The following is a 144,179-nucleotide window of genomic DNA, read 5'->3' as shown; positions in this document are numbered from 1 at the left end:
CTGCATTTAAAATTACGCCCACATCCCCTCGCGGGAACCCTGGTGTGATGCGACGCTGAGGGGGTTCAAGCGCAAGCAGAGAGCAACCGTCGACCTAAAGGCCGCCGGAGAGCGGCACACCGGTTATATTCTAGGCACTATATATGCGCAGCGCGCCCGAAGGAGAGGAAACCGCGGAGAGAGAGAGCACTGCACATGCGCAGCACCGCGCGCAGCGCCGCCCACCGGCGGAGTGAGAGCGCGCTGGGCCGCAAACGCTCTCACCTGGGCACGCGCCGGCGCCAGTGCGTCTGCCGCGGCTATGACGCAACACAATCCAACACAATCCACTTTAATCCAATCCAATCCAAATCCAATCCAATCCAAGCCAAGCCAAGCCAATCCAATCGAATCCAATCCAATGCCCCTCGCGAGACAGTGTTCGCTATCGGAGAGGAGAGCGGGAGAGTGGCTGCGGACAACGGACGCACGCGGACACCAACGGACGCACGCAGGAAGGACAGGGCCGCCGACAAGAGATGCTCTGAGCGTCGCATCTAAAAAACTAACTGTCGTCAAACAATTAAACCACCCGACCTGGCGATACTGTCTCACGCCGCGACCACCGCGACAGCTCGCTCAAAAGAAAGCCGACAAATCGGCTTGTTTTACCGGATATTATTTTGTTTAGCCTCTGCAGCTACTTTAAGGGATATTTCATACAGTATGCAGTCATTTAAACACGCCACAAAGCGCCACAACCAACTTTCATTCTGGCTTGTAATTGAAAACACATGGAGGGCGGCGGGGGTCCTCTGCTTTTGTACTACCCAGAGGCGTCGGCCGCTAGGGGCGCTGCATATCGCCAAAACTCCAGCGCAGGAGGCCTATATGCAGTACGTGTGCAGTAAACGACGTTTTTTTCCTCCGCTGCACCGACGTGGCATGCCTGGCGCTATGCACGAAACGATACAATGATAAGCCCAGGCGAAATGTGCACCTGGGAACCACGGAGACGTGAACAAGAAAAAACAGAACTATAACACATTATTAGAGCGATATTTTTCACATCAGGTCAAATTATCTCATGGGCAAGTAAACGCAATAGGCCCGGTATAGTGAACCTCCATAGCTTACAAAAATTTATTGATTGATTGTGGGGTTTAACGCGCCGAAGCTACGCATGGGCTATTAGGCGCGCCGTATTGGATGGCTGCGCGTTAATTGTGACCACCTTGGGATGGTTAACGCGCGAGCTGAAATCTCGAAACACGAGCGTTTTTGCTTTTGCCTTCACCTGAAAAGTAGCCACCATGTCCGGTATCGAACCCGCGCCCTCGGGCTCAGCAGCATAACGCCTTAGCCCCTGAGCCATCGCGGCGGGTTGTTAACAGAGATAATTGGCTTGATTTGTTGGCTTTTACATCAGTTTATTGCAGCCTAGCGTGTGTTTGTACGCAGTTAAACACTGCTGACGCCGTATTTGGAAATGACAGTAGCTCCTTCAACGATAGTCATAACGGCTGTGGAGTTCCTGTCGTTCTCAATATTATCACCGCACAACAGCAAGGCGCAACTGAAACGCAAATGCCTTTGAGCAGCCTTGTTTTCCTTTGAGGGAAAACGCTAATTGTGCATGAAACATATGCTCCATTAGGGAAGCATTGGGGAAAATGCCTCAAGCTTGAGCTTTCTTCTGATAAAGTCACAAAATAATCTGCAGCCAATAAATGACGAAGACAAAGTTGCAAATTCCTCTGCTCCTCCTTGTAAACGTATCATAAAGACACAATACTGGTTCATTAAAAAAAGCTGCTGTCTTGTCCAAATAACTATTATACCGATTCTGACGCAGAGGGAGAGAAAGAGAGCAATAAACGTTTATTGCCTGAAAAGACTAGCTAGGACTTGGTCCTTGCCGACACGAGGTGGTAGGTCTCCTCAGTCCAGGAAACCTCTGGTGGTGGCTGCCGTCTTCGCCCGGTTCACCAGATTCTTCTGATGCTCCGGATCCTCGTAGACGAGCCTCGCACTTTTCAGCAATCGGTTGTATGCGTGCTTGCAATATCTTGTGGTGCGGAAGTCAGTGTTGATGGGGATGCTTGGCTATCATTCATTCGAAAGACTGCCTCGTTAGAATAACACTCACTTTTAACAAAATATTCACTCAGATAAGCTAGACATATAATTAGACAAAAAGAGAATGGCCATGCGACCCACTAGCTCATTTCCCGCACTAGAACCTATGACGGTTTATGCGCAGCCGTGTGATTGACAGAGGCGGCAAAAGCAAATCCAAGTTAGGCAGGGCTTCTAATCTTGCAGAGCGAGCTGTTACGCTTAAATGTAATGCATATTCATTTTATAGCTGTAAAAATAGTGGTATAAATAATGGAAGCCACAAACGCACACCTAAACATAATAAAAGCACGAGCGCGTACTGCACTCATTTATAGCTGCAAAACAATCCCGCGCGTTGAGCTTATACTGGCCAACTGGCATACGCGATATTTTCTTCTATGACTCTGTTTTCGGGCATACCCAATGTTTCACGAAGCGATTACTATCAAAGTTAACAAAAAGTAGCCAAAAACAGTGAGTGCGGACAGCGGTTCTGAGCAGTATCGTAGCGCCATCTAGAAGGAGTGGCAGTAAACAAGGCGTTTCGCCCACGGCCGCCGCGATCGGTTGCCGACGGCACGCCGCCGGCAGCCGATCGCGGAGGCCATGATTCGCCGTTCCCTGCAGCCCTAGTGAGCGCACTAATGTTTGCTTAACTTCCCTGGGTGCGCCATCGTATCCGCCATGGAACACATGATTTAACGGGAGAATCAAAATTTTGGCTTAAACTGTTTTATTTCTCAGTGAATAAAGCATGGTTCGCTGTCGAACTAGCGCTGGGAGCACCATAAAACACCAAATCTTTCGAATAAAACAACAAACTTGTATTCTGTCTTCATGACTCCTTTAACGAAAACAGAACTCACCACGCACTCTCCAGACCATTTCATATGACGTCCCAGGGATTTCTTATGCAATTGCTCCTCCCCCACCCAGTCGTTGCTGGTCTTGAGGGCGTGAGTTGGTCAGCTGGTCCTCCCACTGCTCCAGTGTTGGGTTTGGTTGGGGGGTTAATAAAAAACTGAAAAAAAAAAATAGCCAAATAGCGAACGGTGTGACGCCCTACATTTCCATAAAAATACAGGTTTGGCGGAAGTAACGCACTTAATCATTATAACAGCGCGAATTGAGATAATTTGTCGTACAGAATTTTGAAAAACCAAAAAATAAGAAAAACAGGAAAAAAAAATAGAGAAAATGGCGAAACGTGTAACGCCCTCCGTTTTCTCAAGATCCCACATCTGGCGGAAGTAGCACTAGTAATCATTATAATAGCGTAAATGGAGATAATTAGTTCGGCAGAATATCTAAAAACCAAAAAAATAAAAAAAAAATAAAAAAATAGAGAAAATATATAGAGAAAAAAATATAGAGAGTAACGCCCTGCATTTCCACAAAACTGCAGATATGGCGGAACTGACACTTTTAATCATTATAATAGCGTAATTTGAGATAATTGGTCGCACACACGTTTGAAAAACGAAGAAAAATTGTCTGCAGAAAACTCACAGTCTAGACAAGCGGCGTAAGAATTCTACGCATTAATAGAAAATCGATGCGAGCGACCACCTCTACGTAGGCCTAGCCAGTGGTGGGCTGCTACCTTGGACAACGGTCAGAGCATACCCACGCAATAGCATGGCGTCCAGTAAAAGTTGGTCGAGTCTGCCCATAGCTTTGAGATTATCAGATTTTTTCCCGTTGGTTGTCGGTGTTATAGACGCTGGCAGCCACAACGGACCGTAGCTGTCGTGCTCACGATGGCATTTGTATTACATGGCAATACACTTGACGGAATTCGAAATTGAAACTAAACTTAACGCCTGTGCTAGTTAGGCAGCAGGTTTATAACGTCTGCCGGCTGAGGTTTGCACGAGGTCGTGGGTTCGATTCCCGGCCCCGGCGGCCGCTTTTCTGGTGGTGGCGATCGAGCAAAAACACCCGTGTGTTCGAGATTTCGGTGCACGTTAAAGATCCCCAGGTGGTCAAAATTAATCCGGAGCCCTCCACTACGGCGCGCTTCATCACCTGCGTTGCGTCGGCGCGTTAAACACTGCAATCAATCAATCAATCAATCAATCAATCAATCAATCAATCAATCAATCAATCAATCAATCAATCAATCAATCAATCAATCAATCAATCAATCAATCAATCAATCAATCAATCAATCAATCAATCAATCGATCAATCAATCAATCAATCAATGAAATTCCAGCTGAAGTTTGTGTCATTTTAAAATGACGTACTCAGTGGAAGTTTTAACGCCCGTCTATGGGAAATAAAACATAACTTACGGGTTTTTTTTTTTTAGAAAAGGGCTTGGACCAGGTTTTTAAACTGTTTGATCATGTAAGATTTGTTACATGTCTAATAGTAGAGCTGGAATAAAATGAATGGTGCTGCAGTGCCTGTTTTTGTGTTTGTGACATTTTATTCATTAACAAACAACTTCAGCCGCCGGAATCGCGTCGGTAATCAGAGCATTGTAACACGCTGACAAGGAACAGCTAGATTTTACACTTTGTCCCTTTAAATCATCAAAGTAAAAAAATCATGGCAGTCACAAAAAAAAAAAAAACGGGTTAAGAAAAGGCAGGGTTTGTTTGAATCGTGGCCTAGCGGTTAGATGCCGTTTCCAAAACATTCGCAGAGTCGAACTCCCGAGTCTGCGCGCAAAGCCTTTGTCCTAACTAGACGCGCCTACACAATGCAAACATAAAAAAGAAATCTGCATTTCTGAGTGCTAAAAGAACGATCTGTCGCTTTTCACCATTGTGAAAACAAGCTGAAACAACTGCCACGGCCAATCCTCTAATTTTCCAGCGTCTGCTCAAGAGTCATTTGAGAAGGGAACTCGGTCACCCGTCGCCCTTTCTGTATTTCCCGTCAAATTCGCCGCGCTTTCGCGCCCCACGTCCTTTTGTCCACCTAATGACTTTTTCTCTTTCGGGAGGCTGGGGGAGTAGCTCCGCTCGCAATGTTTCACTGCCGCGTGTGCCTACAGGCTTTAGGCCAGCGCCGCTGCTCCCATTCGACGCTTTTATCGCCATTTGGAGACCTGTTCCCGGCGGACCGTCTTTTTCAATGGCTTTGCGAGTTGGCCCAAAATCGCATTTCTCTGAATTGATGAAGAATGAAGGGTTTTCCTTCTGCCGCGACCCCATTTTAATTCTTTGTCCCCCGCTCAACCCGACCCGTTGGCCCGAAGCGTCTAGCGGGGGTAGGACCGTTTTCGCGACGTCGGCGGCGAGCGGTGCTGTTAGCCCTCCGTTGCGCCGGTCGCACGAATGCACGAACGCACGCACGCACACGCGCGCGCTCACTCGGGGCACCGCGGTGAAGGCGGCGGGAGGAGGAGCGGGAGGGTGAGACGGAAGAAGACGGCAGATGAGGGCGCACGAAGGTGGCTTAAAAAGCCTCGCTTTAGCCTATTGATTTACGACTTCAAACGTGTCGCCGGCATTCAATCAGATTATGTGTCGCTTCATTCCCGACTCCACCGAGCTCGCTTTTTTATTGAAGCGGTTTCTTCTTAACGAAGTTTTAGTTTATCTTCCCACGACCTCGAGAAACGTTCGCTCACTCGTTTTTTTTTCTTGTTATTACATGGCCTAAATAACGGTTACCGTTTTTTTTCTGTGTGTTTGTGTGCTCTGTGGATGCGCTCCTAGAAAAAGGAACCTATAAGTTTGGTGTTTTATTTTCAGACTAATTCTATAGGCCACCGGTTTCTTTCGCTTCAATCGAGTAACGCTTGCGCTTCTCTTAAAGTGGTGCAAACAGGTAATAAGGCCGCCGCGACTCCACTCCAACCCTCCACTCAGAGCTTCTAGCTTCTATAGAAATGCATAAGCTCACACATATGCGTACTGCACATCTGTATTAGTCCCTCCATCCTAGCTCGGGCATTCGGAGGTAACTTTCTCTCGCTTGTTCACGGTTCACTTTTCCGGAGAATGTTTCTCTCAAGCGTGCAGTGTTACCTGTGGAAGATTATAGTAATGGAGAATAAAAAATTAAAACAGGGTAAATTAATGAGAGTTACGTCCGGGAACATAGTGCGTATTCCACAAAAGACAGCACTCCACTAAGTTGGGACCACGATTTACGCAATCCCGTTGATGTGAAGACTCATCACTCCAGTTTTTACTTTGTGTGGAGAACACGCTCGGCACGTTACAAACAGCTATAATTCCACTCGGTGGTTAAAAATGATTCCTTTGTATAAATATTTGTACAGAAAAAAAAACCACGGACATAAATACGCTCAGAAAAAAGATAGAAATGAATCAACTGCAAACCATAAAAACATAACTATAGGTATGCTAAAAAAAAGTAAACGTCATTATAAACCATTATTAGTAATGACAATTTTTGTAGGTTTCGGCGAATTTGTTGTAACAGGCTCAAAAACCCATACAACGGAGTGATTCGCGCACTCGAGGTTGTGACAGGTGGCTAGTTTCGTTTGAACGAACTGGATATCTTCTGCACTCTGTAATATGTACTGTCCCTTCTCTGCTAAACAAATGGGAAATTGTAAACACAAATCTAAGTGGCGGCACCAGAAAATATATGAGAGAATTGTTTCTAAAAAATTTTTAACACACACTGTTGTTTTATATATATGTTGATGAAAACTCTCGTTAGTTTCTGTTTTTTGCCTTTTCGTGTTTATGGTGTCACTGTATGGAGATATCTAGATATTTATGACTGCCTTTTTTTGCTCCTGTGTTACTGCAATTACTACGTTTCGTTGTTATAGTGCGCATAACAGTGTATATTTTTCCTCGCCTACTGCTGAATCCAAACAACTCTGTATAATGGAAAAAAAAAGAAACAGAACACCGCTACTGTATACGCTGTTAGTGAGGGGCCTCAGGCACCTTTCAAGTAGTCTTTATGGTCACTTTTCGCCTGGGAGACCCCCAAATTTGTGTTAGAAATAAATATTGAATTGAATTGAATTGGATTGAATTGAATTGAATGAGTTGTATCCGGGCTTGCCCTGCAACCACAGTCGCGAGGTTTCGTTCAAAGACTGACTGACTTTTAGAGACGATAGACTTTCTTGGGCTACTTAAACCCGAACATTTTGGTCTGTCTGCCTGCCTGTCAGTCTGTCTGCCTGCCTGCCTGTCAGTCTGTCTGCCTGCGTGTCTGTCTGTCTGTCTGTCTGTCTGTCTGTCTGTCTGTCTGTCTGTCTGTCTGTCTGTCTGTCTGTCTGTCTGTCTGTCTGTCTGTCTGTCTGTCTGTGTCTGTCCGTCCGTCCGTCTGTAGATTCAGCCACCCGGCGAAAAGTTCAAAGAAATCTTGAACGAAGAGTTTATATAGGCAAAACATTTCAAAATTACTAAATCTGGTACCATACTTCATATTTGTCAACATTGTTGAGCAAGAAAAAAAAACATTAGGCATATTTCTCTTCCCCTTGCGTGAAACCTCTCCCGTGGTTATAGTGGGAGGAGCGAGACGGAAAAGGAACAGCCTCAGAGGGGGACAGAAGAGAGACATTTGCGTTGCAGAGGAGGCAGGACGTTATCGTCTTTCGACGACATTCGCAGCGAAGTGGACAGATACGGCTCAAATGTCTTGTTTTAATTAATACATCATACTTTCTGTAGCTCTTCCGGCTTTTGCTCAAAGACAAGGGTAAACTTTATTTGCTTGTTCAGAAAGCTGGAATTCCTCTCAGGCATTGTCCGTCCATTATTTTTGGATTAACTCGCTGCAGCGCGAGATTACACGCAAAGTTTTTTTCCGTGTTTATTTCGTTTTAACTGTTATAGAACGTCATTTCTGGCTGGAATAGGGCTTAGTGCGTTACCAAAGGCTAGTTCTTTCAAATTAAACAAGGTTTATTTGCCTTCGTGGCCCCTGTAAAGGGTGCTCCACATCACGTACACAAATGCTGCGGTGAAGGGAGCAGAACAGAGTTGTCAGCGGGGAAACTATTACGTATCGGTCTGGCAGTTCTAATGACACATCATAAATGTTGTATTTATATTTAGGAAGGATTTATGCCGGAGGAGTGTGAAGCGACAAGGAAGTTAACGTTAAAGGCCCCCTGCAGCACTTTTAACAGCAGAGCTGTTTAAGCTTTCAGTTCCGCCGTCGAGCGTTACCAGGAAACTCCGTCGTGCTCGTCGTCCAGGCTAGCGCGTTGGCTTGCACCACGTGAGCAACTCGAAAAATGCGAAAATACCTTGCGCACGTGAGCGTGCGCCACTTGATGAGCGCCCGGCGTCGGCCAGCTCGACCTTCGAAAACAGTCTGCGCAGTTTTTCTGGCGCGATCTCTCGCGTGCTGCTCTCCTAGCCAGTCCACGTGCGTTCTCGCCTGAAGGGGGGGGGGGAGCACAGACTCCGAGTTCTCGAAGCCGGTTGCAGCGAGTTCTAGCTCGTGCTAACGCGATCCACTTTGGGAGATTGTGAAAGCCTGCGTACAAAATATTCCGGGCCTGCCGGTCACGGAGAACTTTCAGCGGTAAGTTTGGAAATACATGTGAGGTGCAACAGCCAGGTCTCCGGCGAAGAGATGGTGTCCGCCAGATCCTCGGTAAGTATTCAAAATGCGTAGGCTTCCCTACAGTATTTTTGTGAAGCTCTTACGAAGACTCAACAGTCTAAAGCTACGTTCCAGCAGCGGTCCCGTACACGCGCATCGCACAGCAGGAAATAAAGCGGCTGTCCCCTATTTATTTCGTTGTTGTTGACTTGCATCAGATGAATGTTTCTTTCTGTGCACAACGCTTTAATTTTTCTTCGCCGTCACGAACGTTTTGTTAGGAGACTAGGGAATGTTTGGGATGCCCACAAATTTTGTGTGGACAATTTCTTCAGGTTGTGTGGCAAACATATTCTGCTTCAAAAATCAGCTTTCGTTATGGCTGCGTGCAATTGATGGTGCATGTTCACAGTGTGCGTTGTTTATTCACATGCAAATACAGCCAGAAGGTTTGGGCTATGCCACCGACATCGCACCCCGAACAACGTTGCCCAGAGTACTCAAAGGCGGCTTTCGTGCTCCAAATTTTTATCGTGACCATCGTTATCATACCGGAATGACTCTGAACCCGAACAATTATGACATGATTACGGTGTTGAAGGCTCGATATACTCGCTAACGAACGCAATAGGCGCCGTGCAGTGAACAGAGGGCGACACTGAGCCGCGACACCCAGCGCCGCCATCGGGAAATAAAAAAAACACTGGGTCGGCCACGGCTTGCCAGCGTGCTCGGGTTTCGGTTGCGCTCCTGCTTGGCGGCACCGGATGAAATGTAGTATACGCAATATTTAAGTTTTATACTAATTAAAACATATTACAGTATTTCTGCCGCACCGGGTTAGGAATAGACTGAAGGACTGAACTGTTGACTGCGCGTACGGATGAGGATGGCAAGTGATATTGACTTTGCCATGCATTGCCAGAACGCAGGTGGAGCCTTTCGTGCGCACGTTTCACGTTTCCACATAGTTTTTTCAGTGAATTTGTGTTTCCGCTAGAAAGCACAAAGTAATTAGCTGTTCACAGCATTGGAAAGAAGCCGTTTTGTTCGCATACTTGAAATCGGACCGCCGTGGTTTCGCGAGTACGGTGCCCGTCTCACAGGATCAATTGTTTGGATGTAGTGCGGTGTGTACGCTGCGATACGTGCTAGTAGCATTGACTTCAAAGCAAGTATAATTACCTTAAATACGGGGACTCCAGTGTGGATCATGCGGCTGGGAAGCATCGAGATCTGCGCACCTACTGGCTGAGATTTTCGATTGGTTGTGCGGTTCAACTCCCCGACGCCAAACAGGCGTTGCGGTGCGCCGTAGTGGAGGGATCGGGATTAATTTTGACCACCTGGGGATCTTTCACGTGGCCAGAATCTCGAACACACGGGCGTTTTCGCTTTCCGCCTCTATCGGAAAAGTGGCCGCTGCGGCCGGGAAACGAACCTGACGACGACTTTCAATTTCACGGCTTGAATTATCGCCAAACATTCCCAGAATGCGACTTGCTCCTCGCCCCTGACAGTTCGTTTCCGCTGGTGCCAGTGCGTCCCACCCCGAGAAGACGGAGCGAGCACGTTTTCTTGCTCCGTGCACCAAGTCAATTATCGACTCAAGACCGAAAGACTGCAACCTTTGTGCCCCCGTCTCCTTTTCCGTGAATACATTCACAATGTACACGGGCTTCGCTTCAAGCCCACCAGGAAATGCCCGTGAACGATTTAAGACAACCTCTTCCTTTTTATGGGGTAAGCATGACCTCTAAATATTAGAATCATCATAAACTCCATTTATTTTTATTGTTTTTTGAAGTTGCTCTTTGTGAGCCCCGTTAAAACGACAGTTGAGTGTTACGTGCCGCATGAAGTTTCATTATAAACGCCGCGTAAGACACATGCACGAAGCAGAAAAACCAACCTTCATGCAAATACTGCCAATGCGCGCGGTATTCGCTAAGAGGGGAAATTTATTGTAAGTTCACGAGTATTAACAGCTGGCAAACCGATGTACTTCACTTTGACGGCAGCATGTAATCTGCTTGTTAGACATCGCCGTTGTATTTTCTAAAAAAATTCACGGAAACATGTGCCGCCTGTGAGGCTGTGACCAGCCTTCCCAACTCGGACGATTCAAGGCAGCGAAGGCGGTAGCTTTCCTTCTGCGCTTTGTTTCTTTTTAAAGCCTCTCGGTCGATAACACTCTATCCTGTCGCCGTTGCAGCGAATTCCGCAAACTTGAGCCACTTAAGCGCACCTAACCGCTTGCTAGACGCCTTTGCAAGGGCGCGTGCACAGTGCGTCTCTTCACGCTCCGCACAGGACCGGCTTTCCAAGGAATGGGACGACGCCGGCAATGTGTATTTCGTAGACGGTATCCAAAACTATACTCGAAGTCATGCCTTGATCTAGTGGATGCCATTTTCAGTCTATTATTATGATAAAAAGTTACGAACACACAAAATCTGGCGCGGACAAGCATCAGACGTCTACCGAGCGCAAAGAAACATCAGGGAGAGCGAGCCCGAGTGAAGCAGATGACAAATGCGAAAATGCCTAAGCCGACGTCACGGAGGCGCGCTTCGTAGCGCCGCCCGTGGTCGCGCTCAGCGCCAATAAATAGAGTTACCCAAGCGTTGTAACCCATTCCTGTTTAAGCAGCGAATCCATGCTGTCACTCTGCTCGAGTCCTGTACTGTTACATCACCCGTCGGGGCATTGTTCTGTGGCTTCGGCTCACCTCTCGCTATGAAGTAAACAGTTACCTTAGCCTACGGCTTCTGGACTTCTTCACGGCTGCAACAGCGGCTGGCCGCTCGCTTCACCACGCTACCACTCGTATGCCGGAGGCGGCGGAGCTTGGCTCGGGTCGGCCAACACGGTCGCAACAAAGTGTAGTAGCTGCCGACAACACCAGCATGCCATCAAACTATATATGCGCTTGCGATGAGGTTGCTCCTTCTTCTGTGTTGTAGTGTTTGATGCAGCCCTGAGTCTGTCCAGATATTCCACCAGTAAATAAAAAACGTGACCTCCCAATACCGGCCGTGCAGCAACTACCTTTGACGTACCTGCACGAGACATGCAGTGACTGAACCCATATATACACCGATGGCTCGGTAACATCGTCTGGCTCTGCCGGCGCTGTTATTATACCGCGAGTGTCACTGTCCAGCACATTCGACGTAAGCAATCCCATACCTCCACGGCTACAGAACTTACGGCCATCCGTAGCGCTCTTCACACCATCGATCAAAGTTCACGCCGGAGATGGGCGATCTTCAAAGATTCGAAGCCTGCACTTCAGTCACTCCTGTCAGCCCTGTACCAGGGATCTCCTAAACAGCTACTGAGAGAAATAAGAATGGTGTACGACCGTGCTGCCCAGGCGGGTCATGATATCACCCTGCAGTGGTTTCGCAGTCAATGCAGCATCGACGGAAACGCAAGTACGGAAACTGCCACCCGTTTGGCGCACCAAACAGAGACGACTGTATACATTCCACTATCTAGGACGGACGCAGCTAGGGCCCTCCGAATACTTTCCCAGGAGCAACGCTCTCTCAATGGCCTACAGAAGAATTTCTCTGTGGACGTATTGGTGCCCTGATCCCTACCTGCATCGTCCCCTTCCACTAAGCCTCCCACGATTTGACACAACTCTACTTTGCCGTCTCTGGATAGGGGTGCCATTCCCAAATGCTTACTCGCACTTGAGAGGAATGGCAGCAATGAAGAGTGTGAAACGAGCGGCACGCCAGAGACGATACGCCACGTTTTGTGCGAGTGCTCACGCTACTCGCCTGAAAAAAAGAAGCTGTCGACATCGTCAAGTAACCTGGACTCTCGGCGGCCATTTTCGAAGGAGAAGATTCTATGTCACTGGCCTTTTGTGTCATCAGCTCACAATGCGACTAAGGAACACTTACGCTTCCTACGGGCGACAAACACCAGACTATAGACTGAAAGACTCCAGGGACGAGCACTGAACTTGAACGTTTAGTGCTCCATCGCTGGGAATACCTCTCTGCTCCAACTTTTCGTCATTCCTTGTTTTGTCTTTCTTGCCTATTTTCTCTTTCCCACGTGCAGGAAAGCAAACTAGGGTCTAGCCAGGTTAACTTCTCTACCATTACCGTCAGCCATACAGTTTCAACGGTACGAAAAAAGGAAAAAAAAAGACTGCCTAAAGGCCCTCACTCCAACCGTCTTTTTATCCCCTCTGCCGCCGCTCCCAAGATAAGCCGAAATTATCATAAATAAATATTTTGCCAATGCTAGCTTAACCCCAGCGATATTTCGTAAATGATACACCCCATCTCGGCTTCCTCGATGTCCCTTCTGCGCCTCCCTCACACTCGCCAATCTCCAGCACCTAATTTGACACTGTTCGAAATTTACGGCTACAGAACTTTGGCCTCCTCCAAATAAATCCTCCTCATACATCGACCCTCGTACACTGGGACCCGTTTACGCTGACTTTAACTGCGCACTACTCTCTGGAAGGTGGTCTAGCGCGAGCACTTTATAGCCGTGAGCCTGCTCTCCTCACCCCACGCGGCCTCTCCCGCCTTCTCAAGGAGCCAACCAGCTTCGGTTTGAACTGTCCGTTTTTAAGATGTCCCAAGCCACAAACACCCCACTTTCTACTCCCGCTACCCCCACTTGACCTAGCGTGTTCCTGCTGCAATAAAGGCTCTCTCTGTCGCTCCCCTCCACATCCTTCCTTCTTTCCTTTTGCTGCGAACCCGAACCGCTGAATAGAGACCATCGAGGTCAAAAATTTTGAACACTATGTGGTTCTCTTTATAACTAACCTTTCGTAATGTGCGCCAAAAAACACGGGAGCGCTGAGGCATGAATGTCAGGTTTTCTGCATCCACGGCTGTCATTGGGAGATTACGCATATTCCACTCCATTCCCAAAGCGAGCCAGAAATATGCGCTGGAAAGGTTGTAGAGCGTTTTGCAAGCAAGGTTGTGTTCATGAAACAAAGGCATAGGCCAGACTTCCAACCCATACTGTGACAACTGTGGCTCACCCGAAACCATCGAACATATACTACTAGAGTGCTCTGCTTATGCTGAATCAAGGGCCCGTTTACAGCAAAGAATTGAATGTCTCCAACCTGGACCAATAACACTAAGATTGATGCTTGGACCATTCCACTCACCATCCTCCCAGCGCAAAGCCCTGTCTGCATTATTTGAGTACCTCGAGGACATTGGCGTCGCTACAACACTGTAGCCATCTCCATAGCATGTGCAGTCAAGTTTTTTACTCAGCGCCCTTAAACGGGACTCTATTCATTTTTAATTTTTATTCTTTTTTTTATTCTTATCTTTTGCCTCCTACTCTTCTTCTTCCCCCTTCTTCCTTTTTTTACCTTCTCCCCCCTTCCCCGCAGAGTAGCATGTCAGCGAATTCATGCTGGCAAACCTCTCTGTTTTCTCTGTAATAAAGAGTCTCTCTCTCTCTGAAACAAAGCCAACTTTATAGAATAGCATATGATGCGACCACAAAACAAGCTGTACAATGACATTCCAGTTCAAACATTCGCCCGCGTTGTTGGTCGTAAACATCATACTGCGAAGCGTTTAGTCTTCTACTGGCAAAGAAGCTAAATGCAAAATGAACAGCCTTTTAACAGGAATTAATGCCTCAGTGTCAAAATATTTCCCCGGGAAAATGGTTTCCGGAGTTTACACGACGCGTTCAGCAGTGATTGATATAATTTTATTTTCACTTCCTTGCCTCTATCATCGCTAGTTGTGTGTAAATGTCGACTTATATGTGGTAAAAGAAATTTCTTTTGCTCGAGAAAACACAAGTTAGGAAATACTCGAAAAAAAACCAGTGATCGCCTAGGCATCCTTGGCTGCAGTAATTGCTTGTAAGTCCAGCCTGCCCGGGAAATTGCTCGCAGTGTCAGCATGACGCTCGTGTCTTTCTTCGGGCTATGTGAGCCGTCTCACATGGGCTCGTTTCGGCGTGCTGCTCGTCAGGCGCCAATTGATCTCGAGCTGACGGCCGTCCCCTTTCGGAAATCCTCAGCGCCGGCGGTGAAAGCGAGTGCAGTTGTTTATGTTGCTCCTTTATTCCAGCCCGAGTCGGTCGAAATTAGAAGGGCCGGTCCCAAGATGCAGAGGCACCATGTGTCCGGGGCGTCGGCGCACTGCTATATCCCCGGCGCACATATTGCTGTCGGATTCCAGAGCGCGGGCGGCGGCACTGGTGGTCGACTACGACGACTACACGTCGGCCGAGGACGATGTGGAGCGAAGCGGAGGGAATCTCGGCTTAGGCACAAAGGACGTTTCTCCAGCTGCTGGCCAGCTCCGTCTGAAAGTCCGAACAGCAACAAGGACGAAGCCAGCCGAGAAAAATAAAAATCGGAGCGGCGAGTTGACGGCGGTGGCTCCCGCGTATATAGGGAGCCGTGCTTCGGCGCGGCGTTCTCAATAAGCGTTTTGGCGGCTTGCGCCGAGGCCCTCCCGTGGCTGCCAATCGGCGCGGCCGTTTGTTACGCAGGCACCCGTGGGAAATCACGCTGAAAGCGCTGGATTACCAGACCTCCAATTAACCGGAACCTGCGGAACTCACGCACCTTCTCCGCTCGTCTTTTTCTCGATGCACAATGCGCGCGTGGTTTCTTTGCTTTCGCAGCGTCAAGGTCAGAAGAAGGAAGTAGTGAGAATTCCAAGAAAGGTTGAACTGTCATAGAAAATGAAAGGTGTCTTGCCGGCGAATCAAACGGGAGAAAGTAGTCGCATGCAAAGCATATCCGTCGTTCCTTCATAAATACCAGTTATTTATAACGAACTGCTGAGCACAAGGTCGCGGGCTCGATTACTGACCACGTGACTCCCTTCCTCACGCACACAATAAACAGAAATATCTGTGTGTGCAAGATTTCGGCTTACGGTGAATATTTTCTGGGAGTACAAATTATTCACGTTTTGCCAGTATGAACTCATACAAGACAAATGAATGAAATAAAGGCAAGAAAAGCTTCGAGACCAGCATTTATAGTTTCACATCGTGTTAACTTAAACATTCTGGGATGAAATAACGCGCGCCTCAATTTCATACATCCAGGTGATTTGGTACGACAGCTCCCTGTGGCGCTTCGCCGAAATTCAATACGCACACAGAAAATTCCGGTACATAGAAAGCAACGCACGACCTCGCTGACCAAGTCAGCGGCTTTCAGGCAGCACCACACCGTCGCCCCTGCGAAATCAGTGGGAGAGAGAGAGAGAGACAAACATTTATTTTAGTAATGAGCAGGAGGATGTTCTTAGGGCCTCCACCCAGTGAGAGGCATCCTTATTCCAAGATGCCTTGGAGCTGGCTGGCCGTCCGGGCCCGTTCCACCAGTCGGCGCTGGTCCGAGAGCTCGGAGCTGGTCAGCTGCTCCACCCACTGCTCATAGGTAGGGTTGGGATTTGGGGTTAGAGTGGGAGTCCATTGGCACTCCCATACCACGTGGTATAGAGTGCCAGCAACAGGGCAAAAGTTACAGGTGGCAGGGTATTGGGTGGGGTACATAGCGTTCAGTAGGGTGTTATGGGGATACGAATTGGTTTGGAGGCGCCGGAAAGTGGTTTCTTCGTCGCGTGTTAATTGTGCATGAGGTGGCGGGAAGCGACGGCGGTCGTTTTTGTAGTGGGATAAGATTTCGGTGTATGTATGGATTGGTGCTGGCTTTGAGGCGCTTCGATCGTTGTTTTCTCCCTCTGAGGTAACGGCCCGGTGTGTAGGAGCACGGGGAGAAAACCTCTTATTATTGAGTATCTCTCATCCGTTCTCCGCAGACGCGATGCTCTAGCACGTACCCCTCATGGCGTCCACCTTTGTCTGCCGCGTCTGGGAGCTCGACCAGAACGGGTGCTTTCGCCCTTCCATAGCCCCCGCAGCACGGCTCCGCACACTCCGCACTACCGTAGAGGTTCGTAAAGTTTTTTAAAGCAAAGCTTTACTACTTTCGTTCAGCGATTTCGTGGAGGATGCGCAAGGTCACCTTTTGACAGGAGACACACCCCCGGCGACACACCCCTCGAAGCGCATCGCGTGATTCGCCGGGCCCGCTGTTGGCGCCTGCGGGCGCCGACAGCGGTCGCCGCCGCCGCTGTGGCCGAGGCAGCAAACCACCCCGCAGCCTCCCATGCATGCGGCGCTGGGTCGTTTCGGGCAACGTGACTCGTCTCGCGCCCGGAGAAGAGGAACGGTGCGTTCGCCGTGCATGAACGCCGCGTTCGCCGGGCCTCCTCCAGTGAGCGTTGCACGGGACCGAACGGCTTTGAGCCGTGGTCCGCAATACAGCTATATCATAGGTTAACCAAGCGAAATCACGACTCAACCAGACTAGGCCAAGCTTTACTTTGCATATCCCTAAGCCGCAGCCATTTTTTAGTCGTGGCCTCTGTCCGTAAAAAAAATCCGTCGTGTCCAGGGCCACAACCTGTGACTTTTTGCTTGCCATCACAACACCCAAGCTACAGAAGAGCTAAGGTGGGCCAAACGCAATAAAGTTAGCACAGTCAGAATAAGTTGGGAACGACGCGTGCCCAGACAAAGGGTTGAAATAATACATGCTGACGGGTGGTATTCGTTTTCGAGGTAAGTTTGGCCTTGAAGTTAACAATACAGAAATGAAGCGCGGTCGGCTGTAGATTCGACAGCATGCATCTGTTCTGGTTCTTTCGGGTCCTTTTTCGTTTCCTCGCTTGTTTTTGTGGGAGTTTAGTCCAGATCTTGGTGCACTGTCATTTAGGAGACTTGTTATCAGATGTGCAATACTGTGCAAGTATTATTTCTTCTGTTGTCATTGTATAGTCGGCAAAACGCTTGTCTATAGCGCTCGAGAGGCGTGCTTCGGACTGCGCGGGAGACATCTAGTGGTCGCGCCTGCTTTGAGACCGGTAGAATGTGCGCATGCGCGACCCCCATCAGCGCGATGGCCGTGTCCACGAGAGCTTCGCCGCTGCGACATTCCACAATAAAACACAATAAAAACAACGTACTCTACTCTCGCTACCAGACCACTGCTCGGTGGTGATCACTGCGCCCTCAAGCGTCTTTTTTTTTTCTTTTTTTTGTCTTTCCCGGCATGGCGGGTTCTTGTCGCGTATGTGCGGTCGTCGCTTTTCAGCAGCGGCGGGTTAACCAACGGATCGCCAGCGATGCGACATGGTGAGTGTGGTGAGTACATACGACCAGTTTGTTACGATTCAATGCTTTTAATACCTCTACGCTTCCTTTGCTGTCCCGCCCCGAGACTGTTGTCGCGAGGTTTCACACTCGATCCGCGAGGACAAATTAAACGGACGAACATTGTAAATTTACCGCAGCATCTAGTGACTGTTAGAATCCGTTGACATTAGCTGTTAATAGTGCCAGTCTTTGGTGTTTCGCGGACAAGCTGGTTGCCCAACCTGAATGCAAACGAATGAAAACGCAGCACACATTAGGTAGGGAGGGAGCCAGCGACGCGGATGCGACAACTGGCTGCCTTGGTATTTAATTACAGCAAAATGTTTGCACCAAGAAAATTGATGAGCTATAGCGATCGCCATTCATCACGTTAAAACCACATTCTCGCAATCTGTGTTCCTTAACTGAAAGGTACAAACGTTGCTTTGTACATTGTTCGCGACCCTGTTTCGTCTCACTTTCTCTCGCAGCTTTTTTCAGTCTCTCGCAGGGCATATTGTCGCGGCATTAGTTTAGTATGCACTCGTACGGCTAAAGTCAAGCCTAGGGATTGTCACGCGATGAAAGACTTCGCAACCCCTTTGGCTCTTACTCGGAAATAATGTTGGGGCGTTGCTATACCCAGTACACAACAAAACAGAGTACAGTGCATGTGCCACACACTTGTCTGTAACAGCGAGCCTCTGAAAACAGCGGAAACAATCTTTTACAAAAACTGTGAGGCCAAAAGTGGTCGGTAAGATTTAAGAACGCCATGCCATAGTAGTTTTCTTTATATTCTTTTCGGGCGAGGAAGGATGAGGCTAGAAGTACGACAGTTGTGTTATAGATAAGTGTGTTGCTCTCTGTACATACTATATCACCGGTGGTTAAGGAGCTAGGGATAATGGAGTGACAAAGAGGGAAAGGAAAACTGTTCAAGTTGGCTATCATTTTTGACAAGTGACTTTAAGGTACCCTCAACATTTTTGAAAGTACAAGGGCAGTCTCACCAAAACTGATTTAATGTGACGGGTTGGCCTAGTTGATATTCCATTGCTCGAACAGTGGAGGGCAATAAAATGGACAGGGGCTGTGAAAGGACAACACAAGTGCGCTACTACAACTGCAGTTTATTATACAGACACTCTTTTTAAAAACAAGCTAAGGACAAATAAAACTGTGCAGAAAGAAAAAGAACAAATAAAGGGGTAATCACGTGTGATTAATTCTTCACGCTCAGACACCCGTCAACCCATGCGCCATCTACAAAATTGAATTTCAATTCAATTTCTCTGCCTGATGGTGCAAGTGATACACACCGATACACCTGTCTTATGCAGTCTTGAGTATTTGCTGCTTCTACTTTTTATTTTTTAATTGTTGAAGTTTGCTAATCGGCATAAAAACTACCTCCCTACTGTGCCGATCGCTCGATCGACTGCAGCGGGTGGAGCTGAGATTGGGTAAACCATTCAGGCATCATGGGACCCACTGCAGTGGCTATGGTGTTGTGCTGCTGAGCCCAAGGACGCGAGTTCGATTCCCGGCCATGGCGGCTGCATTTCGGATGGAGGCGGAAAGCAAAAACGCCCGTACGGTTGAGATTCGGTGCACGCTAAAGATCCCCAGGTGGTCAAAATAAATCCCGAGCCCTCCACTACAGTGTGCCTTTAGCGAAGGTGTAGCTTTGGCACAAACCCCACAAACAATTATTCAAGCATTGTACCAGGTGAAGAAAAAATAACGTAAAAAGGTAAATAAGTTTGCATTGTTTTCCTTTCATGCAAATAAATTAAACGTGCTGCTGGTCATAGCAGAAATTTTAGGGTTCAGTTTTTTAGTATGAAGGCCTCTGGTACTAGTGCTCCCTTTAGTACGTGTGATCAAATGCTGTGTGCTGGCCACCAGACCCACCCGCAGCTTGGAGAACATCTTCTACAGCCTTCTGCTCAGTTATTGTTGGCTTGGCCATTTTTCCGGGTGCAGCATGATTAGGCTTCCGTTTCGTAGAAACAAATCTGAGCTTTTTTTGTTGCTTGGAGTATTCGCCACCGGATGCTGCACCTAAGAGCTGCTTGAGAAGTAGTGCGCGTGTGTGTGTGTGCGAGTGTTGAGTCATGCAAATCAGTTGTAATGTAAACTCAAGGGTAGGCATGCAGGTGAAAGTGTTATTTGGTGTGTTAAACCCGAAATTAGACTGCTTATCCTTCCGGTTTATCAACCATTCTTTGGTGCTGTCTTCATGTGGCACCCAACTTGTGATTCCCATTATAGCTACTCAGGACCATAGCCAGATTTTTTTTTGGAGGGGGGGGGGGGTATGGATTTTGGGAAGGAGGTAGTTTTCCCGAAACAACAGTAAGTATTGCTTACATGCTGCCTGGAAACGATTTCGGGAGGGGTTCAAACCCCCAAACTCACCCTCTGGGTACGGCCCTGTAGCTACTGCATGTAATTCAGAGTTCAGCTGACCATCATCTGAAGTGAAACTTTGCTTCTTTTGCAGCTGACCATGGCCACGGTGACTGCGACACACTGGGCCATCTTTGGATGTGCAGAAAAATGGAGCAATAAATTTGTACGCTTTATTAACAAAATACTTCTGTTGAATGGTTACCTGTGTTACCAGAAAACTTTTCTTTGAGATTTCTGGGCCGATCAAAATTCATCACATTGAGGTAATGGCAGGGCATTATTTTCTAGTACCAGGTCCTTTCACCTGACTGTGGTTCCCAAGAAAGACACGGGGTCCCTGGAAAACCACACCTTTACTTGAAGTCCCGTTCCCCCAAGGTCCGATCATCAGCAGGTCACGCTGTGCACACCTAGTCCTGCACTGTTGGCCATGTTCTAATCCAGGCCATGTGATGCCACATCTTCGTCTTCCCCTGGGACATATCCCGTGGGATTGACCACCGCCACCGTTGTCCGGTTACCACAATTTGAAACGACGCGCAAGGAGCAGTATAACGGATGAGCAGTTGTGCACAAGCAAATTACATAGGCAAAGTTACACATGCCGTGATCCACGGCTAGTCATCATTTGTCTGGCTGAAGTGCAGAATAAATGTCTTTCCATTTCTGACCATTTTGGTGTTGCCATGTCACTTCCTCAGCAAGTGTGACAGGTCATGCGAGGCAACAAAATGAGCCATAATGGAGTAAGGGATACAACAGGAGTTGCAAGTTATTTGTTTTCATAACGTTACTATTAGTAGACTACCTATAACAAAGCTACCTTTCAGTTCTTATGAGGTTTCACTGTAAATGCCACGAAAAAGTAAATCCCTGTTAATCCATGAAGAAAAAATGAATGTTTGGTTCATTGGAATGACTGCCTCATTGGTATGACACTGGCACGCATTATGGGACGCAGTGCAACTGGCTGAGGCCAGCAAAAGCAAGCGCAAGTTGTTAGGCAGGGCTTATGAGCTTGAAAAACAAGTTTTTTTTTTCATTTTATCATAGTAAGAATCGGGAGAACAATGGAACTTGAAAAAATTATGTAAAATAAACAAAAGTACCAGTGTGCACTGTTGTGCTGTGCACACTATGCTTGTTAGAGCTGCTCAGCAGTATGGCGCTTTGGAGTTTCCTCAACACTGGCCGATTGGCGTAAGCGACATCGTCTTGCATGACCCTATTTCTTGAGCATACCCTATATTTCACGAAACGATTACATGCTGTAACAAAGACAAGCCAGAAATACAAGCCAGGTGCACATGCGCTCAAAAACAAAGTGAGTATGGACAGTGGGCCTGAGTTAAGGTCTGAGTGGTATTCATGCGCCATCTACAGGACCAGCGGTAAACGAAGAAATGAAATTATAAGGCATTTATTTTGCCACAGGGCATAGATGAGGGAGTAGGAGTTGATGATGACAAAAGTAAATTGAACATGCAAATGTTCACTTCGCAGATGAAGTCCAAGAGAGAATGATGATGAGGCCCATGTATCCATGTAGTGTATGCAGTTGCGTCGCCTACGCGGAGGCCTGTCACCGCAAGATGTTGCATCCTTGTCGGATGCAAGGCAAGGTTTCCCCATCTGCTGCAGCCCTAGGTAACGTGCTCAACATTCATTTCAAATGCCTGCCCTGGATACATCATCGCTGACATCACAAGAGACATATTTAGCGAGAGGATTGAAACTTTGGCTTAAATTGTGTAATCTCTTAATGAATAAAGCATTATTCGCTGCTTGGCAAGCAGTAGGGGCTCTATAAGACACCCAATGTTGTGAGTGAAACTGGTATTTTGTCCTAATGGCCCCTTTAACGTGAATAAAAGGTTTGCTCTACAACAGGATTTGTAGCAACTGCGAAACTTAGCAAAGAACTGTAATGTTGTGGCACAGCAGATAAGACGAACCATGGTTGAAGGTTATGAGCGATCTATTTACATCATTTACAAAATGGCCATGAGAGAGTCAGTGCTGGCTTCGCCCCCACGCAGCTTCTCCCTCGTAATTGTCATCAATGGTCAGCCATGGGAATTGTCCACCATGCCCCGTGACAGAATGGCACCTGGAAAAATTAAGGAAAGGTCAGGGTTACTCATTAAAGGCCAACGGTACTCACATTTCAGCTCGGCCAGGTTTATCAATTTGTAGTAAGTACCACCCAACGCCGCCTGTATAAACATTGCTTGACACGTCGCGTGCTTTTCAATAGGAAGGGTAGGGACGCTTAGTTCAGCCACTCATCCGCTATGTGGTGCGCGCCGGCGGACATTTCTCCTTACGTCGCTGCTCTGGAGTCGTCGCAAACGCTGCACCCACTTTTGACGCATGTCTGTCGGCTTGCCTGTTGGGTTTCAAGAGCCGTTTCGGTCACATCTTAGGCGCGACGGGGTGATAGTTCTGGGGCGCGCTGGGGATCTCGTTCAACATGTTGCTCGCTTTATACTTGCTGCATTTTTCCAAAGATAACTGCCGGCGGAGGAACTGAAATATATGTGTAAGAACATATTAATTGTCAGGTAGATAAATAGTGAACAGAAAAACTATATTTTAGGAAGGTGCAGCCATTATTTTACTGATGTTTTTTTCTCTCTGGAGGATTTAGGGAGGAAAAAATTGCCTGCACATTTTTCATTCAGGCGCTCGCTTCCACCATTACTTTCGAAAAATATCACGTGCTTGTAAAGTTTAGAAGATTATAGAAAAAAAAAAGGATAAGCAGCTGAGGGTTCCGCCACGCTGTCCGGACACCTCTACAGTACAGTCCTCAATTGTAAAAGTGCATACCGATGCGGAGTGCGAACAGCGGGGAGAAAACAAGACCGAAATGCGGAGGGGACAGAGGGGGGTATGCCCCACTCAGAAAATTTCGGGGCCCGTGATTCAAGTAGATAAGAGCGCAAAGCTGGCACCAGCCTGCGGCAGCACAAGTGATTTTGCTCCGAGGCAAAGGCGATTTTATCAGGGACAGACCAAGACAGACAGGCATGGTGAAAAACAAGGCGTAGGAGCGCCACCTGGGGAACCCTAAACAAACTTTAAACTATTTTGCATAGTTTCCGAGAAGCGGTGCTGGCGGGCGGACATGAAAGCACAAAGGAAGGCTACGGAGCGGGGAAGGGTAGGAGAGAGCAACAGGAGAGTGGCGGTTTGGCCATTTTTTCGCTCACGTGTTAGGCAGTAATCATACAGACCGCGCTGGTACCACCAAATCAGTTGGGACACTAGTGGTGGCCCCGCGAAACGCTTTGTTAATCAGTCGGAAGAAAGCTCCGCGTCAGACCACGCTACACCTGCCAGCGCATCACAAACAGCCATGACGCGCCTGTTATGATCCAGCCGACGGGGCTTCTTTCTCCAGCCAGCCACGCAACTGGAGAACCAGTCGAGCTCTGCTGTGAACACTTCACCTATTTGCTGCCCCATGCGCACGCAGAACTTGCGCGCTGGACAGCCGCAGCATCACTCCAATGGCTGCGCTCTTCTCGATTTTGGTTTCAAAATCGACGATTTTTGCTGACCGCTTGCGGCTTCCACGCACGCATTTCAGCTGTTGTATTTTCATCTCACTTTCTTTTTCAGAAGACCATACAGGAATATCGTTTTCAAGAGGTTGAAATTTTAGTGCAGTTGGCCTTTAAGAAAAAATTATTTTGGTGAGGGTAGTTTGCAAATTTTAACACTGCATAATTAGTGTTTACTCTATTGCTAAGTTCCAAGCACATTTGCAGCATTGTTGAAAACATTTATTAAAATAAGGGGAAGGGGAAACAGAAAAAGAAGCAGTGGGTGGTTATTCCAGTCCCATAGGTGGTAGGCTGCGTGCATTTACAGCTGTACTGCCCTGGGAGATCATCAACTCACTGTCTGAGCAAGTTGCTGTGCAGCAAGCCCTTCCACTGCTTTGAGGAGGGGGAGAGAGGGAGTTTGTGGGAGAGCCATGCCAGGTGGGGTGTAGTGTGAGGGGGTATTGAGGTAGTAACAGCAATTGTTGTGTTAGATGAAATCCTGTGAAGTTTGCGCAAAGGTGGTGATAGTGAGCGTGGGTTTAACGATCGTTTTAGATGCACCCATCTGCCATGGAAAAAGAGTGGGGGGGTGGGGGGGAGAGAGGTGGGAGGCCCGGCAGAGGTAAACATTCTTAGCTTGGAGAAAAGGTACAGGATGGGACAGTCTTGGAGCAGGGTGTAAATGCCTTGAATGCAAGGTCACAGAGCACGTGCCACATTATTCCAATGAAGAGATGCATGGGCAGGGACAATGACAGTCTAGGGCCACTGAAAGGAAATGGTCGCTGTGAAAGTCCCAAGGAAAAGCACCCGCATGCTGCCTGCAAGTTTGTGAGTACGCTAATACAGGAGGAAGAGCCAATGCAATGGCTGCTGCTTCGGCTGGGTCTCGAAGATGGTGAGGAATCGAGGAATAGGAAGAGTTACACCACTGGCATGGATGGCTTTTCCACATTACACCAGAGCTGTGCAGAACAGCCCTGAATATGTGGGTAAGTTTCAAAAAAAAAAAAGCAGTAATTGTGAATTGTTTTTTTGATCACGCACGCCAGGCACAGAAGTGCCGTCTTTCTTCCGTTACCCCTCCTGGCTACCTGGCTCTGGCACCCCCGATGCCTCGCTCTGCGGAAGTATTCGTCAACAAAGCTAGGGCCAACGCAGCTCTCACACCCCACATCACTAGAAAATGGATTTACCCAACGGGATCTCCACCTGTCCCCATTGCCGGATGACCGTATTCGCCACCCTTGACCAACACCACAACGAATGTGATGCATTGTGCGGAAGAAGCAGGACATGGAATATTATTGGGGCTCTTCGATTGAGTGTGAAACCTCGCGACAACAGTCTCGGGGCGGGACAGCAAAGAAGGATGTGTAGAGGTATTAAAAGCATTGAATCGTAACAAACTGGTCGTATGTATTCACCACACTCACCATGTCGCATCGCTGGCGATCCGTTGGTTAACCGGCCGCTGCTGAAAAACGACGACCGCACCTACGCTACAACACAGCCGCCATCACGCCGATTCGAGAGACAAAAAAAAAGAAAAAGAAAAAAAAAGTACGCTTGAGGGCGCAGAGATCACGACCGAGCAGTGGTCTGGTAGCGAGAGTAGACTACGTTGTTTTTATTGTGTTTTATTGTGGAATGACGCAGCGGCGAAGCTCTCGTGCCGTGTCCTGCTGTGCCCGTCGCCTTGGCTTCCGCACCATCTTTCGCCGTGAGATGCGCTGCCTTCGGTGTCGGTGCGGGAAACAAAAGCGGAGATTACTCGCCTAAGCGCAGTCTGCGCGAGTTTGCCGTCTGCACTAGCTTTAACGCACAGCTGTCCATTGCGCCATGGTTATTGATTGATTGATTGATTGATTGATTGATTGATTGATTGATTGATTGATTGATTGATTGATTGATTGATTGATTGATTGATTGATTGATTGATTGATTGATTGATTGATTGATTGATTGATTGATTGAAGGGTTACCCCGCCGACGGCAGGCGATGAGGCGCGCCGTTGTGGAGGGCTCCGGATTAATTTTGACCCCCTGGGGGTCGTTAACGTCCGCCGAAATCTCGTACACACGGGCGTTTTCGCCTTCCGGCTCCATATGAAAAGCAGCCATTGCAGCCGGGAATCGAACCTGCATCCTTGGGCTCAGCAGCACAACGCCTTAGCCACTGAGCCAGCACGGCGGGTTGCGCCATCGTTCTGCTAATACGCTTCATGGGTATCGCGTGCCCCATTATTCGATTTCTGCGCTCGGCTATGCACTCACTGCCTACGGGACAACGCCACAAAACCAAATGCACTGTTCAAACGGACATCGACCGATATCTAGTCACTCCAGAACACCGTCAGCGATTGGTTTTCGGCGATAGTTGTTCGTTTTTCTCGTATAAAAAACTGACCTGGCTAAACTCGCTGACGATAAAAGAAGGCAGAGCACAGCGTGAATGTGTGCATGACCTTTTTTTTTATTATTTAAGAGAACCTGGCATCAAAATCTGCAAAGGAACTCCACCTGTTCCTCGAAAGATGACAGTGTACATTCCTCCTTACGTTGCTGAGAGTTATAATGCGGCTTGAAAGGCGGTCGAAACACTGTTGCTCCCTGCGATTCGGAGTGACGATAAAAGGGACGAAACTTGTGCCGGCTAAATTGGGAAGTGGTATGCGTTTTGGGAAAGTAGGAGGCATTGGCAGAACAATGGCGCAATGAACAAATCTAGTGCAGACGGGAAACTCGCACAGCGTGCGCTAAAGCGAGTAATCTCCGTTTTTGTTTTCATGTCCGGCCCCGGAGGCAGCGCATCTCATGGCGAAAGAAGGCGCGTAAGCCAAGGCAATGAGGGGACACGGCCATCGCGCTGATGGGGGTAGTACGCGCTCATAATATAACGGTCTCAAACCAGGCGATATTTGACTAGACGCCTTCCGGGCAGTCCGGAGCACGCTGCTCAAGCGTTATAGACAAGCGTTTTACTGACTGTACGCCTGGTGCACTTTGGTCTCCTTGGCGTACTCGCGTGGTAGGCCGCTCTTAGCCGGTGGCAGTACACCCTACTTCGAATCACCTTCCTTGGCGAGACACAGCGCACGTCACTGCGACACCTCAGGCGAACACTAGGCGTACTGCATGACGGCTTCGAGTGGCGCGTTATGAGTCGCGCGATCTCCCGACGACTCCGACGAACACCCGTAAAACTGATGGCTTCACGCGGCGCGCTATGAAATCACGGGTCACTCGGCTTCCCGTAAGTTACGACGAGCACCTACGAAACAGACGGCTCCAGCTTGAGCACTGTGGAGCCACGGGTCACGAATCTCGTGGAGCCCCGAAGGTCTTGCATCCGTTTTGAGTGTTTTGTGTTGTATTTATCCTCCTGGCACTCTTTCGCTCGAAAGCCGTGTTTCAAGCGCGCACGTGGGCTTGTGTACGTGTAAGTTTGGGCCGCCCGCTGCTCACAACGCGGTTTAAGGTGAAAGGCTCAGATCTGTATGTTTCATGGAACTCGGGAAATGCAAAATATCGTTGTGAGGTACGCATAACCGCGCAGAAAATCGGAGCGCGAGGCGCGAGCTGGAGATGGTGCGCCGGAGGGGAGGATGACATAGACTCAAGGCCACTTTTCAGAGCGAGCGGGTTGAAACGGGTAATGACGCTCTCCACCTTTGTGAGTTTGAGAATGACTACACGCCCGCGCTTCGGAAATTTAATGATAGGCTGGCAACTGAGAGTCAGATGCTGTCTCTTAGAGCCACGTCGCCGTTTAGGAGGCATCATGGTCTGGGAATTTTCTTGTTCATCCGTACTTCTCGAGTTTTCTTGAGCATAAATAATTGTGGCAGAGGTTTCATCTTTCATGTCTGAGAAGGCATCCTCATCGTCCGGCAGCGCTTGATCAGACGGGCAAGGAGATGAGAGGTGACTTGCCTGACCAGCTGGTATCGGCGACGATTCCAATGAGGAGGCGTTAGGAGCGTGTTCAGAAGCCGTTTCGGAGGTCGCCTGATGAGAGGGGTTCAACTCCAAGTGACCGGTAGCAGCCCCCCGAACGGGGGCAGAGAGGTGTGACATCCAGACGTAGCACCCGGCAGCAGACTAGAAGGCGAGCCCGGCGGCAGCCCTGGCGGGGCTGCGCCTGCCGCAGGAAGCATGTCTTGGCTGATGTGACGTGCCAAATTCGACACGCAAAACGTCAAAACTTATTTAAAAATTACGCCCACCTCCCCTCGCGGGAATCCTGGTGTGATGCGACGCTGAGGGGGGTTCAAGCGCAAGCGGAGAGCAACCGTCGACCGAAAGGCCGCCGGAGAGCGGCACACCGGTTATATGCGCAGCGCACCCGAAGGAGAGGAGACCGCGGAAGAGAGAGTACTGCACATGCGCCGGCGCCAGTGCGTCTGCCGCGGCTATGACGCAACACAATCCAACACAATCCACTTTAATACAATCCAATCCAATCCAATCCAATCCAATCCAAGCCAAGCCAAGCCAAGCCAAGCCAAGCCAAGCCAATCGAATCCAATGCCCCTCGCGAGAGGGTGTTCGCTATCGGAGAGGAGAGGGGGTGAGCGGTGGAGAGCGCAGCTGGCGCGGCGAGGAGAATGGGGGAGGGGTGGACACCGACAACGCCGGATGGATGCAGGGACAAGGCGAGTGAATGAGATGCGTTTGCATCTAAAATAAACTACAAGGAGAGTCAAGCGCAGCCGGCCGAACGCGTCCAGGAAAGGTCTGGCGGATGGCACTCCCAGTAAAGGTGTCGTACTGATGGGTAGGAAGGGCAGTTGGGTGTAGAGCAAGTGGGACGCGAGAGAATGCCATGCATGTAGTGACCTACCACCACACCTGCGTTCCCGCATCGCTTCCTGGGAGGACTGGTTGAACCCGGGTCCTGGCGTAGATGTCAAATCGACGCAAGAACTTCTGGCGGCCCACTGCCTTCGTGTTAGTGTGAACCTCTGGGAGTCCTACGGACCAGCCGTCTCCTAATGAAGAGACTGTGGCACGACGGCACGGACTAGGGCTGTTTAAAGAATAAAGTTTTCTCTCTCTCTCTCTCCAGGAAAGGGTAACAGAAGTTTGGGAAAAGGGTCGGACGAGGGCTCTGAGAAAGGGTGATGCAGCGCTGCCGTGAAAGAGGCACAGCAGCGCCTTAAAGAGGTTAGGCCAAACGGGCGATACGAGCCGCATTGAAAGGTGAAGATACCGAGGGGGGCAAGCAGGAAGCTCCTGGAGATGGCGAGTAAGCAGAACGATCTTCGGAGGGGGCTGTCCAGCGGGCTCATCAACTGGTGACGTGCGCGGCCTCAAATTTCAACTGAAAGTTCAAAAGCAGTTCAACGGAGATCCAACCAGTCTTTAGCAAAGTTCTAAGCATCCCCCGTAATATTTTCGCCTTGTTAGGGACTTAAGCCACATAAGGCTCCCGCCTTAAGATTGAAAATCAAGGCAGCACTTTTCCTTGCACCTTAATCGGCATGACGGCCTTCTTAATTATTACTGTGTGGTAGTTGACTGTTAAGAGTTTTAATAGAACTAGTAAGAGTCATGTAGAGGGGGTTCAACAAAACGCAGGTATTGACTCTGTCCGCCTGGTGTCAATATTTGCCTGTTGTTGAAGATTTCGTGATGTAGACATGTGCGCTAAGTTGGGAGCATGGTCGTGATACCCATTCTAACGTTTACCTCTAAACAACGCAGAAATGAGAAACATTATTTTGTAGATTTGTTTGTTGTAGCCGGCTTCGTAGCCGACTCACTGGGCCTTGAACTCAAGCCCGAAAAGTAAGGCCAGTCTATTCGCCCACGTTGGGGGAGGTGCTTAGGGGTCCTGCGCCAGACTGATATTTTTTAACTTGAAATGTTATTGGGCCAAAAGTTGAGCACCGCGTGACGCCGGCGGTTCCTTCAGCGCGCAAGCGTTCGTTCATCTGTGCCCCAAACCGCAGAATGGATGTAACCGGTGCGTGCCTCCCGCGCGCAGTGGCACTCAAAGAAGTCTGCTTTGAAAGACAGTGCCTAGATCCTGGGCGTGGTTTTGAAATAAAAAGGATTTAGGTAACACGGAAGAGTATCCCGACGCCACAAGCTTCACAAGAACCGCAGTAATTTTACGTTCGCTGGTGCAGGTTGCTGCTCGCCGTGGATGAGAGTGACGTTGACGATACCCGCCGCAGTGGCTCAGAGGATATTGCGTTGTGCTACTGAGCTCAAGGACGCGGGTTCGATTCCCTGTAGCGGTGGCCACTTTTCTGATGGAGGCAAAAAGCAAAGCCGCCTGTGTGTGGAAGATTTCGGCGCACGTTAACGATCCCTAGGTGGTCAAAACTAATCCGGAGCTCTCAACTACGGCGCGCCTCATCGCTTGTGATGAGTCGGCGCGTTAAACCCTACAATGACGTTGACGATACGAGGCCTTTCACTATTCAGGAGTATACACGCTATTCAGGAGTATTTACAGGGTGAAGAGCGAAAACGAGCAAACACTGGACAAAAGAAAAACTGATTTAAAATAAAATGACATCGGTCTTTTTGGTAATTAATGTTTCGGTACGGTTTGTTCGGAACGCGGACCTTTCGGGACATGGACGTTTCGGTACACGGGCGTTTCGGTACACGGGCGTTTCGGTACAAAACCAAAATCAAGAGCGTATTTCAGGCAATATCAAGGTATGGGTCGCTGACGTGGCAGTCGAAGGTACGCAAATCGTACTCACTTTTAACACGTGTTCTTGCTCTAAATTCCGCTTTCATTTAAGGACACGCGCGCGCGCGCGCGCGAGAGAGAGAGAGAGAGAGAGAGAGAGAGAGAGAGAGAGAGAGAGAGAGAGAGAGAGAGAGAGAGAGAGAGAGAGAGAGAGAGAAAGAGACGACTTTACTACACACGATTCACTTCGGAATTGTGGAAGTTAGACACATTACGCAGTGGCGGTGGAGTTATAGCTGGGACATGGAGGTGCAGCACCGACATGCGGCGACGAAGGCGGCGTCTTGTTTAACACAAACGTTATATGCCCGAAGAGTTGGGGCCCTAGCCTGACAGGGAGGATGATGCGGACACACCAAATAAAGTGCTAATTATTTGCCAAATACCGGAGTAATGGTAGCTTTTAGATCATGTTCCTGTTGATGTTTTTTCTACTGGTTATTATCACCAATTCTTTATTTGAAAGATCATTCACAGTAACAATTTTTTTTTTGACCCTGCGATAACAGCTGCGTAATTGCACGCCATCGCTGGAAGAAAGGAAACTGTGGCTTTTTAACCAAATGACGGAGACGAACTGAGTAAGTTGCTATCGGCGCATAGTAAGAAACTGCGCAAAAACACGCCCACTTGAGAAGAAGAAACGGACGACACGAGCGCTCGTGTCGTCCATTTCCTTTTCTGGAGTTTCTGTGTTTCTGCGCAGTTTTTCACTATGGACCTTATGACGACGAACTTGCGATTTTTTTAAATGTTGCGTTCATGTGCATTCGTTCATGGCAATAACGCAATGCAAATTAATCCGTTATTAGCAAAGCGTCACCGAATGCACCTGCTCCACCACGCCCGACGCTCCCGCCACGGCCTCATCACCGTTTTCAGGAACTCCGGTGTGTTTAATGTGTTTTTAACTCCGGTGCATTTAGCGTGTTTGCAAACTGAAAGTTGACCCGCCGCAGTGGCTCAGTGGCCAAGGCATTGTGCTGTTGAGCACGAGAATGCGGGTTCGATTGCCGGCCGCGGCGGCCGCTTTTCTGATGAAGGCGAAAAGGGAAAACGCACGTGTGTACGAGATTTCTGTGCACGTTTAGGATCCCCAGGTGGTAAAAATTATTCCCGAGCCCTCCACTACGGGGCGCCACATCGCCTGTGTTGCGTCGGCGCATTAAACTCTACAATAAGTCAAATCGAAAGTTGTTAGTTTTTTAGAATAACACTCAACACTCTAGGTGATATTTTGTGCAGCATATACGTCGAGATATTTTGCCGAAAACCGTCCTATGTGTGATTTTCGGCGTACTGCCGCAAAGCGTGCTTGTTATACCTTGGCCGTATCTTCATCGTTAACCGAGACCAATGCCATCTGCAGGTTTCCACTATCTGAGCTTTTTTTTTTGGCTGCATAAGAGGGAAAAATCACTCACTTAACTGAAGCTAGATCAAGCAGGAGTCGACACGACATTATTTATGTAGAGGGGCAAAAAAACAACAACAAAAGAACGGACTGAAACTGGAAGCTTCAGGCTACCAAGAGCCGCTACAACTCAAATGACAAGGAAACATGGGAGCGACTACTCAAAGTGTAGCAAGTTATCGCTGATATTCAAGCTGATATTTTTATATGTGTAATCATGAACCACATCGTCGTCGTTTATTAGATGGGTGTTGACTTTGACTAAAAAGTTGCAAGAGGAGTTAATACATAGAAAATATTTTCCGCAGCAATCGTACACGCCAGTGGAGCCCAGCCGAATATGATCGATGTAGGACCGTAGTTCATTTATCTCACTGAGCTTACATTCTGCCTTTATGTAAAAATGTAAGCACATCACCGGGAATACCCACGTCTTTTCAGTTAAGAATACGCGTTAACTTAGTTTGTAAAGATAAAACACGTTAAAATGGCGCAGAAACGCTCTAGCTAGTGCGGAAGAAAAGCAAGAACAAAAAACCCAGAGCTCCCGTTTGGGCTGTTTTAGGCAGAACGAGAAACAAAATATGAAAAGAAAGAGCCGTGCTCTCCCACCAAATGGTGTGAAAGCAGCGCAAAGGCGGGAAAATCAAACTGGATTGAACAAACCTCTATTTAATGTATCCCAAGAGTATACCACTTTCTTCTTTTGATTCCATTTGCAATGAAGCAAGCAAGAACGCGGCCAACCTCTTTTACTGTTTAAAACTCCTATGTTTACGCGTAAAGCGAAGCGTATGTCCTCAATTAACCGCCGTTATGGTTAAAGTTGTATCAAGTGTTTCACGCTCGCAACACAAACGCTACGCTACAGTTTTTTTTTATTTCTACAACGGTTCCTCATTAGGAGTTTATTGGTTGAAAGCAGATAATAAGTGGTTTGACTGCATTGCGCAACCCTGATTCCTTACTTTACGCCTTTTTACGAACTTACCTCCCAATCTCGCCGCAATCTTTTCATAATTTATATCAGCCAGTCTATATACTCGCGGCCGCTCGTAAACATCAACCGCGGACGCGCTTAACTAGGCAGGGAACAAGCCCATCTCTTTCGTTATACATGATTCACTCACTCGTCTCACGCACGCCGCTTCAGCTCGCGTCTCCTAAAGCTTAAATCACCACGCGCGCTAACCAACGCGGCTTCTGCGCGCAACCTCGCGTTCGACGATGAATGTTGCACCGAACGCATGCTAGACCAAAGCACGCGCATGCAATTGCCGAGGTTTTGCGGGCTTTTTCACCGCTCGGCACGCAGCGAGCCGCCTTAGCGCGTCCTCGGATGGAGCAGCGGCGGCGGCGGCGGCGGCCGCATCGACGCTGCTTCGGGGTTTCGGCCTGATGACGCGGGGGCACGCACCGTGGCCGTGCTGGCGCAGCGGAGTAGCGGGGCGACTCATTTCGCGAAGAGGCTCTTCAGGGCAATTGTGGGTTTACGGAAGGAGTTGATTTAGTCTTGCATCTGGAACACCGCAGGGCGCCTTTATCGGCTTCCGAGACGGGACGCCACCGCCTTTTTCCAAAATATTTTGATGGGTTACAGTACAGGCTACGCAAATCTAATGTCGGACAGAAGCGGTAGATGTTTTCTCCTTCTCTCCCTCTCTCCACCTCTCTCTCTATGTATATATATATATATATATATATATATATATATATATATATATTGCAAAGGTGTTTATTCGCAGGGAATGATAGCGTTCCAGGTGATGGTATTCAGACACCAAGAGGACTAGCCGGAGCGATGATCACGATGCAGCGAGCTATCCGAGATCGTGGCGCGTTCTCAGTGAGACCGGTGCTATCTCCTCGTCGTCTTCACAGTCCCCATTCACTGCATACCCACTATTGCCCATGGCCACATATCAGAGCATACCAACACGGGGCATAGTGCGTCCTTCGCAGTGTCTAATAGCTTACTCTAAGTGGGCGAATCTTTTGCACTACAATATATATATATATATATGTATATATATATATATATATATATATATATATATATATATATATATATATATATATATATATATATATATATATATATATATATATATATATATATATACATACAGGGTGTTTCACCTAACTTCAGCCAGAGTTTAAAAATATTTTGATGCACTCTAAGATGATGCCACCAAATGCATGTTGTTACCTTTTCTATGTAGTTTCTCAGGCTATTTTTTGTATGTTGCCTAATTAGGTAATTATTCAATTTTAATTAGCCAACTTTCTAACCAACGAAGCTAGGCAAAAAATCCCAATTAGGAAGTTGCAGAGCGGTATTCAAAACCTCAGAATAAGCATTTTCTGTCATTATATCCAGTAGGCGTTATTGTTTTTCAGCGTATTGAAGATGCCCGCGAAATACAAAAAAATACCACGTGACGTGCCGGCGCGTGCGTCTTGATATTGTATATTGTAAGGCCCTTGAGCCTGGACACTCCCAGGCACTGTTCATACACTCTGGGAGTGTCCAGGCCGTGGTGACGCGACATACACGCTCAAAAAAAAAAATATATATATATATATATATATATATATATATATATATATATATATATATATATATATATATATATATATAGTTTGGAAACGCGAAAAAATAAGGTAATAGAGACAGAGGCACACGAGAAAAACATTTAAGAAATAAAAAATAAAAGTTTACTGACGTTTCAGAAAGAGGACTTCCTTTCTTCAGAAAATGTTTTTCTCGTGTGTCTCTGTGTCTACTTACCTTATGTCATTCTAACAGAACCCCTGATGAAGGAAGTTCCACTTCCGAAACAGTCGGGAATTAAATAATGTAAGGAACCTCATATATGCTCTATGCTGAGCTGGCCCACTGAGAAAAACGCCCGACCAATATATATATATATATATATATATATATATATATATATATATATATATATATAGGTGTGTGTGTGTGTGTGTGTGTGTGTGTGTGTGTGTAGATTATGTAAACCGCTTAAAAATAATTACACCAAAACAATTCGGCTTTGTAAAGGGAAAGTCTACGGAACTGGCCCTACTTACAATCAAGGAACAGCTTATTTAAAACATCGAAAAAAAGCTTTACACAATTGGAATATTCCTTGATTTAAAAAAGGCATTTGATTCCGTGAATCACCGTATATTATTGAAAAAGTTAGACAGCTATGGAATAAGGGGAAATGCGCAGAGCCTCATTAAAAGTTATCTTAGTAATTGTAAACAGTATGTAATGCTCGGTGAATATGCATCACAATATCAAAAAATTCCCCGCATTTCCCCGAGGGGAAGAATGTGAAATTGCGAATGCACGAGTTGAATTTGCGCGGTTCGGTAATGTTCGCGAAAGAGAGATCACACACACACACACAACTACAAAGAAAGAAAGATGCATTTATTCACAGACACCTATTTGTGTTGTCGTTGTACTTGATTGCTAGAGCGGATCTCAGCTTTGAAATTTCGTGTCAGTACTCCTTTAAGCGGGTGCATTAGCCCTTCTCACGCCCGATTCCTGGCCAATCCCCCACGTGGGTATGTGCCATGTCACGGCCAGGCAGCGCGCGCCCATCTCCCCCCGTTGCCAAGGAAGACGAGGAGATTCCTGGCCAATCCCCCACGTGGGTATATGATGCGGACATCGCCGGTGGACGCAGGTTCAGGGTCGCTTAAGAAGTGCATTGCACTTAATATCACGAAAGGTGTCCCACAAGGTTCCATTTTAGGCCCCCGGTTTTTTTTGCTATATACAAATGACATATGCAATATACAGCAAACGCAAGATATTATACTATATGCAGACGACACTAACGTGTTTTTTACTGGGGATAACATGGGAGATCTTGAAATAGTAGCGAACGATTGGCTTAAGGAACTCTCCGCTGGGCTATTGACAAATGATCTGGACCTAAATACAAAAAAAACCAAGTACATAATTTTCACAGCTAGAAACACTCCTTTAGATAAGAATCCTGAACTCTATTTTTCAAATGAAGGTATTAAATCTGTGAACAGTATCAAATTTCTTGGCGTATATTTTGATGAATTTCTTGCGTGGAACGAGCATACTAATCAACTATTACTGAAGCTATCTAAGGTTACTGGCGCACTATGGAAACTCCGTGACAAAATTCCCAAGAGTTTCAGACTAACTGTGTATTATGCAATCTTCCAATCACAATTAAATTACTGCCTTTTAGTCTGGGGCTTAACAAATCGTTCTAATATTTTAAAGCTAACTATAACGCAGAAAAAAGCTATTCGGGCTCTAGAAAATCTAGCTTCCCGACACAGTACCAGACAGTTCAGAGAAGCACATGAAATACTGAATATACAACAGCTACATATGTACAACTTAGCATTATATGTCTACAAGGAAATGCGCATAAATCGTCATGAATTTCAGCAAACATATCTATCAATGAATGATAGTTTTCAATTCAGAAAAAAAAAACTACAGGTTACCCCGTATTAGAACAAACTATGGCTTAAAGACCATGCACTATCTCATTCCTAAATTCCTAAATGATAATGCAGATATCGGTGAGATTATTGAAACATGTGCTCCAAGTTCCTTTAAACGAATATTACGAGAATACTGTTTTGCAAGTTCTCTATTTTGACTTATTTTATAAGTAAATTTAGCTATTGGCATCCTGTGTTGTATATGTACATTTCTTTTTTGTATAAATATTTCCCTTTGAATTTCGGTTCTTTGTAAGTGATGATATGTTGTGTTATGCTCACACTGTTACGCAAAGTGTTGCGAGTGCTTGAAAATTTGTTGTTTTTTTGTTTGCTCGGTTACCAGTTGTACTGAATTTTTTTTCTCGTCTTGAAACTTTGTGCTGCTGCTGATGTCTCAAAGGGAGCAGGGACCCAGTCAGGTACTTATGTGTACCTTTTGTCCCCGTACCCTTAGTCTTTGTTTATGAAAAATAAAGAGTTTTACATTGTCAAAATATATATATATATACAGGGTGATCAAAATTAAGTCGACAGGTTTTTTTTTTAATGGGTGCCTAGATTTACGTAACGAACACCTCTACAGTGAAGTTTTGCGCCCAGGGGGAGACAGAATTAGGTTGTAATTATTGATGTTGGTGGCTTAATTAACTAAAATTTAAAAACTAACTTTTTATTCGCTGCAGAAAACAGGCATGTTTGTATTGAAAAGTTGGACGCCATCGTGTTTCCACGCAGTTTCATTTGGCAGAATTCTTCTGGCGCATCCGTAGTAAGAGATATCGAACTGCGAAGTTTAATTGTCGTTCGCGTAATTATGCATGATATACATTGAAGACCAGCGCCAAGCTCCTCTCTTTTATTCCGTGTTTCGATAGCGGTTCCGAGTACTGCAGATTGCGATAACGATAACCAAGACTGAAAGGGTGCCAGTTATCACTTTTTCCTATGCCCCCACCCCGCTGTCGAGCAAAACACTGTACACAATAGGCACGTCGCAAAAGGGAGGAGCTTTGCCCCGATCTTCACTGTCTTACATGCGTAATCATACAAACGGCAATTAAGTTTCACAGTTTGATATCTCGGAGTACGGATACGCTAGAATGATTGTGCCAAATAAAACTGCGGTGAAACACGATTGCAGCCAACTTTTCAATACACACATGCCTGCTTACTGCAGCCACTAAAAAGTTAATTATTAAGTTGTAGTTAATTAAGCCACCCACATCAATATTTACTACGTCATTCAGTGTCCCCCTGGGCGCATAACCTCACTGTAGAGGTGGTATTCACGTAAATCGAATCGCCTAATTTTTAAAAAACCTGGCGACTTAACTTTGATCACCTTGTGTGTGGGTTCGGTCCCCACTCTGGGCGCGTGTTTTTCTTTCTTTCTTTCTTTCTACGTAAATTAATAAAAAAATATAATTTCACTAACGGTCAAAAAATAGTCTTACCATTCCCCTATGCCTCCTTTGGCGTTACAGACTGCCGGCGTTTCTTTCTCTCTCTCTCTCTCTCTCTCTCTCTCTCTATATATATATATATATATATATATATATATATATATATATATATATATATATATATATAACGAATTTGAATGGGAAATGAGGGGCTCGTTGAAAATAAGACAGAAATAAGAGTTGGCAGTCAAGAAAACCTCGAAAAACAAAGGGGAGGATGTGGTAGGTCATTGAAGCAGATACAGAATTTGGAAAGAAAGAAAGAACGTGGAGAAAAATGCCCGCCAGGTGGGATCCGAACCCACGACCTCCAGAATATCGGTCTGGTGCGATACCCACTACGCTACCGGCGGGGCGATTTTCCCCTCCACTTTCTGGGGTATTTATGTTAAGGTATTTTTATTTCCTGTGCTTGGGGTGGTAGCCAGCGCCACTCGGACTACTCGGGGGGAAGTTCTTTTTAACCCACGGGCCGTGACTCGAGTGTCTACGACAAGTCAAGAGTGGTCGACCAGCGTTGAACCCTCTTAAGCTTCCTATGGCACCAAGACTACCAGAACAGAGGCCCTCGCTATGCATGTAGCGAATCAGAATGGGAAATGAGAGGCTCGTTGAAAATAAGACAGAAATAAGAGTTGGCAGTCAAGAAAACCTCGAAAAACAAAGGGGAGGATGTGGTAGGTCACTGAAGCAGATACAGAATTTGGAAAGAAAGAAAGAACGTGGAGAAAAAATGCCCGCCAGGTGGGATACGAACCCACGACCTCCAGAATATCGGTCTGGTGCGATAACCACTACGCTACCGGCGGGGCGATTTTCCCCTCCACTTTCTGGGGTATTTATGTTAAGGTATTTTTATTTCCTGTGCTTGGGGTGGTAGCCAGCGCCACTCGGACTACTCGGGGGAAGTTCTTTTTAACCCACGGGCCGTGACTCGAGTGTCTACGACAAGTCAAGAGTGGTCGACCAGCGTTGAACCCTCTTAAGCTTCCTATGGCACCAAGACTGCCAGAACAGAGGCCCTCGCTATGCATGTAGCGAATCAGAATGGGAAATGAGAGGCTCGTTGAAAATAAGACAGAAATAAGAGTTGGCAGTCAAGAAAACCTCGGAAAACAAAGGGGAGAATGTGGTAGGTCATTGAAACAGATAAAGAATTTGGAAAGAAAGAAAGTGGAGAAAAAATGCCCGCCAGGTCAAACGCGCTCCCTAACATAAACAACATCCTGCGGAAATACTACCCCATTCTAGCCAGTAATGACCGACTTAAAAAGCCGTTCCCGGAAGCCCCAAGAATTACCTACAGAAGAAATAAGAACCTAAAAGACATTTTAGTGCATGCCAAAATTGGAGCTACCCAGGAACCAGTCATCAGCCCTTGCCTCCACCCTAGATGCAAGACCTGCAAACATCTGCAGGCGGATTGCATTGTCAATAGCACTGCCAGCCAATACGTTCACAAGATTAATTCAAGCTTCACGTGCAATTCTTCTAACATTGTGTATATGCTAGAATGCTCATTCTGTCAAAAGCAGTGCATTGGAGAAACGAGTCAACCTATGAACTTACGCCTGAATGGACATCGGGCCGACACTCATAACAGTACCTCCATAGCAGTCGCGCAACTCTTCAACCAGCCGAACCACAATTTCGATGATCTTAAGCTTATATTCTGCAGTCAAACTTTAAGTCTGCAGGGGACCGTAAATACAGAGAATCGTAATTAATCTATAAATTCAATTGCCTGGAGCAGGCTGGAATCAATGCTTCGAATGGCAGCTTAGAAACATTACGGTATCTGAATCCAACAGAAAAATAATGGTCATAAAAAAAGTGGGCATCTCCATTCGCAACACCCCTTTCTGCCCATCCCCAAAGCTGTTACTTGAATACAATTTCTGTCCTTCTTTTTCTCCGGTCTTGCTCTTAGCCGGTTTCAACATACCACGCGCACTCGCCTCCCTCGACCTTCGGCATTTCGTCTTACTGCCTTCTTTACACACACACGCAAAAAGGAAAAAGGAAAACAGAAACAAAACAGAAAAGAACTCCTTGAATCTACCACAAAGCTCCCCGTGGATTGTACCTGCGCATACCCCCTCTATTCTTCTACGAACACTGGCCTCCCCACCCGGAATTCTTCGGACTATACGGGCCGTTGTTGTTTACGAGTTTTCTCTCATACACACAGTTCAGCTTTTGAATAATAGAAAGAAAGCGGAGAACAACATGCCCGCCCGCTGGGCCCCGAACACATGACCTGCGGAATACGCGTCTTATGTGATAACCACTACTGTACCGGCGGGGCTGTGCTCCCCTCCCTTTTCTTGGGTATTTGTGTAAGGTAGTTGTTTCCTGCGCTTGGTGGTGGTAGCCAGCGCCACTCTACTCGGGGTGGAGAGGACCTTCTTTTTAACGCGCGGGCCCTGACTCGAGCGTCTACGATATGTCGGGAGCGATCGAGAAGCGTTGAACCCTCTTAAAGAGTCACTGTAGTGATTTGCAAGCATTCCGGAATTACTAGCGCAAGTTGTAGTCTGGAGTCTCTATGTCATGTTTCGTCCACTCTCGCTGTGTTTACGCGGCTGTTATTCAGTAGGAAAATCAATTCGAAAATGCTGCCCTCTCTGAATCCTCCTTGCCAATTTCTTATGACGTTTCGTAATGACGTCAAAACAAGGTAGCTTGACTTGACTGCGCTACGGCACGGCTCGCCGACCCTCCGACAGAAACAGTTGGCCAGGCGTTTAGTCGGCCGGTCTGCGGCGGGTCGTGGCAGTTATAGTTCGCTCACTTGAAACTAAGCCACAATATGTTTATGCCTGGAAGAATGTGCCTTTAGTTTGTTAGTTTGTAGACTGTCAAACTCGAAGTCCAAGTCGCTGCACAAAGCTTCGCTGACCGGTACGCTGATACAAAAATCGAAGGCCTATTGAAGTCTGGAGAAGGGTCAGCGAAGTTAATATAGATACTAAGGAATTAAAATCAACAGAACCTTTTATCGTATACAGCGTAAAACCAGGTGCGGGAAACACTTTTTTGCGCTCGGGTAACTAGCACAGCGGGCAGCACCCCGACCAGACAACTGCGAACGCTTTTCCGTCTAACGAATGTTGTCGCTAGACAAGAGATATTATGGGAATTTGTGGTACACTTAATTCACAAGCGCTATACGAGAAATAGTCATCTGAGCTGCTTGAAATGCTAAAACTAAATAAAAATGTACAGAGGCTACACATTACACAGGGCGATCAAAGTTAAGTCGACAGGTTTTTTTTTAAAATAAGGCGCTTATATCTGCATGAAGACCACCTCTACATTAAGGTTGAGGTATTACAATGAGGTCGAGGTATTATATTACAATGTTGAAGTATGCAGGTTAGATAGTCTAGCCATTGGATACTCCCACTTTGTCGGGTGCTTAGTTTCTGCAACGGTGGTGGATAGTTTCAATGTTTAGTCTTCCCACAGCGTCGACATGTACTGGCCGTTATGCAGAGAAAGTTCCGGATGGCGTCTGTGGCAGATCAGCTCCCGGCACTGGTACGGCCGGACCCTCTTCGTTTGACCCCAGTAATTTCCGATGAGGGGCGCGAATGTGATTGATGAGCACCGTGGCCTTGTGTCCCATGGGTCGCTGGAATATTGGTCTGTTCGCAGTGACATTGTTCTAAAAGTGCGGCTACGTTCTTCTCGAACGCGCAACAATTAATCACGTTCCTCGATATAACGCCGCTGGGTATATATGGTACGTTTTCACCTATAAGGAATCCCGGTTCTGAGGGGTATACATCGTCCCTCATGCGCACCAGTAGGGTGTTGGTCCTCCAGCTCATACTGAACCTGTCAAAAGGCACAAGATTCCCATATTGTTCAACTTGGCAGATGCTGCGGCACATAGATTGTGGAGAAATTTTTGTGACGTTGGTTTGCTCAGGCGGCTTCAGGAGGACAACGTCTTCATCAACACCGGTGCGGGCTTGCTTGAACCTTTCGAAAGGCCGCGTAGTCCTATCTTGGTAGCCAGAGAATGCTCGGCCCTTGTCGAAGCTTACGATGACGCTCCACGGACGAGGTAAGGCCGGTGTTGTCGCCTTCTTTCGGGTCTCTTGCGAGTGTGACATAGACACTGGGGCGGGTGAGTTCTGGTTGTGCCGTTGGTGGGGTAACTTGGAAACTCGCTTACGCTATGTTACATGCCGCGTTGGATCCAGTCGGGCAAGGAGGTTGCACGAATTTCAAAGGGACCATGATTGCGCTACTACATGCGCATGGCTTTGTCAGGTGTTGTAATAATTCCCGGTACCTTGGACGTGCATTGTTAGGCTGCTTTTTATCTGCTAACCGAGCCCGCTGCCCCAGGGGGCAACCAAAGTCGAGTGAAAAGAAATCTGCTTCTTCTTGGCAAGACTCTGAACGTCGGTGGGTGAGAACGGCAAGGCTGGGGCCGGCTCGAGTTTGGGTATCAGTGTCACTGGCAAATTTCAGGGACGTCATAAGCGTCAGTGAGGGACTGCACACGCGAGATTACTCCCGTGGTGGCTCCTAGGGATCGGGCGGCGTAGGCTGCTGAAGCACGGCGCTTGAATGCGTTGCTAGGCCTAACCTTCCAGAATGATAGCTGAGCTCTCTCATTGAGACTGGAACCGGCGGCCGTTGAGGAGAAAAAAAAGTGTGCTCGCAATGCCCGCACAAGAAGCGGGTTTAAATGGGCTTTAGATTTATGGAAGCTTGGCATCATTATCAGTCCAGGTAGCCGTGTAAAGTATGGGAATGTTTAGTTGAGTCTAACTACATAATGTTCAAAAAAACACTGCTGAAACACTTCACAATGAAACGCGCCGCTCCTTCGATTGATTACTTTTCCAAATGCCCTCTTAAAGTCGGTCTTTATTTAAACTTCCGCAGCTCCTTTCTAGTGCCCTTAATGCCAGCAAACCTTTAATGAAGAATCATCGCTGTTTTCTAGAACTCTCAAACACCCCTACCGTCTTCATTACTCCATGGTTATCGCAATCTTTATCACCAGCGGTAGACTATTCAATATCATACACTTTCGAGATCTAAAAGGTACGATGCTTAGTATTCATCGAAACTTCCCCTAGCATCAAAGCAATAACCGCCGTGTAGCGATCCCGGTGCCCTAACAGGCTTCAGTGCGCGCTTTCCGTAGACTCACCTGCATGGGACGTCGTCTCTCTTTGGGGCGCTGCTGCGTGCGGGTAGTACATGCAAATTCTCTCAGAGCGACGTGCCGTCGAAGTCAATACAACGGCCCATCACCAGCTCCATACAACACCGTCTCCTTCCGTACCGGCGACAGTCGTTTCGTTCCCCTCCAGCACTCCCCACCTCTGTGGTGCTGCCTGTTTTACGGCTCGTGTTTCGAATGGAAAATCGCGTTGGTGCACCGGTTTACGCGTCTTCGTGCCTGGCAGAGCGCGACTTCAAGCGTGACAGCACAAAGAAAGCTGCTCTCCCTGCCTTCCTTTTCCTATCTTGATCTGGAAAAGACCGATTATGCGATGATGAGAGACAAGGGAATAGAAACAGAAGTAGAGGTGGTTTCGCAGAGTTTGGGTGCGAGCCGGAATACGACGAGAAGGGCTCACGTCGTCAGAGATGAGGTTTAATTTCGTTCCTTTAAACTTTGATTGTTTTACGTCGTTGAGAAAAAAAGGAGATAGGAAGCGGAGAGAGAGAGAGAGCATAACTGCGGGTGAAATGGGGCAGCAGCATAGGGTGTAAGAGCTATGAAAGACGGGCGCCGATAACTCTTTTTCCTCTGGCTTGCTTTACATGAACTCATTTTATCTCGTGTATGACAGCTGAAGAAATGGCTGTGCGCACGTGAAGGCTTCGAACGTGAATTAGGGAAATTGGGTTGTAAAGGCGGACTTTCGATTTGGGAGCAGAGAAAATGCAGTGCGCCGAACCGTTGTCAAGCTCCGGGCAAGGCACCGTTTATAGCACCTGGTATTAGGGTAACTCACGTGTTTGCAACAGCAAAATCGATACTGATGTCCCGTTCCATTTCATGATCATCAAGGGAAAAAACAGCACTAAGGACGTCGTGAAGAGAGTCTACACACACACAGCGCTGTGTGTAACTAGCCTCCTCCTTCGTACCGTCCAGAGCATTGTTTCATTTCCTTGATATAAACCAACACGTCCAAACACTTCTCTTGCTTCATATTCATCCATGCACCTGCCTAATGGTTTACATACGAGCAAGGTGTCATTGGGTGTTTAATTTCGCCGATATATGACAGCTTCCACTGCACTTTACACGTGCTCGGATCTTTTACGCAAGAAACGAAGAAGAAACCTTACATTTTCTAACACTTAAGTAATGTAATTTAACACAAAAAAATTGTTCCTGTTTTTTAGAACACTAGAGGGTATGACTCTTCTAATATATTTCTGGTCCGTGCACACCCACAAAAAAACCGCAGTCAGATGATCGGATATAACTGCGGAAGCGTAGATACGGCTTGGCCGACGGGGACTTCGAAGTAACGCTTAGATCAAGGGAAAGCAGATATCCGCTGATATCGGTGGGGCTTGCCCGCTCAGGATCAGGACGCGACGGGTGCGGTGACGCTGATGGATCCCGCCCGCAACATGGAAAGAAAATCAGGGACAATGCTTCCTCCCCGCCTTCCGACTAAAAAGCCTTGGCCACCGGAAAGTATTGACTTCTTTTTCTGTCTTTTTTCTTTAAGGCTCTCTCTCAAACGTACCCTATACCACCATACAATCTTTCTTCGTTAGTTTAATCGTGACCAATGAAGTTGAGGATTAAATTTGATGAGAGCTGTTATGTAGTTGTTTCGTAACGTCGACGAAGACTTGTTATCTTGATCTGCCGTAATAATGACACTGCGCTCAAAGAATTTTCAGAGAATTCCTAAACATATTCTCATGAGATGAGAACGTTTAGATGATGAAAACTCCATAGCGCCGGCAGTGGCGCCCCTCCTACCCTAGGATGCGTTCGTGCCTTGGACAAGCTTGCGCCATCTAGTGAAGCGCACGCGACGTGGCACGAAACGAAGTGCACCGTGCCATGTTTCTACACCCCAGGTTTAAACTTGAGGTGCGCGCTCTTCTTCATGTTCTATTTTTGGGGCACACATTATGGAACCCAAGAAGGTAATGCGCCACCCTCTTCCGGCGCTTCTATTTCCCTTTCCCGGTGCGCAATGCCCCGCTCGCACGCACTCCGGCCACGACTTCAGCTTTTTTTGTGCGCCGATTTTTTGGACCTCCCAATGGCCATGCTTGAAACATGTAGGTCTAACCCTGGTATTCTGAATTCCTCCTCCACTCGAGCCTCTGATCGAGGAGATCCTTGAAAACGATTTTAGCATGAAAAAGCATCGCGGTACCCTCCACTCAGCCGAGACGAGGAAACACGTGGAGTAGAGGACATACTTAGATACGGCCATAAGGCTTTGGGATTTAAAAAAAACGCCCACGTGTTTTGCCTCACAGAAGAACTTAAAGTACACTCTTAGTCGCGTCCTGGATGTCGTCCTATTTATATGCGGTGGGCAGTCTCAATACCGTGATATAAGAGGCCCTGATATACTTCTTTTCCGTGACAAAACCTCAGGTGGTTGCATCACGCTTATATGCTGCGCCAACGGCCCGTGTCACGGCTATAAACTAGCAGACAGCCTGACGCCAGGAATAAAATAAGAAAGGGGAGCAATCGTGAAGCTCCGAGCGATATGTGTGGCTTGCGGCGCATGCGCGTATTCCTCTTCACACAGTCGCCCGCGAGCTTCTTTTGCGGTGGCCGAAGACACGCGCCCGACGACGCGGCGAAAGCCGAAAAACATTCAAAAATATCTCGCGCGCACATGCGCAGTAGGAGTGAAAAAAAGTTCGCGCGCGGCGGTACCGTGATTTGTCTCTATCGCGCACGTGCGAGGAATTTCACCGCGGATCAAGTTGGGGTCCCGCGCTTTGACTCTTGCTCTGTGTAGTTCATACTTAGTTCCGAGCGTTCACACTTTCTTGACCACGTTCGCTTGCGCTGACATCAAATGTGTGCTTCGAGGTCGGTCTAACAGTGAAAACAACTGCAAATGCCATGGGTTTATAAGGGCCACCAGTCACGCAAGCCAAGCAGCGGCGCCGTCTCAAGCCGGCTGCATGGTGTGTGCATTGCGGGCATAGCCCGGTTGTACACGAAAGGATAGGTAAGTCCCTGGATTTATTTTTTTTCGAGGTTGGGGGGGGGGGGGGGGGGCGCAGACTGTAAGATTTAGTGTTTGCAGACAACTTGTAAGGGCCATGAAATTATGCCTTTTTCTTCGTCGTAAGAAGCCCGCGCCAAAACCGTTCTCCGATACCCGGGGCGTACAGTAAATTTGACGTGCTTTATAGAGAGGATTCGGTTTCCCTGTGCGGCGGCCATTTTCGGATCCACGCGAAAAATGAAAACGCGTGCACATGTGAGTACAGTGGGGATTAAAAGAAATGCGAACAACGGAACGCACAGCCTCCGATTCACGCTGCACCATCTGGCTGCAAAGTCAGTAAACTGTGCGCATGCGTAGTTTTTTCAGGGATATTGACAGTGTGGCCTACATTTATGGGAAGTGCTTGATCAAGAAGCGACGCCGGTAGTTTATTTTGACACGCCTCTTCACGCTGTGTCGCCACTGCGCAGGATGGTCGTTGAAGGGCATCATGCTAGCTGCAGTCAACCTGCTGCGCGTTCGGCTCCCCAATGTAGTAGCAGGATGCTCAGTGGCGACAGAGCATAAAAAGATGCCTCAAAACAAATGACCGGCGTCGCTTCTTTATCATGCATTTCCCGTAACAGTAGGCCACACTCTCAAACGCCCTGAAAGAACTACGCATGCGCGCAGTTTACCGACAGTACAGCCAGACGGTGCAGCATGCGTCGGAGGCTGTGTGCTGTGTTGTTCGTATTTCTTTTAATTCCCCCTGTACTTCCGTTGCCGTAATGAGTACCGTGGCGTCATAAAGAAATTGCATCTTTCTACGCGTTTCATTGTCCGGGTCAAGGCACATAAAATCCAGTTTCAATTTTGTTTTTTTTTTCAATATTCCATGGCCACTGCTTGTCATTTTCGGTAGGCGTACCAAAAAGTTATGTAACGTTTTTTCGTAACTAGGTTTTCGCGTCGTCGTTTCGGCTAGTGACTTTTCTGGCGCGTTGAGTAGTCTGGATTCTGTGGCGATTTGTAAACTTCATTGCGGTGCGTTTAAGCGGTAAAGTTTTCACATGAAGCAACATTCATGAGTAACTCCAGCCCCCATCTTCTTGTGTTCACCACAGCTGTCGTCTGTCTGGAGTGTCAACTCGCGGTGCAGAAACATGATAGCATTGACAGCGCAAACGCGGTGCGTCGCCGGCGTGGAGGTCGCTCGAAGCGGTGGCTTCTAATGTTGTTACAGATGCGCTGGTTGTTGCTCGGCGCGCGCAGTTTACCTATGCTTTAGCAAAAGATATTGCTAGCAATTTTGTTCCATCTTTAATAAAATGTTTTGCGTCATACTATTGGTGGAAAGTGTTTCATAAAAAGAAACTAGGGCACATTACCCTCCGCATGTAAGAGCGAACAGTTTCTTTACGACGTTCAATTGACGTGTCAGCGTCATATAAAATTATGGCAACGTTTTCTCGCACGCCTTTGCACCGAAAAAGCGCTTGGCCTTCCTATGTACATGAACAAAACGTCCTTTTGGAGATATTTTGAATCTACAAGCAGTAAAAAAGAAATAATTGCCTAAACTACAGCGATGCACTTACCTGATTTCAGATATTTTCACATAGTGTACGAGATTTCGGCGCACGTTAAAGATCCCCAGGTGGTCAAAATTAATCCGGAGCCCTCCACTACGGCGCGCCTCATCGCCTGCGTTGCGTCGGCGCGTTAAACCCTACAATCAATCAGATATTTTCACATATCTGCTAACGCGTTGGTGATACTTCTGCTGCGCCCCTTCTGGCAATACTGTTTTACCTCCAATAAATAACGCCACCCTTTTGTAGCTGGCCACTTATTCACCTACCGTTTTTTTCCTTCACGCAGTGCCAACACAACAGATTGCTACCCGTGACTCAACGTTTTTGGAATGTTTACAAGGCTGTTTCCATTCCAGTGCGACGAAATTCCAGAAGCAGCAGCTCCCGGGACAAAGATTGCTTGACGCGATTCTACAAAGGCCATCTACATCATCGGAAGTGGTGTACCTAGACCATAATTGAAGCCCGGAGAATGTGATTTTTCTTTGTTTGGTAATATATTACATTAAGGACATGAGATACCCGTCAGCTTTAGGCCAAACGTTGGGCGTTGTACAGTCAGTAGCCTGCAAAAAAGACGAGTTTCCTCCCTGTTTTGTAAGCAGCAAGCTGCTGAAAATTCTATAAATGAAAACAATAATTTTATCTTGACAGGTCGTTATTTGCTCTTCCACAAAAAAAGATTTTAATTTCTGTGTTCCATAAGGGCAATCTGCTAATATTTGTATTTGTTATTTCAGTATAAGTCTTTTGTGTTCACATTTGTGTTTTGGATATCAAATAAAAAGAAAACATCGTTCCTTCGACATGTTGTCATTTATGTAATTTTCATCTCACACTTGTGCATGCTCATGAATTCGAGAATGACAAAATACTTAACATTTACATACCCACCTCAGTTCTCTGCTCGTGTCCCAAGCTTGTATGAGTAGACTATCACTTCAAGATCCGGATAGGTTTAAGGTATACAGGTACTTGCTTTACAGTTTTGCTTGTAACATGGCATTATGAATATAAGGAGTTTTTTTGTTTCGTGGTATGTGCATTGAGGCCTGATAAATCAGGTGGCAAAACACTGAGATTATAACGGCAAAACCTCATTGCATGAAAACTCTGGTCATGAAGATGTTCCGGAAGGGCAAGAATTCAAAATGTTTTAGGGCAATTGCAGCCATTGCAACCGATTTATTTGTGGCCTTGTTTTATGTGGTCTAAACTTTCGATGCACAAGGGTGCGTTCATTCCCAAGTGCTGTGGTTTTGGTGAACTACCTTGAAAATGTTGAAAATGTTGAACCGCGACCTTGCGCTTCCGCGCACAATAATAACTGGCTAATAACGAAAGCGCGAATGAGACGAGTCCACTTAAAAAAATTGCATAAATTCAGATATATGTTTACTAATGCGCAGCATTCTTATGCCGCTTCTCTTGAGTGTGAGTCTTTTAGAGGCGATTTTCTTGGTTTTTCTAAATCCTGTCCGTCCAATTATCTCCATTTACCCTATTATAACGATCACAGGTGTTACTTGCGCCAAATCTGCATTTTTTTGTAAATGAAGGGTGTTCCAAGATTCAGCATTTTCCGTATTTTTTTAAATTCCTTGTTCTTTAGTTTTTCAAAATTCTGTTCGACCAATTATCTGCATCTACGCTATGATAACGATTAAAAGCGGAATTTTCGCTAAATCTGCAATATTGTGGAAATGCAGGGTGTTATACAGTTCGCCATTTTCCGTCATTTTGTAAATGTTTCTTAATTTTTAGTTTCTCAAAATTTCGTCTGACCAATGATCTTCATTTACGATATTATAAGGATTAAAGGTGGGACTGCCGCGAAACCTGCATTTTTCTGGAAATGCAGGGTGTTACAAGTTACACGGCCGAGCGCTTATCTGGTCTGCGCGAGAAAACTCTAAGATATTCATTGTGTGCTCGCGATCCATAAAAAAAACGCAGTATCTAGAGGGCCGTCCGACGGCTCTTTACCTGGGTGCCAACGCAGCAATTCTGCAGGCGTCGCGACACAATGTTATGTAGAGTGAGTGATTTAATATTGGTTCATTGCATTAGCAGATACGTATTTTACTACCGCCCCCTATTACAAAAACAAAGGCCAAGGCATGTAACCGCACCATCAGAAGAGCTACGACGAGCAGAAAAAATTCGGTACCCCATTTCATGCTTGGTATACTTGGCACTCGTGACGAGAAAGCTGTTATTTTCAGTACAACAGTGCGCCTTGCGTGTTAGTTATTTGCAAGCATTGTCATAGGGGGCACTTTCCACCAATGGCCAAGAATACTTTTGGTTACAAGGCAGAATAACTGCTATCGATTCCGTTTGCATCGATGTAATAAATCTCCACAAGGCGCATCATATATACTGTTGGAACGGGCACACAGCATGACAAAAGGTTTCCGCTCGTACCACTGTACTAAAATTCTCGCAAACTGTAGTATTATGCCTCTTTGGTAGAGCGATTCAAAAATAGTGGTCTAGAGAAAGCCACTCGCTGCCGAATGTGTTATTTAAGACTCCTGCTTGACGCGCAACAGCTTGCAGAATACTTATAAGCCCATGTTTGCACTCCTCAGCAGCCCGTGAGTCGTGGTGCAGTGGTTATGATATCCGCCTGTTGATGTGTTGTATACTAGACCCAGGTTCGATTCTCCGTAGGGTTATGTCTATGTGCTTACATGTCTCGCATGATGTAACATGTGTTAGAGCATTCGTCACGGCGTGCTGGCGTTGGCCTGTCAATGCGAGCGAAAAAAAAAAACGGAGGAAATCAATTCTGGCCGAGTGAATTTTTTTACATGTCTCGCATGATGTAACATGTGTTAGAGCATTCGTCACGGCGTGCTGGCGTTGGCCTGTCAATGCGAGCGAAAAAAAAAAACGGAGGAAATCAATTCTGGCCGAGTGAATTTTTTTCCCTTTTTTTGTGAAAAGCAACAAGGCCGCTTATTTGAGGGGCCGTTTGATTTGGGGGCCGCTTCGTAAGCGGGAATAGATTAGCATAACGGGCCGCATAGAAAAATTACGGCCAGTGGCCCGCCGAACACACGGCCCGGGGTTTAGGTGGCCCTCTGGTTAGGCGGCCCTCAAGAGGGCCGCTTAAACGCCGGGCCACGTGTTCGGTGGGCCGCGTGTTTGGGGGGCCGCTTGCGCTCGAGGCCGCCTGAACAGCCTCTTTATAAGCGGCTTTAAATTGACGCGGCGGCCCGCCTGCATGCGGGTCGTATAACCAGGAATTGACTAAGAGTGTACCTACGATTCTTGTTCATCTGTAATAGCAGTAAACGAGTTATTGCAGCCGTAAATTAAATGTTTGAGAAACGATCGCAAGAGTGAAGACGATCGCAAGACGCCGCCGTTTATACTGGGCGTCTCCACAAGGACCACAACGCATGTCGGACTCTTGATGCGGTGGCTCCGCTGAAGGATGCGTCGACTGGTATACAGCCACGTCCGACGGGACTGGCACGAAGCGCATGACAGTCGAAAAACAAACCAATACCAATGACCCAGATTTGCTCACGTTGGTTTTTGCTTGCATTAATAGTTCTGCCTAAATATGAGAGAGAATGGTCGCAGACCAGGCCACAGCGATCGCGTCAGCAGGAGCGATCCTTGGTCATATCAAACCTTCATTGCGCGGACAACTGACGGCGCCACGACCCGGATCAGCTTTAGTGAAGCACCTATGAAACGAATGTGTAAATTGGAAGTTGCTGGATGACGTGCGCCCGATCGGGCCAGTCTGTCCTCAGCCAGAGCGTAGTAACTTCCCCAGTATTACATGCTATATGTTGTTGATAAGGGGGGGGGGAGGGAGGGGGGGAGGGCAAATAATTTTTTATGTGCTAACTTCATTAACAGTGGCAAACTTGCGGGATGGGATTCCGCAAAATACCATGTGTAGGAGGGACCATATTATGCTCCTCTTCCCTCACCAAGGGCACGCGGCCTATTGGCCACCCACAGCCCCTAACTTTTTTTCTCCCCTATTCCGTCCCTGTTGTTTCAATAAACATTTCTATTTCTCTCTTTCTCCCTCATCAAGGGCAAATATGTTCCGCCTTCGAGAGGAAAAGGTTCGTTTCCTATCGAACTTGCTGCAGGTCGCGGGTAGAGTCCCGCGGCGCCGGTTAGACCCCGGCAAACACTTTCTAAGCCCTGCCGCGGGCTTTTTCAGTTGTCTTGTATATATTGTGCATAATAATCCTGTACATAACATAAAGTGTAGATAGTTGGACATCGGAGTTTGCGTTGTCCGTCACGGTGACACAAGACCCGGTGGCGCATTCCTGGAGGAGTAGAAGTCCTGAAATTTACTGCGCCCCTTGAAGGGACGGATTTTCAGACTGCAATGCGCAGCAAGCAAGTTACCATTGTGACTCTTGATTGGGCGTATTTTCAATTCCTGGAATTCTCCCGTGAACGATACTACTATATTTATTTACAGCATGAATGTGGGTACATACAGCTACCGCAAACTTTACTGAAAAAAAAATCCTTTTCTAAACAGTCCGTCGCAAGATTAGAAATATTTGTATCTAACTCTAAAACGGAGTTCGTACAAAACATCTCAGTACGCGTAGTGTGTCTTGGAGAATCAGGGTAAGTTTCTTTCTGCGCTTTTTTTTTTTCAGGACGATTTGAGCTCACGAGGACCATACCGTCGAAGAAAGCGCTTCTGCTATACAACATTGGTATGAACAAGAGGTATAAACAGGGTGAATAACGTTAACAGCTTCTGGCCGGAGCAGCATGCTTCATAAAGGTAAACCTTTGTAGCACAAATTAAGGAGACACCCGAGCGCTCCTTATAAGGTAGTGAATGCCATACCATTAGTGTCAAATCGGAGAAAGTGTGCTCTCATTCTTATCATTATCCCGTTTTATTTGTTCGTTTTGTTTTGTTAGTTTTTTTTTTGTTCTTGTTCTTTTTTTTTCTCTCGTTACCATGCCTACCTTGGCCAATAGCCCTTGCTGGGCCTCTATCTAGGCTTAACATTACATAGCCGCAGCGCTGAGCCTTACAAAAAGTCGCAGATAACGTCAAACTCGTTGTACGTCATTCTCCGGGTTTCAGTCAAAGCGTAACGCGAAGCGCAAAACGTAATCTCAAAGCGTAACGTTATGTCTAACGTTAGGCCGGCACATACTCGTGTTCGCACTTCTCGCGTGCCATCCGTTGGGGCAGCGCCATGTGATGACGGGCTTCAGTCAATGCCGCATGATGGCGCTACTAACGTAAAGCTGGCACATACCCGCGTTCCCTTCGCCAAGAAGGATATTTCCCATGAACGTACGTCGCTACTCGCAGAATTGCTACGTCTGTAATTAGCATGCTCATATCGGCCCCAGTACATGTTTCTAACGCACGTTTCTAATTCGAGAGCCACAACGCATTCACTAGGGCCAGCGTCAATCGATTGATTGAAGGGTTTAACGCACCGACGCAACGCCGGCGATGAGGCGCGCCGTAGTGGAGGGCTCCGGATTAATTTCGACCACCTGGGGATCTTTAACGTGCGCCGAAATCTCGTACACACGGGTGTTTTTGCATTTCGCCTCCATCAGAAAAGCTGCCGCCGTGGCCGGGAATCGAACCCGCGACCTCGTGCTCAGAACCGTGACGCCTTAGCCACTGGCCACCGCGGCGGGTCGGCCAGCGTCAATCAGCTAGAGTCATTTATCTGTGGTGGCTTTGGGTACGCGTAGTCGCCTCGTATTGCGGCGGCCTTGGGTTCGATTCCCGTCTAAGCCCTTACTTTTCATTTTGTTCTCAACTCAGTTGCATTACAATCATTCTTTTTGCTCCGTCGGCTATTTTCTCTGCCAGCTCTCGGTTACAACGCCGACAACGCCGGGCGTTTGTCATACCGGGTAAACTAATGCTATCGCAGTAAAACGTGCGCTACGAACGTAAAAGCGAGCATAGCACCGCAAGAGAACATTTTCAGCCTTATGATTTGTGACGTGCATAAACGTCAAGGCAGATGGGATTCGTTCTTAAAAAACACTGTTATTTCCGCGTAAATCTATAAAAGGCAATAAAGACTTTTACGGCAATGTTTTATAAGTTTTGAGTGGTATGTATTAGTGCATGGAGATTTTGGTGTATGAAATGTTTTTGTTCCAAGTAAACAGACCAGATTTACTTCTTTCACCCCCAATATACCAGTAGGATACATTTCGGCACCGAGTTGTTCGCTAGCTAAAATTTTATTTATTTATTTATTTATTTATTTATTTATTTATTTATTTATTTATTTATTTATTTATTTATTTATTTATTTGCCCGCGCATCGTATCTTGTAATTGTATTTTGATTCATTGCTCTACCAATGTCACACAGTTCATTGGCTTTTTTAAATGGAGCAAAGCGAAGCCCACTACCGCTCCTCCAAATGGTCGTAGACGACAAAAAAAAAAAAAAAAGAAGAAGAAAAAAAGAAACGCTCTCGCCGAGGAAATGAAACGCGGAATCGCAGCTTTATGCGCTCTCCTCGGTCGGAGTGAACCCCGAGAGCCACCGATGATGAATGCTAAAATCAGGGCTGTCCGCGCACTGTACGAGTCCTCGCGGAGAGGGGAAAAATGAGGAAGACAGAGGGCTGGCGGGAACAAGCGGACGGAGTGTTAGCGAGGGGAAAATGTGTCCCGTTCCGCAAGGTTTCCCCCGAGCCAGCCGAAGCGCGCTTTGTTCTGGGGTGATTGCCCGTGTTCCGACCTTGGCGGCGCCCGTCGCTTCGCTCCCTCTCTCGGGGTTCCCCCCGGACGACCCGTGGACTGGACTAGATAACCCGCACCCGCAGCCCGTAGCGCGCGCACTGCCGCAGCCTGGCGGTGGTAGCACGCGGCGCTTTAAAGGCGAGACTCCCCGCAACCTGATGCCTGCAGCCACCGCTGCGGCTTCTGCACACCACTCGTCGCCCTCTCCGCCCCCTCTGCGCGGCACAAAAGTGTTCACGCGTCTTCTGTTTCAAAAAGAGGCGCGCTTCTTGCGGATGCGCGCTTTTCGTCAGGCGATGTCGTTGTTTGTCCCCTGGCTAGTCACGGCGACAAAACGCGAAAAGAGGACGCGGTGCGCCATTACGTGTGTGGTCGAGCTTTGATGGTACCAATTTAGCATTTATACGTAATATCCCTTATATGAATGTCGTAATTAGTTTGGGTGATTCTGAAGAGGAACTGGATTAGATAGTGTCACTTTACAACCATTAGCTGAAGTGGCAGAAAAGCAGGAAACGTCTAAGCCAATGTCCCATCTCGTTCCGTTTATTTCGTGAGCTATCAGTCATGTTCATTACCTTTTTTTTTGGCTTCAGGACAAGCATCCTTAACCTAAGCGTGTGAAGAGTGGTCAAACACATGCTGTGACTATACGGATCCGCTTCGCCTATAAACTGGGTGGTACTATGCGGCACTATGCGATAACAACTGCAAAGCAAACTTTGGTCGGCTCAATGGGCCATAGAACGAATAATGTTAGGAATAACATTAAGGGATAACTAACGAGCTACCTGGATCAGAACACAAACTAGAGCTGACGATATCATAGTTGAAGTAGTTGAAATAAAAAAAAAAGAAATGGTCTTCGGCTGGCCATGTAGCGGGGCGAACCGACAACCGATGGACAATTAGGGCGAGCGAATAGATACCAAGAGATGGGTTGCCATGATTTGAAGCACAACAAAAACTGTCTCGTCTACTCTATTTCTTCGCGCGTTTTTTGTGTGGCGCTTCAAATCATGGCAACTATTCACCAACTAGCCCAGCAAGAAGCTCTTCTCAGCTACACGAGATGGGTCTAGAAGAAGGGGAAGGCCATTCCGCTTGGGCGGTCTGAGACGAAAGGGCAGGGGTGCGTATAGGTGGTATTCACATAAAAGTTTAGCCGCCGATTTCTTCTCTTAGGAACACTGAAAACTGCCATAACCATGTACACAGTGCATGCGCATGCGTCCGCATCTCGATCAAAAAACCAAAAAAGAAAGAAAACAGGCCCCGACGTCCAGCGTCTGCACCGTTACCACGCAGTTCTCGGCGTGACTCAACAGACATGACTAATAGCAGTGACAATGCGTGGTGGTGCTCTACTTCCCTAGAGGACTCCTCATCCCGATTGCAGAATGGAGCCGCGGTTGCGAAAAGCGGCCCGACGCACGAGATGCCTACTCTGCAGTGCAGTTCGACCACAGGCGGCGCTGCGGAGTGCGCCTCCGTGACGTCGGCTTAGGGATTCTCGCATTTGTCGTCTGCTTCACTCAGGCTCGCTCTCCCTGATATTTTTTTGCGCTCGGTTAATGTCTGATGCATGTCCGCGCCAGATTTTGCGTGGGCGTGACTTTTTATCATAATAATAGACTTACAATAGCATACACTAGCTCAAGGTGTGATTTAAAGTATAGTTTTGGGTACACCGCTGCGGAAGAAACATTGCCGGCGTCGCCCCATTCATTGCGAAGCCGGTCCTGTGCGGAGCGCTAAGAGTCGGAGCTAGGCGTCAGCTTCTGTATATAGCAGTCTTTCGAACAAAGGGAACAGCCAGCTACTTATAACCGACAACAGCGAAAAATGCAAGACCAAAACAAATTCCAGGCACTCGGGGATGTTGTCTTTGGCAGAAGGCATCGCGATCCCTGGTAATCGTATGCAAGGTAAAACAGTTTTTGCAACCTTGCCGAACGCTCGAACGTATTGTATCACATCACTTTACGTTGTCATGGCATGAAAGTATGCCGACATTCACTATGGGCCGCAAAAACTGTAGGTTAAATTCCAAATAACCTAACCTACTGTATGTATAGGCGCGTGCTGGTTTTATACCAGGCTTCTCAGCAGTATGGAAGTTTATTGGGCAAAACGAGTCACGTCTACGGCGAAAATACCGTGACACTATGTTCGTGCATACCTGGGGAGATATTTTGGTAGATTTCCCACGGCCATATTTTCCCAATATTCAGATATGCATATAGTAAAACAGCGCTCAGGAGGAGGAGGAGCAGGAGGAGGCGGAGGAGGAGAAAACTTTATTTAACAGTAAAATCGAGCTGATTAGTGGGCCGGGTCCTCAGTGCAGGCCCGGCCCAGTAATAAGAGTAATTTTCTTCAATTCATAGAACGCCATCCCGAACAGACCAGGATTTGCTCTTTACGCCTGGATCCGAAGGGTTGGAAACAGTAAAGAGCTGCTTGGAAATATTCATGGGCTTCGATTCCTGTTATACTGGAAACCGGCACGTATACTATTTATTTCGTTAGTTACCGAGTATATCAAACCTTAAACACCGTAATCATGTCATAACCGTTCAAATTGAGAGTCAGTTCGTTATGATAACGATGGTTTCGATACAAATTCAGAGCACAAAAGCCGCCTTCGAGTACTCGGACTACGTTGTCTGAGGCGCGATCGCGGGGGCGTAGCACAAACCTTCTCATCGCATTTGCATGTGAATAAAGAGCGCACGCTGAGCATAAGCCCTTTCTTGGCTACAGCCATAAAAGCCACTTTGTGAAGAAAGGAATGTGTGCCTTACTGCCCGAAGAAAATATCCACACTATCTTTGAGAGCCTCCCAAACATCCCCGAACCTCCTAGGAAGACGTTTGGGACGGTGCAAAGAAATTAATGCATTAGGCATAGAAAAAAAAACATTTATCTGATACAAGTCAACAACAACAAAAGAAATAGAAGACAGCCGCTTTAAACTTGTGTAGGATACAGCTTGAAATTATTCAGAGGTGTCAGAAGCTGGCAAAAATAACTGAATCACTGGAAATGCGGTTTTCATGCACTAATTCATGAAAGCGGGCGATTTCTAGCACAGGCACTGCTGCACTCACAAGCCGAGTGTAGCAGACGACAGCGGCGCGAATCCCTAAGCTGACGTCGAAGCCAGGGGGCGCCACTCAAACATCTCACCGCCAATAGACGCAGCTGCGCCCGCGCCTTGCCCGCGGCAGAGTCGTTCAGCACAAAAGCCAAACAATGCTTCCGAAGAAATTGTGAGGTTCACGCGCATGACTATTACAATACGGCGGTAGCGTAGCGGCGTAGCAGCGAGTGCATGGTTAGCTGGGAGACTAGCGACACCTATCGGCGAGTGCCCGAACTGCTGAAAGCGAAGCGTTCGCCGAAAGCGGAGAAATCTGTGGCCACGGAGCTGAGCTACAGTGAACTAGAATGAGGCCAATACCAAAGCCCGGAACGGCATCTGGAGGTCACTTCACTCCGACAGGTAGGCCGTAGGGCGCTGCGCGAGCCAGCATTAAACACCGAGATAACGCTTTTGAGCTCGCTTGGACGGCCTCATGCATGCGCCGCCATGCCCGAGCCCGCGCGTCCCCGTTGCTAAGACGACGCACATGGTCGCCGTCACGCCACGCCAGTGAATAGAACCTACACGGCTGTCTCGTATCAGCTGGCTGGGTTTGTCCGACAAATTTTTAAAAACTTGCTCCAATCCACGCTGTGAAGGTTATTGGAAAGCAAAACTTTAAAGAACACCCACAACGACTTCCCATGCGACGTTACTTGAATTAACACACGTGGCTGTGCAAACAGTGAAACCAGAGATTCTGCCAGCCGTTACCTGGAATTCGCGGGGCGGCGTCCCGAACGCAGCAGAAGCGTCGGCCATGGCCGGGCTAGAGCGGCGGACGCCGCCACTGTAGCACGGCCGCGCGTCGACAGAAAGAAAACGCAAAGGAGCGTCTTTCGAAGGGTGAGACAGCGGAACCTAGCCATCCTGATGTGCTAGTTCGTGGCTACATCACCGCGCGACTCAACCGCAGACACCGAAACAGTTCGGCATGTGAGCTTACTGATTCCCATTTATGCCGATTAAAACTACTCAGTTTAGTAAGTGTTAGAATTGCGAGAAAGCTGAGGGAACTTTTATAATCATTATTTATCAGAACCAGTTGCTCCTTTCGCCTTTTGTAATACCCCTTAAAACGCGACACCAATTTAGAAAACGGAGTCCCATTCGTGGCAAGCATTGCGCAAAAGGTAGCGTTTCTCTAGCGGCCAGATGTCTGTATGTGGTCTCTGCATTTTGTTTCCCCGCCCTGCAAACCAATCCTTAACGTATCTTTGCCGTATGACAACTTAATTCCGTCGTGTCCGGATTATCCAGGAGTTGCTGTTGAACAAGTTAATCAAGCCATGATAAGGAAGCGCGCAATGGACGCGAAGCGGCGCCAAAACAGACCCAAAACAACCGTCGCTAAAGCAGACGACAAAGCCGTACCGCCGACACGCCCGCCGGCGAGCAGGCACCTCCGCGCAGGGAACGCTGGGTTAATTCGCCGCGCCATCTACAGAGTGCTCCTTAGAGGAACCCCCTCCCCCCCACCCCCCCCCCCACCCCCCACCACCACCGCTGCCTCCGCCGCGTTGGGAGTTTATTGTCCCGCACGCCGCGAAAGAACCGTTGGCTGCTAGGCGTAGAAAGCTTTGCTTTAAAATTGTAGCTTAACGCACCGAATAGGCGTGCCGTAGTGGAGGGTCGTGCATTAATTTTGACCTCCGGGGTACGCTGTAAAGTACGCTGAACGCGGTAAACTACGCCGAAATCTCGACACACAGTTGTTTCCGCTTTTTGCCTCCATCTAAAAAACTTCCACCGAGTCAACGTTTTTTCTGACAGTCCTATCAGAGCTGCGGTATATTTTCCCGCGAATATAATTAGCGAGTTGATCTATTGAAGTGTATCCACATCCGACGTCGTCATTTTTGCTCTTAAACTTAAGGTTGCCCAGCCTTCCCTCCGGCTTTGTTAGACGCCCCTAAAGACAGTGAGGAAAAAAGAAATCTGGGTCTCACAATAGGCTGGTTTGATTACTTTGCAGCCAACTCACCATTTGGCTGACGTTTTTCTCCCCGACTGCTTTAATTGACATGACGACATTTAGTCTCCGAAAGACTGTCTTTTGAGAATTTAAATTATCTTGTGTCAAACGGCTTACGAGATTGTTCTCCTGACATTTTCGCTTACTCGTTTACACATTTCAGTAACTCCTGCCAACAGTTAATTTACAACAATTGCTGTGAAATTTGTCTTCCATTATTTCTTAGCGCCTCCCTGGGCATTTTATTCGGCGGTGTTAATGCCGTGATTTTAATTATTGCTGATAATTTATCATACCGGGCTATGGTGAGGGACGGTTTTGTGAGCAGGTACAGTCTTTGTCAAAATTTTTAAGGTCAAGCCGAAAGTGCACAGACCACAAAAAGCGCAATGTACAAGCTCACGTCCCCAGAGAGGCTGAAACGTTTTAATCCGGAAAGCTAGAGAAAACGCCTTTCCTTCTTACTGTTATGAGATATTTTTGTCAAATTTAAACGTACAGCCTATTTTTTTAATTCTTTGTGGTCGAGAAGGCTTAAGATTGGCCTAGAAAATTTTGACAAAGGGTGTACTTGTAAAGTCATGTAAGGGGCTGCAATTTTAGTTCAGTATAAATTACACCACCGTTCGTAGTAGAACTCACACGTATATCCGATGTTTTGCGGTGCAACGGTAATATAGCGGTCGTCACGATGTTTCCGGGCAAGCCAAATGTCGAGAAGAGTTAAAACTTGCGCTGGTTGGTACATATCTTTGGAGGTAAAGGGCACCGCAACAAACAGGACGGAATGGAAGCACAAGTGCTTGTCTGAACTCTGTTTCGTCCCGTTTGTTGCGCTGCCCCTTACCTACAAACTAATGTCCAGAGCTGCTCCAAAACACGAGCACAGAACCATCACGTCGGTGCTCGAAGAATTGACTACCTGTGACAAGGGAATTATTAAAGCGCGCCAAAGGCAAAAAAAAAAAAAGAGAAAGAAATCGCTTTAAATATAAGACCCCACACCGCGCAGCTGCATCTGCAATCCCCTGTCGTTGCGGGGCACATTTAACCACCTCGAATACACAAGGCGGGGTGGGGGCAAAAATATTCTATAACCGAACAGCATTTGGTCCGGCGATCGCAGTCTCGTGAACGTCAAGTCACATGTCAACGACACAGCGCCAAAAGCCGCCAAATTTTCACGCGTCCAGCCGTTTCCAGGCAACGCAGTGCTTGCGTGACTTCCACCGGAGCATCTCCGGGGGAAAAACGCTAGGCGTTCCGCTATTAGCTCGCGTTTACATTTGTCGAAAAGAAGCGCGCACACCCTCGCAAACGTCGTACGCCGCTTCCTTCAAACTAAAGCACTCCGTCCCTTTTCGGCAGTAATCCTCGGACTAAATTAAAGAGCAATCGCGCACTGCGGCCGCCGGCGTGCAACGCGACGGGCTCGCCGCGCGTCCCGCGTTCGTCGGCCGAGCGGAAAGCGTTGCAGATCGCGCCAGACAGCGTGGTCCGTGCCTTCCGATGACGAGGCGTTTTTCCTCCGTGCGCGATGAAAAGACGCCCCTTGTTCGAGTAGCGTTCCGTACAAAGTATCGATCTGGGGGATATAAAAAGTCTAGAGGCCCGACCACCAGGTGCGCTGTCAGATAGGCTGCTGCGTACGCTCTCCGCGAGGAGAGGAGGAGGAGGAGGAGGGGAGGCGCCCCGGGAGGGGGAAGGCAGCGGAAGCGAACTTGCCCCGTCAGTTCCGCTCCAATCTGCCCGCCACGCGAGGTTCGCGCGCAGCGCCACTTTCGGAGCCCGGATACGGACACTTGTTCGTGGCGCGCCGAGCTTCATGTTGCCGGCCGCGTTTCTCTATGTCGTCTGGGCTGTGCTCGAGTCAGGTGAGCCGCCGCCGTTTCTCTTCTCTGTTGTCTTTTGCTTCTTTTTATCTCCTGCTATATGGTCCCTCTTCTCTGTACTGCACCCGGAGGACACATTACGCGCGTTTCTTAGCAGGGAAAAGTCAGCAACGCAAGAGGTACACAAGAAGGCAAAGAAAACGACACTGTGCCGGCCAGTCATTGCTTTCTATTTTCTAGTTAACATCTATCTGAGTTTTTGTCAGTTGTTTATCTCGCAGAATAAAAATATGTGACCGCCCATAACCACACACAAACGACCCCTCACGCACGCAAAATGTGGCAATACTTGTGAACGGCCCATTACAAAATGCAGTCAATATTTTTAATTGGTAAAGAAAAAGTTGACGTAGTTTTAATTGCCTTCTTTTATAAATAAGTAATTTAATAATGAGTTGGGATTAATTGAGTTTAATATAGTTGATTGGTTCTTTAAGGGAATATTATTTTTTATGCAATTGCAATCAGCCCAGAGAAGAAAGTAAATCGAGACTATTTTTATACTTCTGTACAGCATGTAGGACGAGGACCAGAGTTTTTGAACTCAACTTGAATTTGCGATAGTTTGATTTTCGGCTGCTCATAACATGTATCAATGGTACCACGGGTGCTCACGTATGCGGAAACGAATTTCCACCCAATAAAACGCACCCGAAAGCGTAGACTGTTCCAGAGTATTTGATTGGGATGTCACACCTAACACCAGGGATTCTTGCTGTAGTTAAAAAATATTCGTCCAGTTATTCAGGCTACGAACGACCAAATTGTGACGGCTTACTACTCGGCGGATAATTGCTGGAGCTGGTAATCTTGAAATGGGTTTTCCGCTTTGATGTCTGTATAACTGAAGCGTGCAATTCAGGCGTGCTTATCTAATAGGTTTGGGACCGATACCACGACATTCATTTTTAAATACCCTTATTCGCAGTTCATATTCAAAAGTTTACTTAAGTAGTTACTTAACTAGTGAAAGATTGTCTAGAAGGCACAACACGCTCAGTTAAAGCACCTTCTCGTATGTTAACGTCCTCCCTTACCAAAAAACAAAGAGGTAATCAGTCGTTTCATAAAGCCCATAGTGGGTTGAACGCGGGTTAGGAAACTTTAAGGTGTGACAGGGAGAAGGAACCGTTCACAAAAAAAAAAAAAAAAGCCTTAGTACAAAGCATCTTAGTGCATTCTTCACGAAGTCAGGCACGTTGACATTAATCCGTAAGATCTTGCCTATTTGCAACTTAGCGAGCCGAAATGTCGCATGTCTCGGTTGAAAACGCCATTTACGAATATGTTTTTACAACGAACCGGTACATAGCTATCCTCCGGGGGTGGTTTATCTTCGTTTGTCTATGCGTCGTGTCGCCACGAAACAGTTTTCGACTCCAGTTTATCGCAATTGCTCTGTGGCTCGCTATCTAATGTAGGTATCTTTTAAAAATCATGCTGAAGTTGACCGCTAAGGCGACTCTATCATTACACCGAGTTTTATTTACTTGTCATTGTTAATTCCCAATGGAGCCGTAAACGTTGCATAATTTCCGCATGCTCTCAATGCATGGCCGTCTGCGGAGGGAGTATATCGTTAGAGAAAACGGCTGCAACTCTTTTTTAATCGAAACTATCGCGAAACAAATTACATCATAATTAGCCGCTAAGACGACGCGCCGAATTTCATTCCCATGTCATATTTAGATACTTCACGGTAAAGTTGTAAATATTTTGAAACTTCAGTCTGCTGTCAACTAACAGCCCCATGTTTGTCCTCTAGAATAAGCCTCCAGTCCTTCCAAGTTCCATTCAGCTAACTAGAAAGTATGCCCAATCGCAAATTACGAACAGAATGGTTTTGTTTGTGCATAAATGGGTCGATTGAGGTAACACACCACACCTTGGCTACTCGTACTTCTTCAGAGAGTAGAAGGGCTGATGAATTTTAAAAATTTTGGCTGTATTCATTTCACGCTATACTGAACGCCGAAAATTCTTGCTAGAGCTTCACTTTTTAGCCTAGTCTACAAGCCCCAACTCAGGTTTGGCAGCGTAGGTACGACGACGTGATGGGGAGAATGTGGCAAGCTTCTCTTCATAGAAATTTGGGTGGAAACGCTCTTTGTTGCAGAGAACTAAAGGAAACTAGCGGTAAAAAAACTTCAAATTGGAAATTTACATTCAAAAGGTATGCCCCGTGAATATGAGGTGTAGTGGAGTGTTCCGCACGGGTTTTCCAGTTTTACGCATTCATTGGAGAGAGGAATGGCGACCAAACCTTGATTTCGTGCTGAGTAGTGCGACGCCTTAACGGCGGCGGATTCATGACAGCAAGCAATCGTCGGAACTTCTATGATTGCTATCGGTGGGCTCAATTGAAATGTAGTTTTATTCCGGGAAACGTACAGCTCGACTCCCCACTTTCAAAACAAAATTTACGCGTCGAAGAAAGCCAGTGTCTGGAGAGCAATTTTTTTAATGTTCCAAATATATGGGTTTTACAGTAGTATCTTTGAACATATTTTTTTTATTAGCAATTACATTGAACATTCGGTCTCATTGCCGGTTGTGATCATGGTTACTTACAGTTTATTTATTTATTTATTTATTTATTTATTTATTTATTTATTTATTTATTTATTTATTTATTTATTTATTTATTTATTTATTTATTTATTTATTTATTATTAAGATGCAACAAGTGGAAATTATGTACCTTAATGGGTCTGATGACAAACAATGTAAAGTTGTCACATCGCCGCATCAGCAGCACACCTCAAAACGGAACACCTTAGAACATGAATACCAATACCGCTGTAAAAAAATGAAATTATCAGCGGCTGAATTTGCATGCAGCCCTCTAAGAGCACCGACTGAAACTCCTCACGGGTGCTAACACTGGAAACATGGTCTGAAAGTCTTTTCCAGGCTCGCGACGTTTTAGCAATAGAATTAGTATTTAAGACTGTCTTCGGAAAATATTCTGTTCGGTTACATACCTAGCACACTTTTTGCGTATAGAACGTTTTCTTAGCGATGTGCTGACATCTTTTACTTGGTACCAAACATTACAAGTCAAGCGTTATTGCTTCTTTCTGTCATGTAGCAAAGATAAATTTGCTCACGTATACAGCGAAACCGAGCCCAGCCCTTCCATGACTGTCATAACGCCGAAGGGCATGTCGCTTTACTTGCTTGAGTTTTGATGTTGAAGTTGAAGTTGTAGTTTATTTCCATAAACGTACACCGTTATGGCGGGAAATAGGGTAAAAAGTTGCACTCAGCAACTTGACGGAGCCCAACATCCTTCATGGCCAACAGAAACAACAGCGGCGGGGGAAAAAAAAAGCGATACATAGACACCGCTTGTGGGTGACAAACAAAACTAGCACGGAAAATACAATATGTTCAAAACTACAATAGATAGCGCATCAATAAGTGGATATAAGGACGTGAAGGCAATAGTGATAAAAAAAATACGCAACAAACCGCACAAAAACAGCAAGGAACTATGCCCAAACATCATAGTCTGTGAGGTTCTTTACATAAGGATTTCATTCCTCGAACGGAGGCTTTAGATAGAACGTATTAGCATTTCATACACAGTTTCTTTTAGGTATTGCATGATGCTGAGAGCTTGACAGCTTAACACAAAGAACGTGAACGTTGTTCTATTAGAAAAGTTGGAAACAAGAAAGGGCAGAAAACGTTTCTTCGTAGTTCAAAGGCATAAGTTTGTTATTTACCTGGAGACTTTCATTCCCTCTAAAGGAAATTTTAAGCGCGAGCGTGGCTGGGCCTCTGCATTTACAAAATAACAAAGCGTCTATACTTCCCCATAAACATAGCATCCGAAGGTATCCCTCTCTATTTGCGCGTAGCGGTGAAATTTAAGTTTGCTGGGAAAGAAACGTAACAAGCACTCTGGCGATTCGTTGCGTCCGATTTCGCTTAACGCAGCCAGCTCGTCCATTTCGACTAAAACCCACTGCCGCCTAACTGCGCAATACTGCATCGCATACGATTAAAAGACAGTGAGAAAGGTCTGTTTCTACGCCAGTTTAGACACAACGGTTCCTCGCTTGGTTCTTTTGTGGCAGAAGAAATTGGCCACTCTCACTTGGTTTCTGTTGGGCACCTTCTTCTTCCACAAAACCAAGAAAGGAGACCGCAGGTGTATTCTTTTTCGGAAGCCTGGGTGTTCCTTGTTTCTCTGTGTTCCGAATCACCGCAGGAACTGAACACGAGTGAGAGGAGAATAAAGGGGGCAGATAGGCAGAGCACAGGACAGAGAGTGTGAGAAAGAGAGATATGGAGGGGGATGGGGGAGGGGGAATGTTTTCTACAGCCCCTTGTTTTCCCGCCTCTCGTTTGTGTTTGTTCGGAGCGCGGCTCTTTTCAAATTCTAATCATTTGCCGAGCCTTTCTCTTAGCCCTGTGGCCGAGGGGGGCATGCGTGGGCCCTAACAAGATTTTGGGATAAAATATTCAGTCGAGTCGACCCCGGCCGATTGCCGGTATAAACTCCTCTCCCTCCCTCCCGCATTCGATGCGGTTTTTCGCTACCGCAAGAAGTGGCCCGAGCACGGAGCCGGTCCGCCGCTGCCTGGGCATCCGCAAGCGCTGCGTCCCTCGTTCGCCACATTTTGCGCTTTCTTTTGCCCACTGTTTCCTTATTAAGTTAGAGTCCCAACAGTGGTCAGCGCGCGCGTCTCACTTTCCTGTCCCCGTGGAGAAAAAAAAAAGACACTTGGCCACCGACGACCCTCGCTGACCACTCGCTTTTCGACTTAAATAACATTCGTATAAGAAGCGACGCCATCCGCACGGCGTAAAGGCGGACCCGTGGATGAGGAAAATGGGTTCAGTTTCATTTTGCCGCACATTTGTAGCATGGTATTTATTAAATCGACCGAAAACTGCGTTTAACGACATTCCTGAACGTTCCGTCTACTAAGCTTACACAAGTGCATAAAAATTCAAAAAAGGGGGAAAGCGCAATTGCGTAATGACGGGACTGGTTAGAATTGATTATTTCAAGGCGGTTTGACTGTTAAGTGTCTTATCTCTACAAGCAGCACGTATTTGAGCTCATAAATATTGTTGAAAATTTGGAAGTTTATTTTTTTATTTTCTCCTTCTCCGCTAGAGAAGAGGGCGTTTTGGAGAAAGATCTGGACATTTCATCTTGACGACATGACGTGGCCTCTGTACGACGCACAAAGCAGTAAATATACGGGGAAACGAGGTCATTGCTCACTGCGTCATGTTGACATTTCGCGCGAAAGTCTTCATTCCGCGTGGAATTTGTTTTGTACAACCGTGTACTGGGAAAGACTGCTGCAAAAGATATTAATGGTAATGAAAATTGGCATTCATAAGCCTAGTCGTGTATCACTTTCTTAACGCCATTCATAAGGTGGAGGATTCGTTTCAGGCACGGCCTCGGAAAGTAACTCTCTAACTAACACGCCGGAACAACACCGCTGTTCTTGCACTATACATTGAAAATCGTCACCAACAGGGGACTGGCTATACTTAGCCTCCGCAAGAGATATCGGATCGAAGCTACGATTTAGCGAACGGAATTAGTGCGATTCAGTCCATCGGTAGTAGTTGTGTTTCGGGTTTACGCGGGGTAAGTAAAAATGTAACTGGCTGCGGAAAGGTACAGTACTGTTGAAATCTCGGTGCACTACGCGGTGGTCTGAATTCCAGTTGTGGCACAGGCAAGTGTAACAGCTAAATTTTCCGTCGGATATGGGCCTCTTGGAGCCGTGAAATTATCAATTATTTTTATGTACTCTGCCTTCATTCGCACTTGCTGTCTTATGCCACTCCCGAAAAAAAAAAAGAGATACAATTAAGTCTGCTTGCACGTAGGAATGCGATATCCGAGCAACGGCGCCATAGCACCACTGCTCTCTCATCCACTGCGCAGTTCCCGCCTCTGATGTCACGTGACTTTTGCTACCATTTGTGTTGACGCTGCCGACGACGACGGCCACTTTTCGCATTCCCTTTTCGCATTTAATAGGGAACATAGGGTCGTCTCAAGAAAAGCTTTCGATGCGGGGAAGCCCGTCCTGTAGCGTATCGTAGAAACGTGTTAAAAAGACCGTTACAATGCGCTTCTCAGTAGCCGAAGCCCACTTAATAGAGAAGAGCACCCTTTTAACGGGTACCTGCTTATCATCAGGGTTTCCCTGTTTCATAGGATACTGTACCAACGCAGATTCGTTGCCATTGAGGCGACTCATCTGAGAAAAAACCCGCAAAATGGCCCATTCGGCGTGTTGACTCGCAATAGCTGTTCTCGCCTTTGCGCCGATGAAAACCCATCCGTATTAAGGAACACACAAAAAAAGGAAAAGCAATCGTAAATTTTGTTCAAGGTTTCGGTACGGTGTTCTCGCTGCGGATCGATTTAAAATTTCGTAACGTTTAATATGTTATCCCGACACCTTTAGAGGCCTGCTTCGCTTCGAGGGCTTCTTTCTTGTTGGTATTTAAGAGGCGAGAAAAAGGAAGAATTGCCCGCTGGAGTGAAAATAGAGTGCGCGGGGGTCAAATTATTAAGTTTTGCTTTCAAGCGACCTTTCTTGCTTTAAGTTTTGCGTTTCCTTCCTTCGTGCCAGTCCTTCGTCGCGTGCTCCCTTGATTTGAACTGCGCAAGATATGGGGAGGGGGGTCACCGGATTAAAGGTTTTACTCTAATCCTCTTTCGGCAGATTGATGAAAAGTGTGTAGGCGCTGGGCAAGGGCCGCGGGAGAAAGCAAGCCGGTCGCCGAAGCCGGGATCTCGTGTCCCGCGCAAAGTCAAAAGCGCATTTGCTCTTGTCGCGATGGCTAACGCAGAAGTGTCAATAGATTTCGCCCTTTTTCCCCCGCTTTGTGATTGTTTTCTTGTTTATCCGCACGTCTGATGGTTTTTTTCTCCCTCTCTCTCTTTCTCTTCTATCCCTTTTCAAACCCCGTGTATAATCTCTCATTCTGTCGTGATACTTGTGCGCTTCGTTTATTAACAGCAGGATCAACGTTCTTCCATACGAATTACAAAAACTAACTCCAAAGTTGTCAACAGGAAGACAGAAAAAAAGATCACTACGAGACAGGGGCATACAACTACGATATTGAAGCGCGCAAAATTGTTGCAGAAAAAGCGCACTTCGCATGACCAAGCGTTGCGTGGCAGGAATAGTGTACGGTGAATTGATAAACGATACCGTGCCGAAATAGGCGAATGGGATGAAACGGAGGGCGCGTGCTACGACAGAAAAGCACCAAGGACTTACATTTTTTTTTCTAAACTTATACCGGGGCCGCTACGCTTCTCGCCAATGTTTGAGAAACCTGCAAGAACTCCTTGTAATTCGCCGTATAGCTTTTTACGCTCATGGAGCGGGGCTTTGAGTTTTAATAAACTTCGTATTCATGTTCTATAGAGGTATTAAAAAGTCAATTAAAACTCATACTTTATGAACTGAAATTGAGGGAGTCAATGAACGTTTTATTGCACAAACTCCGCCAACATTTTATTGCCTTCAAGAGATTGAGTTTTAATACACTTCATATTGCGTTTATATAGAGTGAACCACAGCTCCCATCCTATAAACTGCTGCCAATAGAATTTCAGTAAAGGTTTTATAGCTTAATTGCAACAAGCAATTTATATAATATTGAAGATATATATATATATATATATATATATATATATATATATATATATATATATATATATACATGGCTATGAAAGCCTGTGACTTGGTTACCCCAGATATGCGCTGACTTTATACTTTATATCTGAATTAGCAACAAAATATCAAACTCATCTATTTTTTCTCTGCATGTTCATCGTCAAGATATATATATATATATATATATATATATATATATATATATATATATATATATATATATATATATATATATAACCCTTTCTCACAGAAGTTTTTGTATAAAGACGCAATGTGAGAAATTAAAATACAGCCCTGAAGAAGGAGTTTCTAACTCCGAAACTGTTGGCAACAAAAACGGGAAACGTGTCAGTCGACTTCTTTCACTATTTTTATACTGGCCCATCGAACCTAATGATCTCTCTCTCTCTCTCTCTCTCTCTCTCTCTCTCTCTCTCTCTTTATATATATATATATATATATATATATATACAGAAATAAGGGTTGGCAGTCAAGAAAACCTCGGAAAGCAAAGGGGAGGTTGTGGTAGGTCATTGAAACAGATAAAGAATTTGGAAAGAAAGAAAGAAAGCGGAGAAAAAATGCCCGCCAGGTGGGATCCGAACCCACGACCTCCAGAATACCGGTCTGGTGCGATAACCCCTACACTTCTGGCGGGGTGATTTTTTTCTCCCCCGCTTTGTGGGGTATTTATGTCAATGTAATTTTTTCCTGCGCTTGGGGGTGGTAGCCAGCGCCACTCTGACTTCTCGGGGTGAAGGGGACCTTCTTTTTTAATCCCCGTGCCATGACTCGAGTGTATACGACATGTCGAGAGTGGTCAACCAGCGTTGAACCCTCTTAAGCTCCCTATGGCACCAAGACTGCCAGAACAGAGGCCCTCGCTGTGCATGTAGCGAATCAGAATAGGAAATGAGGGGCTCGTAGAAATAACACAGAAATAAGGGTTGGCGGTCAATAAAACCTCGGAAAGCAAAGGGGAGGTTGTGGTAGGTCATTGAAACAGATAAAGAATTTGGAAAGAAAGAAAGAAAGCGGAGAAAAAATGCCCGCCAGGTGGGATCCGAACCCACGGGGATTAAAAAAGAAGGTCCCCTTCACCCCGAGAAGTCAGAGTGGCGCTGGCTACCACCCTCAAGCATAGGAAAACATTACATTGACATAAATACCCCAGAAAGCGGGGAGAAAATCGCCCCGTCGGTAGCGTAGTGGTTATCGCACCAGACCGGTATTCTGGAGGTCGTGGGTTCGGATCCCACCTGGCGGGCATTTTTTCTCCGCTTTCTTTCTTTCTTTCCAAAATCTTTATCTGTGTCAATGACCTACCACAACCTCCCCTTTGCTTTCCGAGGTTTTCTTGACTGCCAACCCTTATTTCTGTGTTATTTCTACGCGCCCCTCATTTCCTATTCTGATTCGCTATATATATTGCCGCGAACCATACATTGGGTTTGTTTATTTGTGTTTTGCTTTTACCGCCCGGCTGCGCCGGTCTTGTTATCTCTGCGCCAAGGGAAGCGCGTGTTCCATTCTTTCTTTCTGTGCCGCATGTGTTATCTGTCGTGATAGGGAGAGCATTCCGATCTAACGTGAACAGCCCAGAATAATCTTCTTGGATCTACTATGTTCTCGATGTGAATCGACGTTTCGAGAACCACGCGCGCCGAAAGATAAAAAGCCTGCAGTGCGGACGCCGGGGCATTCGATTCTGCGACGCTCGCTGACGCAAGTCACTTTGTTGACCGCTGCTTCGCCGCCTCTGTATTCTTTTGAGTTGTTAGGGGAGCACAAGTTCGCTCCAATAAACTTGTTTCTCCTGCAAGACAACTGCGTCGTCCTTGTCTCCGTGACATCTGGTGGAGGTGCGGGGTACGCACCCTTCATGCCCACTGCAGCCTCGGGAAGCCGCCAAGCCAGTCCAACAAGAGCCAGCCTCCGCCTGCAACATTTACCACCCGAGTTCGGTTTGATGCCAGAAGGGCCAAAGAGAAGGAACGCTGCAACCAACACCATGGTACAAGAAACAACGTCGCCAATCATGCTGCAGCAGCCCCGGGAACCGCCATCGTTCCGGGGAGCCCCCGCTGAAGATCCAGAGGAATGGTTGGAGAAGCTGGAGCGCGTGCGGATCTTCAACAGGTGGGACGATGAAGAAACCTTCCGGCATGTTTTCTTTTACTTGGAGGATGCAGCCTGAACTTGGTTTGAAAACCACGAGAGTGCCTTGACCGACTGGACGCAATTCAAAAGCGAGTTCCTTAAGACCTTCACGACCGTGGTGAGAAAAGAACGAGCTGCGATTTTACTGGAAACTCGAACGCAACACCCGAACGAAGGAGTCGTAATCTTCGTCGAGGAAATGAAGCGACTTTTCCGCCGTGCGGACCCTGGAATGACGGAAGAAAAGAAACTACGGTTTCTGATGCGAGGTGTGAAGCAAGAGCTCTTCGCGTGCCTTGTTCGCAACCCCCCCAAGACCGTGTCCGAATTCGCGTCCGAGGCCGCCGCGATGGAGAAGACGCTCGAAATCCGAACGAGGCAGTACGACCGCCCGATCAATGCGCTGGTTTCGGAGACGCTTGGTGCCAGCGCTATCAACTCCGACTCACTACGCGACACTATCCGCGAAATAGTGAGGGAGGAGCTGCGGAAACTGCTCCCGACGCCGCCGCAACCACAAGTCGCTTCTCTTACCGACGTCATTAGAGAAGAAGTGCAGCAAGCGCTGGGAACTTCAACGACGCCAGTAGCACCTCGCGAGCCGCAAGCCATGACCTACGCGGCTGCTGTACATCGCCCTCGCCCACCTGCACCCTATCGTCACGAGGCTCCGTACCGTCGTCCCCTCTCGCCGGCCCGACCACCTGCGGCGCAACCCCCTGCCCCAAGGAAGACCGACGTGTGGCGAACGTCCGACAATCGTCCGCTGTGCTACCACTGCGGAGAGGCCGACCACGTCTACCGTCGCTGCCCCTACAGGAGGCTCGGTTTGCGAGGGTTCTCCGTCGACGCACCCCGCCCCCGAACTGGCCAGCGCCCATCGGAGATCGAAGAGTACCTGTCCAACACCAGCCGTCGACCAGCCCGTTTCAACCGTTCGCCGTCACCCTACCCATACCAGTCGCCGAACCGCCGTAGCAATGCTGAGTTCTCACGTGGAAGGTCCCCCAGCCCACGCGGGGGAAACTAAAAGCAGCAACTTCTGGAGGTAAAGTTGCACGATCGCGGAAAAATGAAAACCCTCCAACGACGCAACGACTCGCGGAAGACAGTGACTCACAACATGCCCTCATCCCGACGACCCGACACAGACCTGACGAGACTCCCGTACACGACGACAGCTATACGCCGCGACGCGCACCCGACTGGACCCAGACGTCCGTTGAGAAGACGACGACAACGACGATGCACAGTGCCCGACCGTCAACACGTACAAGCAGAGATACGACGCCCCGACGAACCCGGAACTCGAGGAAGACTGCATCTGACGTCAAGGTGTCCATCGACGGCTTTGACGTAGTCGCCCTCGTAGACACGGGAGCTGACTATTCGGTAATGAGCGGACCATTTGCGTCTAAACTGAAGAAAGTTATGACCAGATGGGACGGTCCGCACATACGCACAGCAGGAGGCCACCTCGTGACGCCAAGTGGAACGTGCACATCGCGCGTCACCATAGACGGCACAACGTACCCTGCGGCGTTCGTCATTCTGCCTAACTGTTCCCGCGACGTAATTCTTGGAATGGACTTTTTGATGGACAACGGTGCAATAATCGATCTGCAGACCAAGTCAATAACTTTTTCCCCCAATCACTCCATGACGCCGGAACCGAACCCCGAACGACGTGCTGCTGTAAGGATTGCCGATGATCATGTCACCCTGCCACCCCGCGCAAGCTTGATGGTCGCAGTCTACTGTGAAGATGCTGCTCCTGACGTCGACGCTATCGTAGACACCGATCAAAGGGTGCTTCTCAACCGTGGTGTGTCGGTCGCAAGAGGCATTGCGCGCTTCAAGGAACACCAATCCCACATTTTGGTTACGAATTTCACCGAGGAGTACCAGCATTTAAACAAGGGCGCGGCAATTGCATTCCTCGAAGAAGCGCAAGAAGCAAGTGACGTGATCGCGGTCGCCGACTTTGAACGCACACCCGTAGAAACCTTCAAGCTCCCGCAGCCTTTCGACGTGAATCCGGCGCTACCGCAAGAACAACGGAACAAGTTATTGGCTTTGCTGCGTCGCTATAGCGAATGTTTTTCGTCGAGCGCAAAACTACGTCAGACCCCTCTAGCGAAGCACCGAATAATAACCGAAGATGGAGCCCGACCCACCCGACAGTCACCGTACCGCGTCTCTTCACACGAGCGGGAAGCCATCCGGACTCAGGTCGACGACATGCTCAGCGACGACATTATACAGCCCTCGAAAAGCCCCTGGGCTGCGCCCGTCGTACTCTTTAAGAAAAAAGACGGCACATTAAGGTTTTGTGTTGACTACCGGCGACTGAACAAAATCACGAAAAAGGACGTGTACCCCCTCCCCCGAATCGACGACGCCCTCGACCACCTCTGCCACGCGAAGTACTTCTCATCGATGGACCTGAAGACCGGCTACTGGCAAATTGAAGTGGACGAGAGAGACCGAGAGAAGACTGCATTTATAACCCCAGACGGCCTATACGAGTTCAAGGTGATGCCGTTTGGGCTGTGCACAGCACCAGCGACGTTTCAAAGAGTCATGAACACTGTGCTAGCTGGCCTTAAGTGGCACACCTGCCTCGTATACCTCGACGACGTAGTGGTATTCGCCCGGACTTTCGACGAACACCTTGCAAGATTGGAGTCTGTACTCGAGGCCATTCGTACGTCGGGGTTGACGCTGAAGCCTGAAAAGTGCCGTTTCGCATACGAGGAACTCAAGTTCTTGGGCCACGTCGTCAACGCCGCGGGAGTCCTACCTGACCCGGCAAAAACTTCAGCTATCGCGAACTTCCCTAGGCCGAAAGACAAGAAGGGCGTGCGAAGATTTCTGGGGCTGTGGGCATACTACCGGCGCTTCGTCGCAAACTTCGCACGCATTGCAGAGCCACTCACGCGCTTGACGAAAGACAGCACCCCTTTCAGCTGGGAAAACGACCAAGAAAAAGCATTCTCCGAGCTGCAAAAACGCCTGCAAAGCCCGCCCGTGCTCGCTCATTTCGACGAAAATGCCGAAACGGAAATGCACACGGACGCCAGTGATATAGGCTTGGGTGCCGTCCTTGTCCAAAAGCAAAGCGGCTGCGAAAGGGTAATCGCCTATGCCAGCCGTGGTCTGTCGAAGGAAGAGAAAAACTATTCTGCTTCTGAGAAAGAGTGCCTGGCTATTATATGGGCGATTTCAAAATTTCGCCCATACGTGTATGGAAGGCCATTCAAGGTTATAACAGACCACCATGCGCTGTGTTGGCTCGCCAATTTGAAGGACCCCTCTGGCCGTCTTGGGCGCTGGAGCTTGCGCCTGCAGGAGTTCGACGTTACAGTCGTTTATAAATCCGGCAGGAAACACTCCGACGCCGACTGCCTGTCCCGCGCCCCCGTCGACCCACCACCAGAAGACTCTGATGAAGACAGCGCGTTCTTCGGGATCGTGACGGAGAGCGACCTAGCCGCCCAGCAGCGTGCCGACCCCGACTTACGCGTCATAATCAAGTACCTCGAGGGATGCAACGTTGCCGTTCCTAGGACCTTCAAACGCAGCTTACCAGCATTCAGCCTGAGAAACTCCGTCCTCGTGAAGAAGAATTTCAGCCCCGGAACAAGAGCGAATTACCTTCTCGTCATCCCCGCGGACCTTCGTGACGAAATTTTGGAAGCGTGCCACGACGACCCGTCTTCCGGACATCTGGGCACAGCCCGCACTATTGGAAAAATCAAGGCGAGGTACTACTGGCCCGGCCTTACCTCTGACGTCACCCACTACGTCCGGAGCTGCCGTGACTGCCAGCGACGAAAAACTCCGCCGACAAGACCCTCCGGACTTCTGCAACCGATCGCCGTCCCATCGAGACCATTTCAACAGATTGGAATGGACCTTTTAGGCCCGTTCCCTACGTCACGAGCACAGAACAAGTGGATAGTCGTAGCGACAGACTACATGACGCGCTACGCAGAGACCGCCGCTCTTCCGAGGGGGACTGCACAAGAAGTGGCGAAGTTCTTTATAAGCCAAGTTGTGCTGCGACATGGAGCCCCGGAAGTCCTAATCACCGACCGCGGAACGGCATTTACTGCGGAGCTGATGCAAGGAGTATTACGCTACAGCAACACGGATCACCGAAGAACGACGGCGTACCACCCCCAAACGAACGGACTAACAGAACGTGTGAACAAGACAATCGCAGATATGCTGTCAATGTACGTTGACGTTGAACATAAGACTTGGGACGAAGTGCTCCCTTATGTCACGTTTGCGTACAACACGGCTATCCAGGAGACGACGCAGCTGACGCCGTTCGAGCTTGTCTACGGTAGAAGGCCAACTACGATGCTCGACGCCATGCTTCCGCACGTAGAAGACGACGACCTCAACGCCGACGTCCACGGATATCTTCAACGTGCAGAGGAGGCCCGCCAGCTCGCTCGAGTTCGTATAACGGACCAGCAGCTGGTGGATGCGGGCCGCTACAACCTCCGACGCCGAGACGCCGAGTACCAACCAGGGGATCGTGTGTGGGTTTGGACTCCCATCCGACGACGCGGACTCAGTGAGAAGCTCCTGCGACGCTATTTCGGACCCTACCAGATTCTACGACGTGTTGGCCAACTTACCTACGAAGTGGTCCCTGATGGTGACTAGGGCACATCAAGACGACGCAGGCGGCCTGAGGTCGTCCACGTGGTTCGCCTAAAACCTTTCTACGGACGATGATGAACTTTTATTTTCATTTTTTCGGACTGTCGCTTATGTTAGCATCGGGTCGATGCACTCTTAGAGGGGGGGTAATGCCGCGAACCATACATTGGGTTTGTTTATTTGTGTTTTGCTTTTACCGCCCGGCTGCGCCGGTCTTGTTATCTCTGCGCCAAGGGAAGCGCGTGTTCCATTCTTTCTTTCTGTGCCGCATGTGTTATCTGTCGTGATAGGGAGAGCATTCCGATCTAACGTGAACAGCCCAGAATAATCTTCTTGGATCTACTATGTTCTCGATGTGAATCGACGTTTCGAGAACCACGCGCGCCGAAAGATAAAAAGCCTGCAGTGCGGACGCCGGGGCATTCGATTCTGCGACGCTCGCTGACGCAAGTCACTTTGTTGACCGCTGCTTCGCCGCCTCTGTATTCTTTTGAGTTGTTAGGGGAGCACAAGTTCGCTCCAATAAACTTGTTTCTCCTGCAAGACAACTGCGTCGTCCTTGTCTTCGTGACAATATATATATATATATATATATATATATATATATATATATATATATATATATATATATATATATATATATATAAGAGAAGAAACACTTCGAACAAGGTAAAAGCACGATTGTGGCGTACGTTTCAGCAAAGAGAACTTGCTTTCCTCAGGGAAAGCAAGTTCTGAGGAGTTCTCAGGGTTCTCAGGGAAAGTTCTCAGGGAAAGCAAGGCCCTGAGGAAAGCAAGTTCTCTTTGCTGAAACGTAGGCCACAATCGTGCTTTTACCTTGTTCGAAGTTTTTCTTCTCTTGTGTTCTCTACCATCTTCAAAGTTCTACTACTCCCTATATATATATATATATATATATATATATATATATATATATATATATATATATATATATATATATATATATATATATATATATATATAGTGTCACTGGACCAGTGGACAATGCCCCATGACGGCATTGCCCCGCCATGGGCAATGCCGCCATGCCCCGCGGCGGCAGGACATAGATGAGACGAACGATGTAATGGGGTAGAACGATCTATTTACAGTATTTACAAGCGGCCATGGCCGAGTCCGCTGAGTCTGCACGCGCCCTCTTCATCGTCGTCTTCGATGCCGAGCTATGCCGCCATGGGGCATTGTCCACTGGTCCCGTGACACTACCCCCCTGGGCAAAGACGACCGTCCCGGTCGAGGCCATAGGGATACGAATCGAAGGCGGTGCCGTTGATTTTTTTCGCCTGCGAGGGTCCGAGTCGGCAGCTCGACCTTGTCTTAGCAGCGCTCGAGTGCCAGCCGCAGTAGTGCACGCGGTTGCTGATAGGCAGAGCGCAATTGCAGAAGACGAGGGCTGTGTGGTTGGATGTGCCTGTACGACGCTCCGCTTTGTTATTGGAGCCTCTCAACCGGGTAGCTCCAGGTAGCTCTTGATCCACAAGCTGTTGCACCAGTATCTCAATTTTTCTTCGGGGCAAGGCTTTTTCCGTCGCGGAGGATCCGTCGGTAGCAACCAGTGCGAGTTCGATGATGTCGACGCACAGCCGGAAAGTTTGACGTCCAGATGCGGTGAGGGCGAGATGGGATGAGTATATACAGTGAAGTTCTGGCCGCCGCATATGATGGTGATGGTCGTGATAAGCACCGGCCCCGGAACAGCTGTGACCACCGCCGACCCCACGAGGCAGCATCCAAAACCCTCGGAGAAGCGCCGGAAATCTGGGAGGGGGAACGTCGTCGGCTCTACGTCTGGTCTCAGCGGGTCAGTTCGTCTGGTCTCGGCGGGGCATGGGCAGGGGACACGGGGCTGGGGAATGGTCGCGTCCATGGCTCACCGGGGCTGGGGCGGGCCGACGATTTCCAAGAGCCAGGGTGAACCGCTTCATGAGTCGTGGCGAGGTGAAGCTCGGGGCCGGGATGGGACTGTACCCCGCACCTCCACCAAAATGTTACGCGGCGGCAGGACATAGATGAGACGAACGATGTAATGGGGTAGAACGATCTATTTACAGTATTTACAAGCGGCCATGGCTGAGTCCGCTGAGTCTGCACGCGCCCTCTTCATCGTCGTCTTCGATGCCGAGCTATGCCGCCATGGGGCATTGTCCACTGGTCCCGTGACACTAGTGTCACGGGACCATATATATATATATATATACAGTCGAACACGGGTATATCGAATTATTGTCTATATCGAACTCATAAATTACCCCCTTGAAAATTCTGTGTAAAAGTATAGGAATTCGTACGTTTATATCGAACCGTATTTTTCCCGACATTGGGTATATCGAACGCCGCGCGAGTTGGAAGGTGCTCTTCGGCGGTCACTCCACTCCCGATTGAGGTTGAGGAGGATGTGGAAGAATGCGCGGGCATGGCGAAGACTGGCTCGTATAAGTAATTCCACCTACCGGGACGAATTTGCGCTTGCCCAGTCGGGCCCCGCTACCGGCCGCCGTAGCGTTAGCGGACGGAGCCACACAAGCACGACCGCTCGGAAAATATGACAGTGCGAAGTAGGGATGCCCCGACTGCGCACGTCCTTTTTTTTCGGCTGCGTCGTTCCCCGGCTTGCCGAAAAAAAGTTTTTCTTTCTCTCTCTCTGGGTCTGTCTTCCCCCGATGTCGTCTCGGGAAAGGGAAGAGGGAACAAAGGGGCTTGCAGCCTCCTCCTTCTTTTGCATTTTGCTGCTGTTGCTGCTGTTTGGCGAGTTGTCCCGCACCTTTCGGAGATCACTGTTTCTCGCGGAGATGACCATCACGAGCGCTTTGTTGGAGTCCGTTCAGAGAGCCTTGGAATTGTTACCTTCAAAGTTCTTGTGGTACGTGCGCGCTGTTCTTCTTTCGCGTGCGTGTTGTGCATGGTGTGCGAAGGCGCAGCGTGCTGCTGGAATTTTCTAGTTGTGCAGCCTCGAGAAGATCGAGACCAGCGTCTTTAATTTCATTTCCAGGACGAAGAAGCAGGCCAAGATGAGCGATTTTTTTTTTCATGGAAACAAAGTGTCCTGTTGCGTCGGGAGTGCGCAATTAGTTGTCATTCTTGAATGCGACGATCGGTAAGTGATCGTCCGCCATAGGTGAGGTCTCAGAGCCCATATTTTTTATATCGAATTTTTCATATATCGAACTAATTCGCGATCCCCTTGGAGTTCGATATATCCGTGTTCGACTGTATATATATATATATATATATATATATATATATATATATATATATATATATATATATATATATATATATATATATATATATTCAAGGCAACAAGCCTTGAATTGAATATATTGAGTTTTAACAGACTCTGTATTGCCTTTCTTTATGTTCAATCGAAATCCTAATTTGTAGACTGTGGTCATTAGCCAGTCAATAAACTTTTTATTACAAACAAGCACCAAGAATCTTAATGACTTCATTATGTTGAGTTTCAATAAACTTTGTATTGCGTTTCTATAGTGGAACTGCGCAGGTTTGGCAGTTTATCGGTGCATATATGTGGGGGGCTATTGCGCCGCGTGCCCTAGCGCATGAACCGAGATCGCAATGGATAGCCGTCATTTCGTCTTGGGAGCACTTTCGAGCAGCGGCGCATCACTGCCGTACACTGCGAACTCCTAAAAAGCTCCGCTGTTAAAACTCACCAGAAAACCTGACTCACAGGCAACAGGATGTTACTCAAGAAAAGTTTAATAGAAAGCTAATTGAGATAACTTTTACAAAAGCTCATCAGAAATTCTATTCAAACTTAGCTCATATGCAACAGGATGTTACGACCAGACTCAATAAGAATTTTATAGAAAAATAATCGAGATAAATTTATTAAAAACTCATCTGAAATTCTAGTTCAAACTTATCTCATATGCAACAGGTTGTTACGACCAGACTCAATAAAAATTTATAAAAAAGTAATTGAGGTAAACTAATAAGAACTAATCTGAAATTCTATTCTAACTTGACTCAAATGCAACAGGATGTTACGGCTATACTCAATAAGAATATCATAGAAAGCTAATTGAGATAAATTTAATAAAAACACGCCAGAAACTCTATTCAAACCTGACTCACACGCAACCGGCTGTTATGGCTCTGCTCATTAAAAACCACATAGAAAGCTCTTTGAGCATTTATTATAGAAACGCTAAAAGAAACTCCAAAGAAACTACATTAAAAACTGGTGATGTCTACTGACGGGGCTCTATAAACTTTTAAATAAAACTCGAGGTCAATTTGTAATGGAAACTCAATATAAATATTCTATGAAATGTTAACAGAATGTTTGTAGGATTCTTTTGAGCAATCTCTATGAATAGTTTATTAAATCTCCGTAAGCATTTTTACGAGGGTAAAGCGGGTTCACGAACGGGAGGAAAACCATGTGTCGAGCGTTTTCGTTTAAAATTCGCGGGTTGTGTTCGTCACTCTAGATCCTTAATTATTGAATGACTGGACGAAATAAAATGTTAGCCCTTGTTGCCTCGAAAGTTTTTTCAGAGACGGTTGTGACGCTCAGTTAGTATGCTTGCGTAGTCCTGGCTTGAGTTCTTAACAAGCACTCAAGCCAGGACTGCGCAAGCATCCCGGCTTGGTAGAAGCTCAAGGTTTTGGCAGGTAAGGCTCTGCTTACGCGAATGTGCGGCCGTCAAAATAGTGTGGTGATTCTGTTTTATAATTTTTCACGAATTGTTGCTATTATTACGATTTTATTGCTATTTTATAATTTTTACATGCACCGCTCAAGCTACGGCAGGCAAGCGCTGTTTACTTTTGTCTGAGAGCAACTTATAAATTATTTGATATCTGCTGTCAGACCTCCGGTTATCAAAGTCTCGAAAGCGACGTCACGCAAGGATGGAAATCGGCAATCTTGCTCCGCGCGGTTCCAGTAAATGTTACAGAGAGAGCGTCTCACACCAATCGCCGGATGATAGCGGCGAATATTGCGACAAAGCTGCCGTCGAACCTGGGTGTTGAACGTTGTGTGTGTCGGAGACGATACGCTTTCACGCAATTAGTGCTCGGGCGAGAAGAAATGTTTTCATGCACCATACCGAGGGGTATCCCATTTCTGCTTTCGAATGAGCACTTTTCTGGTTGCCTTCAACGAAAAATTCTGATCAGTTTCGTCTGTTAATTGTGGTCCGCGTTTTTCGTGGCTGTTACGTTAGGCGAGCACGGGGAAGTTTCGAATCGAGGAATGATACACGACAGCTTATTTGAATGCGGCGCTTAGAAGCAACACATTGCTTCAGGCGAGTTCTTCAGAAGTAAGTCAGAGATGATTCGGTAAGGTTTTCTTGTTCCCTTTAACAAATCACACGCGCTGATAACGGCACGCGGCTGTTTGCACAAGAAAAGTCGCGACTGCGTTTGACATCCAGCTTGAGGTGCCCTCGGGCAACCTGAGAGAAAATTCTTTTATAGAGTGCGCGATTTGGTTGCTACTGCTTGAACCTTTGCAACTGTTGCTGGGGGACGACGACTCGAGCTCACCTAAACGGGGCGCTTTGTACTTTTTGCACATTTGTGAAGAACGCTGATCTTTAGGACCGAATTCGCAAACACCAAAAATTTGAGTTGTCGAATTCCTTGTTGCAGTCGTGTAGTATTTTCCATATTTCTAACATGGAGACTCACGCGCAGCAGTTACGTCGTGGGAACTTTATTCAAGGGTTTTATCTTTGCAAGGTTTCGTGTGGCCCACAGTTTATTTCGAAGGTAAATATTTTACAGAGACTTGCCTGGTTGGAATGATAAGACTGAGAAATAAAATAACCAAAAGTACAACAAACGAAGAGCCCGACGTTTTGAAACCAGCTCAGTTCCCTCCTCAGGGTGTGACTCGGGCCACGCTCCTGGGGCGTCTTATGGTCTTTAGTGCGGCGGTCAGTGCGCTCCACGGCAATACGATTTTTCCCGTTAGCGAGCATGCCCATCACTGACCCACCAGTAATATATAAAAATGTTTGTGTGTAGAGAGAGAGAGAGAGAGAGAGAGAGAGAGAGAGAGAGAGAGAGAGAGAGAGAGAGATCACAGTGTTTAAAAATGAATGAACCGCCTGGGTATACCTCTCACCTGCGGAAGTACATGCAAGGCGCGGTGCTCGCATAGCGTGAGTTGTTTTTTTTTTTTTGCGGCGGCGAATAGTACGAGGTGCGGTTTGTTGCCTCGTCGGCTCTGTTAACGAGGCTCAACCGGACGAAATATCGATGCCGCAGATGGGTATCTTAGCAAAGGCCCGAGTCCTTTTCTACTGCAAAATTTTATCAAACTTGAATATTTAACAAAAGTTGTTGTTCAGCTAGTTTATTTTTATATAATGTTTAGCCTCACGGAACTTTAAACTCAAAATTTATATTCAGAGTTTGATCAAACGCGCCGCTAAAGGAAAAGCGCGTGCCCAGTGGTGCTTCGGGTAACTAATTTTTCTGACGTACGCTATGGAAGGCGTCACAACCACAGGGGAACCGCCTGGCGAGTGTTGGCTGCTGTGGACTGGTTTAACGGACGCTATTCGGGTGCGCATTCTGCGGACGCTAACCAGGTTCGTGCTTTCGCCAACCTACCCGAGTTACACTTTAGCATTAAAACCTTGTTTGTTGTGCATACGAATGTCTTCGTATAGTTTGGCGCGCGAAAGTGGAGGTTCCCATATGGTATGTTCGCGAATCTGCCAACGCTGCTTTCCCTTTCTATTCTCTTGAGCGATAGCGCAAACGCGGTTAAAAATTTAAGCTTTTTCTTGCTGTCCAGCGAGCGTTATGATCCCAGCACATCTACGGGTACTACAATTCTGATACTATGCCGTGTCATGGAAGCAAAAAGAAAAGGTATAGCAAAACAGAAGGGCCCAATCTTGCTGAAAAAAAAAAACGCGTCTTAATTTTTTTCTACAGAAGCCTCTATGCTGAAAGAAACGGTTCAGCTTCCTAATTTCAGACAAATTTCAAGTGCAGTTCTTTAAAATGAGGAACCTGGCCTGTTCTGTCGCTGCGCATATGCTAATGTCGACTACAGACCGACTAAATATATAAGCTGCGCCAATTATTTTGCCTTTACCGACAGCACCCATTTTACTCCGTCACGAAACTTAGAAGCAGAAACAACGTCGTGCCACTATTTGGCTCTGCAGCAAAATTAGGCTGTTTCCAAGCGGTCCAGGTTTTCGCAGCTCAGTCAACTGTGCAACGGCGGCGGTGAGGAGCGCGTAATTACAGCGTGCCAGTTTTCCAGAGTCTCACTCCCTGTTGCGTCACTCAGCTGGTCTTTTTTTCTCGACACAAGCGCATTGAAATAACTAAGGTAATAACATATTCGCTCTCTCGACGATGGACATTTACAGAAAAAATAGGTACCTTTTGCTATTTTGTTGCTAATTCAGATATAATGGCAGCGCATATCTAGGGTAACCAAGTCACAGTTTTTTATAGCCATATACAAATCTATAATGTTAAGCAAAAACCGTACTTGCTTTTGAGGTGCCTACAGGCGGGAGTTTCCCAATAAAGGTGTGAAACGGAGCCGCCACACCTGGCGCTCATGAGGAAAATACGACATTCTTGCACTTTACCTGTGAATTTACATGGAGAGAGACGCAACTCGACAAAACCAGAAACTCTCTCAAAATTGCCTGACCAGTGCCGTTCCTGTAAGTCAGGAATTCGTACTTATTGCGCGCTTCGCTGCAATGGCCAGTAAAAATAGTACTATTAAAAATCTCTTTTCTTTTCTTGAGTATGTATATTTTAGCACAAGCACACCGCCAGAACTTATGAGTTCAACGATCCCCGATTTCTGCCTTTCTTTGCGCGTTGTCCTGTCCGGGTTTTCGACTCTGTCCGTGCAAACTTTTAATGGTTTGGGGCAGCTTAGGCTGGCAGGGCAGGCGGCGCCACGTGCGTCTCATTAGCAGGCTCTTGTTTCACCGTTCCCGTGTCGTGTCACCCCTCTCCTCCTCCTCCTCGTTCTTCTCATCTGCAAAGCGCTTAATCGACGTAAATTAAACTTAGCTTTCGAGCCGTCCTTTGTTGCGCCTAATGAAAAAGGACGTGTGAAAGCCCGCTCTCTTCTCCCTCTTCAATTGTTCCCGGCTACTTGTAGCAAACCGTGTCGGAACACACGCCGGCTCACGAGTCTGGAAATCCCGTTTGAATAATGACTTTCATTGAAGCACGCAAAAAGTCGCCACTTCCTTGTCGAGCAAGCTCGCGAAGAGCCATACCAAACAGCAAACGCTTTTTAATGTAGGGGGTGGCGGAAAATTCTGGTTTTTAACACGAAAGTGTGTTATGCCGGGACTCACGAAGATTTAGCTTACGTCATGTCCACCACGGAAGTGACGCCAGTAAAACGAAGCAAGCGGCCTGTAAAGGGTGCACCGCTGCAAACAGGGCCTTCTTGCGAGGAAGCAACCTTTAGTACTAAAGAGTACGTTATACTTAGGTTTGTTCGTTTTCGGGTTTTATATTTTAACACGAAAGTGTTTTATCCCGGAATACACCAAGATTTCACTGACGTCATATCCGCCACGAAACGACGCCAGTCCACCTTTGCCGAAGCTACCCACCAGCTGGACGTCGCTCGCCAAGCACATCCACTAGACAGCCGCTGACCCGAGGAGGAGGAGGAGGAAACAACTTTTATTGTCAGACAGAGCGCGTTAGGCGCCCGATGGGGTGGCTCCCTCTTCACGGGTTCCATATGCTTCCAGGGCCGCCTGGCCCCTGTGGATCAGTCGGAGCTGGTCTTCCAGGGCGGGGCTGGATAGCAAGATCTCCCATCGCTCGTCAACGGTGAGGTTAGTAGGCGAATTACTTATGGGTATAGGTGGGGGGCGGTCTTTGGAGAAATTGCACTCTCCTATGACGTGCTGGAGAGTGCCTAGTAGATTGCAGTGAGGGCATCTGTTCTTGTAGATTTCAGGGTACATTTTATTCTGGAGGCAGGGGTGAGGAAAGGAGCCTGCCTGTATTTGCCTGTATATTGCTTGTTCTGCTCTAGTCAAGGAGTGGTGGGGGTGTGGGAATGTCTTCCTACCGTCCCTGTAATATTTGACTATATCTGTGTAGCTGGTGATGGGTTGCCATCCCCTTCCCTCCTCCTCGGTGGCCCGGGAGTTCAGCGCTCGGGCCTGTTGATGAGCATATTCGTTGCCCTCAACAGAGGAGTGGGCCGGGACCCAAACTAATTCGATCTTTTGTTTAGGAGGCCTAGCTTTTTCGAGGAGTTTTAGAGCCGCAAGGGACACCCAGCCAGATCTGTAGTTCTTGTACGCAGCTTGTGAGTCCGTAACGATCTTGGTGACGTTAGGTTGCAGGAGTGCGAGGGCTATCGCCACTTCTTCTGCTTCCTCTGAAGATGGAGTGTTGATCGATGCGCAGGTGACCAGCTTGTCCAACCCGGTGACCGCGACCGTTGCCCTTGTGGAGTGTTTGGGCAGGGAGGCGTCTGTGTAGAGGACAGTGTCGTCTTCCTCCAGGGTCCTGGAGAGGGCTCTGGCCCGGGCGCCGCGCCGTCCGGCGTGCCTTGTGGGGTTCATGTTGCGCGGTAATGGTTTGCTTTCCATCTTCTCAGTCCACTCTTCGGGTAATTGGCCGTGACAGGTATAGTGGGATTGCTGCCATCCGATCTTGCGGAGGACGCTTCTGCCCGCCTTGGTATGGCTAAGGCGGACCCTTTGATTGGACAGGTGGGCTTCTATAAGCTCGGCTACTGTGTTGTGGACTGCCATTTGTAGTAATTTTGTTGTGGACGAGTTTGTGGGAATACCCAGGGCCTGCTTTGTGGCTTTCCTGATTATTGTGTCAAGTTGTATTACATCATTTTTCAGGAGTTGCATATACGGCGCTGCGTAGATAATTCTTGAGGTAACAAAGGCCTGAACGAGGCGCAATGTGTCTGATTCTTTCAGACCCCTCTGCCTGTTGGCCACTCGCCTGATCATACTCAAGATCTGGTCTGACGCGAGCTTGATTTTTCTGATCATAGCCGTTGCCTTGCCGTCTGCCTGGATCAAGAGGCCTAGGATCCTGAGTTGAGGTACCGGAAGGATGCGGATCCCTTCTAGAGTGATTCCAATGGTTTCTGATCGTTTCCCTGATGTACGTGGTCTAACAATGGTCAGCTCCGACTTTTGAGGCGAACAGCAAAGGCCACAGGCCTTCACATAGCTGTTAACCGTCTCAGCTGCTTTTTGGAGCGTGTCTTCGATCCATCCATCCGATCCTGCTCTCGCAGTCCAGAGGGTGATGTCGTCGGCATACAATGCATGTCCCAGGCCATCAATGGACTCGAGAAGCTTGGGCAACGGCAGGAGAGCAATGTTGAACAGGAGTGGGGAGAGAACTGAACCTTGCGGTGTTCCTCTATCCCCCAGTAAGATCGGTTGGGACGTCTTCTCTCCTATTCTGATCATGGCCGTTCGGTTGCTAAGAAAGTCTCGGATATAGTTGTACGCTCTCACTCCGCAACCCGTGTTGCGTAGGTTGCGGAGGACACTATCATGCGTGACGTTGTCAAAGGCACCTTTGAGATCGAGCGCTAGTATCGCTCGGGGCGCCTGTTTCGTTGCCCGCTTGATTACTAGCTCGTTAAGTTGTATGAGAACATCTTGGGTGCCTAGGTGTTGCCTGAAGCCATACATTGTCTCCGGCATCTGGTCGGTGGCATCCAGATGTCGCTGCAACCTCTTGAGTACCATACGTTCCATGATCTTCCCCACGCAGGACGTGAGGGATATCGGTCGCATGTTGTCAATGTGAGGTGTCTTCCCAGGCTTGGGTATGAAGCGGACTTCTGCCTCTTTCCATTCCGGTGGGAGTTTGCCAGTCTCCCAGACTTGGTTAGTGTACTGGAGCAGCTCTCTGCGGGCCTTGTCCCCGAGGTTGTTGAGTAACTTGTAGGTAATGGTATCGGGTCCTGGCGCGCTGGCCTTATTGCTCTCGGAGATTGCCGCGACCAATTCGGTGTCGGTGAATGGTTTGTCTATTGCTTCGTTGGTAGGTCCTGCATAGTCCTGAGGTGCGATGTCTCCCTTCTCAGTTTTCAGGTACTTGGCCTTCAGGTCGTTGATGAGTTCATCGACACCGCCAGTATAGTTGTTGAGGGTGCGTATGAGGCTTCGATTAGTCGCGCTTTTGCTGCTGAGAGGGTCGATCAGGTGACGGAGGAGAGACCACGTCTTCCTGGTAGACAGGGTGCCCTGTAGACCGTCACACACGCTCAGCCAGTTCTCTTTGCACAGCTGGGTCGCGTATTCAGCAGCTTGCTTGTTGAGCTCATGGATGCGTCTGCGAAGTTTCCTGTTGTGTCGTTGTTTCTTCCAGCGTCTGGTGAGGCTGTGTCGAGCTTCCCAGAAGTGGGCAAGCCTTGCGTCCACAAAGGGTGTCTGTAGTGTGGTCGCAATTTTCTGGGTATATTTCGCTACCAGCTCGATTTGCTCCTTGGCCCATTCCCCATATGGTCTGGTGCTGTTCATGTTCTCATCTTCGTCGGCTGCTTGCCTTTGTCGAAGCTTGTCCCAGTCAGTTAGCTTTGCTGTTCCCATTCTTGCCTTGAACATGGGCCCCCTGATCGTGATGTTTAGTATATCGTGGTCCGAACCCAGGTTTACCCCCGTGTTCCGCCACGACACGTCTAAAGTTCCACTCAGCAGGGTAAGGTCTGGAGTGGTGTCACGGGACGTACTTGTACCCATGCGGGTGGGAGTGTCTGGTTCGTTGAGGAGGGCTAGGTTGTGCTGATCCATGAGGTTCACCAGCATCCTGCCTCTCTTTGAGCAGAATTTGTAGCCCCATATCGAGTGAGGCGCATTGAAATCTCCTAATATCAATAAAGGCCGGCTGCCCGCCTCTCTCTTGCTGTCGAGTAACGTGCCCTCTATGTCTAGGTCCTTCTTAGAGGGCCGGCAGTACGCGTTGAGTATAAAGATGTTGTCTTTGCTTCCTATGCTTCTGCTGTGGATTTCCAATAGAACATGTTCACACCCTCTCTGGCCAGTCATGTGTTGCGTAGCAGCTATATTGCTTCGAACGAGGATTGCCGTGCTTTTCTCACTGGGATCGGTGTATGTGATGTACCCAGGGAGTTTCGGTCGCGAATTCGTTTCTTGTACTGCAAGGATATCCGGCTTGTCCTCCGCATTATATATGTACTGCTGCAATTCCCCTATTTTGTCCTTTATTCCTCGACAGTTCCATTGGACCAAGGTCGTTGTATCTCCCTTCCTGTTCTTACGACTGTCCTCCATCTTGGCTCAGGCTGGTGGTCGTGAGACTACTTCCCATGCATGGTTTTCCATACGGCGCTCCCTTTTTGGCTTTCTGGGTGGTTAGAATCAACTGGTTGACATTAGCCTCGAGCGTGTCGAACTTGGCCATCCTGGACGTTACCAAGCCGAGCTGGCTGGTAAGCTGTGTGACCATCGCTGTGAGGGCTTGAATGGGCTCGGCCCACGCTGGCTCCTCCGATGGACGCGATTCAATTTTCTCTGCCTCCATAGCTGTCACAGGGGGCTCTGACTGAGCGTCCCTCTTGGCAATTTTGCGTTTTGTGTCATCCTCGCTGCTTTTTGATTTTTCTAACGCCTCCATGCGCGCAAGAAGCTCGCTGATTTGCTGATTCTGCCTAACTATAAGCGCTTTGAGTTGCGTGCATTCCTCACAATCTTTCTTAGGGGTACTGGGAAGTGGAGGGAAATCATTGTTGCTAAGAGCGATAGGAGATCTATCTGCCCAGCCCACCTGTTTAGCGGCGTTCTTGGCTGGCGTCTGTCCCCGGGTCTTCGACCTTGAGCGCGACTCCCGGCGGCGCCCGCTGCAGCTGCTCCCGGCCACGTCACCCGGCGACGACGCTCTCGAGCCCGGCCTTGAGGCACAGCTGTTGCTCCGCCCTTTCCTGTCGTCACGGGATAGAGAGCGGCTCCGGTTCCCTGACGTAGCTGGTCTCTCCTGACGTGGTGGTTTACAGGCTTCTGGTGACGTGTTGGCGTTCCTCCGCTCCCACTGACGTTTCCGTACCACGTACGGGATCTTGAAGCGAGCTTTGCACACCTTGTCTGCGGTCAAATGTTTGCCTCCGCAGAGGTCACACTTGGGGGTACACGTATGCTGTTCATCGGGATTTGGAGCACCGCATCCTCGGCAAATCCGGTCTGTCGGATTCGGGCAAACATCCATGCGGTGACCCAGGCGACCACACTTGTAGCAGATATCTATCTGCTTCCTGTACAACGAGCATTTGGCGAGCAGGCCCCCGTATCGAACGTAATTCGGCACTTTGGGTCCATTGAAGGCGATCACCACAGACGTCGTATTGGCGATGCGGTTGGCCTCTACAGCAGTGGGATTAAATTCGGTGACGATGTTCTCGTTGATTTCTTGAACCGTGTCTCCGAGGGGGACGCCTCGTATGACTCCCTTGCTCATGCCGTGTGGGGCCGATTCATAGGCGCTGACCTCGTGCTTGTTGCCTTGGACGACAATTTGGGTGAGTCTCACGTATCGGTTAGCGTTTTCTCTCTTCGAAGTACTGATGATAACGATGTTTTGTTGGTAATTCGGACATATCACGTCCCGGATCCGTTCTTCTTTAGAGACTCCCGCCGCAGCATAAATGGCTCGGCCAACTTCCACATGGCCGACCTTGCTGATGTTGAGACCCCCGCGTGGCCTCACCACAATCTTAGTATCTTCTCGCGGCAACGCAGGCATACGCGCTCCCTCGATTAACTTGCACTTGGCATTCTCGGGTCCACGACCAGTACTGGAGAGTTTTGACTGAAGTTCTTTGGACAGGCCTAGGTCTCGTTGACGCGGGCGCGACTTGCGTTCACCGGCGATGCGCCATCCCAGGGTCCTGGTGACTTCTTCGGGGTTAATATCCTCCCCCTCTACTTCAACACTCATGGAAGTGGCCATGATGCTGGTAGATTTCGGAACAATGTCCGTTCCAGCAGCGACCGCCCGTCGGCGCAGGCGGCGGCGAAGCCCAGCGGCCGATGGAACACGTCTAGGCTTAGCAACGGCTCGGCTCGGGTGAGCACAAAATTGTCCTTAAAGTCCTCAAAAATGGTCCCCTACCTCAAAGGCGGGTATCCTCGTGGTCCTGATGATTTCACGGAACACTTGGGGCAAGCATTTTTGGTCCACAAGGTGATAAGCCGGCACAATCATCGAAAAACTGCGGACCCGATGTGAAGCGAGTACCACCGGTGATGGTGATGATGATAGCCCCTGACCCGAAAATCATGCTGATTTCGCTGCAGATTTCACTGCACATTTCACTTTCGTGTTTTACCCATTCTTATGGCAGAGGAATCAACCACAGGTTTTTAGTTTTAGGAGCGAAAGATGATTTTGCGGGACTCATTGGAAGGAGTGGAAACCTCTGGTTTTGCATCAGTGAATGTATCGCGAGATCGCGTAGCCTCTCAGAAAATGGTTTTAAATTTCTGCATCGCGCACAGTTTGCAGAAAAACTTGATGAGCGACAAGGCGCCGCCTTCTGCATGCGCTGATAACATTCTTCATGCTCGGTCACCTCATTGCGCAAGGAGACTTGATGCCGTTCGCTATATGCTTGTCATTCTCGTCCCCTATTTCATCAGCGTTGTCAAGCTTTGTGCAGAATGAGGAAAATTTTTTATTTGGTTTTAAATATAGGTTTAGATGGTCACCGTACTTGCCAGGGCGTTGTTCTTAAGGCCCGTTCACACTGCGACGAAAGCGACCAGAATTCTGTCGCTTTGTCGCGTGACGACAAAAATTGGTCCCGACCATTCGCCAAAAACGGTCGTCGCGCGACAAAGCGACGAAATTTTCGTCGCTTTCGTTCGCTTTCGTCGCAAGTGTGAACGCGCCTTCAGTCTAGGACTCCGTCGGCTCTAGCTATCCGGCGCGCCCGATGAATCAGCCGTTGTTCTTGCGTTGTCTGAGCTGGTCAGACCATTGCCCCAAACCAAAAGGACAAAGCGGGCTGGGGATGGCTGGTTGATGCCCCCGTTGGATGGAGGCACAGAGTGGTAAGGGAAAAAATTTGGGTTCTGGCTTTTCCACGTGGGCCAATGTATTGGGGAAGATGAGGCGGTGAATGGTGGCTTGGTCACTCCGTAGTTATCATTGAGTCCGCGCTGGCGGGAGGAGAAACGACTAGTCTCGCGCACGTGTCTCGCGGAACTCTCGAAATGTCAAACAGGTACCTGCAATTGGTTCGACACCAGGTAATTGATTTGATTTGACACGAGATTGCATTTTTGGAATACAGTTAAACCTGGATGTGGCGAAGTTGACAGAAGTTCGCAATTTTTCGTTACATACAGGTTTTTGTTACACGCAGGTTTCGACTGAAGGCTCGCGTGAATGAAGACAAAACGAAACCAAAATGCTAGACATAAGTGAAAGTGAACTCACCCTTCAAAGACTTATTTCGCAGTGAAAAACTGCGTGAGTTACGCCTGCTGCTTTCGCACGAGCTTGGGCACAAACGGGTCTCCAAGGAGGCAAGGTCACTCACCCCCGAATTCACTAAAGTAACTTGAGCGCCACTTTTGCCGTATGCTGAAAGGGCGCCATTTGGCGAACTTTATTCTCTCTTCTGAGGTCAAAATTGTTGACAGGCGGCTGGCCGGGATATTGTCTGAGCGGCGACATTCTTGTCACCGGCGAAGACGGCATTTAAGGTTGTGAGCTTGTCTTGAAAAGACAAAACTTTTCGTTTTCTGACCGCAGAACGTATCACCGACGAATCGATACCACAGATAGCAGTGGAGACGCGCGACTACAGGCCTAGCCCCTCAAAACTTAAGTTTCGAACCGACATAGTACTCAGGCGGGGAAAAGCAGGGTAGTTTGCCGTACGGGCGGAAAAAGGGAGGTGTAGTTTCTCCTGCTACATGGTTTGGTGTCGTGCAACACAATCAAAACTAGACGAACCTGCTACGTTAACCGCGGGATGGCACTAGCCGCTCTGTTCATCATCATCATCATCATAATAATCATCATCTCCATCATAATGACATTTTGTTTTTAGGCGATTCTAGACCTTTTCGTAGCTGCTGGATCCATACTAGTATTAGCTAAATTAGTGCATTTCTCAGGCCGACGTTTCAGTAAAAGTAATGCAAACAATGACTGATCAGCTTAGCCACTTGGTTAACCTATGGTTAACCTTTATGTAAATAAAGGTTAACCATAGCGCGGTTTCGTTACATAGAGTTCGCAAACACATGGGCTTTAACGGGGATGGCAATGGGGAATGGAAAAACTTGGTTAAATCGTAGAATTTTTTACGTAGAGGTTTGTTACATCCGGGTTTAACTGTAATCGAATAGTGTAGCGCGTATACACACATGAGTGCACACACACTCAAAATCTTCAGCTTTCAATGCTTACCTAAACTGAAGCTACCTTTTTCCTCGAGACTATCGATGAGCTTGCTAAATTATGACGGGATCTTGCGGACCCGCTCCACATTACTGAATTCATAAACACTTCACATGAAATATAAAATCAACGTGGTAATTTCCATCAAGATGTTGCTCCTAATTCCCGTCTGCTCTGTTCGCCATGACATTACGTCTTTGCATGGGCTAAAATTTTCAAACTTCGATTACCCCGTTCGTATAAATGATTTGTAGGTTCCATTTATTGCCCACACGTTCTTCTTGTGTTATCCAACGGACCTTAAAAAAGAGCCGTTGTTTTCATTTCGTTTCATTTTATTTTATTTCCTTAAAGACCCCTTGCGGGTTGTTACATAAGGGGTGGGTACATAAAAAACTGAGCAGAAAACAATCGCTTGTCCTACGGTGAAAGGTGATTAGTGATACTACTTGTGAAGGTGGAAGTACAAGTAATGGCAAGAATGTCGCCTGAAAGGCCATTGCAGGCAGCTGCTGTGCGAGGAAAAAATGATGTAGAAAAAGTAACGGTGCCTGCACGTGGGCGTGCGACTTCAAGGGGATGACCAGTGCGTTGAGAGATGTGCGCTGGGAGAACAAAATAAGGTGGCATGGGCATCGAGCTGTGAAAAAACTTATGAACTAGAAAAATACTGGCGATAAGGCGGCGAAAAGTAAGGAGGGGTAGTTCAATTTCTGGCTTCAGTGAAGATACGCTGACGTCATGGAAGTACGCAGTATGGATAAACCTAGCGGCACGGTTTTGAAGAGACTCAAGGGCGTCTTGAAGATAGGCTTGTTGCGGGCTCCAGATTGGGGAAGCATATTCCAGTTTTGTTCTTACAAGGCTTTTGTAAGCTAATAATATTACATTTCTGGGTGCATTACGTAGGTGACTTCGCAAGAATCCCAAAGTTTTATTTGCCGATTATATGACGTTTGTGATATGCAAACCCCATAAAAGATCGTTGCCGAATCTGACTCCCAGATATTTAAATGAATTAACTGTTTCAACTGGAACGTTACTGATAGAATAAGAAAAAACAAGTGGAGAGCGGCGGCGGGTAAAGGATAACGCTTTGTATTTGTCAGGGTTAAGTTCCATTAGCAAATCTTCGCACCATTGTTTTACATTGTTAAGATCACTTTGTACAGCTAATTGATCAAAAGCGTTACAAACAGTGTGGTAAATAACACAATCATCGGCAACATTCGGATTTTACAGGATACGTGAGTTGGGATATCGTTAATAAATATGAAAAATAAAAGCGGACCCAAAACTAACCCCTGCGGGACACCGGATGTTACCGGAAGGGAAGTATAGGTAGCACTGTTAACAAAAACAGCTTGAGTGCAGTTACTTAAAAATTCACGGATCCACTTTAGGACGTCGGGTTGTAGGTTTAACCAAAAAAGTTTGAACACAAGGCGTTTATGGGGTACTTTATCGAATGCTTTTGCGAAGTCCAGAAAGATGGTGTCAATCTGCACGTTAGAATCAAAATTAATATGCAAGTCGTGAGAAAACATGGCCAGTTGAGTCTCGCACGAGAAACCTTTGCGAAACCCGTGCTGTGCGGAATTGAAAAAGTTATTTGAATCTAGGAAGTTCATGATCCGGGTGTATATGACATGTTCGATGATTTTGCATCGGATGCTGGTTAATGAAATGGGTCGATAATTCAGGGGTGACTCTCTAATACCTGATTTGAATACTGGGGTGATATTTCCGTGTTTCCAATCAGCAGGAAGCTGACCCGAGGAAAGAGACTGCGAGTAAAGTAGGCACAAAAATGTTGCACAGATGTGTTGAGTGTTCTTTAGAAATTTTGAATTCATGTTGTCGATACCTGATGATAAAGATAATTTAAGTTTGTCAATGACTGCAAAAATTCCGGGTTCGACAAAAAGTATTGGTGGCATGACAGTATTGACTACAGTAGGCAGTGCAGGGGGTGGAACGTCCATTTCTTTGCTTAAAACAGATGTAAAGGCTCTGTTATCAATATCACCACATTCAGAGTCAGTGGCCACGTCACCTGCTTCATTAGTAAGAGTAACAGTGCACGGGTGGTTGGGATTTATGGCCTGCAAAAATTTCCTAGTGTTACTAGTAAGCAATTTCGGTAAGTCGGTGTGAAAAAAAGAATGCTTAGCGTTTCGTATTGCCGTTAGGTAAGCTTTTTCAACAGCATAATATTTTAATCATGCATTTTCAATATTCTGCTGCTTGGCGGAGCTAAAAAGGCGTTTTTTATTATTTTCTAATCTTTTGAGAGTTTCGGTAAATCATGGTTTTTGGGAACTGGCACGGAAACTGAGCTTAGGGATGAATTTTTTTACCAATATATCACATTTATATTAAATAACTTCCAGTCATCATGCACCGAGCGACAATGAAAATTGGCTTTGAATGTTGGAAGAAAATGGTTTAATTCATTATTTATAGCAGTGTAGTCTCGTTTATCATACAGTCGTATGCTCTTTTTGGCGGTTCGTTGTTTTGGAGTAGTGATTAAAATGTTGGCTTGAATTACTTTATGGTCACTTATTTCTGGCAAGTAGGAAATAGATATGCTTTCAGGAACACTGGTTCGTATTATAGGTCTAATATGCTTTCACAGCCTTGGGTTAGGCGGGTTGGCTTGGTGAGAACTTAAGCTAGGTTGAAATTAGGCAAAACAAGATAGTGTGGGCATTAGGGTACTTTGTTGAAAGTTCATTTAGCACAGAATTAAGCTTGCCGGAGAAGTCAGGATTCCTATGTGGGGGCCTGTAGCCCACGCCAATTAAAACTGATTGTGGTACAGCTTGATATTTTACCCATATTATCTCCAAATCGGACGAAAGATTCACCAAAGTTGCTGGTAGGCCCTGGCTAACAGCAATGAGCACCCCTCCTCTCATCCTGCCGTCCCGGCCCTTACGGAAGATCTGAAAATTTGCCAAGTCAGCCAGAACTTCCTGATCATTTACGTCGCTATTAAGCCATGTTTCCGTCACTAAAAACAAGTTGCTACTGGATTATGAAACAAGATTAGAGATGATTTCGCGTTTTGAAATGAAGCTGCGAATGTTGGTAATGATTACGGAAAGAGACACGCTAGTTTGCGGCGTTGGTTGGGGATTGCTTGATGATAATGGACGACGCAGTGATTGCTAGGTTACTTGCTTCACTGTCTGTGAGGATTCATCAAAAATGTAACGTTTAGAACCGATGAACAAAGTTTTGAAGCTCAAACTGAATGCTGTAGATTTTGATCTGGCGAAAGTCACAAGATGTCTTCGGGCATGTCGGATGGCAGGCGAAAAGTCCTCGCCAACGCGCTAGTTAGTGCCTTTGAATTTCTTGCCTTCCAACGAGATCGACTGTTTGACCTTAAACGAGCTAAATTTTACAATTACAGGGCGGACGCGGTCACGCGAATGGCGTCCAAGGCGGTGTGCGCGTTCTACATATGAAGGATGTATTTCTATTTCAAGGTTTTCAGTAATACAACGAATGACTGTTGCCTCTGAATCGGCAAAGCATTCTTTGGGATTGGGATCAGGAATACCATAAAATATCAAGTTATTTCGGCGTGAATGGTTTTCGCTATCGTCCGCACGGGATTGAAAGTTATGATAATGCCGGGTGATTTCAGCGGTTAAAGTTTTCGCGTCGTCTAGTTCTCTGCGCATGCTTGAAAGCCGGCAGTAATGCGTTTCTAGGCTAGTCAGACGCTTGCTCATATCGTTCATTGCTGCGTCTGTTGATCGCAGATGATCTTTAACAGTTTGAAGTGCGGAAATTAATTTGGTTTGTTCTGCAGTTCACTTACTCTGGATTACAGAGACACCATAGCAGCTTCAAGACACGTTTCCGTGCAACTCTGACTGGTAGCGCACTTTTTATAAGAAAGGAAAGCTCTTTCTTTGTCGTCAACCGTCCGTGGCAGCCTAAAACCGGGCGAGAAACACGGGTGGATTTTGGTTTGACCGCTATTGATTTAGTTCACTGACGGAGCTTTCTTCCGCATAACGTTTTACCTGCGGCAGCTAGAATCATTTCTTCGAGCTCGCTCTTTCGAAAACACCCGAAGTAAATGAAAAAACACAGCTTTTTACGAGTCCTAAACGCGTCAACCAAGTGTTCACTCCTGCCAGTCGGGCAGCGCAACCGAGCAGCCGAAAAAAAAAAAGGAAAATGCATGCAGTCTTCGCAACACAATTCCGAGCATCGATCGAGAGGGCGAAGGTAAAGAGGCGTGTGCAAGTTGTTCTATCTGTACGTCTTAATAGCCGCTCAGTGCACAGTACACATTTGTTGCAGCTTTCAAAATTCTACACCTTCCTTTGGATCCTAGGCGAGGGTCAGGAACGACTGTTGATTCATTTTAAAGCATAGGCCTTCCTTTGTAGTATTATTTGCATTTCCACTATTGACATTACTAGGGGATTATTTTTTAGTTAATCAACTGAAGATTTCTTTGCCTTACTGATGGCGACCGTACGCAAAAACGCACTGCGGGAAAGCCACGTTACACTGTGGGAAGGTATGTACATGATGACGATGGGTTTTCACAAAAGCACATCCAGCGCCACAAAAGAAAAAAAAAACGCTTCCCATGGTCGGAATGCACCCGTGTCCATCGCGTTATGAAGCCGACGTCCACCCGATTGCACAGTTCCTGCACTGCACAGTCGAAGCAGTTTAGATTTTGGACTTAGACTTTCACTCTGGTTGCATGGACGAAAGCTTCGAGTTTTAACCATCCGTCTCTTAAGAAAAGGGCTTTGATTTGTAGCAATGCTACCACCCTGCTGTCCAAAGAGCCAGCATCGCTTTTCCAAACCTGTGGCAGTATTCTAAGTCTGTCCTCCACTCTACGTGTTCCCACGACTCGGCGGAGTGGAGGAAACCGCAGTTATTTTACATGCGAAAATCAATTTCAACGATCAATTTCAACGGGGAAAAAATGTGGCGTGGAAGTGCTGGCCACCGCGCCTGGCAAGCTGATGAGGATGTGCCCCGCCGTAAAGGAGAAGCCACGCCAAGCTTGCACCCAGAAACATGGCACCAGTTTTGTCACCTGCAATGAAGGTGTCATCTACCGCATTCCGCTGTCCTGCAGCAAATGCTACGTGGGACAGACGGGGCAGGCTGAGAGAGCCCCGTGCAGCAGTTTCGTCGCTTGCGGCGGGAGGCCATCTGGCCGATCATTGCAGGCGGTGCACTGGTTGTACGCCGGCGTTCGATAAAACACGTGTTTTAGGATCTGGACGTGACCAAACTAGTCGCGAGATTAACGAGGCATTTCATATCTACAGGGAAGGAGTTAATTGTGTGAGCACCCCTTCAATCACTCTTACAGATAAGGAGATAGGCTACCTACGAGGGCGCATGTGTGACACATAGGCTGGCGTGTGTGGGGATGTGTAGGGGTAGGTCGTGGTGATATGTTATCGGTCTTTGTTTCACGGACGCTAAGTAAAATTTCAGTTGTAGTCTAGCGAGTGTCCTGTGTACTTCTTCTTCGTCCGTGTCTATGTTTTGCTAGTGAAATGCATACAACTAAAACGCTTTGCCAAACGCATTTGTTTGCGTTATCAGCGGAAACGTTCTTTGCCGCTTAATAGCTAGTGCTGTAATTAGCATGGTCAAATTACTCCTGTAGGGCGCGCTCTTCTCGCATTCAGGAGGACCTTGGTTCGAATCCCATCCAGAGTAAAATTTACACATTTTTTTTTCTAAACGCAACTAGTTAATTTGTGTAGAGGAGCTTCGCTGAGAATTGTGGCATCATTTCGAGAATTCGGACCCGTTTAACCTATTCTTTTAAAAGACCGCCATTTTGGTTACGTGGAGCCGGAGTTTCGACCTAAATCAAGTGTAGAAACATGGGGTTTTCTGGCGTGCCCTTTTTATTCGTTGCATCGAACTGTTCAGCACGGTGCTGCAGTAAAAGCGCAGTTTTGGACATTTTGGCAGTTGTAATTTCAGTAACTATGCCTATCACTACTTTAGAGAAGGGACAAATAAGCAATCCTTAAATCGGGCACTTAAAAGACAAGAAACGTTTGGAGGTCACTTTTAGCTGATGTTTCTTCAAAACAAAAAGGCGACTGGAAAGAAATCATCGACATTTCATGCGATTTCTAACATTTCAGTTAGTAACAAGAACTTTTATGCGTCTACTGAGTCAACGTGTAATATTTTATCATATTATAACGCTAAACTGTTTATCTGTTTACCTGCGTTGTCACATGTTGGTTTGGATACAAAACATTAGAAATCGTCCCTGAAACACCCCTTTGAATAAAAAAATACTACTAATACGTGTGGTGATGCTGTGAGCGTGCACGAGGTAATGTGTTACCTCACACTTTCTCATTTCAAAAAAGTAATGCGACCGTGTGTAAGAAATCTCGCCGTGAGTGAACTTTCACGGAGTACTTTCTGCACATCATCCTTATCCGTTGCATCAAACCGTTTAACGCGGTGCTGCAGAAAAGCGCAGTAAGTATCTCTGGACTACTGCGCGCTTTACAGCCCAGTTGTAGCTTCGGTTCGGAAAACGTTCGGAAAACGGAAAAGTGAGGAATATATTAATGCGCGTCTCTTTTAAAAACAAAATATAGCAGCAATGTTCTACCATTGTACGAACAACACGTTACTCTTTTCTGTGATTAGAAATAAAACAGGAGTTGCGCCCGCATTACAACGCAACCCACCTGTTTTATTTGTAGCCTTCGGGTGTGCAAGACGCGTTCGCTTATGCGCCTTTATCGATTCGCCTAAGAAAAAAAGAAAAAGAGAAATCGCACTTTCGGCCCCACATAGTTAGACCAGAGAAATCACATTACGTTCAAATTGCTTCCTTCCTCGTGCTGAAGTATGAACCAAATACTGAGGCGCCTAACTTGCTCCGCAGAAACCTGAGTACGTATCTTCGAAGCTTCGGAGTTTATCTATAGACGTCGCTGGTGTGCCCGCCTAACGAAGGCACTTGTTTACGCAAATAGCAGGAAGAGTCGTTCCGAAAATAGCCCGATATTTCATCCCAGCAAACGCCAGTACCTGGCACCTGATTATTTCATAGACTCTCACAGCTGGGCCGGGAGGCAGGCGCGAGATTCGAAAGCGATAAATAAAGCGAAGCCGCTTACGTACGTCGCACACGTGTTATGGGCAAAATCAGGCAAGACAAAAAGGTAACGCTTATAACAAAATAGCTTTCGAGGCCCAGCCCGGCAATAACCATTAGGCGGTAACGCTTGTTTCCTCGTGGTTAATAAATAAGCAGCTGTTTCATGTAAGGCGCGCAAACTTTTTGTGTGTTTCCTTGGATTTTCAATCGATGAAGGTGCCATGAGCTGGGTTAATAACCCTTCTCCTGTAAAGCACGTTGCTTTTGTTCTTGTCAGTATATATGTCAGTATATATATTTTGGCAGTATATATATAATGTCAGTATATATGTTTTGTTCTTGTCAGGCAAGTCTCTTTGCTGAAACGTTGGCAACAAGCGTGGTTTCAACCTTGTTCGAAGTTTGCTTTTCTTGTGTTCTCCACCATCTTCCAAGTTTTATTGCTCCCTATAAATATATATATATATAGTCTGGAAATATAAAACCACACACAGAGCGCGAAAAGACAGCGACACACGAGAAAGACGTAGAAAGGAAGTCCGAAGAAAGGAAGTCTGAAGAAAGGAAGTCCTCTTCCTGAAACGTCAGTAAACTTATTTCTATTTCCTACGTCTTTCTCATGTGTCTCTGTCTATACTAACCTGATATATATATGGTTTTCCCAGGTTTTCTTGACTGCCAGCCCTTATTTCTCATTTCCCATTCTGATTCGCTATATGCATAGCGAGGGCCTCTGTTCTGGCAGCCTTACTGCCATAGGGAGCTTAAGAGGGTTCAACGCTGCTCGACCACTCTCGACATGTCGTAGACACTCGAGTCACGGCCCGGGGGTTAAAAAGAAGGTGCCCTTCACCCCGAGTAGTCCGAGTGGCGCTGGCTACCACCCCCAAGTGCAGGAAACAAAAAATACCTTAACATAAATACCCCAGAAAGTGGAGGGGAAAATAGCCCCGCCGGTAGCGTAGTAGTCATCACACCAGACGCGTATTCTGGAGGTCGTGGGTTCCGAACCCACCCGGAGGGCATTTTTTCTCCACTTTCTTTCTGTCTTTCCAAATTCCTTATCTGTTTGAATCGAATCCAGCAACCTTGGCCGTTTAGCGACCGCTAGTAAAAACGCAGCGGACGCTTTTCTGATGGCAAGCACTCCCAAATAACGAAAAGTAAGCTACCTCTGTCACTGAAAAGAAAAATATGCAACCGGTGCATACTGCCGGTTTTGACATACGGAGCTGAAACTTGGCGCCTTACTAAACAACTAGAAATCAAACTTAGGTCGGATCAACGGGCCATCGAAGGAATACTCACAGGAGCAACACTCAGGTGCTGGAAATGAGCTACCTGGATCAGACAACAAACTAGACTTGACAATATCATAGTTCAAATAAAGAAAAAAAGATGGACCTGGGCTGGCCACGTAGTGAGATGAACCGACAACTGGTGGACAATTAGGGTTACAGAGTGGGTACCAAGAGATGAGTTTAGAAGAAGGGGACGGCCATTTAAACCCGGTGGAGGGATGAAATGGGGATGTACTGGGGTAAATTGTGGAATCGAGCAGCGCAGGACTGGAGCGGTTGGAGGTGGGTGGGAGGCACCTACGTCTTGCAGTGGGCCCGAGTAGGCTGATGATTACGATGACCACTAACACCACGCGTACGACGACCCACTGCAGCGCGATGGGATCAGGTGCTGAGCAGCGAGTCCGAGCAGGAACGACGGGCTCTTATACAGCGTGCCAAGCAGGAGGCACAAGACAGCGGGGCAACACACATAATAAAATTTATTCAATTCACCCCGAAAATTTGTATGGATAAAACTTAGAATTTCCCACCGCAAAAAAAAAAAAAAAGTCTTGTGTGAGTAGCAACAGAAATACAAGCAGACCGACATCGCCACAATACGTCCTGTAACACTTCTTTTTAACGAGAGGGCTGTAAGGTAGGCGCAGGACGTTGTCAATGAAACAAAGAAAGGCTTCCCGCATGTTTCAGGGCAAAATTCACACTCTGGTCCATACATGCGCGTATACCTCACAGCCCGCTGTCAGGGCACAAACCCAGGACCACAGCGACAACAGGCAAACGATCATTTCAGCCAGTGAAGGGATTTATTGTATCTCTCTTGGTCTCCCTTGTAGCGACGAAAGGAGCCGTAGGCTTTTGTAATCCGAGCTGGGTGCGATACGATCGCACACCATCGCGGTGGCTATTTGGTGCCACCGCTCCGAGTTATCACTGCTTGTCACTGTCCTTTTTATTTCAGTCAGCGAAGCTATGCTGGAAAAAAACATCTGTGGGCCTCGTGATCGAACTGTAAGCTGGGACGAAATAAATCGAAAATACGGGACAATAAAACGGTCCCCCACTGAGCCGACTGGCAGTTTCTTCGTCCTCCTTCGTCCATTACTGAGTTGATACATAAGAAAGGGCAAGCAAATGACGTTGCTTGGCAACGGGGGAACCTTGTTCCTGTCTGCGAAAGATTTACGCCACCTTCGACGTGCAGGCTCCTGCGTCCGCAGTCACGTTGCTGCTTCCGTGATCGTCGCAAGTATTTTTTTTTTCGCTCAAAGTTAATGTGACAAGCGCAAACCAGCCTAAACCAACTTCTGATGTTAGATATAACTGTGTATGAACTTTCTAAGAATATTTAAGGGGGGTGCCAAGTGACTGCGGAGGAAGAAAGAAAGGAGCGCTCGCTTTAAATTAAACTTTTTATGCCTAACATGACGACGCGCATTATGGGTCACCACTGTTATCATGCGGGGATGTAGATGGCACTGACCAGCGCGAATGACTGTCAGCATGCCGTCTATATCCTCGGCCGCAAAAGCAATCGGAAATCCTTATATCGGTGGTCACAGAGGGGCAACAAGACGTATACGTGACGTTGGTTTCAGGGTTTGTATTGAAATGCGTTATCATGGGTTTTATATTTTCTGTTTTTGTGGGTTTTTGTTTTTCACCAGTTCTCATCCTTCTCAAATTTTGGTGATAATGAGGTCACTTTCACTTCGCGTCAAACAATAAAGTATCGGTTGTAGGTTAGCGCCGTGTTCGGGCCCTCCTTTCTCTTGTGTATTCGTCCGGTTACTCTGTTTTCCAGTTAGCGCACTTAACGCTCATAGACTATTTTTAATTATGGGAATTTCCGGTACTGTTGACGTATCACTTAGCGATCACCTGCCCATATTTTTAGTTTCCGACCGCCACTACTGCCCAAAAGAACCAAATATAAAGCCTACTTTTCAAGCCATAATGGCGGATACCCTTTCCAGATTTCGCAACGAACTCGAATGCATTAGTTGGGATGATGTGTTTGCGTGTACCTCGGCAGATACGGCTTATGAACGTTTCATCGAAAAGTTCTCCTCAGTTTACAAACGATGTTTTCCCTACGGAGAAGCTAAAAAACCAAAACGGGCTCGTAAGCCATGGATTACGTCAACCCACATAAAGATGATTAACACTAAAAACAATTTATACCGATCTTTCTTGAAAAACCGCGATCCAAATGTATTTAAATGTTTTAAGACGTATAGAAACAGCTTAACTAAAATCCTAAGACAAGTGAAGAATGCCTACTATTTTAGTATGTTCCAGGGCATCACAGATGTTAAGTACATGTGGAAAAAACTTAATTCATTTTTGTTTTTTCGCAAACCTACGTCAAACATATGCGAAATGACTATTGAACAGTCCGTCTACAAAGGTACAGCGCTAGCAAACAAATTTAATGATCACTTTACCTATTCTCTCGAAACCACCCACGACACCAGTGTTATAGGCTACTTGCCCGCACCTCTAGGTACTACAATTTTCCTCGGCCCCACTGATGAATCTGAGGTTGCTAGTACTTTTACGAAACTAAAAAACGGCAAAAGTGAGGACATCGATGGTATAAAAAGGGAGCCGGTTGCCTTCGTCCTTGATATGCTACTGCCATCGTTAACTCACATATATAACCTTGTCTTAGGCACCGGAGTTTTCCCTAAACGAATGAAAAATGCTAAGGTAGTTGTTATTCGTAAAAACGGGGATAAAAATATTATGAATAATTATAGGCCCATATCTGTGTTGCCCATATTTTCGAAGCACCTTGAGAAAATTATTTTTGTTAGGCTATCTAAATTCTTGCTAAGAAATTATTGCATAGTTTGCCTGTTGTCTTCCTTCTTGTTTTCTTTTCATTTTTTCGTGTGTTTTTTGTTTTTTGTTTTTGTTTTTTGTTGTTGTTGTTGTTTATTCTGGAAGGTGGGGCTTTGTCAAGCTGCATGTGCGCAGCTTTCTCCTCATTTTCCACACCACATTGCGTTGTTGACATTTCTGTTTGTAATTTCCTTTGTATGAGCACGCGCTGCTTTGTGGTCAAATAAAGAAACTTCAGTTCAATTTAACGCGCCGAAGCTACACCTGGGCTACGCCACGTGCCGTAGGGAAGCGCTCCGGATTAATATTGACCACCTGGGGATTCTTGACGCGCGCCAAAACCTCAACACACGGGTGTTTTCGCTTTTCGCCTCCATCAGAAAAGCAGCAAGCGCGGCCGGGTATCGAATAGCACGACTGCTTGGCCACCGAACCATCGCGACGGGTCCACTCAAAAACCTGTAGGTTTCTAATCCGATCCCTTATGAAAAAAAGAAAAAGGGGTGGGGAGAGAAGTGCAAAATATCAGTGAATTCAAACATCCAGCTTTGACTGGGTGGCGTAATGTCTCGGATATTTAGACTTTCGAAGAGTTCTTTGAAGTAATGTAGGTACGACGGCCTTGAGCTTTTCTGGAGGCTCGAATTAGCACAGCATATTTTCTAAGCCATGTTCAACATCAGCAATAGATGATTTTCCCTTACTCTCATTTTTTTGCTCCTTGGCTTCAATTCTATAGGGTTCGCGACGGCTGTTTATGTTATCGTATTTTCATGCCCCTGAACCACGGCACTTTTGTCAATGCCTCGCCCTTCGCATTGCACAGAGCTCCGCATGCATAGAGGTGGCCACCGTCAATCATCTTCACGTATATTTTTCTCCACAGGGCTGTAAGTTTGTAGCTTCGTTTCTACTTTCTGTGACGTACGACCCGCCATAGAAGCGCTTGTCGCCATAAGGAGAATGGCGCGCGGCACAAAAAGAGCACATCAATAAGGGTGTCGGACATTGTGTAGATCCGATCTAGACGGAACGCCTCCAACATGTAACTTCATTATCAATTATGCGAAAGCTCTCGCTCATGGCAAGTGACTTCGTCTCTTATTTCTCTTGCCACCTTTCCATCTTTCTATTCCTTTTATGAATATCTTAATTTTCCTTGCCCTTTGTTTCCCTTCTCTTTTTGGCACATCAGCATGCTTCAATGATCGAGATCCCGTTTCACCGAATGTGTTGGGTTTCCTTGGCGTTGGCGTCCACAGCGGGCCATGACGACCGCCCGTGGCCCGCAAGGGAAGCGTAATTTTATTGTAAACGCGCGCCCAAAACGCGCCAAGACATAATTTATGAGCAGCTCCACATCCCCCCATTGATTAATCGATGACACACGTGGAATCCCTCAACGTATGCGGCTGTCCCTTCTACCTTCTTTGTCCAGGCCCTTGGACTGGACTTTGCATAATTCACTTTATCGGGAAACGTTTCCTCGAACTGTGAACCCTCCAACGTTAGAAGCAGCAAGAAGATAGGCTCAGTCTCTTTCTGGTGTCGGCCGTTGCAAACCGCCTGGTCACATTTCCTTTCTCCTACAACTTTTCATCTCGACCCGCATACAGAATCTACACCAGGCTGCACAACACTCGGCCTCCAAGAAGCTTCTGTGCGGCTGACAAACCTGCTCGCGGTTACAAAACCTGTGTCGGTGCTGAGGCCACTGCTCTGTATACGTCACGAAAAGCTTGAGCGAGCTGGCGTAGGAAAGGCTCTCTTTATGCGTGGCGAAAATGGGCTGAGAACCCTTAACCCTGTGTATATATATGGTACTCGTCAGAAAACCACATCAAACGCAAAGTGAATTGTATAAGGGCTTTTTTTCTTTGACCGTTTATTTTGCCGCAGGGCATAGATAAGGGGTATGAGTTGATGATGAGGAAAGTTTGTTGGATTAACATGAGCATGTTCGCTTCGCCTATAAAGTAGGAGGAAACCATAATTGGGCCCATATATCCATTTGTTGTATGCGGATGCGTCGTCTACGTGGAGGCCCGTCGCCGCAAGGTGTCGCAGTCTCGTAGGACGCAAAGCGAGGCAAGACCACAGCAAGTGCTGTATGTCGGCTATTGCATCGCTGCGGTGGCAAACCGGGCAACCGGGGTCTGTAAAACAATCTTTAAAGTGAGGCCATTGGCGGGTCACGGCGGAAGTTAAAGCCACCCCCACCCGGATCCTCCTAAGCGCCACCTCCTCGGCACGGGTAAGACACGGGGGGAGGGTGGCAGCTCACGGCTTTATTTGTACAGAGGTCAAAACTGTTAGCAACAACGCGTGAACGCGTGGCTTTCGATACGTACAGCGCAGCCTGCTGATAGCCACCGGCGTTACCAGCGAGATTAGGTGACGGCACTGCGGCGGCTAGGCATGCGAAAGCTATTGCCGATGTTTTCGCATTTCGGGGGGCAAGTGTCGACGCCGAAAGTCCCCCACCACGGCCACCACCAAAGTCTATATTAAACGTTATCTTGCGCTGATAACCAGTGCAGTCTTGTTATTAGATGCGACGTATCTCTTGCTCTCGGGTATGTCCCTCCGTCGTCGCGGCGTTGTCCGCAAGATCACTGCACATGCGCAACTCTCCTTCGTTCTTCTCTCCGACAGCTGTGCGCAACGCTCTCACTCCGTCTCATTATCATAACAACAGTTGCGCAGGTGCGCTTCGCTGCTCTGGGTGCGCGCATGTGTGCGCACTCTCACTCCGTCTCATTATCATAACAACAGCTGTGCGTGGGCGCTTCGCTGCTCTGAGTGCGCGCGTGTGTGCGCATGCGCGTGACTCTCCCCCCCGGCTCCTCCCCTGTCAAAAGCGGGAATATGAGCGGGGGAGCGCACGGCGCCGGATCAGTCCAGCGCTCGCTCTCGCACTTGACTTGACTTTGCTTGACGATACCTCCGTGCAAGATCTTCCGACGAAGACGTGATGGAAGCGACAGTCCCTTTAACGAGTGGACTGACGCAATCCAATACCAGCGTCAGTCCAAACGCTCCCCCCTGATGCGTCGCATCACATCAGGGTTCCCTCGCGGGAAGATGGGCGTAATTTTGCCTTTGGTGTGGTTCCGATATAAAAAAGAGGAATGTGGGAACCATACCAAAGGCGAAAACGAGACTGCGCTGGTTATCTGCATCAGATAATGTTTAATATTGACGTTTGCGGCGGTCGTGGTAAGGGACTTTTGGTGTCGAATCTCTCCCCCCGAAACAAGGAAGCATCGACAATAGCTTTCGCATGCCTAGCTGCCGCAGCGCCGTCACCTAATCTCGCTGGTCACGCCGGTGGCTATCAGCGGGGTGCGCTGCACGTATAGAAGGCCACGCGTTCGCGCATTGTTGCTAACAGTTTTGACCTCTGTACAGTTCCCACTTCAGTCTTCGTATACTTCATCGTCCACCACGGCAAAGTCAACGTCGAGCACTCCCTCACCGTCGAAGACCTGCACTCCTCTTCTTCTTCTTCTTCTGATGGGCGATTGCATTCTTGCCTGGCAGTGCGACGCGCTTCCTGATAGACCGTATATTCTTCAGGCGTCCAGATCTTCTTTGGCCGCCCCATTCTCCATGTGCGTGGCACTGAGTCGAGGAGAGTTTGTTTAGAATGGTTGTTAGTTTTACCATGGTCGGTTTACAATGGTTCTGAGTTTTATGAGCGCAGGTAGTTGCCCCTAGCAACGCAGAGCGAGTGACGTCAGAAGCAGCGGACAGTCGTTTTGTCGGCGACGCTGTTTGCTCAAACGCTGACTGACACGGCACTAGGTATTTTTGTTTTCCTTTTGCGAGCCCCTCACGTGGCGCCAGCCCATGCGCAAGCCTGGACACTTATCCGTGTCTAGGCGCCTGCACTGTTAGTTTTTATTCTTTTCCAGCTCAAAAAGCTCATTCTTTTGCTCCAACTTCTTCTTCTGAATTGTTTACCGATTCTCGCTTGTGATATATGCACTTTCTTTATTCAAATGTTTATGTTTATAATTTGTATTTATATATGAGTTTTATATATGAGTTTATTTATATATGAGTTTATGTATGAGTTTTTTTTTTCTGACACCGCCCCAAGTTAGACACAGAAAGCTTCGCTTTAAAAATGATTTCCTGGGAAATCTTATGGTAATAACTTGTTGTCGCATTTCTGGTACCAATAACCGTTGCACTTTTCCTTGCATTCCGCTGTTCAGTGTCCCGTCCCTCTGAGCATTCGACTCCTCGTCACATTTCTGGCAACTATGCCCCTTCAATTCCTGTTCGCACTTGTTGTCGCCATCTTCATCTATCTGTGTTATGGCACTGGACTCTCTCTCTCTCTCTTCACTGCCCTCGTGTACACATCACGGTCGTACCTCTCAATGCACTTCTCCTCATGATCCCGTCGAACGTTTTTCCGATTCTCACCGCTTTGATTGTTCAAGCCCTCATTATGCATCTCTATGCGGAGGTGTTCGCCACTGCATTCCTGGAACCTGTATTCGTAATCCTCCTCGCAATCCTCGGGCAACTTCTCGAGGAATGCCTCATTGACCAACTTGTGTCTTTAAGACTTCCCATCTGTGCACTTCAGTGCAATCTCCCTAGCGGTAATTTCAAGCCCGCAGTGCGTGGCGAGTTGTAACCACACCGTCAGGTTCACCGGTGAACCGTCCCTGGTGCGTTAGTGGGAATACCCCGAATTATTTAGGTACACTGAATTGTTTTCTATTGTTCGGAAGTAATGCGCTGCGGGGAGCTGTGTGACAACCAGCTGCTTGCTGTATACTTCTTTTATTAAAACGAAGCTTTAGTGTCCTCACTGATGCGGCTTCACGCCAATACGCTCTGCAGGAAAGCCAACTTTCTCTGACGATGATGACGAATGATCGTAGGGGAAGAGAGCGAAAAAAAATCCCGGGCTATATCCACTAACGTGAAACCCGGTGAGGGTCGAAGCATGCAGTGTATTCTTGGCGCCTTGGCGTTTTTGCCAATGGATATGTAATCGCTTGGGGGTACAGGTATACAGTCTTGCTGTAAAAGTCTCTCGTCTTTGAAGCACGAAGCTCTCTAGCGCAAGGCGCAAGGTTCTTGTACTGACCTGCGCAGTGTTGTAGGGTATAAAAGTCTGTGTTTTTTCTAATAAACCACCCAGTTGATAGAAGGCGCTTGTCCGTGTGTTCCTTTCTTTGTCCCCGTTTCTGTGCGCTATTACCTTCAAAATGGAAGAGGAACGTCGCTAGCGGCAATGGCGCCGTCCACCACGGCCCGCGACTGCAGCGACAGACTTTCCAACAGTATATATTAGTATGAAACTCTACGATGTCGACAAATGTGTCGGTGACAATGACGATGATTACTTTCTGCACTCCGGAAAACAGCCCGGTGAGAAAATCGACTGGAGTGCAGTTTGCAGCTTTCTTGCTAAACCTTCTATCATTGTGATGTTCATGTAAATAGGGCCCACAGTTGGGGGGGTTGGGGGGGGGGGGGGGAGGCTGCTGACAAGCATTTTCACTCTTTTTTACTGGTCTGTAACCACTGCGAAAGCAATAGTTATTTCCAACACAGATTGATGCACCGTGTTTTACTCGCTGCAGCCGATACGTACCATTTAATTGCATGCTTTATTTTTTTTTCCATGTTGTTAAAGCGACTATCGAATGGTTTTATTGCTGAAGCTGACAGAGATCTAGCCAATGCGTCAATATATCTTGAGTGATGTCGCAGAAGGACACAAAAATTACATGCACTTAGGAGAACGCCGTATAAGAAAGGAGATTCTTTAGGCGCTTCTTCAACTCATCTCATATGCGTAGATCATTCATATTTGGCTGAGGCATTTCGCGCCTATCGATTATCATTGGTCGCGCATATCAATTATATTCTCGATGTGCTTCGGGTGTTGAAAAAAGATATATATTGTTGCAGGGACCATGTAATGCGGAAATGTGAATGCGACTGGTAAAGTGTTCGAAACTTTGTTTCACCGGTGAAAAAAATCAGCAAGGAATTACAGCAACACGTCATTCAATCGCGGCACTGTGACAGCTGTCGTCGCTCTTGAGTTTCCGGTACATTATGTCCCGCCGGCACATTTTTGCGTCCCCAAGCGAGCTCCTCCTATAGGGCACACGCATGCAAGTAAAATAACCCTTCCCTCCAGCCCCCTTGTCCCACCCACCAGCTATTTATCGCGCTTGCCGTAATAATTTATTTAGTGCGAGAAACCCCGAACAGAAGGGATATTATCTGTGGCTTGAACATTGGAAGGAAAGCTTTTATCTTTTCAGCGGCCAGTTTTGCAATGCCAGCCGTCAGTGCAATGTGAACGAACACTGTGCTTGCTTGGCATGCTTGAATTGAAGGTTCTTTTAATTATTTACTGTGTTTTTTTTTTGTTCTCTCAGAGGAATCTGAGGATTGTACTGTGCCTGAAGGATCTCGTGGATATCCCACGTTCGCGTACATTAAAAACCGGCACTCGCGCTCAGCCGGCACGCGCGAATCCCCTCAGCGTCGCACTCGCGGCGATGTTCACGTGCCTCGTCTTCCGGCCTGCACGTGCAGGAGTGCGGTGCATCCGGATCCTGTCGCTGGAGGTGCCCCAGACGGTGGTTGTGGGCACAGAGGCCCGGCTGAGGTGCGCCTACGACCTCGAGGGAGACGTCCTCTACTCGGTCAAGTGGTACCGCGACGACGTCGAGTTCTTCCGCTTCGTGCCTTCCGACCGGCCTCCGGGCCAGTTCTTCCCCGTGGACGGCATCAGGGTCGACGTGAGTGCACTTCGGCCTATTGACCCTATTCGACTTATTGACCCCTATAGCCGTGACATTACGCTTGCGGTGTACGTTTGCAGTGAGGTCAAGCCTGTGAAAAGTATTGAGCTTGCCTTGTGTTCGGAATTTTATTTCAAACGAGGTTCCAGCCCAGTGCACTTTCCATCGCGCTGTTTTTTTAACGCCGCTTATTGTTTTGAAGGTAGCCAAGAATGCAATGTTAACCGACAGCCTGCACAGCGCGACTATTTTCACGTCCTTGAACACGTGGACGCACCACTTATGCTAGTCACAACAGTTCACAAGCACAAATTGCAGCGCCGCTGGCACCACCGCTACGTTCCTTATGAAGTGCAAAGACGCAGCGGCGGGTAAGTGAGTTTTCGTTGAGCCTTTTATCGAGAACGATCGGGAACACACTGCATACAAAACGCATATTAAACTTTGTCTTGAGGGGCATGGTGAGGTCAGCTGCACAAAATTTGTAAGGGATTCATCTGAGTGCTGCACAAAGGAAAAAGAAAAAAAGAAATGCTACACGTGGAAGTTATGGGGGTTAACCAAACGGGCGTCAAGTTGGAAACCTTTAACATGGGAACGGAGAAAAGGGTGTTGAATGATAAAGAAAGGCTATAAATATAGAAGCGAAAAACTGATGAGTCGTTCCACGAAGTGTACCCGTATTTCGCGTGAGCGTACGTATTCTAATTTCTGCGGTCATTGTAGTTCTGGTTATTCTCTTACTGTTCACTGTAATCTTTTTTCATACGCCCACTACCCGAAGCTTCGGGTTTCGGGTATGTACGCTCACACGTAAAATTGAAAGTCATTTCCCAAAGATGAATGCGAGCGGTAGCGCTCGAGCAGACAAAGCAGACGACGGGCTCTAAACGCTCCCACCGGCAGCGCCGCACACCGACTATCTTAAGTGTTGCCTAGCAACAGCTTCATTGCTTACGCGGCAATTTCCCCCTCTATGACCGTGAGGGAGAGGCTTCACACACAGACAAAAGGACGTTGACGCATTTTTTATGCTTGTATCACGTGCTTCATACAGCCCAGCGCGAATATTCAAAGTGAGGGCATGCCCGCTCACGTGCAAATAAAATGAAAAGGGCATGTGGTAATGTCCGTACAATCTCATTTAAAAACAGCGGGGAAGACGGGACTAAGGAAGGAACAGACGACACAAGCGCTGCTTTTAAACGATATAATGTAATAAAAAGCCCTTCAGTACACCCTTCCGTACAATCATTCGCGCAAGCCTGCAGAGCTCCACAAACGAAGCAGAGTTCGATAGAATTTGAAGAAAGCGATAGGCAACACCTGTGCCGACTGTTGTCGAGATTGCGAGGCTGTGGTCCTTGCGCTTGGAAACGGACACAGTGTCATAATACAGGTCGCTCTTACGCTTCTATAGACAAAATTGGTTTCTGTGTCAAAATGGTTTGGGATGCACTGAAAGATCGCGGGCCCTTCCATCTAGCGGCGACGATGGTCGAACACGAAACTTCCTCGTGAGGGATTCCTTGATTGTCGTGTGAGTTTGGGCTTTGACTCATTCAGCTTTGACATTGACTCGCACGCATGTTTGAGTTTGACCATCCCCCTTTGATTTCGCTAGAAGAAAAATTCGCTTTCAACTATCGTCGTCGTTAGGCGCAGGGGTGCATGATTTTTTGTCTAATTTTGTACGTCCGTGCGCCCCACTCCAAACTCCCTCTGTTTCTACGTACCTGAATGGGCCGATCGGATAGACGTCAGCTTAATTACGCTAGGAACCCAGGTTATATTCCGACCACCGGAAGAGTTTTTCACCCACCCACGATCGCCACCATCGCAGAAAAAGTTAGCTTTCCTGCTGTGCATTTTCGAAGCGGCATACGAAGCGACACACATATAAAGCTTCGCGTTACAATTTATGGTCATGCTTGTCTAATAGTTCAAAACAATAAATAAATTAAACCAAAGGCTGCGCATAGGAACGGCGGTGAACGGCAGAATGAAAGCACAGAAAAGCTGGGTTGAATCGCAAAACAAAAAATTACCAGTAAGTTCTGTTTGTTGGTGATCCTTGGTGGCTGTTGCCGTTAGGGGTTGTGAAGTACCGACCACGAGACGCAGGGAGGTAGTTGAAGAAAAATTCTATGTACTAGCATTTACAGCACTTCACGTGGAAGACATCGAAGACGACTCAAAACAAAGGAAAAACTGAGTTAGAATAAAATACGCCGCCGCGTGCAAAAGATATCGCCGCACGCTGCGTGATGAGGCCCGTAAGCCAAAACGGTGCCAAAGCGCTGCACGGTTGGCTAAGGAAAATGTGTGAGCCTCTGGCGCGTCGAAGACATTACGGGAGCGACCCTGCTAGCCACCGCTCACAGCCGCAGATCCGGGTGAACTCGTTCAAGCTACTTGAGTGCTTTGACCTCCATCCCCCACCCTCCCTCCGTCCCTGGCGGTCAGCAGTAGAGAAAACCTTTCCCACGATATTGCTCAGTACACAAAACACTGGCACAGGAGCATGGTGAAATGAAGCGCGAAAAAACAACGACAATCAGCGGGAACAAATACAATGGGGCGAAGTGCTCGTTCTATTTGTGCACCATGCTCCCTTACGAACTCGCCCAACTTTATTTGCTACTGGCACCGTAGAACCACCCTTTTGCTCCTGCTCACGGAGGGAGACGGAACAAAACACACAACATCAACTAACAAGCACAAGGGGAGGGGAGACATCGCCTCTTCAAAGGTCATCGGCATTGTCATCATTACACCAGTACATCGTTTATTCTCACTTTATGTATGTATTGTGAAGGCTTACAGATGGCTGATAGCTCCGAACTGAAGGTTGCCGTAGGGTCGGATTTTTTAAAAATAAATTCCATCAGACCTTTCTCGGGTGTGTGAAGTACCGGCCAACCCGTATACGTTAACCCAGCCATTTGTTTATATGGATATACCCTCCGTACTCTTTATGTATGAAATCGTAGAGATAGTTACCGAAGAGCCAGCGACGACAAGTATATGCTTTCGTTGTCTGTGGGTCTGGTTATACCATTAGGCATTAATCAACTGACATTATAGATTATCATTTGTTTAGTGTCTAATGCATCATCCCTTATGTCATCGGCAAATCTTTAAGGAGGCACTAAGCACAGCGCACAAAAGTATGCGCACCTCTTCCAACATTTGATTCATGACAGCACTCAGCACAAAATATGCGCATTTCTTCAAACTGTTCGTCCCTCCTAGTACTCTAACGTAGGTTATATAAAGGTCGATTGCAAGCTTGCATGCGTGCGCTACAAAGGTAATCACCCATTCCATTCACACAGTGCACGCGACCACTGTAGGTTCTAAGTTCCATGCAAGTTCTCGCAATGGATCTGCAGCCAGTCACAACGCCGCTTCGCAGATTTCGGGCAGAAACACTCAACGCGGCACCATCCTTTCTTTGCCATGCAATCGGTGCCGGGCCCGGGCGCTTGCTGATGTACAGAGGCGCCAGAAAAAGAGCAAGTTTAGCGGGCAGAAACGCCGAGAGCAGAGAAGGGACGCACGCGAGCAGCAGCAGCAACAGTATCATCCATGTGTCGCTAGCGGCGCAGCCAGCAGCGAGAGGAGAGCTCGTGCATTAAATCTTTGTTATTAATAAAAAGCGAGAGGCCTCCCCCGGTGGGACGCGGTCGCCACTCCACGCACGCCTGCAATATTTACGCTCCGCTCGTTATTATGGTAATGAGTTGCGTCGGTAATTCCGCTCTCGTGGCGGCGGGTGGAGTGTTTGAAGAAGCGTAATGTAATGCCGTTCGTACTCATTATTCTACCATTTTCACACGTGCGCAACAGTCTATACAGGGATTCGAGTGGCGAATGCAAATGGCTATGCATGGATGGTGTCGTTTGTCTTGATTCCTCGTGTACCCGCGGATGCGAACGCCTCGGGGATTTACGCCTACACCGCGCCGCGACCCTGCCCCGCTGCAAACCGCGAGTCGCTGCCTCCGAATGTCTTTCGGGAAGAATTCCGAAGCACGGCGCTTCTATACGCGAGCGACATATTTGGTCTCTCAATTTTTGTATCGAAGATATCCCGGAATCTAGTGGAGACTTTTACTCCGGTTTGCGTTCAGCTTGTCTGTGAGACTGAACGAAGGAAGTTAAAAATACCGTCAGGGGTTGTTCACTGGTACGCTTGGTATATCATGCGGGGAAGTGTTTAGGAAATGGTTTTACAGCCAGTTCGGCGGGTGGTTCAGAATACAGCGAATGAGCACGCCGGCAAATGAAGCGTACGGAACGTGGCTTGAAAAACCTTCCCTTGGGGGTTGGTTACTGCCGCAAGTGGTTGCTTCTACTTTCGAAATGGTCACTGCATAGCAGTGATAATAGCAGTTGCAACTTCAGCCATAAGACGGAAATGGCATGTCACTCATACGTCAGCTATTAAGCAATTTCTGTATTAATAAAGATAAAAGAACACTTATTGGTAAATTGATGCGAATGTGTGACCTCTCGCGTCTTCCATCGGTCAGCAGTTTCGGCGTACCGTTGCCGTGGAACACATTCCGCATTATTTTGACGCCTACTCGTCCCTTGAGTAGCTGCACGCTCCATTTCACAGCAAGAATCAGCAGTGAAAAAAGGCGACGGGACGCGGAAAGACATGCTCAGACGCTAACGCCACCACCTGGTCCTGACGCTGTTCCGAGCAACGCCGTCTGTATAAAAGCAGTAGGGATGCCTAGATAGGCCGCTCGTCCGCAGTGTGGCGCGAACCGACGAACACTGCCCATGCCGGAAACACGCAGGAAGGACAGAAAGTGGGAAAGGGCAGGAAAGAGAAACGGAATACGCATTTGGCACTTTCCCAACACACAATCTGACAATCGTCCGCTAGGACGATTATGTCACTACATTGAGTTTCATTTACTTTTTGTAATCATTTATTGCACAATAAGTGAGTTCGCGATTTCTACAGAATTCTCTATCACCTCTGTGTCGTGCGCCAAAATGCTTCGCTTCTTATCTACCTTCACAGATTTGTCTGTGTTATGCTTTTTTCTTGCGTGCATGATTTGCCTTAGGATGTTGCGTGAGCCCCAGTACGAAAAAGGCGTGATCGGTCACTGGAGAGCGCAGCAACTGGCGTTTGTACGTGGCATTTAAATATTTTGACATCATCGGCTTATTGGAGAAAGCGAGTCATTAAATACCAGCAAAATAGGTGCGCTGAATAGTTTTCGTCATTAAAATAATGGTGGTAAAAATCTTGGTAGGGAGCACCCTCTCGCCCGTGCACTGCCGCCCCGCAGATACGTTTAAAGGAGCCATGAAGAGAAAATACAACTTCGCTTAATTTGAAAGAACTGGGATTCAGTATCTCACTCAGCTCCATTAGAGCCCCAAAAGATGTTTTTTAACGGAAAAAAAGCAAGAAGTATTTAAAAAATTTCAAATTATGCGCCACAGTGACGTGCTATGAGCAAGAATGACGTCATACGGGCCGACAATAAAAAATAATTTTCAGTGCGATAACGGCACGTTAGCATTCAAGTGATGCGGTCAAATGGAACTACAGGCCCCATTACAGACGTCCAGTCATGTGTCGTCGCGACAGGTCAGTTAGGCGGCCGCCAGTCGCACAAACAAGGTTCCGTGACGTCATAGAAAAGTTGCAGGAAATTGGCTAGGGGGTCGCCACGACTTAACACGTTTGATTTAATATATCCGTTATTTGTTCGAAGATTGCGATGATATTGGTATCATTGTTATCGGGACTAAGCAGTCTTTCTAATAAAACCAACTTGTATTTTGTCTTCATGGCTCCTTTAAGCAGTCTACGCCAGATCGTCGAATGAAGCGCTTGTGTCCATGCTCCCTCGTTGCGCTTGTCCCATGGTCTGAGGAAGTCTTGCGTGAGGCGCTGTAGCAGTGCCTGCACGGCTATTTGCACTGACGCAAAAGCCGGGAAAATGCGCAATGTGATTGATGGCGCCTAACACGCCGCGTACTATGCAGAGAGGGAATTCAGCACATTCACTCTTTTGAAGAAAATGTTTCGTTCAAGCAACATTGAAGCGCAAGCGGCTTGCTTGTAAAGCACGCGACTGATTAATGAACAGTTTAACCCGAAAGCATAACTTGGCTATGTTGGCGAGAGCGCGCACCGAGCTTACGTCCGCAAAAGGCGTCCAAAAAAGGGATACCTGCCGGGCACAGATTACGCCATCTACGTAAGAAAAACGTTGAAGGGATGGGCACCGAACCAAGGGACGGAGTGGGGTCCCAAGCGTGTGACTGTACGTGACAAGCGTGGGACATGACCGCCTTGTGCGAGAGAAGCGCTGCCGATAGAAGCGAATTATTATAGGCATAAGAAAGAAAACCACGAAGCCATATAGGGTCGGCCTTGTTAGGGCATTACGTGCCAAGTAAAACACGGTACTCGTGGCCGCCTAACTCGCACTACTAAAATAACCGATATGAGCATCGCATGCGCTTTTTAACAACGAAGCTGTTAAGCCAATCGTAATTTTTCATGTCCGCAGTTAAAAATACCAAGAAATTGCCGAGCGCGGGCATGTGAGAGCGGGCCTCGCGGCGGCCGCTCGGCCGTTCACAAAACCGAGAAAACGCCGAGCAGTCGCCGCTCGTGCGTGCGTGCGTGCCTCGCGGCGACCGCTCAGCGCCCCCTGCGCACGTTTGTCAAGCCAAGCGTACTCACTTAGGAAGATTAGACAAGATTGGCCAAAAAAAGGAAGAACTCCAGCGTTCGCCGTAAACGTGGCAGCACTTGCTCGGAACGAGAAAAACGCGTCCTAACGTGCGCCCCTCCAAGGTGATGTCCAATAATTACAATTTCAAAAAAATAAATAAATAAACGAATCTCACACTTACAGCAACAAGTACGGGGTAAGGGTCGTTACGACAGCGGAGAAAAAGCAAATCGGCTGAAATCTTGGATTTAAACCTTCGTGATAGTCGTGAAGGTTGCGAACAGCCTCGCTACGTTCAAGTCTTACGCGTTCGTATGAGCTTCCTTCATTTTTTTTCTGTACGGCTTTTCCTCTTGGACCATTCTTTGGGTTGCTGAATGAATACAATGACCACTTTTTTTTTAATTCAGTCGTAAAGTTATTACGTACGGCTAGAGGCTTAACTTGTGATGTCGTTCCTCGTTGCGATACGATGCGCTTGAGAAGGGAGACACGAGGTGTGATTCACAAGTCAATCCTAATGCACACCAAAGAAGCCTGTTTTCCCCTGTGGCATTTATTTAGATATAAGAATAATATTTGTCATTCGGACACTGGTAATCCGCCTTGACCTGTGTACGGGAAGCGCTACATGGCTGCATATTGTTAAAGGGGCACTGACACAAAAATTTAGCATCTTGTTTTTTTCGTTGCGATAAGTAGCTAGTGACCTACTTATAACCTGTAGAAACCTCATTTGCTTCAGCGTGCGACGGTTGTTTAATTAGAGGGATTTTAAATGCGGCCAGTCGCAGTTTCAGTTTCAGCGAGTGCCGCGAAACGATGGATTTTGTGGATTTTGTGTGAACAAAGCTGACCACGTGACCGTCGGAGGGATATCACAGAGCAGAGCCGCCGTAGCACTGTCGAATCCGCATCGACGGCAGTTTCTGCGAATGCCCCCAAGTACTGATCTCGTGAGGCGCTTAATTAAAAAGCGACCGTGGATGTGACGCAGGCGCTGCGAGTGCAAATGCTACCGCGGCTAAAGAACGACGCGCGACGCTCGAGACGGTGGGTGGCAAGACGCGCGCTGGGAGCAGCCGGCCGGTCTGCCTACAGGTCCGCCTACAGATGTGTTCGGCTTAGCACTGCGGCGGATATTCGAGTGCCGCTCTCGTAAGCGGTGCAGATGACAATTTTTAATGCAACCCGCCATCGCATCATTAACTCCTTTCTCATGTAAGCCACTATGGTCGGGACTTGGGGACAATTTCGTGCAGCGGTAACAAGCTATCACTCGAGCTACCTGCGCCGGCCTGGGCCACTTCGCGGCTGTGGCCGCCGCCTGCACAGCGACCGTGCGGCTAGCTCAGTGGGCTTTTCGTGCCTCCGGCGCGTTTTCGCATCCAATGGTAATAAACAGTAATAGAAACAGAGTGCCTGGAATCGCTGTAGAACTTTGGTCGCGGCCAGCTGCCCGATTAGCTGACGAAATCACAGCGCCTCCGCCGCCAACGATCGGGTCGTTCGTTCTCGAGAGCAGAAGCTCCGCCCTCCGGCCCTCCGATTGGAGCGGCGAGCCGGGCGAGCCCGCGTAAAACGCCGGTAGTGCGGAATCGGCAAACACAAACTCGTGACGTGTTTGGATGTTGTTTATTTACAATTGCGCGTGGTCCTCTGCTGGCTGCTCGGTTGCGTTTCGCACACTTCAAAATTGATTTTAAATATGTTCTAGGCTGTATTCGCCGCTGATATTTTGCAGATGATGTATATGTGTTCCCACCAATCTATCTCCGACGTTATCTCGCCTTCAAAATTTTGTGTCAGTGCCCCTTTAAGCAGCGCTGTGTGCTATTGTTTATTCTTCGCTGGTGTCCTAAAAAAATGCAGCCATATCACGTTGCCAAGTGGCATCAAATAACGTGTGTTTTCAGAGACCTTGCAGTTACATTTTTGCGTTTTTTTGCGCTTTTTCAGCTGCAGCGTTCAAACAACGGGACCGTGTTTATCCGCAATGTGGATCACCTCACGGGCGGCAACTACAAGTGCGAAGTTTCGGCCGATGCCCCATCTTTCAAGACGATGTTTGTGGAGAAGCTCATCCGGATAGACTGTAAGTTTTCTCGACCGAACTCCGCTTCTTCAAAACTCACTTTGGAAGCAATATGTTTGTCAGACCCGCATCCGCCACGCTATGTACGTTTGCAAGCAAAAATCCAGTCTAGACGCTTGTTCGTTAGATCAGAATGCTGTGTGTATATATGGTGGGTCTGTGTCTGTGAATGCGACAAACAGCAGCCGAAAGTCTGCACACCTAAAGATATTCGATAACCCCTTCTTCAAGGAGCGGGCAACAAAGATAACGGAACGTTTCGTGTCTGAACATTGAAACATTAGGGCAATAATGCGACTTCCGACGTATTAGCTGTATTAGCTCCAGCATCTGTGTAACAACCACGTCTGTGAACAACGTTGTTAAGCAGAACTACGGCCTTTAGGGCGGAGAAACATACCCTTATTTTTTTCTTTAGCAGTGATCAGATGAGCAAAAAAATTACTGCTGAATGAAATTTCTGGCAGACAAGCAAGTAGGCTTTCATTTGATTCTATCTGAAGGCTATAGCCATCTCTGTATACAGAGGAACTCTTCTGGGCTTCAAGCCACGGCTTAAAATCTCGTGCTCGACTTTTTGAAAAAAAAAAGTCGCTAAGCTAGCAGCAGCAGTTCGCCCCGATGCCCACTTCAGAAATGTCCTCACCTAAACGCGATTTCTTTGTCTAGCAATTTCTGTGTCCTGTTGTGCGCTATCTTTCGGGCCTACCGGGTTTGCACTGACACGGAACCGCCTCATGCAGGCCTAAATTTTGTTATCATATTTTAATTTTTGTACATTTCAAAGTCTTTCTCGTTAAACTGCCTAATGGGGAAACCTCCAATAGCTTTCCTGCCCAGTTCCCCGGGCAGGTGTTTATTGTCTGCGACCCGCGATCGTTATTCCTGACCCCTCCCAGTTGGGTACGAGCTTCGTTTCTCTTCTTGTCTTGCTAGTTGTAATATGGTTTGCTATTTCGGGTAGAAACTGACGCAATTAGCCGCACCTCCAAGGTTGCGTCAGATTTTTAGGCCATTCATAATAAGCTCCAAGGGCACTGCTCGATATTTTTTTATTCGTACACGTACTCCTCATCTGCTTTTCTTTTTCTTTTTTCTTAGCAGTGGGCGCAATGACGAATGAAATGCTATTATCTACTCATGCACTCAAATTATCGTATGACCTGTCACCGCAGCTCATGGGCTAACACCTGCTGAGCCCACGGACGCGAATTCAACCCGGCCACGGCGGCAGTGTTTCTGATGGAGGCGAAAAACCTGAGCAGTCAGAAAATAGGAACAGAGCGAACTCAAATAACCGTGTTAACTTTTTCACTGCAAAGAATTCTTTGCAACTTCGCGGTTGAACGGTCGCGGGAAATCGACAAGCGGTTGTGCGGAACAGCCAGCCAGGAGGCTCCAAGACTGCAAACTTCGCTTTCAAACCGAGCCGGTTGGAGGAATTGGGGGGAGGGAAGGTAGGCCCTGGAGAGGGTGAAGGGATCACAGATTTTTGTACGAGCCTAATTCATACCAAAATGCCCCTCCCGAAGAAGTGCTGCTCATCGAGGCCACGTTCGACGAGCGCAAACTTAAACGCGCCGACGGTGCCAAGACGCATGAGGCTCGTGCTGCCATTCACGAACGAACGCGGAACACCCTACGAGAAGGAAAAACCGCCGAAAGGCCACACGAACGAGCCGGCGTCCTGTAGCAGCGTCGACTGTCGGCGAGCGCCCGATGCGCGGCGGTTAACGAGCGAACCGTTGGAGACTTCGTGTAACGACTGCGGCAGGCCATGGTCCTCCCCGGAAGTCTACCCGATCTGTAATGTATAGTTTCATTCCATAACCAAACCAAGAATGATTCGCTTCATGTTCCGCTCAGGAGGGGTAGGGCGGAGGGTGTCTGTCCTAAATATTTTATGTGCTTACTGTGTGGACCCATCGGCTCCTTTGTATGGTTGTTTGTATTTAACAAAACAACAGCGAAAAAATTAATAAAAAGTGAACGCTCAGCGGTAGGGCACCACCGCGGCTCGCTGAATTAATGGCAAATCGATGGTAATCTGCTCGAAAGCATTTCCTGCCCCTACAGCCAGGTTAGCAAATTGGTCTCAACCCTTTATTTTGCTTATGATCAGCATTGCTATTCCAGCGAATGCGGTTTCGTCCCAATTTTCGCTGGTTTCAGTCCAATTTGGGTAATGTTTTATTAATAAGTAGTTTACGTGAATAAGAAAAGTTTGGTACTGAGAGCTAGAGGATTTTGCCTTTTGGAATAGGTGGGTGGCCCGCCTAACCTGCTGTCGGTTAAGTAAGGAAAGTTCGCTTGCTAACACATGGTGCTTTTACGCTGAAATACTGACAGGAAGAGGAACGGAGAGGGCGTGATTTATGTGTACCTGGAATATCGTGAAAGTCCTTCTCTGCGCTTCAGTGAACCTCTTCAATGAGGCTTTCGCTTTTTAGCCCTTTTCCTAAAAAAAAACATGACATGAAGTTCCTTCAAAAAATAATCAGGATCATTCACGCTGCCTGTCTTGATTTATAGTTGAAATTTCCCATCATTGTTTCTTTTGTGTAGTTTTATACCAAATTTTTCGCATACATTTTCCGCGGCTCAGAATGAGAGAAATGACGAGTATGATAACAGCCTTGACAAGAAAAGTCGATGATGCATCAGTACAGATCTAGCAGCTGTAAGACATAATGTGTCGTCATTTTACGTATATCCAATCGTAACATGCAGGAACCCTTCAGGCAATATGAAAGCCTTCGGTATCATCGTATCCTAGGTTGCCGTCCTTTATCATATACAACTAGTAATTTCTCGCGGAAAATTTTGAATGAGGTGATGAGATAGAAAAACTATAAAGCGAAAAATTCAAATTCAAAGTCAAATTAAATTTTAGTTAACATCGCGCGATGTTTAGAGGTACGGGCAAAAAGCCATAACAAGGCTTGAATAGGCCCGTACCACCCCCCCCCCCCCCCCCACCCTTTTTGCAAACAGTCGAATATTACACAGCGTACTTTATGAGCACATCTGCAGTAAAGTGCGTTTGTTGAACATTACAAAATACAGATTCGTGTTCCAAAACATAAAAGAAATATCACAATAACATTGCTGGATGGGGTGAAACATACAGGAAAAAATACACCTCTTGATATGTGACGCATATATATTATCAGTAATATTAATAATGAGTGACTCAGCATATTTATGTAAATAACAGCTCAAAGATAGAAAGAAAAAAAAAACGTATCAGGCAAGCAAGAAAAAGAGGGAACATCTCAGACACAGGAGAAAGTACTCACTACGGCAAGGAACTTGGCAGAACGCAAAGTCATTACAGTCGTAAATCGCAAAGAGAGGCAAGGAAAGAGAAGGCATGTTTGTGCGCAAGTGCAAATCACTACGAGTAATTATCCCGCAAGCTTTTGAATGAGATGGAAGAGATATATTTGTTGCTTTCACGTTATAACATTAATAATAGATAGTAGAGGATATTTCAGGATCTGTGTACCATAATATGCTTGGCACAAATCAGCTTATGATTTATTTATTTATTTGAAGTGCTCACCAACAGCGCAAGGGCCTTCTCGGGTGAAGCACTGGGTACATGAATATAAGGCATACAAAAGACAAGAAGTAGGAAGGTAATAAAATCAAAAATGGGTAAAAATAAGTGAGTAGATTTACATAAGGAAGGAGGAGGAGGAGGTAGCCTTTATTGTCGCAGGAAGACTCTACGTCAAGTGGGGGAAGGGGAAGTAGAAGGTGGGGGGTTTGTAACTTGGGACGTCTTAAATGTGTACAGTTCGACTCAAAACAGGTGGGCCCCTTAAGAATGCTGGAGAGGCCGCGTGGGGTGAGGAGAGCAGGCTCACGACTCTAGACTGCTAGTGATCATAGAAGCGACAACATTTTCTCAACAACAAGAGCTCGGAAGGAGTTTGAAGAGGATGCCCTAATCAACACAATGGTTTTGGCGTAGAAACGCGAGAACAGAGCGAGAAGTGCGTGTGCAACCTCTCTACAACATGTAGAGCGGTCGCACACGCACTTCACGATGGCGAGTGTTCAGGATGATGCACAGGATAACGAGTGCAGTAAGTCGTATCATTTATTCTTAGGCTAAATAATTGGGTCAAAGTGTTTTCTCTTTTGTTGGTTCTGCTCTGTAGCTTCGACACAATCGCAAAGAAATCCTTGCACCCCTCCGTCTAACGACCACGATGGTTTAACGCGAAGCTTTCTCGTAATGGGTTCTTTGGTTGGCCAATCCCACACTGCGAGTATGTGCTAGTCTGGAGGTACGCACCACTTTTCTAGAATATCCACGGCAACTCTCGGGAGTGCACTTCGTAGGCCTAACGTTTGGGTTTGGTGTGTGCGGTGCGAATCGGTACCTGCTGCTTGGCGTTTGCTTCGACCTTGTTGAAATGGAGCAACCGAACAGACGCCGGCTTCACGACTCGAGGGACACAGGTTCTATTCCGGCCACTTAACCCACAATCATTCATCATCATCATCAGAGAAACTTTGTTTTCCTGTAGGCCGTATTGTCGCAGAGAGGCATCAGTGAGGGCACTAAAGCTTTGCTTTAATATTAAGATGCAACACTAGCAATCTTCAATTGCTGAAAGAGCTGGGCTGTGTGGGCTAGGTAGGAAACCTTAGCAACTATACGACTGTCCTGTTTCTGTAGTCGAAGTACCTTGTTGATGTTTTCTGCCGTGGTCGTCACCCACCTTAGAGCTCCATGATTAATAGAGAAGGAAAATAGGCAGTTGCACAATGTACGATTTACGGAAATAGGAAAATAGAGGCAGTGATGGCGCATACGACCTTTTCCTTGTGACAGTTTTTCAGCTATAGGTAATTAACGTGCCGATCCCACGATAAATGTTTCGTAAAATAGAGGCCCAGTGTTTTAAAACAGCGTAAAATTTCTAGTTGTGTATCGCAGATCGCAGATCTAGTTGTGTATCGCTGGAGGATTGAGAAATTTATTGCGGGGTCGAAATTGTATCGCCATATTTTTATTTAAGTTTATTGTTAAATTGTTCTTTGTAGCCCAAGCGTTAATGCGTTTAAGTGTTTTAGTCGCCCGGTTTCCTAGATCAACACCTGACTTGTAAAAAAAACAAACTAGTGTCATGGGCATACCGGATGTATTTGACAGATGGGTCAATGTTTACAATTTTTTTAATACGCTCAAACCCGCTTATAACGAACTCGAAACTGCCGCGTTAAGTGGTCGTTATATCAGTAGTTCGTTCTATATGGACTCGCCCTTTAAAACGCGCACAAATTAGCGACATGTCGAACAACCCTTTCGGTGGCAAGTTAAGCCTTCTTGTTTCATGAAGGGGCGTCCCCTGCTTGCATACGAACCAACTAAACTGTGTTTGCGTCGAACCTGCCGCTACCGGCGTAATGCCCGTGCAGCAATTCTTTCGGACGTCTTCAAAATCTCCACTCACCGCAATGGCTGCGACAGCTGTAAGCCGCGCCAGGCTGAGCGTACCGGGAGCTGTGTCGCTTCGGCCGGAGAAGAGCGAAGTTCGAAAGTTTGAATGGCATCACGGTTCGTTATCAGCAACTGCGCAAACGAAGTGTTGGCAGCAGGATGGAGAGTTGGGCGAGTTGGTAATGCGACATGGTTATTTGGAACTAGCGCGTTAAAATTAGACCACGAAGAAAAAAAACAGACAGGACGAGCGCTATCAACTCTAGAGATCGCCAACCCGCGATCTCTAGATGGCAGCTAAGTAACCGTGCACCGGCGCTTTTTGCAACGCGCGGTGCCGCGTTCGCGTCGACTCGGGCGGCGTGAAGATCGACACCGGCGATAGCAACGCTTGCGCCGCAGTTGACACGAAGTGCTGTCCTCCATAGATTTTAAGTGCGAATGCACTTTATAAGCGACCCCAAACCTTCCACCGCCGGCGGCGGCGGCGGCGGCGTCCGCAGTCCTCCTCTCCCTAGCAACGGCGTGGAGCGGAGAGGAGCGTCGGTAGCAACGGCGCGGTGACGTCACTTCACCACGTGACCGCGCTCGCTCCGCCTCCTCGCCGTGGCTGCGCGGGTGCGCGCCGCTCCCCGCACCGCTCCTCGCGCCGTGACGTCATGGTATGACGTCACAGCGCGCCTCCTCTCCCCAGCAGCTGCCGCGTGCCTCTCTCTCCACCGTGACGTCACACTCTCTCCTCTCCCCCTCGCTCGGCTGCAGCTGCCGTGCGCCGCTGTCCCTCTCCCCTTGCGCTCGCCTCCTCTCTCAGCCACCTGGCTCGGCGCGCTCGGCGCGGCGTACCCCCCTATATATGCAGCGATAAACTGCCAGACCTCCGTGGGTCGGCTCGCGCGCGCTCACGGGCGAATGCCAACGGATTTTAACTTTACTCCCCCTCATAGCATCACCCCGTGCATTCGCACTTAACCATGTTCACCCTCGGGGAAATGCTTGGGAGTTTTTTCTTGCTGTCCTCCATAGAGTTTATTACAATATACACTAGAGAAGAATCTGGCGCTAGCGTCTATGCGGCTCATATTAAGGCCGCCTGTGTCGTCATGGGCCTCCATTATACCATACGCCCGCTTTAGTTTCGTCATTGGTTTGGATAGAAACGTTTTAGTAGCCTTATATTTGAACACAGTGACACAAAAATGATGATTGATAATTCTGGGGTTTAACGAGCCGACGCAACGCCGGCGATGATGCGCGCCGTAGTGGAGGGCTCCGGATTAATTTTGACCACCTGGGGATCCTTAACGTACGCCAAAATCTCGTACAGACGGCCATTTTTGTTTTTCGCCTCCATCAGAAAAGCGGCCGCCGAGGCATGGAATCGAACCCGCGCCTTAGTGACACAAAAATGCAAAGAATGGTGTGTTATTAAATAAGTGGAAAATAAAACAGGCTGTTTTAATGCGAAGAAAAAGGGACGCAAAGCGTATTTTTGCGGAACGGTTGTGCTGTACTATTCTGCAGACCAAGCTGGTGGTTAACAACAATGTTAATATCTGGGGGGAAACTCATTAGAGACTTTTATTGTATTATTTCCCATTATTTGAAATAATAGGTTGTTTCAAGGGCTTGGAAAGGTTTTTGAGCGTGCTTATGAAAACGTCGCCTTCATAATGAACCGGTGCACCGACCGTCAGCTACAGTTTAACAAAACTTGTTGCTGAGCGAGTTACTTCATACTTGAAGGAAAAAGAAAACGTGGCGTTAAACCGTCGTGGACGAAGACAAGATATGACGGGTACAGGGGCCCGTATCTGTCGTATCCTCTCTTCATCGAAGTACTTTCGGTTTGATTTTTTTTTTTTTTTGTCGGCTAAACTTTCGTGGCGGCATATTGCCCTTTCAGTCATGCATTCCTTCTCCTCCGGCATGACCAACGTTAGGTACGATCATGCACTGCCTGCTTTTTCACCGAGCACAAAGTTGCCGCTGCTCACGGCTACCACAGAACAGAAAAGATTTCGGCTACTTCGTAGCTCGTAGACGTGCTAATGCATGATGAAGAAAGCAAATAAAAAAAACCGCTCAAGAATCTAATTGTCACGCCAAGCCCAATCCAGGAGCAGGGGTCTTCCCATAACCCCCCACGACGACATGGATTCCCAGGAACAGTTTTCCCCCTAGTATACTAGGAAGCTCTATGCTGACCTTGAAAGTTATGCTTTCGCTGATTGACCGCCAGGCTTCGCTGGCTGGCTGCCAGCTGACCGTCAGGCTTCACAGTTCCTTCTCATTTTTAAATGCGAATGCATTTCTTAGCCGCGGGTTGTCTTGCGTCGTTGAGCGGCGTGCGCCTAGCAACAGCTGTGGCGCGCGCCTAGCAACCGGAGCAGGTGCGGAGTAGCGGAGGGCAAGGGGAGAGGAGGAGCGCGCTCGGCGTGTGAGGGCGCTCGCATCGCGGAGCTCGGGCGGAGTAGCGGAGAGTGAGTGGAGAGGAGGAGCGCGCTCGGCGTGTGAGGGCGCTCGCATCGCGGAGCTCGGGGCGGAGAGAGAGCTCGCGCGCGGGCTGGCGCGGGTCTCTCTCTCCTCTCCGCGTACCCCTCTCCGCTCGCTGCGCATATAAATGCAGGGAGCGCGCGCCTCTCTCCGTGACTGCTTGCCGACTGGCGCCTTGATAGCGATGGAAGTCGGTGAAGTCGAATCCCTCGCGGCAACGATACCGCAAAGAAGAATTCGGTGCACCCAATGCATTCGCATTTCCGCACGATCCCCTTCGGGGAGGTGGGGGGATTTTTGTTTTCTTCCTCCCTGCCCTTCTGCCTCTGGAGAAATGCCTGGAAAGTGAGTGACCTCGGTCGCGGCGTCCGAAATCTCTGGCCGGTGTTCGCCGATCTGGTATATAAGCATCTTCGCGATTAAACTGAAGCGGTGAATGCACCAGCAGGCCCCCTCTCTCATGCTTTAAGGACTTTTGAAATTTCGTTTTCACTTCGTATGTGCCATATTTTTACCGCGACAGTGTCGGAAGTGTTAGTTACCCGACGCGGTGGCTCAGTGGCTAAGGCGTTGCGCTGCTGAGCACAAGGTCGTGGGTTCGATTCCCGGCCGCGGCGGCCGCTTTTCTGATGGAGGCGAAAAGCAAAAACGCCCGTGTGTACGAGATTTCGGCGCACGATAAAGATCCCCAGGTGGTCAAAATTAATCCGGAGCCCTCCACTACGGCGCGCCTCATCGCCCGCGTTGCGTCGGCGCGTTAAACCCTACAATCAATCAAAATCAATCGGAAGTGTTAGTTCTAAAAGTAGGACGCTTTGAAAAACATTCGGTATATCTGGACGCAGTTTCAATAGGTGACATACGAAAGTGGTAACTGCAGCGAACTATGGTCGTTATAACCGATAGATCGCTATATCTGGGATCGTTATAAATGGGTTCGACTGTATCAAGAATAAAAAGAAATGGTCCAAGTATGCTGCCTTGGGGGGCATCAATGGTTACTGGTTTTATGGTAGAGCAATGGTTGCTGATGTCTACAACGTGAGAATGTATTGAAGATGGGAGGCAATCAAAGATACCATGTATTTTGCGATGGAACTGTAGTATTCGAGCTTAAGCAGAAGACTTTTATGACCAGTAAGGTGGATAGCTTTTTTAAAATAAAAAAATATCAAGGATTACATTGGGGTTTTCAAAATTTCGAAAAATATACTCCTTTAAAAATCCTAGCTTAGAGCATTTATTTTGGCGGAAACCGAATTGGTCCGAAGTTAAAATGTGGCTCCGGTCTGAAAAGCACAATAGACGTTAAGAATTACTTTTTTGAATTCCTTTGAAAAAATTGGAAGGATAGATATTGGGTTGCAGTTGCAAAAGTCATTACTCTCGCCATTTTTAAAAGTACGTCACTTTTGAACATTGCATATTACGGAAAAATATTCCCGTCGACAAACAGACGTTATAGACGTGCGCTAAAAACATTTCGATGACATGTTTAATCAGTTTAATTTGAAGGACGAGGTTGTAATCAGCTTTGCTATCATTGAGTGGTATGAATGCCAAGATGGGTTTGGATCGCTCGGAAAATAAATGGCTGAAAGTTTATTGAGAGTTTTGCGGCCTCCAGTGAGATGAATGCCGTAATCGTCGCCATCAGTAGATTACTTTTCTTCATAGTCACCTTTCAATGACCCACAACTTTCGCGCACGCGCCTAGCCACTCTGCATTCGCAAGACAACAGTCTGCTTTACCTAGAATGCATGCTCCGGTTGAAAACAAGGTTTTCTATGGTTTTAAAGTACTCGACTAAAAAAATAAAGTAAATGCATTATCCGTGGTGTTTTTGTGCTTAACTAACCTATTCCTGTGTATTTGTTAATGACGCTGTAATAAATACAGATGTAACCTTCTCTTAATACCACACTTTTTCATTTTTCCCGCCACTTACTAACCAAACTGTACTCTTTTTTTCCCCTTCCTTCCTACCTGTCGGGCCTCCCAGCGTCTTCCCCCCGTGTCCGCGTTCCTTCGCTGCCGTGTCTCCTGCTCCTGGCGCTCGCATCGTCCCTGCCACCCCTCGGCTCCAGTCGCTGACTACGTGGAGAGCGCCATGGGCGAGCCGACAGCTCCCCCGTCGGACGCTCCTCTAACCGCTCACACGAGGCGCCCAAGTCTCAGGCCCTCGGCTCGGAGAGATGTCACCGCAGCATCGCGTGGAAAACGGTGTCGAGAAACTCCCTATGACCGGTGGTGGCCGTGACTTGGCGAGACGACGTGGCGCCTTGCAGCCGTTCCTGGTGGAGCGGCTTTTGAGTTCGTTCTCTTCGGTGCACGAGCCGTGCACTCTCATCGTATATATCGCGGTGTCAAGGTTCTGGAACGCCTATCTTTACGGGGATTCTGTTTTATGTTGTCTTTATGTTGCACAGCAGCCATCGCGTCGCCGAAATAACTCGGCGGATCGCTTAGTTTACTTCACGGTGGCCATGAATAACTTTTGCGATGAGCAAGCAGCTGACCTACTTCATTGATTGATTGTGGGGTTTAACGCGCCGACGCAGCGCAGGCGATGAGGCGCGCCGTAGTGGAGGGCTCCGGATTAATTTTGACCACCTGGGGATCTTTATCGTGCGCCGAAATCTCGTACACACGGGCGTTTTTGCTTTTCGCCTCCATCAGAAAAGCGGCCGCCGCGGCCGGGAATCGAACCCGCGACCTCGTGCTCAGCAGCGCAACGCCTTAGCCACTGAGCCACCGCGGCGGGTAGCTGACCTACTTCACAAATCAGAAAGGACGGGCCAGAGTGTAACCTGGTGTCTTGTCTTGGAGGAGGTCCTCTAGAAGATTAGTGTTTTACGAAACTGATAAGCTAATACGTACCGCATTAAAAATGGACCCATAGACATACAAAATAGGGCTAAGGTGACGTACCCATTTTCACACTCGTCTATCTATTTTTAACGCAGGCTTTTCTGCGCCCACACATCGCTATTGGCATATCCCTGCCTTCTACTCATATCAAGCGGCCAAGGCACAAGGAACGTTATGAGGAAATAGTGCAACATTCGACGCCTCGCATTACTTTATTGATAACACGGTTGAAATTGCCAAAAGCAAGATTCACAATCTTTCTAGGTTGCAGCAGTCGTCTTCTGGGCCGCTGAAGGAATTGTATTTAATCAGTAGCGGCCTTCCGGCAAAACGTAAAGCAGTTGGAGGACAGTGATTATGAAAAAAAAAAATCAAAAACGTTCTTCATACGTTCTCTTATTTTTTGCACAGTTATAGGTGTTTCAGGCTACCCTGCTGAATTTCACAAGCAATACATTTTTCCGGAGTAGCAGAATCAGCGGATATTTTGGCGGTATACTTGAGTATTTATCCATGTAAGACAATATTAGCACTTCTTTGTTGGTATTGCTGTTGATGTTTCAATTGTGGAAGACTTGTACATTCAATTTGGCAGGACGCATACCAATCATACTCCTCCCCCTCTCGCCGCGGTCCTTTTTCTCTTTTTTTTTTAAGTAGAAAAGAAAGAACGTTCAGTATAAGGAACTCAAAGGTTGCCAAGTCGGGATTTATTGAACCTTTACCGGAGGATCTCTACAGGGTCGTATTTCTGGGCTTGTAAGTGCACAAGGAGAAACATTTATATCATCGGTAATAAAAATATAATTTTGAGTTGTTTTGTTGGAGTAATTTGAGGTACTCGAACTCCTCTGGGTTTAACTTTATACATACTTGGTGTTTGAGTGTGTTTTACCGAGGAATTGAAAGAACACTTTTTCTCGGTTAATTAACCGTTTTTGTTCAATGACTGAAGCAAGATGTTTCCGGTAGATACGTACTTAGGAACGTCCAGTCATAGATAAAGTCTGCTGCTGGCTTTAGACAGCTAGAGTGCCCCTTCGTTTCTTTCAGTTTTGTGCGACCATTTCACATCATCCTTGTATATACTGCCATCTCTGTTACATTGATGAGTCTGAATTAAATTGTAGTTGTTGCATTAATTGCGCTGGTTCTTTGAATGAATTTGAATGTATGCACACACAGCACAACACAAAGGAAAGTGAAAAAAAAAAATATGCATCGTTTCGCGAAGCTTCGAAGTCAGGCGCGCAAAAATCTTTACATAACAAAATGCCGGCCGTTGTTTTCCTATTGCAGGCACACTGCGATCTCAGTCTTAAGAACGGGACATGAAATTCCGGGTTACAAGACATTCGAGCGTATAAATTCAGCTTGTCAAAAGCGCTCAAGACAGGACAACGGGAACAAAAGGCACAGCACGGAGTGATGATCTTGTTCTGTGTTAGGCGACTTTGCAATTATGGGTAAATACCAACTAGCCGAGTTTACTGTTTCCATCTGCTATCGCTTTATCTTGCCAAAGTCCGTCTTGTCCTCTTTGGAACACTTGTTGGCAAAAAGCTCCTCGTCAGTTCTTCCCCTTCTTCAGAGGAAGTGCTGGCGCATCTAGTCAAAAAGGCATCTCTTTTGCCTTGAGAAGACGCTTCAGGGGCGTACTTTTGTCACTGGTGCGAGGATCGACTGAAAGGACAAAGTCTGCAGTGAAGCCTAGCCCGACCAAAAAACCGGCGCAGGGCCACTTCAGCCCCTTGGTCCTCTAAAAGAACACGTAATCTCGGCTTCGTGCCAGCCGACTGGCTGCAGGCGTCGCGTCTGCATGGCCGTGGCCTGTGTTAAATCATCGGCAAAATCCGGCCTTTTCGTTTATTGGCCAAAGCGTCCTCTTCTCTTTTCTCTTTTTTTCTTTTTTCTACTGTGTACTTTCCATCATTCGGAGAGGGACACGGTCACCCGCCTTCGCCATCTCTTATGGGGGGGGGGGGGGGGGGAACGAGATCACGATCATACTCACGAGTCTGTCCCACTTACATACGCGGAAGTCGTCACGTAGAGTATTACTGGGTGTCGCGACGTCGGCACGATCAAGTGTTTGCATATGGCACCAAGTGGTACCAAGTTCATCAGCGGCGGCCTTTTGGCATGCTTTGTCGTCTTTTTTATTTCTCTGGCGTTCCTTAACACGCAGACCAGCAACATTCAACGTGCTCCGCTAGGGCCTTCGAAGCAGAACAATAGAATGCATCCATCGGCACTTAAAATCGGCCACCCACACTTATTACTTAACTTGCAATAGTGGATCAGTAAACTTTTACTGCTTTTCGTGACGATAGCCAGCTTTATTCGCCGTTATTTTCACGTCCGCGAGAGCCGCATCTCTTCCTGGGACAAAAATCAAAAAGCGTCAGCTCCTGACGTCTCCGGTGGTCACTTGTGAAGTACGTATACCTATGACGTGTCATGTCACTCAACTGAGTACCTCAGACTGGACAGCCAGGGAATAAGAACCTACATCTGAATTCCGCTTTTGGGTACAACCAATAACCCACCTGAAACGGACACCTGGATTCTTTTCAACGTGAAAGCGAGGCTCATTTTGGCGATTCCGGTGCATTCTTCAGCTTCACTCTCCAGCCGTGCCGTGAACTGACGCTATCACACTAAAACGGAAATGACAGCAGCAGCAATTTCCGGGTAACCGCCAGACTCAAGATAGGCCCAACGTCACGCTTCGAGGTTTCAAGCGTTCAACCGGTACCCGCAGCTTGACGTACAGTGAGTTTGAGGTTGCTTGACACTTCTTTATAACGCTGGGCTACCCAACATTTATTCTAAGCATAGGCCTAACAGGCCCGGTCGATTGGCCAAGGCTCCTAGTCGTAGCTATATAGAGAAGAAAAAGATGTCATAGAAAAAGAATCATGATGACGTAGATTTCAGAGCTCACCCCGCTGAGCTTCGTATACGCACTTCTGCCTCATCCAGTGGAGCAGTAGTCAGACCGTCAGTGGAGAACCAGACCGTCCTGAGCAGCACACAGCCGAACTCATTGCCGGTGCTACTCCGCTTATGCTTCTCTCGGCCCAATAATAAGACGGCGCCCACAATACCGGCATATTCGTTCGACAATTGAGCATTAAAGCTTTCTAACGCTTTCGTTCCTACGCCTCAAGCCACACAAGTGTACATGTCGTTTGCATCTTTTCCTGTGCTACAAAGGATTCGCTCTAGGTATACCAGCAAGCATTGCTCCAACAGCGCGGGCTAAAAGGAGGAGACCTTCATTTTTATCACGGATTCTTACCGACTCGCCCAGCTTCTTACTCTTGTTTAACCGGGATCCTGACTCGAACGTCTTCAACATGCCATAAGCTGTCAGTTGCCTGGAAACCCTCTTCGCCACTATACATGTGGCCCTTGTATGGCTGGAATTGATACCTTGCTATGCATTCGCTGATTATAACTGAGAATGAGTGGTTCGTTCAACGAGCAGGCGCAGCAAACCCAGCAAAGCCATAGCGTACGTATATACTTTTTTAGACGGCCTGAAACAGGGAAGAAAATAGCTTATTTTTTTTAGGTTGGAGGACCTCCTATATGCTGCTTCATTATCTCAGCTTCGTTTCGGAAAGCTTTGGGACATACTTTAAACATGGCCTCTTTGAGACCAACAGCTAGGGAAACCCTAAGATCGTCTGGGAACAAAATGCTTACTTCATTTCATGCAGCTAAAGGGAAATTCACTGCGAAGTTTGAGTGCTGTACTACCCCGTAGCAATGGAAAGCGCACAGAGAATTGGGCTATATAGGCAAGCATTCCGTTTTGTCCTTGCACTCTCTGAACTATTCTGCGGTTAGCCCACGTGGGCGGTGTGTTTGCATGTGTGTGTGCGCATGTGTGTGCGTGTGTGTGTGTGTCTGTGGGTGCGTGTATGTGTGTGTGTCCGCAGCGCCGCAGCGCCGCACCGCATCGGCCGGCGATAGGGCATAGCGGTCCTATTAAAGGGACACTGAAGTGATATGTAAACATTGCGGGATTACTAGCGGAAATTGTAGTCCGGAGTCCCCAGGCCATGTTTCGACCACTCTAGGCGCGTTTACGCGATTTTATTTAGTAGAAAAACTAATTCGAAAACGCTGTCCTCCTCTCTTTACGCTCGCCCATTTTCTGTGGCGTTTTCGTGTGACGTCAGGAGGGGATGAGCTGGCAATTGGCTGCGCCACGGCTGCGCTACTGCACGGCTCCCCGGCCGACAGAGTCAGTCGGCCCAGCGTTTCGTCCGCCGGCCGCCGGCGGGTCGTCGCAATCAAGGAGGTTAAAAAAAATTGCTTGGTCGCAATTCGTTCGCTTAGTTGAAACGAAGCCAGGACACGTTTGTGAATGGAAGAATGTGCCTTTCTTTACTTGGTTTGTTTGTACACTGTATCTAGCTCCAAGTCAAGGTCGCTTCACACAAGCGCTGCACATGCGACGCTTCGCTGACTGGTACGCCAGTAGGAAAATATAAGGCCTCTTGAAGGCGGGAGAAGAGTCAGCGAAGTCAATATAGGTACTAAGCAAATAAAATCAACTGATATTTTTACCGTACAGCGTAAAACTAGGGCGCGGGAAGCACTTTTTTGCGCTGGGCGAACAAGCACAGCGGTCAGCAGCATGACTACGCATCTGCGAACGCTTTTCCGTCTACGAAATGCAATTGCTAGACGTGAGCTACTGTGGAAACTCGGGCGACGCTTACTGCACGATCGCAGTACAACAAATAGTCACCTAAGCGGCTTGAAATGCCAAAACTAAATAAAAGTGTAAACCGGTTGTACAATATATACCCTATATTAGCAAGTCATTCGCGTCCCGCTCTGTGGCCTAGCAGTCAGGGGCGCTAGGATTTCACCGCAAATGCTTTGCGAGTCACGAGTTCGAATCCCCGCGGGTCCGATGTTTTCTATATTGAGTTCACCTTTTTTGGGGCCGTAACGTTTCTGGCTACACGAACTAGTTCACAAAACGCGCGCAGGCTGGCACTGGCGCGCTAGCGAGTTCTCGTTGGCGTGCTGTTGCCATAAGCACCGACTGCTTGCAGGCAGTGGGCACAGGCCAGAATGAACAGACCCTTGGCCTGGTGCGAACACGCTTTTTACGATACAGGCATGAGGGAGGCAAGCTCCAAATATGGGGGAAAAGCGCATGACATTTGGGCGTCTGCGGGTACGCGGAGGGCGTTCATGCACTGCGTAGGTCTCGGCTAGTGAATGCTACGACTACAAGCCGTCCTGGGAGGCTTATCTTGTGCATTTTACAGCCGACAACATGGCAGAAGCGCGGTACGATGATTACTGAGATATTGAGAATGCCCATCCAACAAAGTCATTGGTTATGTTTTACAGAACCGAAACCGAAACCAAAACTTGTGTGATTGCTAACCTTGGGCATCGTCCAATCACGGCGCCCCTCCTCTCAACGTCACAGCCTTAGTTGGTGCGGCTAGAGTGTACTAGAAGTTTTAGAGTGGCCCGACCGGCCGCCCGGAGAGGTGCTCGTTTCGCGCAGAAAATAGCGGCGGCGCTGTAGTCAACGACCATTGAAAGCGAAAGCGGCGGCTGGCCGCGCGCACGGCCGCGTGGCTGGCCGGGCCAGGAAACGCTTTACGCGCGGAGCGCTGGAAATTTGTTCTGCGGGTCGTCCAATTGCTGAAATGTACTGTAGGTGCAGTGGACTGTGGGTAACGAAATGAAAAATAAACGCTGCAGCTCATTTTGCGTTAGTTTTGCCTTTCCCGCTCGACAACAAGGAAAATTGCGGATTTTCCTTCGGTGCAGCATTCGTAACGGATTGTAAATAAAGTAATTGCAGCGACATTTTCGCTATTCCAATTTCCTATAATAAAGTATTTTGCGTTGAATTGCGTAATATGAACCAGTTCATGATTGCTTTATGATTGTGTCCTTATTGTGCTGCTTGATGGACATGACACGAAAAAATATAAGGACTGGGATGATAGCTTCTCAGAAGAATTTTTTAGTTATTGTCTCGCAATTTACGCTCTGACTGCAGTCATGTGGGTTATTATCATGTGGAGTCATGCAGGTTAATATCATGTGCAGTCATGTGGGTTAATAACGCTAGCATGGAGATTTAAATTGACATTTTTGGCCAACGCATTTTCATAACTCGCCCTCGATCATTAGCAACGCCTAAGTTTAAGGTGTTGCTCCCACCTTCGCAACGTAATCACGGACCTTGTTTAAACACTTTATGTAGAAATGAATCCGTGTCACAATGTATACACAACCAAACCAAATTTGCTGTCAAGGTCTCACGTGCTGGTCGCAACGAACGCCGTTAAGGTGTTTGGTGTGAATAAGGGCTGCAGCACATCCATAACGCTGTCATGGTGGAGCTTCTTGTCGCTGAAGCAACTGGTAAAAACGTCCTAGAGATCGCTAATAAACTTTAAAAAATGCGCGGAAGGATTCAGAAGTACCCCCAAATTACAAGAGGTAGTAAACACAGCGGCATCTTCCCCTGGCATGTAGGATTGGTCCTGCAGACTTGGCACTTCGTTTTCAGTGCACACTTCCTTAAGTGCCTGCATGCGACATAGCAGGTTAATAAAATAAGAAAGCCCACTAACAACAGTACAAGCATCAACGGTAGGGGCATCCCAAAAGAAGGCTTTTGGTATTTTCGTTCCAAATAGGAACGTTAAAAAAACAGTAAACTTTTTGCAGCATAGAATGTGCGCCCCGCCGCTTTTGCTTCATGCGCAGAGTCAAGAAGGGGAAGGGAAGAACATTCCTGGTGCCTGTCCGTCAAATTAATCCCTCTTTGACTCGAACTCTGCTACATCTCACAATATCTTCCCTAAACTTTTTCTCGCCGTGTGTTTACCTCCCATAGGCGCTACTCATTTGCCCGCTTTATCTCCAAACGTTTTTTTCGGAAGACCACGGATGTCTCGAAATACTGGCAGAGAGGACACAAGGCAAAGTCCGCTGCAGGCAGCTGATAAGGTCCCCGTTCGAATGATTACAACCACTACTCACCGAACGCGATCGTGAAGTGCAAGTTTACGCGGACTACGCGTCCCCGTTACTGGAATTAATGCTGTCTGGCAGCTGATCATGCGGGCGAGGAGGAGCCTCCAGGAGTGCCTACAACAGCAGAAACAGCATACATGCTGCGTCTGCTTTGTAACAAGGTAGAATGTAGCGGTAGCGACCACCAATTCATGCGATGCGTTGATGATCCTCGGGTGCGCTTTTCTGGGATGCAGATGCGAACGCGAAACAGCCGAGCGCAACACAGTTCTTTCTTCTGCAATAAAAAAAGTTTCTTTTTCCTGCAAATTATTTTGCCTTTATTACGAAATCTCCCCTGTGCAATAGTGCTTTTGTTAGCAGCACTAGCTGTTATTTCAGAGACCTGGCTACAAATTTTTTGCATTTGACTTCACTCGAAACTCCACGCTTATCTGAAAATTTTCAGGTAATTTTACAACTTTGAGTTAACGAAAGATTACTGCATATCAACAATTAACGTTTTCAGAAAACGCATAAAAATAAGAGAGTATCGTTGGGGGGGGGGGGGGAGGGGGAGGGGGGAGGTCGGTAATTTTATGGCGGGTCGTACTAGTTTAAAGTTTGCTCAAGCGGAGTCATAACGTTTCTGCGTCTGCTTTCTAAATCAGCTGACCAAAGGCGTAGGTTCGATTCCTGGCCACGGCAGCTGCTTTTGTGATGGAAGATAAAAGCGAAAAACGCCCGTGTCTTCAAGATTTCGGCGCACGTTAAAGATCCCCAGGTGGTCAAAATTAATCCGGAGCCCTCCAGTACCGCTTGCCTCATCGCCGGTGTAGCGCCGGCACGTTAAACCTCATAATCCAAAGTAAATCAGCTTCGCAAGCGCAAAACACCGCAGCGAGCAAGGCAAATATTGCCGCGCGCAGGCTGGGAGCTAGTGCCGGGGAGCGCCGGCTGTTCAGTTGTTGACGACAGCAGCGCCGCCGCTACGCCGGTTTTATTTTCTGCGCGAAAGTCGACCCGGCGGAGCAATGGGAGAGGCCGCCGCTCGGGCCACTCTAAAACTTCTAGTACACTCTAGTGCGGCCGCCGCAAACCGCGCATGGTAGTTTTTCTTCTTTCGCGCTTTGTAAAATAATTACCGATTTGTCAACCGGATAAACGATGAAAAGTGTGCTAATTTGAGCCAGTCTACGCAGTGCAAGCAAAAACGGGAGCTTGAAAAATTCACTTCAGTGTCCCTTTAAACAACAGAACTGCAAAGGTAGGACAAAATGTCCTCCAGGAAGACGGGAGGTGCCTTATCGAAACTCATCGCTGATGTGGCGCCGAAATGCACCGGTTCGACCAGCGAGCTCACTATTTTACTTTATATTTGTAAAACGCCCAAAGTTTAAAAAAAATGCTTTTCACCGCTTCTTTTATTTTTTTTCTCAATGAACGTTTTGCCTCCACCTCTCCTCAACTTTATCATGTGATTGGAACGATCGTCGTCATTTTCTTTCCACAACAATGAAGCGCAGCGCAGGGCACGCAGACACAGAAACTCCATCAAGCAACAACAGATCATGTACTCGATATAAAAGACTTTCACTTTACCACCACATCGAGGGCGACCAAAGAAAATCGTTTCGAAATAAAAGTAACGCCATCACTGTTAGTCCTTCCTACTGTCTCTTCCTTTTCCCAATATGCACGAAACTCATAAGTGAAAATCACCGAACTCGGGCTCCTTGTCTACGTAAGCCCACGCAACTCGGTTTTGCCCGTCACAATCTATCGCCCCGCCGGACCGGCCCCTGTGCGGAGCCCGGCAGCGAATGGCTTAAGGTAAGCGCCCAGAGGTATAAAGGCGCCCGCGCCGTCTCTCGGGCAATTCACTTTTCCACACACGCTGCTCCCCCATGCGGAATCCGTTTTCTTGCGGGCCCAGCACACTTAGAATAACGCCTTTTCTTCGACGTGGTTCGCCGGAGCCAGGGACCAATGCCGCAACTGTCCCAATTCTGTTACAGGTACACTCGGGCTTGCTTTTACTTCCCCCGGCCTGGAGAGTTACAGACGCTCGGCTTGGCGAGTTCATCCCTCGAGCCCCAGCCGCCCTTAGCGCTCGCATGGCTCACTGAGCGACGGCGCCGTTATCTTTTATTCTTGCTTTTTCTTTCTTTATTCCTCTCCACTCTGTTCTCTGAGCTTCAACAGCTATGTGGGCGAGCCCCCTTTTCGCGGCTTGCTCTCTCGCCGCGGTCTGCTGCAGACACTCCCGCCTAGTTGGCGCGATGGATTCCCTGCTCTTTCAAATCCTTCAATTTCGTTTTCTGCAGAAATTTAGTTAGACTCTTCTTCGAAACCTTCCCCGTTTCTGGCTTACTTTGTTATTTAAACTGCGTTAGTTTCACTTTGCCAACCCATTCGGGTTTCTGCGGCCCTCCTCACTGGCGTCATTCGCCGCGGAGGTTTGTTTTCGTCCGCCGGTATTTTGATTTTTCGCTTTGCATGAAACTTCGCTCCGAGTGGTTTGAAGTATTTTTCGACCACCTTGATCTTTTAGTGCTTCCGTGCCCTCATTGTCCCTTCCCTGTTTCCTCATAATCTTAAACCCGCCTTCTGTTTTTGTTTAGTAGCCTTTCTGGTTGCCTTTAGGGTCCACTCCCTGGTAGAGGAAGCAAGTAGACGTAAATTCTGCGAAGTGCTTGGTCAAGCGCATAGGACACTCCATCGGATTGATGAAGTAAGAAGGTATGGAAAGGTAAACGACTGCTTGCTTTGGCGTAGACATATACAAGTCACACTCGGTGTTGTCCTCCAGCAGTTGCTGTGCTCTTTGCTTTGTTCTTTCCCATTTGGTAGCTTGGCTCTTGTTTGAGAGGCGTCGAGACGCCGTGTTCTTTTTTTTTTTGTTTTGTTTTGTTTTGTTGTGTTTTTTCTGCGCAACCTTCGGAGGGCGCCGATGGAAAATGGATTGAAAACGCGTTCGCACTGTTTGTTTTTCTCGCGGGATCACCTTCGGAGTCAGAGCGACAAAAAGATGAAAACAATAGCTACAAAAGTGGCTTGTTTGGAGCACACTTGGTTTCCATTATGGCCGCGCGTGAATCAGTGTCGTCAGCTATACTCTTAAAAACAACTGAAATAGGTTTTTTTTTTTTTGCAATGGGTAGAAAAAGGAACAATTTATTGAGATCGGAGCTTTACGTGTGCACAATCTAGTATCAGCCTTATATTCGAGAGTAGGCTCAGAAGGAAGCGAGGTTCCGTGAGCTTTTATTTAGCGATGCTGATGAATAGGCCCCCTTTTTTAGGTGTCCCTGAAATAGGAGCACCCGCAGTGAAATGGAGTAGCAGAATTTCTTGCAAAATGAAGAACATCAAGCCAGAGCACTGTACATGCTCTCGCTCGTTGTAAAACGTGAAGACGGGGATTGCGATAACGTATATTCTGCACGGGTCTGCACCCGGCGTAAAGTGGGTTATTGGAAATACTACTCTGATCTTTCAGACAACTATAAGTAAATAAATGTTCACGATATTCTCTACTAAAGCGGACTTTCTCTAACAATATGGATTTCGTCTTAATGGGAATGTTTTATGGGGTGTAAAGGCTTTCCAACAAGCGGATTCAATTGTAAACACTTAATGCGTGACGTCAGAAAGGGGTCCCTGCAGTGCACAAGCGTGTTGTGCTACTGGGACGATTGCGATGAAGCAAAGTGCATACAGGAAAGCGTCAGCCTGATCACAACATGCGATAAATGACAGCTGGCTGATATAAATAAATAAATAAATAAATATATATATATATATATATATATAGAGAGAGAGAGAGAGATACGGGACGAGGGACTCGGTAAAGATACATATGTAATGCATGTAGCAGAACAGAGAGATACGGGACGAGGGACTCGGTTCCAGCGGTTCCAGAACTGGCTCCAGCAGTTCGGATATGCCAATTGCTAACCCCGACCTCCGACCACGTTCTACGTGGCGGCCGCTGGGAAAGAAGACGTTCTACGTCTCCCGCGGTAGTCGAGGGGCGGCGCTAGTTGACCGGCCTCAGAGCTCTTGTAAATATAAACCCCCGCTTTAAAGTCGAGAGAGAAGCCGCTGTGGGGATAGCGTAATTGGTTAACGCACCGCACCGGTTATGCGGAGATGTGGGTTCGAGTCCCGCTCCCGGAAAACGGCGGATTTTTTCTCGACTTATATTTTCGCTTATTTATCAATGAATCAAAGAAACGTGACAAGCACACGTCATTCGGCCCTATTATATATTTCGAAAAAAGCCGAATAGCACTGGCAATGACGACTGCAACCTTGATATATATATATATATATATATATATATATATATATATATATATATATATATAGTAAAAAGGGGCGCAATAAAAAACATAACAAGTTTACTTCGAAAACATAACTTTACATCGACGTTTCGGACGGGGACCGTCCTTTTGTTATGTTTTTTATTGCGCCCCTTTTTACTATTTAACCTTCACTAGCCTAATCGTTTACCTTATATATATATATATATATATATATATATATATATATATATATATATATATATATATATATATATATATATATATATATATCATACACACATACATACATACATAGTGTATTTATGTATGTGTGGGGTAAAGAGAGAAGATACCCATCTCGATGCTTCTTCTGGAAGGCCTCACTGTGTTTTGCGTTTCCTCGCATCCGTGTCGCATGGTGGCAGGGAAAAAAACGGAGACACTCGGAAGTGGTCTCCTCTCGAGGTCGGCAGACGTAGCAACAGGGGGAGGGCGCATACGGGGCGCCTCTTCCCTCGAGGGACTCGCCCACACCGCCTCCGCGGGACGACAGCCGAGAAGACGGCGAAAAAGCGGCGGCCCCAGCGGTCACGCCCGGACGTCGGCGCGAAACAGCGCGACAACTGAGACGTCCGGATGGGCTGGAGTGTGTGGGCCCGCTTCTTCGTGGTCCGTGCTCAGAATGGAAGGTGTCAATCTCGGACACATCGTGCGGCCGGCACCGAGCAGCAATAAAAACGCGCTCGGCCATCCGTTAGGTATAAATGGGACCTTGATGCCCTCCCTTTCTTCGCGCCCCTTGCCGCCGCTCACCACCCCACCAAGACCCCGGACCTTTTCAAGCCCTGTCTCCTCCCCCACCCCGCCGGGCTTCCGAACTCTTCTTCCTTTGCCTTTTACCGGCCCGTACCTCTGCTCGGTTCGTGTTACGTTTCGGTCATTTGTGCGTATTATTTTACCGTCCACCGCGGCCGTCGGCATTCCTTCTTGTACCGTCCCAAGAAAACGCCGCAGTGGTATCTTTTTATTACTGCTGTTCTTCCTTTTCTGGCACGCAGCTGCCATATTTGCTTTCTTGTTCAGCGGCTTTCCTGAGTCACCTTTCTTTGTGGGGGAGTCGGGGAAAACGGCGCGCTGCGACAGAAGTGGGGTCTCCGCGCTCCCAATGGAATACTGATGAGCGCTCCTAAGCTCGTTGGTGGTCGTCGATTCAGTATTTAACCCTTGTATTGGTGTCCCTGTTTCCTTTCAGATAAACGCGCGGGAAAGCAGCAAGAAGGAAGTGGCACGGTTTGGAAAGGAGCGCTTAGTCCCGTACTCTAGGTTTGTGTATACGTCCCGAGCTTGTTTTCTTTCCCGCACTGTCGTGCTTGAGAGTGAGCAATAGCCTTGGGAGTGAACAAAGGCGCGGTGGGGAGGCCAACCTTGAAATATATTTATGAAGCTACGTGGCGGGCCTATATAGAGCGGGCCCTGTCTGGGCGAAGGGTGTTAGGCTATAACGTCCTCGAGAACATCCTTTTGGAACCAGAATCCTGGCGAGTTTCTTTTTTTTTTTTTTTGCGTGGTTGTCTCATTCGCTCTGTTGCTCACCGGTGATAAATGCATTTCAGGTGCTTACTGACTACAAAAGAAACCTCTTGAGTCACAGAATAACAAAATCCGCTGTTCTTTCTCTGTTGAAAATATAAGTGGCTTGGTGGAGGTAATTTGCCCACCTAGGCGTATGACAAGCAGCAACCGCACACTGTTTGCAATAAGGCTAAGTTACATGCCCAGGACGCAGTACCCAAACTATAATAACAAACCACTCCGTTAAGTGAACACAACCACGGCCGCTCGATGGAAACGTTTCCATCGAGCGGCCGTGACACAACACACAAGCAACTGGGCTGTGTTCGGTACTGTACTGAAGTGTATTTTCTCATCTGACATTTCTTATCTCATCTTCCTATGTACGTGAGTCTTCGCGTCTTTTTTCGGAGTCCATAGCTGCCACGTATAAAGTTTTTTTTTTTTTTAACAGCGAAGCTGTTTGGCAGATCGTAATTTTTTTTTGTTTCCGCAGTTAAAATTACCAAGAAATTGCCGGGCGGGCGCACGTGAGCGAGAGCCTCGCGGCGACCACCCGGCAGTTAACAAAACCAAGAAAATGTCTAGCGCTCGTGTGTGCGTGCCTTGCGACGACCGCCCAGCGTCCCCTGCGCACGTTCGTCAAGCCAAGCCTACCCACTTAGGGAGATTGGCCAAAATTGCGGCGACTGCCCGGAAGTTAAAAAAAAACCAAGAAAATGCCGACCGCTCGTGTGTGCGTGACGAGAAAGGCTCCAGAGCATCCTGAATCGCGGCAACACTTGCTCGGAACGAGAAAGATACGTCATAGCGTACGCCCCTGCAAGGTGATGTCCAATGATTATCACTTTCAAAAAAAAATGAAAACAGCTCACACTTATAGCAACAATGATGGAGTAAAGGTCGTTGATGCAGCGAAGAAGCAAATCGGCTGCAATCGTGGAGTTAAACCTTCGTGATGGTCGTGAAGGTTGCGTATACCTTCAAGCCTTACGTGTTAATGTGAGCTTCCTTCACTTTTTACACCCCGCGGATTTCTGCATTACCGGGTTGATGTTCATTTATTGCGTATCATTTACAAATTCCAGCCTGCTTGCTTCTTTGTTCGCGGTCTAGGCCATCGCCTGTGCGGTCCGCTGGTATCTTGGCAAACAACGTGTATTCAACAGATGGT

The 144,179-nt window shown here is 47.6% G+C and overlaps 1 protein-coding gene, 2 long non-coding RNA genes and 2 other non-coding genes across 6 annotated transcripts; 2 read left to right on the top strand and 3 right to left on the bottom strand.

Moving 5' to 3' along the window:
* The first annotated feature begins 17,682 nt into the window (after nt 1-17,682).
* On the top strand, nt 17,683-20,398 carry LOC144178366 (uncharacterized). Its single transcript, XR_013323999.1, has 2 exons — nt 17,683-17,805; nt 20,306-20,398. It is a non-coding gene; the product is annotated as an uncharacterized LOC144178366 (long non-coding RNA).
* A 1,776-nt stretch (nt 20,399-22,174) lies between these two features.
* On the bottom strand, nt 22,175-25,384 carry LOC144180282 (uncharacterized). The gene is made up of 2 exons (XR_013324361.1): nt 25,205-25,384; nt 22,175-22,324 (listed from the first exon to the last, which is right to left on the bottom strand). It is a non-coding gene; the product is annotated as an uncharacterized LOC144180282 (long non-coding RNA).
* A 12,771-nt stretch (nt 25,385-38,155) lies between these two features.
* On the bottom strand, nt 38,156-38,228 carry Trnai-gau (transfer RNA isoleucine (anticodon GAU)). The gene has a single exon. It is a non-coding gene; the product is annotated as a tRNA-Ile (tRNA).
* A 383-nt stretch (nt 38,229-38,611) lies between these two features.
* Nucleotides 38,612-38,684, bottom strand: Trnai-gau (transfer RNA isoleucine (anticodon GAU)). The gene has a single exon. It is a non-coding gene; the product is annotated as a tRNA-Ile (tRNA).
* A 19,127-nt stretch (nt 38,685-57,811) lies between these two features.
* Nucleotides 57,812-129,757, top strand: LOC144178367 (uncharacterized). Of its 2 annotated transcripts, none has more exons than XM_077706148.1 (4): nt 57,812-57,917; nt 110,258-110,463; nt 119,148-119,283; nt 129,238-129,757. In XM_077706148.1, exons 1-4 carry the CDS (start codon nt 57,863-57,865, stop codon nt 129,327-129,329), a joined length of 489 nt encoding a protein of 162 aa, XP_077562274.1. In that variant the 5' UTR covers nt 57,812-57,862; the 3' UTR covers nt 129,330-129,757. The 2 variants fall into 2 exon arrangements, with proteins under 2 accessions (XP_077562274.1, XP_077562275.1); XM_077706149.1 differs by lacking the exon at nt 57,812-57,917 and adding an exon at nt 61,211-61,406.
* The last annotated feature ends 14,422 nt before the right edge of the window (nt 129,758-144,179 follow it).

This window comes from Haemaphysalis longicornis, unplaced genomic scaffold (genome assembly GCF_048455015.1).
Source record: "Haemaphysalis longicornis isolate Haplotype H1 unplaced genomic scaffold, Haemaphysalis longicornis Haplotype H1 scaffold_4, whole genome shotgun sequence".
Classification (NCBI taxonomy): domain Eukaryota; kingdom Metazoa; phylum Arthropoda; class Arachnida; order Ixodida; family Ixodidae; genus Haemaphysalis; species Haemaphysalis longicornis.
The sequence above is the reverse complement of the archived record's forward strand: the minus strand, read 5'-3'. Positions and strand labels throughout refer to the sequence as shown.

Excerpts from the sequence above, each read along its gene's own strand:
- LOC144178367 (XM_077706148.1), top strand. The coding sequence starts at position 57,863 with ATGAGGCCAATACCAAAGCCCGGAACGGCATCTGGAGGTCACTTCACT. Across the intron at positions 110,464-119,147 it reads TGGACGGCATCAGGGTCGAC|CTGCAGCGTTCAAACAACGG; the intron begins GTGAGTGCACTT and ends GCGCTTTTTCAG. Across the intron at positions 119,284-129,237 it reads GAAGCTCATCCGGATAGACT|CGTCTTCCCCCCGTGTCCGC; the intron begins GTAAGTTTTCTC and ends CGGGCCTCCCAG.